General features: G+C 37.5%; 1 protein-coding gene across 3 annotated transcripts; it reads left to right on the forward strand.

The window, feature by feature from the left end:
• The first annotated feature begins 5,428 nt into the window (after window positions 1-5,428).
• IPO8 (importin 8) lies at window positions 5,429-74,883 on the forward strand. Of its 3 annotated transcripts, none has more exons than XM_082419671.1 (25): window positions 5,430-5,751; window positions 11,175-11,256; window positions 16,076-16,232; window positions 18,789-18,947; window positions 19,936-20,092; window positions 24,851-24,940; window positions 26,459-26,553; window positions 26,997-27,081; window positions 29,387-29,521; window positions 31,182-31,281; window positions 33,560-33,636; window positions 33,929-34,045; window positions 35,214-35,303; window positions 36,618-36,783; window positions 37,835-37,995; window positions 38,828-38,953; window positions 40,897-40,963; window positions 44,172-44,297; window positions 44,901-44,998; window positions 49,871-49,966; window positions 59,330-59,550; window positions 61,840-62,045; window positions 69,221-69,424; window positions 71,670-71,786; window positions 72,880-74,883. In XM_082419671.1, the coding sequence occupies exons 1-25, from the start codon at window positions 5,668-5,670 to the stop codon at window positions 72,975-72,977; spliced, it is 3,114 nt and encodes a 1,037-aa protein (XP_082275797.1). In that variant the 5' UTR covers window positions 5,430-5,667; the 3' UTR covers window positions 72,978-74,883. The 3 variants fall into 3 exon arrangements, with proteins under 3 accessions (XP_082275799.1, XP_082275797.1, XP_082275798.1); XM_082419672.1 differs by having other exon boundaries at window positions 11,204-11,256; XM_082419673.1 differs by lacking the exon at window positions 18,789-18,947 and having other exon boundaries at window positions 5,429-5,751.
• Window positions 74,884-144,179: the final 69,296 nt, after the last annotated feature.

Below are 144,179 nucleotides of genomic sequence, written 5' to 3' on the forward strand. Positions count from 1 at the left end.
GAAATAATGTTAAAAGACAAATGACTGCCTGCAATGGGAGAAAATCAAGAAAAAGATGGCCCAAAAAAGCCACAGAAGTGAAGAGACTTTTCATATGCACTTGCAAAAAAAAAAAAAAAAAAAGATCAGTAAGCATATGTAAAATTTTAAAGTGTGTATTTTGGCAAGCATGTGGGAAAAAGGGCACTCATACTGTAGATGGTAATAAAATTGGTACTTTTTGGAGAGAGTATATGCTTTCTAACCCAGAAATTCCACTGCTAGGAATTTACAAGTAGTTTTGGAATTATGCCAAGGTACATGCATAGAGATATTGTGTATAGCATTAATTATAACAGCAAAAACTGGAGAAACAACCTAGATACCCATCAGTAGGAAATTGGTTAAGTCAGAAGAGAAGAATATAGATCAGTGTGTGCAAAATATCATTTGTGTAAAAATTCCTAAAAGCACATATATGTGATTACTTGAATTATTTTGTTTTCCTGGTAGTATGTACAAAACTTGATAGTGTTGGCTTTAAGTAAAAGGGGTTGTAGTAGGTATCTTTTCATTCTGCATATTACTATAGAACTTTAAATGTACATATCACTTTCTGTTAAAAATTTTAAAGATAAAATGGTAGATTGCTATGGTACTTACCCTGCTTTGTCTTTCCTTGGATAGAGCTTGAGGGTCTGCTTTAATTATCATTAAGCCCAGGATAACACATGGAAGAGTTACCGTAAAAACCTTTTCACCTTTCACTAATATTTGCATTTCACTTCATAATTTACAGAGTACTCTCATTTGTGTAATCTTATTTGATCTTCACAATGGTCCTGGTGAGGTAGATACTTTTCTAGGGGATAAGAAAATTGGGACTCTTGGAGATTGACTTTCTAAGACCACTAGCAGTAGTGCCTGAGCCAGGCTTTGAGTCCAAATACAAGCGCGGCCTTTCTTACCGTATTTGTTGCTCTTCTTTAGTTCTCAGGTGTGGTTGCCTTCACTGTATTTTCCATTGCTGTTTTGCACACTGATGTTTTAGATGTACTACTCAGCTTTACTAGAGCAGAATAGACACCGAACTGGATAAACTGGACCCAGTTAAGGCTGTTATAAGTTATCATTTCTTGTATGTCCTGAATTTGAACAGGATGACTCCTTTTCCAATGTAAAATGTGGAAAGCCTGAGGAAATGAAGGAACAGAACATTTTGAGGAAAAAACTGATTTGAAAGTACATATTTCATTTTCAGTCTTAGTTAATACCACTCTCTTTAGCTTCTATGCCTCCCGCCCACTACTACCATTTTAGTTTCTTGGAGATGGAAGTTTCTGGCTTCTGATCAGAAACTTCCTAACCCCCTATTACTTTAACTTATATATACTGAATTTTTGTTTTTAAAAAATTCTTCTTTAACTGAGAGGTCTGTCATTCTTTTAGAAAATTCTACTCAGGGCTTTTGGTTACATGTGACAGTTTAAAGGAGATTACCATACCATTGACTTTATTATACTAACAAAATACTGAAGACCTTACATTTATAAGATGTATGTATGTACTCTTGCCTGTTTTTCAGGTGCTATGATGTAGAGCTCTGCCAATATAGGCCCTTTTGAAGTAGAGGCATTTAATCAGAATTAACGTTCTGTATTCACTTACGGATCATTTAAATGGTTTAAGAGATATATTATTAAACTTACAGGTAGAGACTTTTGTGCTTTGGCTTTTAACTCCCATTTTGTCTTAACCGTATGGAGTAGATTCAAGCCTGCTAACACAGACCAGCAGTTGAGCTGCTGCCAACAGATGGGGAGGACAGCTGTGTGATATTCCATTTAGATGACTGAAATGTTAAATCTCAAAAAAGGCCACAGTGGCAGTGCTTGGAGTGAAAATTGCTTTCTGTAATTTGAGCTGTAATCATGCCAGTTATCCTCTGTGCTGTATTTCTAGGATAATGTCATCCATTTCTATGGTGTCAACTAACCTATATACACAGATGACTCACAGTTCTTTAACTCCATCCCTTTCTCCTTCCTCTAACCCCCTGCCATAGCTTCCTCCTTCTCACCTAGCTCTTCTGTGAGAGCCAGAAGTCAGTTTCTGATTGTCACTGGAAATCTCCACTTGTATAACCCATAAGCACTTCTAGTTCAACATGTCCAAAGACAAACTCATCTTCCTTCCAAAATATAATACTCCTTCCGTTTTCCCATAGGTCATCAAAGCTTGATACTCTAGAATCATTTTTGACTTCCCTTTGTTACTTTGTGTATCAGTCACAAATTTCTGATGCTTCAGCCTGCGAAATGTCTCATATCTGTCCTACCTTCTTTATTCCTACTGTGCATATCCTGTTTCAGACCCCTTATCTCTCTCACATTCATTCATTTATTCACTACTTATTAATTGCTTATTATGTGTCAGGCATAGTGTGAGACTGCCTCACTATGTCTCATTTATCAAAGGTTGAATAAGGTCTCTCCTCTCTCCTTAATAGAATACAATGATAATCGTTAATATTGAGCATGTACCATGGGCAATGTACTTATATCATTTAGTCTTCACAGTAGCTCTTGGAAGCAGATGAGGAAACAGGCACAGAGAGGTAAGCCGTATGCAAACCATGATACTACAACAAGACAATACAGCTCGCTCAAATTCTACCTTAAACAAGGTGAATGTGTTAATAAATATAGACATCCTCTCATATTGTGCATATTAGTTAAAAAAAGGGACTCATGAACAACGAGCCATTTATAAGTTAAAGATATAGTTTAGGGAAAGCAACTTTAAAACACTTGCAAAGAAATCTGAGAGCAGAATCAGATGCTTGGTTTTTTTGTTTGTTTGTTTTCCTGTTGTCTCAGACATCACTAATTTGACAGCATTATTTTTGAGTAACTTGTCTTCACTGAGTCTTTTCAAAGCATACAAAGTTTTCATGGGAACATCATCTCTTTCTTAAATTATATATTTTATAAGTTAAAGTTTATTTTTTGAGATAATTGTAGATTCTCATGTAGTTGTAAGAAATAATACAGATGGGTCCTGTGTACCCTTTATCCAATTTCCTTCAATGGTAACATCTTGCAAAACTATATATATATATATATTACAGTGTCAGATACCAGAGAGAGGTTTTAAGATGAGAACTAAAACTGTCTCTTGCATGGACCAAATGCACATACCTTAGATACCAACTAAGGGATTAATGTTCATTTTTTGTTGGCAGTTTCAGTGGGGGAAATGAATGCAGAAGCCTAGGAATAGCTGACTGAAGCACAAATAGGAAGGAAGGAAGTAGAGACAAGGAATGAAGACCATTCCTTGGAAGAGAATGAACGTTAGTTAGAGAGCATTACTGAAAAAGATTGTTTTTTAACTGGGGGAAATATTTTTAGGCTGAGGTTGAATCAGTGGAGAGAAAGGTTGAAAATATAGGGAAGAGTTTTGCAAATTGTCAACCATAAGTGTGTAATAAGACTCCAAATTTATTTTAATGAAAAATATATAGAATAGAGATTTATGGAGCAAGGTCCCAGAGGAAATGGGAGAAGATTGGGTTCAGATTGGAGGCAAGGAGGTAAAGAGGGGTAAACAGATTAATTTGTGTTTGAGTGATTTGAACCTAGTGGTTTTGTTCATCTTTGCAGAGCTCTGTGGAAAGAGGTAGGGAGTTTGAGAAGAGTCTTGAGGGTGGGAACAGTTGCTGAGATGCTGAAGGTGGTGCTGAGCAAAGGAAAGGAATGGGATTGTTGAGCCTAAGGAAAGAACACATTTGTAGCGGTGTCGGTTTGCACCGTGGGTCAAGGGTAGACTTGAGAAGTTAAATTGGGAGTTTATTAGCAGAGAAGGATGTGTAGTCATGAATGGATAGACTAAGGAAGGGTTGAAAAGTGACTGAGTTGGAAAACCGGTATAGAGTTATTGAGGGAGGCAGAGATGGAAGAGAAGGTCCTAAATTGAAAAGAGGATATTGGAGTTAAGATTTCAGAGGTCAAGGCGTTTTAGATTCATGTGGTCCAAGAGAGTGGGATAAGGAAATAGTGTGAAGATGAAAGGCACTATGACTCATAAAAATTTGGAGTGCTAAGGAGTTTGTATTTTATCTTGAAGTTGATGGGAAATCATCAAGGAAGGGACATGACAGTATTAACCTGTAAGAAACACTACTCTGATGGAATTGTAGAGAATGGGCAAAACTGGAAGCAACCAGAGACATATTGCTAGGCACTTTTGCACCCAGCTGAAGGGCGTGGTCCCATTTACAGCCCCTGTAGAGGGGAGAGCTTTCAGGCAGCTAAGTTTTCCACCACAAAGTTTCTGCCCTCTTGATTGAACCCAGTTAGCTGAACCAATCTGTCTTAATTACCTGCTCCAGGAAAGATCACACCCCTTCAGATGTATTTTGCCCACAGTCATCTTCTTTACAAATGTAATTAAACTCTCTTTTTCTGGGTTAACCTCAGGAACAACTAGCTCCTTAATATTTTTATGCCATTGAAATTTTGGGGCCAGATATGGCCACAGTGGGTGGAGACAGTATAACCTTTCTTGCCTTTCACTACTTTTCTGAGAAGATCTGGAAATATTTCAGAAACCCTCAGGAATAGAGTTAGTTGCTCTGATCTGGAACAGTTACTTTCTAAGTATATTTTTTCTGTTTACATTTGTCTCTTCTATCACACTGTAAGTTCCTTCATAGTAACCTGCATTGAATTCATTTTGTTATAATGTGGTGCCTAAGTATCGTAGTACTCTGGCCCAAAAATACGTGTTTAAAAAACGTTCAGTGAGGGACTTCCCTGGCGGTGCAGTGGTTAAGAATCCGCCTGCCAATGCAGGGGACACAGATTCGAGCCCTGGTCCGGGAGGATCCAAAACGCCGCGGAGCAACTAAGCCCCCAGCGCCACAACTAATGAGCCTGAGCTCTAGAGCCCACGTGCCTAGAGCCCACGCAACCAAAAATAAATAAATAAATAAGAAAAAACAAAACAAAAAAACCGTTCAGTGAATGAGTGAGTGAATGAATGAATGATGGCTCCCACAGACTGAAGGAGCCTTGTTCTCCTTTGGGCTAGATGATCTCAAGGTCCCAACAAGTCTGCCCTGGAACAGGCTCAGTTGTAATGCCCAAAGAGTTCTCAGACTAACAAAAAGTGCCACGCCATCCATATATGCTTAATTTGGATGTAGCTGTAAAGAGACCTAGCTAGCTCGTTTCCGGATCTGCGAAGAGGCGGGAGGCTCTTTTCCGTATGGCAGCAAGACTGCCGCCTGCCGGAGCTAGTGAAACCGGTTTCCCTCCGGGAAAGAAGCCGAGACTACTTTCCGTACAGTAGCATGGTGGCCGCCAGCGGGGGCGGCCATAGCATCACGCCCGGGGGGAAGAGGCCGCCGTAAAGGAGGCGCCGCTTCCTCTTCTTACTTCTCCCGCCTCCCACCGGCTGTCGTAAAAGGGTGAATGGAGAGCGAGTTGTTGGGGGTAGAAAGGGAGGACAGGGGGCGCGGAGTCAGAGTGGCGCAGCAAGTGGCTGCAGGTGGCGACGGTGGCGGGGGGTGGGGAGTGAGGTAGTGCAAGGGTCGCGGAGGAGGCGGCTGAGAGGGTCAAAAGAAAAACTAAAGCTGCAGTCTGGCCTACTGGTCCGGGGGCCGCGGAGCCCCCGCCCGGGGAGATGGACCTCAACCGGATCATCCAGGCGCTGAAGGGCACCATCGACCCGAAGCTGCGGATTGCAGCTGAGAATGAACTCAACCAGGTGAGGAGCAGGCCTGCGGCGCCCCCCGCCGGCTCGCCGGACTCTCCCTCCTCGGCGCCCCTGATCTCCACCCCAACCCGGGCCCCGGGCCCCAGGCCCCGGGCCCCAGGCCCCAGACCCCGACGCGTCTCTCGGCCGGTTCCACCCTCGCCCCAGCCCCCGCCCCGGGGTCCAGTGGCGCCGCACTCCCCGGATCTTTTCTCAAAGGCTCACGCACCTGTTGGCCACCTTTGCATCTCTTTATGTCGTTTTCCTTCCCCAGTGCAGTTTGTTCAGCCTGCTTGGTCCGCAAAAAGAAGCTTTAGCAAGCTTTGCTAGTGTTTTCGGGATGTGATTTCTTTTCCTTAAGTACGCTGACTTGGTGGGAAAATTCACTTAAAATTCAAATCTGAGTTCAGCTTTTCTGCAGACCCAGCCCTTTTTAGGTGTTGCTGTGGGAAACCCTGCCCATTGCCTGCTTCTGTGGGGTTGGCAGCACCGTTTAGACACTGATTGGCAGAGTTTTGTTGGAGCGTTGGAGAAATGCTGTCGGGAGAGTGCTCTGGGAAGAACAGGCAATTTTTATGGTGGTAGTGCTTTGCGAAAGACACGCCGAGTAGTGTTTGTAGGGATTTCTTATAAACGGTAAAATGTGTGAGACTTTCTTTCATCCCCTATCCTCTATTCTTATTAACTAGCCTTGACCATGTTCCAGCGATACTACCGACATTTCCAAATTTAATGGTTCCAAACCCTAGCTTGTATTTTACTCCTCACCTGTAAGAATGAATCAGAGACCTCTCACTAAAAAGTACGAATTAAGGTCCACCCCCAGGATAGAGTGACAGCTGTTTGAGGTTGCAGTAATCCTTAAAATGTAAAGGAATATACCTAAATTAGTGGTTCTCAAAGTGTTGCCCAGGATGAGCACCATCATTGTTTGGGAACTTGTTGGAAATGCAAATTATGGGGCTTCACTCTAGACTTAAAGAATTAGAAACTCTGGGGATGGGGCCCAGTTATGTTTTAATTAGCTAGCTAGGTGATTCTGTGCTTCCTAAAGTGTGAGAACGACCATCCTAAGTAAATGTTTCTGTAGGAGTTCACTTAGGTTTTCCCTGGTTGGAGTTGACTTTAAAGTGCAGATATCCATTGTAAATCTCTGAAACGGATTATTTTAATGGGAAATCTGGGTGGAGTAAGTGTGAATCCAGGATTTCCAAGAGATAAAAGGGAGAGTGAAAACACTGACTCTGGAGGGAAGGTTGAGTTGAACTGAAGCCCAAAGGGAATGCATTGGTGCTTCAAAGAGAAAAGGATTCTCACTCAGAATAGGGGAAAGTTAAAGTCAGTACCTGTCCCAGGCTTTGCAGAGTAAAAGTACTATATGTTGCTTGGCTAGAAGAGTAGTAATCCAGGCATTGGTTAGGAGGAACAAAGCAAGAGCTGAACTTGCAATCTACCAGTATGAACAGGGGAGTTGGCCTGTTTCTCTTCACAGTGAGGCCAGATGTTATACTGATAGTGTTGACAGGGATCGTGTCTTTGCTATCATGTTGTACTACCCTGCCTCTGTTAGCCCACCCTTGCTTTGTTTCTGAGTCATCAGTATATAAGTGCAGTTGAATTTATAGAAGTGGAAAAGGTAGGGAGGAAGGCCTATAGAACTGCAAGAGACATTTAGGATCCAATTCTACCCTTTTCTTCGTGATATTTCAATCCAAATCCATTCCAACCTCACTCTGCCCTGCCTCGCCCCATATCCACCCAACTCATCACAGAACCACAATTTCCTCTGCAACTTCTAAAAGTAGCTTATTTCTATGTCACTCATTTAGCATTTATATTTAGTATAATGCTTTGGATTGTAATATGCTCTAAGTATTTTTTTGAATTGTAAGTAGAAGACCAAAGTATAATGTCACATAACCTTTTAATAAAACATGGTTTTAATGTCGGATTTTGTATGCTTTATCCTTTACCACCACTGTAACCTCCTTTTTTGTTGAATAAACAGGTGGGTAATCTACCATAAATGATTAGGGTCCAGCTCATTTAATATTTTAGTCTAGGTCCCCCCACGATAAATATTCTCTGCATAGGAAATAGGGGCAGTTTCTACAGTGTACTGACTGATTTGTCAGTTGCCATTTAGAAGAGTAGGCAGTTTCAAAACATAACGGCCTGTGTTCCAAAGGACTGGCTCCTTGACTGCTATATCTGATATTGTTTCTCTGGAAAAAATGTGTTTTCAGTTTTATTGGAGGATATTAAGAATGGATCCTGTACACATTCATCATTGTCTTTAAACCCAGCAGTCCCTTTAGCAGCAGCATAGGGAAGTAGGAATGGGTAGATATCTTTTTCCAGTAACTCATCCAGAAAGGTGTCTTCTTTTAATAAATCATGGCCTCAAAAAGGAAGATATTGGGCTTCCCTGGTGGCGCAGTGGTTGAGAATCTGCCTGCTAATGCAGGGGACACGGGTTCGCGCCCTGGTCTGGGAAGATCCCACATGCCGCGGAGCAACTAGGCCCGTGAGCCACAACTACTGAGCCTGCGCGTCTGGAGCCTGTGCTCCGCAACAAGAGAGGCCACGATAGTGAGAGGCCCGCGCACCGCGATGAAGAGTGTCCCCCGCTTGCCGCAACTAGAGAAAGCCCTAGCACAGAAACGAAGACCCAACATAGCAATCAATCAATCAATCAATATATCTTTTAAAAAAAAAAAAAGAAAGGGAAGATATTTACTTTCATTGCCACTCTTTGGAATCTCTCATTTTCCATGCATCTGTATGTATCATTTTTATTGCCCTTTAAGAGAGTTTGCTTCTATGAATGACATATTTATCGGGTTATTTGCAGGCACTACTACAAGACTCTGCTCTCATGGACCTTACATTCTAGTGGGGGATACAGAAAAGTAAATAATACAATTTTAGGTTATAAATGCTGTAGAGAGTAAAGCCCTAGAGAGAGTGTTGGAATGTATAAGTAGGATGATCAGTCTCTGAAGAATGGCATTGAGCAGAGACCTAGATATTGTGAAGAAGTGAACCAGATGAAGAACTGGGAGAGGAAGGAAGGGAAGAGCAAGTTCGGTAAAGGCCTTCAACTTGGTGTGTTGGAGGACTGGAAGAGTTAATGTTGAGGGAGCAATGAGGCAGAGTGGGAAAATATCAGGTTTTTTTGCTTTAAATGAATTCTCATAAAATGCAGAATTTAGCTAAGCAAGGAAAGTTTATTTTCAGAAAACTTCACAGGTATGAACCAAATATCCTCAAGAAATCATTGAGAGATAGTATTATTATTATTTTTTAGGAACTGGAAGCCCAGGGTAGAAAAGGAAATTGGATAAATATTTGTAAGGAAAGTAGTATGAGAATATATCTGAATTTACCACTGAATGTTTTAGCTGATCAAATTAATGTTGATTGAATCAAGGCTGAAAGAAGACAAAAAGTTGCAGAAGTTCTCTGAAATGTCAAACAGTTTTAAGAAGAGGAGTTCCAAAATGTGTACAATGACAACAGTGTTCAAATAAAGTCTCCACTATAACTACTTCCAAATAAGTAGTATTAATCTAAGTGTAAAGGTTATTTTGTACTTATGTATAATAAGTAAACTATGTAGATTAGAACTAAACAGTATATATGTTTCAATCATTGATTCACTACAGGATCTTACAGTATCTCAAAAGTTATAAACGTGAGTTATTTTACAAGAATGTAAATGTAGAAGGTGAGACTGAGCTAATCTGTTTTAATTTTGACTCCTGTAAACTGCTATTAAAAGAAATCTGTTTTCTTAAAAACTACTTTAAATTTCTGGTGGTTTCAATTTACTTTATACACAACAGATTTAAGATTTTGAGGTTTATACAGGATGAAAGGAAGAGCAATTATAAGATAATTTATAATTTTATTGAAGGATATGGAAAGACTTGGAAAGCATAATGTTCCTGGATGGAAAGAAGCGATATTTTAAAGATGCCAGTTTTCTCCAAATTTTTGGTCAAACATTTATTTATTTATTTTTAATATGTATTTATTTGGTTGCACCAGGTCTTAGTTGTGGTAGGCGGGCTCCTTAGTTGCGGCACACAGGCTCCTTAGTTGTGGCATGTGAACTCTTAGTTGTGGCACGCATGTGGGATCTAATTCTCTGACCAGAGATCGAACCCCGGCCCCCTGCATTGGGAGCATGGAGTCTTAACCACTGCGCCACCAGGGAAGTCCCTGAACATTTATCTTAATAAATGCTATTATAAATAATAGGAAAGGTGATAAATTTAAAAAATGGAGTGGTGTGCACAAACCTAGTGGTGTACTGAAAGGGATGCACCATAGATCCAGGCTCCTGGGAGGAGGTAAGCAGAAAAGACTCTGCATCATGGTCTGGCTTTACCCTCACTGAGTATGAGTCTTTTCTGGGAATGTCAGCGGGCAAGGCCAAGTGTGAGCTCTGGGAATGTGGCAGGCCTGTACTAGACAGGTACTAGGTCCAGGTACTAGACATCTGGAGGGTATATGATCAGAAGGAATAGGTTGCTCTCTATTTTTTTTTTTGCTTCTAAAGTTACCATGGCCAAACTCAGGAATAGGTCAAAGTAGAACATGTCTATGGGGAGAAATGACCCAGGCAGCAGGCAGTTCATCAGCACAGGCTCACTTGGGCATTGTTAAGTTTAAAAGATGCTCTGGCAACAGAGAGCAGCTGGTGACGACAGCTCTCAACACTGTCTTGTGAAGCACACTGTTCCAGTCTGGACTGGTTCCTCTCTATAGCTCATGCACAGCCATTGTCCATATTCTGTGCTGGATCTCTTGTTTTCTGTAGCCCATGTTTTCCTGTTTGTCAAAAATACCATAAACAAAATTGAAGCACAAATAAGCTGGAAACAAACACTTGCAATGTATAAGTCAAATAAAAATTTGAGATTAAATTCATAAAATAGCTCCTAGAATTTATTAAGAATAAAACAAATATTCCACTTACAAAAGGGTGAGGGGAAAAAGGAATTTGTAGAAGAAAACAAATAGCCAACAAACAGGAAAAACAATTCAAGCTAGAATAAATGTAATTTAAAATATGAATAAGGTTTAAAAGTTTTGAAGGAATGATAATGCTAATCCCTATATTAGATAGATGAACACACACATATTCTACTCTTGGGAGTGTAAATTGCTACAACCTTTCCGGAGAGCATTTTGACAATATATGTCCAAAAAACATGAAAGTGTTCTTACTCATTTATTCATCAATTTATTCTAAGTAAATTTTTCTGACTTGGAGTATTTTAGTAATCTTCATTTGGCTTTGGAGAGTTTCTCTCACTTTAAAAGTGTTTCTTTTATTTGGACAGTAATGCATTCAGGAACAGGTGCTAACAGTTATTCATTTATATTGCCCTATTTTTTTATAAAATATTTCTTTGTAATTTCAGTCTTACAAGATTATCAATTTTGCCCCCAGTTTACTTCGGATTATAGTCTCTGACCATGTGGAATTCCCAGTACGCCAGGCAGGTGAGTTGGTTTTTTTATCCTTTATAAGTTTATTTATGGGTAAAAGTAGGACTAGCGTTTTATTTCATTTCTAAATATCTGCTTTCTTTGAAAACATAGGAAACACACATGAAGTATTTCTAATGGCTTAAAAACTCCACTCTCTTTTTCCCTGGAAATTTAGAGGTCCATACTGAGCTCTTAAATCTCCCATAGCTTTTTCTTTCCTCTTCTCCCTTCTAGCTTCTAGCTGCAGTTCCTTTTCTCTATAACCTTGTCATTTTTCCCTCTTAGCTTTCCCAGTTTTAATAGCTTTATCTCCCTAATTTTTAATGCTTCCTGGTGGCCTTGCCTTTGGGCCCATAGATTAAGGCCATGAATTTGTATATATTAATTTGGTTCCATTCATGCGTCAGATCATGGAGATAAGGTTTGCACAGGTGTTCTTAACCACATGATTGGGGAGCAGGACTTTTGTTATAAACATGAAACTTACTTTTGAGTCTGTGAGATCTTAGGGTAGTTCCCTGATGTTGTGTATTATTCTTCTTTTTGCTTTTTTAATGAACTGGTAATTAGAACCCAGAAGGTTAAAAAATGGAGAAAGTCTTGGAGTGTAATGAGTCCTGGAAAGAGAATAATTTCATGATAAAAGGGGTAAGATGATAATAGCTAATGAAAAAATATGTAATTGAAGAGACTTAAAGAATTATGTAGGTGATATGTACTAATAAATAATTTGGGCAATATAGAAAAATAGAAACCAAAAAGTAGAAAAAAATTACCTGACATTCATCACTCAGAAATGACCATCATTAACATTGGGTGAACATTAGTCTTTGCATGTGTTCAGGTAGAAGGATAGATGAACAATATAGAAATGGGATTATACTATACATGCTGATAAAAGTATTTAGTTTTACTTGAACATAACAGAATAAAAAAGTAGGGAACCATTAAGTTTTGGAAAAATATGTATGATTTTCTAAATGATCCATTTGTGGTTAAGAAAAACCTATGGAAAAACATTCACGGTGGAATTATTTTTTTACTTTAATAAGGTTTATAAGACTTCTATGTAAGTTTTTTGAAACCACAATTCTCAATTTAATCTTTGTTTTATAAAATAGGGCTGTTTTGAAACCACATTTTGCTAAGTGGAACCTATTTTAATAACCTAAGTGTTTATAGCACCATTGTGAATTTCCCATAAAGCTTTGTAGAAACAGTATTTTTAAATATCTTAAAGCAATTTATTAAATTAATATGTCTTCTTTATATGACATATAAACATTACAAAAATACAGTTTATATTATTAGATTGCTCTTAATCCCACCCCCAAAGATACCTACCATCAACTTTGGTGCATGGTTCTCTAATTCTTTTTTTTTCTGTAGATAAGCTGGTTTTAAAAAGTAACAAAAATCTGTTTGTATTACACATGCTATTTTATAATTTCCTTTTTTTTCATTTAACCTTATACCCTTGGGGGATCATTCCATGTCAGTGCATGTACATATACTTCATTCTTTGTAAAAATTATTCAATATTTCTTTGAATTAGAACTGCCATAGTTTATTTAAGCAATCTGATATTAGTGGACATTTCCTTTATTGTCCCTTTTTGTTGTTTTTGATAGAGGTAATGCTGAAATGAACATCCTTGGACACATATCTCTGGATGCTCGTGCGGATAGTTTCACAGAATAAATTTTAACAAATGGAAGTGCTAGGTCAATGTTACTAACAATATTAACATTTAGAATTTTGAATCTTATCACCAAGTTGCATTTACTTGCTTTTTCTATCAACAGTGCATTAGAATGCTGGGTTCCCCATGTCCTCACCAACTGTATACAACTTTAAATCTTAATAACTTAGGTAATTAAGTTTTGATATAAAATGTAAATAGCATTTAAAGGCAACTTTTTCTTCACAGTTTATGTAGATTTCAGATCTGTTAGCCACATGACAGGGTTTGTCTTGGTGGTTGATCATGTCCTAATTTATTAGGACAGCTTTCTACTTTAGAGCATCCATTTTGTTATACAGTCTGAAATATACTGTGTAGACTTCTACATTATCACCTAAATTTAAGTGCCATTTATAAATTTTCTGTTCTATTTATTATTAAAATACAAATGCTCCAAGAATCTGATGGTGACACCCAGACAGATAATTTATCATTTTAGCATGACATTTTAAGAAGAATGATATGATCTTTGATTAAAAAATATCAGCCTGTATAAAGCTGTAAAAAATTATGCTAATATTAAGTGGAAATACTTAGTTCTGCAAAATATTCAGTTCTTGATTATTTTGTTTGTGGGCAATTCTAAAATATTCTTGCTATTATCAAGCAAGCTCATTAGTGAATGTCCTTTATTACCTTACTGTGAAGAAATAGGAAATAAATGTAATATTTTGATATTGGCAAGCCAAACAAAATAAATTTGGACGTTTGCTTCACTGTTTTCCTTTTGATTGGTAAGCTTAATAGCATTATTAAGGTTAACCTCAGTGTTCCAGAATACAAAACCTAGAAATAAACAGAAAGTTGCCCCTGATCAGTCCAGAAGCACTTCAAGAAGCTCTTTTGTTAAAACTAATGTGTCTTATTTGTAGGATACTCAGAATCTATTTAATCTTGTTTTAGATATAATATATACACTTTGTTACCTTATTTCCTAGCCTTTAACAGATTAAAGTAATAACAAGGGAGAGAAGGAGAGAGGGGCTACCAAATTACTATGAAAAATGGAAAAGCTTAAAAACATCAACTCAAAAAGCACAGCATTCTGCTTCACAGAGTTTAATGGCATCCTTTCCCCTTTGAGGTTATGGAACCCAGTTGATCTGTGTAGTGGTGGCTCTGGGTCCAGAGGATAGAGCGTATGTGATGATTCATTGTGTTTGAGAAGGGGAGAAGCGTGTGTATGTTTTAAAACTAATTTCAAACTTAAGATGCTTGAAATTGTAAGTGGATTCTGCAGAAAAGCAAATTTTAATACTTAATTTCTTTATGAAGGAATTAAGATATTTGTATTTTCTTAGCTCTGGCAAATGTTAGATACTTGAATTAAATGATTAAAGGGAGATTTTTAGATTATTGGTACAGTTTCAGTTATTTTTGGTATTTTTCCTTCATTATCTTTAGTAATCCATGATTATCCATGAGAGTAATTAATATTCTCTTTTCAAATTATTCATTAAGTTCAATTTTATTTTAACTAATTGCAGATTTATTCCAACATATACAAATTTGTCAGTGTGCCTTTTATATAGGCCATCTCTTGTGGTGTCCCATAATAAAAATATTTTTAGTTATAAAATTAATAGCATTTAATGACTGAATTATGAGTAAGTCCATGATTTTACCATGTCTGTATCTTTGCTTCTGAAAGTTGTTTTTTATTTTCAAGACTAGTTCTGTAGGGATTAAAATGGTGTGTATAATATATTGATTTTTTGATTTTTCTTTTTGCAAAGATTAATCTCATGATATCAGTCTGAACTGCTGACAGGTTGGACCATATTCTTAGATCATTTATTCATTTTTTTCAACACTTTATGTATTTTTATTGCTGATGACTGTAATATTAAAAAATAAATATACTGGGACAAACGATGGTACTTAGTCCAGAGCCTGTGTGATCTGAATTAAAAAAAGACAAAAACCCAAACTATCTCACATATAGACACATTTTCTCCCTCTCTCTCTCTCCCTCCCTCCCTTTCACTCTCTCAAATAATTTTTGTTTTTATCCTAAAAAATGGAAATCCTCAGTGAAATTGTCTTTTTCAGACCTGTGTTGAATCAAAACTAATGAAAGAGGAGCTTGTAGGATGTCAGGTTTATAATTTCATTGGGTTTCTGTTGTATTATAGCCAATGTAGAACATGTTGGTTTATTCTCTGTGGTATAATGCTTTTAGTTTATGTTAAAATTGAGATGAAGGGAGGATTGGCTGGGGGGGGGGAGAAGGGAGAGGAGAAACTTAAGGGAAGAAAGTTATAATGCTTTGCAGATCACCTCTCTTTATTCATATATATTATGTATATGTAAGAATATGACACTATAAGTATTAATTTACATTCAGTACTCAGCTGGGATGGTTAGAAAACTTCACATCCCCTATCAAAATTCTGTAGCAGTATGTTAGCTTCTTTCAGAAGTCTTTTGTTAAATGTTGATGATGATTAAAAAGAATAGGAATAGAATCATTGATTATGTATTTTGATAGAAATAAACAGGTAAGAAATTTCCTGAGATTTTCCAAAAATATTTGAAAGCTGATGTCCTTTTCTTTATTGTTATATTTGCAAGTGGCAAATATTTCAAAAGGGTTAGATAAAAATTACCAATACTATAGGTATTTCAAAATGGTAGTGCGGGATAATAGCCAGTGAAAGAAAAACAAAAAAAGCAATCTACATGAAGGACTGTAGAATTTCATGTGTTGTCAGTTCAGTATTAGGCATTATGAACAGTATGACTCTTACAGTCTCAAAGTACATTTAGTAGAGTTTCATTTAGACCATCTTGTATTTAGTCTAAGGATGCATACTTGAGTCCCTGGATCATTTTTCTGTCATGTAAACTCTGGAAGCTTGATTTAATGAGATGTTTCCTGCTTAGGCTTGCTTTACTAGCTAAAGAGAAACTTTAAATTCTTATCCATTTTCCCTTCCCCACTTGGCTATTTATAACTGTAAGATTTTCCATTTTTGCTGGGTATCATGTTTAGCGTTGAAGGGTTTAGCCTTTCATGCTCTGTAAAGCTGAATGAAAGCCATCTTTTTGATACTGCTACTTTAGCATTTTTTTTCTCTGACTTAGCTGCCATTTACTTGAAGAACATGGTGACCCAGTACTGGCCGGACCGAGAACCTCCACCAGGAGAAGCAATATTTCCATTTAACATTCATGAAAATGATCGCCAGCAAATACGTGATAATATTGTGGAAGGAATAATTCGGTCTCCAGATTTAGTGAGGTACATTATATTATTTCTGTATGCTTAGTTAGGAAGCCCAAAATATATGAATGGGGGAGGTTGGATTTAATCATCAGCCTCAAGTTTGTTTTTTAAAAGAGATAAAGTAATGAAGATGGGCACTCAAAGAGTACAGTTTTAGTTATTTGTTTTTGCATTTGTAATTCTTTGCCTCAAAATATTTTGGAAAAAAAAATTTAGTTTCTATAAGTTGCCACAAAAAGAGTTGAGGCAAAAATCTAACTAAAATTGTTGTATAGATCCTTGCTATGTGAATAACCTGTGTTCTTAGTTATGAGCTCTTGACTTTTTACTATCTGCTTTTCTTTTCCCTGATACAGGGAAATTGACTTCTGGGGGTTTTAACCTACCAGTTTTTGTAACACTTTACGTATCTTTTTGTTCATTTTTATGAACGGAGCTTCTTTTCTTTTGAAGAAGACAGGATAGAGAAAATATAAACTAGAAGAATTGTCTCTGGTTTTTCAAATTTAGATCAGATGCTATAAAGCAGCACTGTCCAATAGAACTTTCTGCAGTGATGGAAATCTTTTATATCCACACTGTCTGATATTTAGCCATGTGGCGTAGAAGCCAACTGAGTACTTGAAATGTGGCTAGTGTAACTGAGGAACCGAATTTTTAATTTAATTTTGATTAAATTACAGTGTGTGCATGTAGCTGGTACCTGCCCTTAGTGGACAGCAGAGGTGTAGGTCAAAAAAATAATGCAGTCTTAAAACAGGAGAAACAAATTCTTTTCACCATGAGCAAGTGATTAGGTTTCTTTTGAACATGTGGGAGGGAAATAGATGAAATTGAGGTAGGGGAATGAAATTATTTAACTTCAAGAGATTAGATGTAACCTTATCCCTGAGTGTATAATGTACATCGGCATAAGCAGAAGAAAGGGAAGACGGTGTGAGGATAACAGTGAGGAAGGTGGACAAACATTGAACACCTCTTTGTGCAGTTGTTTGGGTAAGAGGAGAAAATAGGGGTATTGATGAAAGAAAATCATCATTCTCATTGGTTGCCCAAATGCCATCTGGTACTGGCTTCCCTGTGGTACCATCATGTGTCCACTTCTTGTCAAAATCTTTACATTTTCAAATCTCTCTGAATCTTGCAAGCAATGCTTCTACACATTAATATATGAAAGGATGGCTGTTCATAAACATCCTTTGCTTGGCTTGGAATTGAGAAAGGATTAAGAGGGTCAACCTGAAGATGAAATTAAAAAAAATGAAAAGTTTCAGTTTTATTGAATACAAATATGACCTATTTGTTGTTTAGGAACAGCTGCTGGTGGCACAAGAGGTTATCTTTATTATGAGACAGTTCTTTGTGGCTTTGCTTCTTTTATGTCCTGAAGGCTTAACTGTAACTACTCTTAAAGAAATATTCTCAAAGTTTATTTAAGAGTATTGCAAAGGATCTTTTGCAATTAGATTTGGAAAAGATCCTTTGCAAGGGAAAGGCATTGTTTGTTTGTTTCATTTCAGTGAAATTAAGTTATTGGCTGTCTTGGCGCTGTGGAATCCTAATTTAGCTAGATTCACTCTCCAACCATTTGCAAGTGACCGTGTAAGGACATACTAATAGTTGGTAGAAGAGAAATTTTCTTCCCCTCACTTTCTTGTCAATCCCAATTACAGTTGGATCCAATTGAGGAAATGATTACTGACCTAAGTGTTATGAGATCACATCTTTCATAGCTTCACTTTGTGGTTTCATTAAAGAGATTTCTTCTTCTTTTTTTTTTTAATGTCTTTCCTGTTGCTTTTTTCTTTATTTCTTTGGAAATAGCTCTTAGCATTCCTCTTCAGGAATTGCCAGCTAATGCTTGTTACTTCATACAAAAATTAGGATCTCAGGAAGCAGTGATAGGTGCAAAATACTGTGTGACTTGGAACTGATGATGAATGGTTCCAGGTTTTGGCTCACAGAGATGTTTCCCACTGTTATGTAGGCCTCCATTTTACTTACTTTGACCATTTTTAGGCTAAGTTTGTCCAGTTGAAATGATAAAATACTTTTTTGGTTTGTTTCCCCCTTAGGATATGATAACCAAAATACAAAATATAACAAGCTGGGAAATTTTACAGAGCTGGGGTGGATTCATTGTCTTTTTTTTGGAAAATTTTTAATGAATTTATTTTAAGTTTTTTTTTTTTTTTTTTTGGTGTGGACCATTTTTAAAGTGTTTATTGAATTTGTTACAATATTGCCTCTGTTTTACGTTTTGGTTTTTTGGCCACAGGGCATGTGGGATCTTAGCTCCCCGACCAGGGATCAAACCCACACCCCCTGCATTGGAAGGCGAAGTCTTAACCACTGGACCACCAGGGAAGTCCCTGAATTTATTTTTAAATTCTTTATAGGACTTTATAGGTTTTTCTTTATAGGACTGCTCTTTTTCCCTCCACCCCAGATAAATATCTATATAATGTAGGTAAATAGAAATCAGAGTGTTTTTATGTACAATATTAGAGGTCTTTGAAGCCTGATATTTATAACTACTTAGATTTTGGACTTTTTTCCCCCACTTTATAGAGTCCAGTTAACAATGTGTCTCCGTGCCATCATTAAATACGATTTCCCTGGTCACTGGCCAGCGGTAGTCGACAAGATAGACTATTACTTGCAATCACAGAGCAGTGGAAGCTGGCTTGGCAGTTTATTATGTCTGTATCAACTGGTGAAGACATATGAGTAAGTTGATTTCTATTGGCTGAAGATACCAGCCTCCTGTTACTTAGAAAGAATTGCATTGCATAGAGGGGTCTGCTATGGGTGTTCTACAGAATCAGGTTAGTTTGGGAAATGTTGGATTAAACACAGTTAAACATGTTTATTTACTACAGTTTTTCAAAGAATCTTTAATCTGCTAATGTACTAATCTCTAAGTTAGTGCTTTTCAAACTTATTTGTTAGTTCCAGAGGACTGTTTATTAACAGCTTTCCTTGGAAATTTTGATGGAGAGAGGTACCTTAACATTTGTCTTTAAGTAAGCACATCATTAAGTAAACCAAACATTTACCTTTTTGGATGCAAGGTAGAAAATGTTCAAGTTTCTTTGCTAGTGACTTTCTTTTCTATAAAAGTTGCTTGGGAGGTGTGGGACTAGTGTCGCATTTAATAGCAGTGCTTTCTAGCTTCTAAGGGGATTGCTGCTCCTGCATGCAAAATCCTGTAGTCTTCCTTCTAAAATGATTTTTAGAGGATATTTTAGATTTATACGTGTTAAAGTGGTCTAAGAGCACCTAAATTTGTAAACTGTTTTAACTTCTCGAAGTAGGGTGGTAGACGGAGAAATGTTTTTTCCACCACATTATTTGTTATATGATAGGAATGTCTATTTGAACTGTTTATCAACTTGTATTTTATAGCAAGAATTGTGGTATGTGAAAATTAATTTAAGTACTAGAAAAATTCATGTAGGAAAGTTGCAAAACTATCTTGGATTTTTTTGAACTAGTCTCTTTCTAGAAAGATTTTAGGTATTCTGCCTAAAACAGGGATATGCTCTTTCAAAGTTCCTTTCAAGTTTATTCTAACAATCCAAACAGAAAATGTAAGCTAGTGTTTGGAATGTTATTGTTTAGCTTTATATAGTTTAAAAATATTGTTTTTCATTCATTGTTTATAGCTCTTTTGTGGGGGAGAAATTATTCTCTCTTTTTGTCTTTGCTTATGTAGATATAAGAAAGCAGAGGAAAGAGAACCTCTTATAGCAGCAATGCAAATATTTCTGCCTCGTATTCAGCAACAAATCATGCAGCTCCTTCCTGATTCCTCACATTATTCTGTATTAATACAGAAGCAGATCCTGAAAATCTTTTATGCACTTGTGCAGGTAAGTTTCTATAGCAGAAGACAAATACGGAGCCTTGTATTTCTGCCTGATACATAGAAAGTGCTCAGTAAGTGTCAGTTATTGTTAAAAATTACATATTGTATATTCTCACATGTATTTCCTTAAAAAAATCCTTATGAGCAAACAGACTTTGAGAGGTCAACTTAATTGTCCAAGGTTATCTGAGTGGCAGAGCTGAGATTCAGTGTCCATATGCCTTTCACCCGCAGTGTCTGAAGTCTGGGTATGGAAGAAACAAGGTAGTTAACTTCCCTGAAACCCGATAATTTGACTAATCTGTCCATAGCATTCTGCCTGTAGATTAGTTATGATTATAGGAGAAGAGGAAGGAAAAGAAGAGAGCTGCTTTTTTTAATTGGGAAATCATATTGATGGTAGTAGTTTCTTTGCATTTGACCCATTTAAAGCTAACAAACAAGATTGAGTGCCTCATTTACCTTCATTTAAAATACTTCCTTTTTCTTACCTGAAAGCTATAAAGAACATTAATATGGAATGTTTTAAATATAAAAATATTTAAAATTTAATCCTCAAAAGACTTGGATAAGTTATTTCCATCTGGGTGGAGAAAGAATAATTGTTGTCAGTTTAAACTGTGTGATGATGAATGGATTAAGGCTTTATTTCATGCTTTCTAGTTAAATTAGTCACGGCAAGAGGGTAGTTTCATCAGGCTAGAGAGCCAAGATAGTTTGGTTTTGTTCTTGGCTTCTATCTGACGTAAGTACTTTTGTACTGTTCTAGAATATTTCACTTGAATAAAGATTTATATTTTTAGCCTCATCTTTTAAACTTTTAATAGAGACAGTCCAAGGCAGATTTTCCTTTTTTTTCAGCTTAGCCTTTTTTGGGGAAGAGAGAAGGGGAAAGGAGGCACATCTGAGAAAAGAGAAGAAACTGGACTACTAGGAAAACATATTCCTTCACCCTCTATTTTGTTTTTTCTTTTTTTAAATGTAATAAGGTAGGAAGATGTACGGTACTTTTGTTTTTGTTCTTCTGTTCAGAAATCTTTCTCAGGAGAATCACTTTGTGGCAAATATTTTTTATTCAGTGAAATGTTTTGCCGTTAGATATAGTAATATCCCATTTATTCTGAGCCAGACTTTCCTTTCCTATTGGGAGAAGCATAGCCAGGAATCAGTAAGTAAGACAGAGGCTGATGAAATAGTTTTCTTAAAGCCTCTACTTCTACTTGGTTTGCTAAGAGAACAAAAATCTGAATTTTTTTTCCTCAACATGTATGTGCTAAAAACCTGAAAAAACAGAAAAAAAACCTCATCATTTGAAACCATTTTAGTAATCTATTATATGCTAATACAGTAATATTCTTTAGTGGGAAATCCTGGAAGCAAAAATTTAGAAGGCTTTAAGAGGCACAATTACAGTGTTTATGTAAGTAAAAAGTGATTGACAATTTGGGAAGAGGCAGAAAAGTTTATGTTTTAAAAAGTATGATACAATGAAATTGATTTTGTCTAAGCATTTATTAAATATTGTGTACAGGGCTGTTGAATATTCCGTACATATTTCAGAACTCGTTTGTCCAGAAGTGAACTCATTGTTACTTTCCCCCAGCCCTTAGCCTGCTCCTCCTATGTTCCCCATTGTAAAGCCAACTGACTCCCCACTGCATTTAGAACAAAGTGTTAACTTTTTCCCATGGCCTATAAAACCCTTCATCTCTTGCCTCATCTTATACCATACTTAGCTTTAGCTTTGTTCTTTACACTCCAGCCATATGGAAATTCTTTCAGCTTCATGAGCAGATCATGTCCTCTGTCACTTCTGAGCCTTTAAGGCACTGTGTTTCTGCCTGGAGCATTCTCCTTCCCCTTTATGCCCTGGTCAGTTTGTGCTCCTCCAGGTCTTGGCTTGCATATCACTTCTTCCAGGAAGTTGTCTCTGATAGTAGCAGGCTGCATTAGGTGGTCCTCATGGGTGCCCTTATCAACATTATACTGCTTTTATCTGTACTGTTTATCATACCATATTGTAATTCCTTGTTTAAATGTGTTCCCCCTCTGCCCCAACTAGACTGTGAGCTTTACTTAACATTATGTCCTTAGTGTGTAGTAGGTTTTGGAATGCATGGATGCAGAGGTGCTATGCCTCATCTCCTGTAGCTCAAGATGTAGTAGGGGTGGGGTTGCACACTGTAATACAGTGGACTGTGATTTCATGCCACAGTGTAGAGGAAAGTAATTGAAAAAATGTTTCTTGAATGTTTCATGACATAAAGATTTTCATTAAAGTCATTAGAATGAGTTTCCACCACAAAAAAAGATAATTATGGGAGGAGAAATTAAGGAAACACCTCTATTTACAATTGCATCAAAAAGAGTAAAATACCTAGGGATAAACTTAACCAAGGAGGTAAAAAACCTATACTCTGAAAACTATAAAACATTGATGAAGGAATTTAAAAACAATACGAAGAAATGGAAAGATATTCTGTGTTCTTGGATTAGAATAATTAATATTGTAAAAATGTCCATACTACCTAAAGCAATCTATAGATTTAATGCAATCTCTATCAAAATACTGATGACATTCTTCATAGAACTAGAACAAATAATTTACAAAAGACCCTGATTTGCCAAAGCAATCTTGAGAAAAAAGAACAAACCTGGAGGTATCAGGCTCCCTGACTGCAGGCTATACTACGGAGACACAGTAATCAAAACAGCATGGTACTGGCACAAAAACAAGCATATAGATCAATGGAACAGAACAGAGAGCTCAGAAATACACCCATGCACCTATGGTCGATTAATCCATGACAAAGGAGGCAAGAATATACAATGGAGAAAAGACAGTCTCTTCAGTAAGTGGTGCTGGGAAAACTGGACAGCTACATGTAAATGAACGAGATTAGAACATTTCCTCACACCATATACAAAAATAAACTCAAAGTGGATTAAGACTTGGAAACCATAAAACTCCTAGAAGAGAAAATAGGGAGAAAACTCTTTGACATAAATCATAGCAATTTTTTTTTGATCTGTCTCCTAAGGCAAGGAAATAAAAGCAGAAATAAACAAGTGGGACCTAATTAAACTTAAAAGCTTTTGCACAGCAGAGGAATCATTGACAAAACAAAAGACAACCTACTAAATGGGAGAAAATATTTGCAAAGGATATGACCAATAAGGGGTTAATATCCAAAATATATAAACAGCTCATACAACTCAATATCAAAAAAACAACCCAATTAAAAATGGGCAGGAGACCTGAATAGACATTTATCCAGAGAAGACATACAGGAGGCCAACAGGCACATGAAAAGATGCTGAACATCACTAATTATCAGAGAAATGCAAATCAAAACCACTAGATACCACCTCATACTGGTCAGAATAGCTATCATCAAAAAGTCTACAAATAACAAATGTTGGCAAGGATGTGGAGAAAAGGGAATCCTCGTACATGTTGGTGGGAATGTAAATTGGTACAGCCATTATGGAAAGCAGTATGGAGGTTCCTGAAAAAACTAAAAACAGAACCACCACATGATCCAGCAATTCTACTGCTGGGTATATATCTGGAAAAAAATGAAAACACTAATTTGAAAAGATACATGCACCCCAATGTTCATAGCAGTATTATTTACAGTAGACAAAATATGGGAGCAACCTAAGTGTCCATCAATAGATGAATAGATAAAGAGGTGGTGTGTGTATCTACATACACACAATGGAATATTACTCAGCCATAAAAAAGAATGAAATTCTGCCATTTGCAACAATGTGGATGGACTTAGTGAAATAAGTCAGACAAAGAAAGACAAATACTCTTATCACTTACATGTGCAATCTAAAAAAATAAAACAAACGAATGTATATAACAAAACAGAAACAGATTTACGGTTATAAAGAACAAACTAGTGGTTAACAGTGAGGAGAGGGAGGTGGGGAGGGTCGAGATAGGGGTATGGGATTAGGAGATACTAACTACTATGTCTAAAATAAATAAGTAACAAGGATGTATTGTACAGCACAGGGAAGTATAGCCATTATTTTGTAATAACTTTAAATGGAGTATAGTCTATAAAAATACTGAATCACTCATATACCTGAAACTAATATAATATTTTAAATGAACTATACTTCAAAAATAAAAAGATAATTTTATGAGGTAATGGAGGTATTGACTAACATTATTGTGATAGTAATTTCATAATGTATATGTGTATCAAATCATCCTGTTGTATACCTTAAACATACATAGTATTATATATCAATTATATCTCAATAAAGCTGGAAAAATGAAAAGTTTGACACACAAAGGGGTAAATGGTAAAAAATCACTTATCTAGAATATCATGTTGAACAAATGATGCCTTACTGCATTATTATTTATTTTTTACTTAAAAAAGTAGCTTTGGGACTTCCATGGTAGTCCAGTGGTTAAGACTCCGTGCTCTGAATGCAGGGGGCACAGGTTCGATCCCTGGTCAGGGAACTAAGACCCCTTGTGCCTCACAGTGCGGCCAAAAAAAAAAAACTTAGAGAAATAATTCATGGCATGTATATTTTCTAGATTTAAAAAATTTAATTTACATACATATGTTTATAGAGCTGTTTTAAGTTAAATTTTAGGTTGAACCATCTGAAATTACTAATTTCATGATCAGGTGTTAACCGTTTCATATATTTCAACCTTTCAATATAGATAAATTGCTGATTTTTTAGAGGGGCGGAATTATTGTCTGACGTTGTTGTCCTTTGTTTTCAGTATGCATTGCCTCTTCAGCTGGTGAATAACCAAACCATGACGGCGTGGATGGAGATCTTCCGAACTATTATTGACAGGACTGTTCCACCTGTAAGAAAGGGCTTCTGTTCCTAAGAATAATGGGGAAAACTTGGATTTGGGTTATTTGTGGTAGATTGATTTATTATACCAGCCTGCTATTTAGAAAAAAAAAAAATACTACTGTAATAAAAGTAATTAATGATACATACTCATTTTTAGAAAGTTCAGATAAACAGAATTAATAAAATAATAACTATTTAATCCTACTAAAAATAACCATTTTTAAAACTTGGTATTTATTCCTCTTGTCTTTTTTTCTCTGCATTTATATACAACCATATATTTTTTCTTTCTACAAAAAATATTACAGAATCTTTATAGGAAGAAGTGATTAAAAAGGGTATGCTGACAAAATCTTATTAAAAAGTAATTTAAAAGGGTATACAGAAAAAGGAGCATTAATGAAATTTGTCAGGAGGAGCAATCATATTTTATTTGTAAAAATGGTATAGATAGGTACTGTTTTTAAGTTCATTTTTCACTTAAAATCTATTGTAAATATTTTGTATGATTATGAATTTTTTTACATTGTGCCATTTTTGTTGAATGCTTCATTTGCTAGATATTTAGGTTGTTTTAGTTTTTTAGTGTTTTGACTATAAGGATGTAGTTAAATTTTTATGCACATACATGATTATTTTGTTTGGCTAACCTCTTAGCAGTGTTTAAGGCTTTGACAGATCTTTAATTAATTAATTAGTTAATCAATTAATTGAAGTATAGTTGATATACAATATTATATTAGTTTCAGGTGTACAGCGTAGTAATTCAGTATTTTTATAGGTTATACTCCATTAAAAGTTATTAGAAGGTACTGGCTATAATTCCCTGTGCAAGACTTTGACAGATCTTGCAAATGGCTTTCCAGAAACAGTGCACTGGTTTATACTTTAATAAGCAGTGACTGAGAATGTCTGTTTTGTTAAATTCTAAGTTTGCCGGTTTGATAGGTGAAAGATGGTGTCTCATTTTTATCTGTAGTAACAGTGATACTATATTTCATCTATCAAATTAACTCAAATAATTAATCAAATTAACTAAATTAAAATATATCAAATATTTAAAATTTTGAGCTTGTCTCCAAATGTGCAGTATTCCTTCCTTTGTCCATATCTTGGGACAAATTATGTTGAGGTTTAGTTTATACACATAAATGCCAGAACTTAGTGAACAGTTCAGTGAATTCTGACAAACATACACTTGTGTTACCATCACCCAGATCAAGATATAGAACTTTTCTGGCATCTCAGAGAGTTTCCTTGAGGGATATGGTATTTTGTGTTTTGTTTTCTATTTATTTGGGCCTTTTAAAGATAGAAGATAAAACAACAGCACTGGTTGGTTGAAATTTGCTTTGCTTGTTTAATTCCTACCTAGCAATCTATAAAGTAAGAATTTGCATTTGTATGGCAGTCTGAATTCACATTTAATATTACTTAATTTGTATCAATATTTATTCTGCCTTTGTTAGTCACACAAACCTTTTCATTATGTGGGAATTTTATCTGGGTGTTTTTGTCCTCCTAGGAGACTCTGCAGATTGATGAGGATGATAGACCAGAATTAGTCTGGTGGAAGTGTAAGAAGTGGGCATTACACATTGTAGCTCGTCTCTTTGAACGGTAATTCTGGTTATTAGATTTACAATCTATGGTTAGTACCTCAATATTGGATATAATAAAATTGAATAGTCCCTTGATGCTCTACAGTATATGATTATTTTTCTTTAGAGCAGCAGAGGGCAAAAAGTCACCCTCTGCTTTGATTTAAAGCAGGTTTAACTGTGATCATTGGCTTTGAGATCATAGTGAGGTGAACAGTCTTCTCTGGATCTTTCTGTTCTCTGTAAAAAGGATCAAGAAATGATATTTCTGTCTGAAATTTTAAGTATGGCCTGGAGTCTGAGTACAGCTTATCATAATTTCATTTTGGGGCTTGTGAAAAAAAGGTAAAATGTTAGTTTTCTGTCCCAATAGAATACATCTTTCAACAAGTATTTAAACTGGTGAGCATGCTTTGTTTCTAAAATTTGCAGTATTTAAACATTTTCTCTTTGTATTTTAAGATATGGAAGCCCAGGAAATGTCACAAAAGAATACTTTGAATTTTCTGAATTCTTTTTGAAAACTTATGCAGTGGGAATTCAGCAGGTAATAAACTTATATTTTTAAAATAGAAGGATGGTTACTGCTGAAAGTAGTTAAGTCACTTCTATCCATTTAAAAGTAGTTTACAAACATGTTAATTAATACATGTTTATAGGGGATGAAATGGCAGCTCTGGGAATCTAATGCAGTGCAGTCTGTTTTAGAACCAAATGTCCTAGGGTAGCTACTGCAAGAATTTCCCTTCTAGACTCCTAGATGCTGGACTGAAATCTTTCAAGTCTGTTGATTGATACTTGTGTAGCAGTCGCCAGTATTAGATCAGGTTCTTCAGTTAACTTCCTGACCTCGCATGAGTTTCTTACCCTCTATTTCTTGGAGCCCCACCTCTTTGTTCTAAGCTTTTATGTCAGAAGATTTAGGTAATAGGAATTGATCTATTTCAAGAGGAGTTGAGCTCAGAAGTTAAGACTTTCAGCTGAGAACTTACACATTTTTGTGGAAGTTTGGGAACCGTTCTGTACAGTGAAAATTAGGAGTTCTTGAGAAATAATCCAAGTTCATATTAGTATTTACAAACTACAAAGGATAGATGGGCATGAAGACTATCTGTATGGCCATTTGAATCATGAAATTTTTGTTTCTATTTCAACAAATGAAATTCAGTAATGATTGAGCATTGGCTGTGTCAGGGCTATATTAAGGAAGCAAAGATTAATCAGACATAGTAAAAGGCTTTCATGATACAAAGGGTGTTTGTAGATTTTTATAAATCTATGCAGATTAGTCTTCTTTACTGTCAATGATAGAAAGTTCAAACCTGTCATCTTAGATGGAATACTTCCTTTTATGGATTATCATTTTGTCTAGTATCATTTTATGGATTATCATTTCTAAAAATTACCTTGCAACAATTCAGGAAAGCTATGGCTATAATTTTCTCACAGATTATTTTGTTGGCCCATGAGAAAGTCTGTAGGGAAAATTGGTGAGTGATGAATAAAACTATATATTCAGCCATTCATTTTAGATACTAGGATAATCAGGGAGCTGGTTAGCTCTGTCTTCTGCTCTTTCCACTGCTGTTAAACCCCAGTAAGCATCCTAAAGTTGATGCCCTCTTCTAGTGTGTTCAGTAGAGGTTTTCCAGTGTCACATAAACATGTATGTACACACACATTTAAATTTCATGCTGTTGCATAAACTGTTTGAACATTGGTCATTTAAGGTATATATTCCTGATATTTTAAAAAGTTTTTTTTTTTTTAATCAAAAACTGTTCTCTTCTTTACTATTGTGTCTCATCTGCGACTACCTCCACTTTGTGTGAACAGCAACTGTATTAGGAAGAACTGTGTTTAGTAGCATCCATTTTTAGCCTGCATTGCAGAAGGAGTTTCTAGGTGATAGTAGGACTTCTGACGAATTTTATAAACCTGAACTTTATATAACTTGAACTGAATTCATGTTCTGAATTTATAAATTCTGTACATGTTTTAAAAGAACCCCTTTTATTTATTCAGCAGTTCAGTGATAAGCTTGCTGTAGTGAAGGGCTCTGGAGATGAGGAATTGGAAGACTTGGACCGTGTTGTAGTGCAGCCTCTGACTGCATGTCCTTGGGTCCTCACAGCTGCTTTGGGCATGGTTCTTTCCTTAGAAACAATCTTTTTTTTAAAATCAATATTTAAAAAAATAACTTCTCAGTTTTGTGGTATTTCTACAAAGACCTTCCAGGGTCTGAGATTATAAAATAAAATTTTTGCACACTCTTTTTTAGTTACTCTGTGGTTTCATTTTTTGTTGCTGTTGAAATATTTCCCTATCTGGAATTTATTTAGGTGTGAAGTTTAGTTAGGGAGCCACCTTAATTTTTTTCAGCGGGCTAGTCAGCTGTCCCAATACTGTTTTTTGGATAACTTACCATTTCTCTTCCAGTTGAAATGCACCTTTATCAAATATTAAAATATGTTTATGGCGTCTCTTGCTATATGGATGTTTTCAGTGTTCACTTAGTCAAGTCTGTTACTATTTGACAGGAGTCTTAATTTATTTGAAGAGCTAGTATATGGAATAGTGTATAGACTTACTTTGAGTAGTTCCGCAGGTTAGAAGTAGGATAAATGGCTGGAAATCACAGTGAGACACCCTTCAGTTCAATATCACAAAGACCTATCTAAGAATTAAAACAGCTCGTGTGCTTTCTCACAAAAGATTTACTTTTCTAAAAATCTGTTAATTTTTATCTCTATGACTTCTGCGTTGGTTTTATGTCATGCCTAAAATGCCCATCCTGTTAACTTTAAAATTGTTTATGTTTTCCTATGTTTTCTCTTCCTATTTTCCTGTAGGTACTACTAAAAATTTTAGACCAATATAGGCAGAAAGAGTATGTAGCTCCCCGTGTTCTTCAGCAAGCATTCAACTATCTCAACCAAGGCGTTGTTCATTCTGTAACCTGGAAGCAGATGAAGCCGCACATACAGGTTAGTGTCGGGGAGCAGCTCTCGGAAATCATTCTCTGGTTAAATTTTCTGGACAGGGTAAGTGTTAACTTATCTCATATTTTATATTTAATATGTTTTTGTTTCCATTAATAATTTCAAATGAATGCAGTCTTATATCTGATATGAAGGGCTTGGAAATTTAGGTATTTGAGAAGAGTGAAGTTTTCAAGTTGTGTGAGTTGGAAGGCTTGGATTTAGTTAATCTTGCTTGGAATCTCATTTAGCCTCTGTTTCTCCTCTGTTAGGTCAGATAATATTTTTCTACCCTTCTTACCTAAAGGTTGCTAGGATCAAATGAGGTATTTTGTGTGATAGCATTTTGAAAACAGTCACCAGGGCTCTACTAAGGTAGTGTTATTTTGCAGGAAATGCAGCCTGATACATGACCATTTTCTTTTGTAGGTATGAGCAAACAAGGTTTTTATTTCTCTTTTTGGATTGTTAAATTCTATAAAAGAAGTTGAAGTTTTCGGTTTTTATATCAATTGTGTACTTAAAGGTAGAATCAGCATTGTTATTAAAGAATAAATCAGAATGAAAAATTATGGACCATTAATAAATAAATTAATATTTACATACAGATAATTTTGGGTAATTCAAAGATGTTAGGAACGGAATTTTTTCCTCTCAAACTATGAATTCTTAAATTCTGTAATCTCTAAGTTGGTATCTAAAAAGTAAAGCAATTCTTTTACTTTGTCTTTGGTGTCTAGGATAGAATTTGTTTAGTGTTACCTTATTATAGGTCTTACAGATATTAGATCTTTTGCATTGTTTTCCATGGACATTTTAATAATGTTTGCCTAATTCCCTTGATCAAATAGTGATTGGTTCTTTGCAATTAATAAAGATACAGATTTCATTTTATTTACTGTGTGCCTGTAAAGTAAGGGTGAACTGTGATAGCATTTTTTCTACTTGATGCCTTTGGCCTTAGTTTTACATGGCTGTAATGTAGGAGTAAGAAAACTCTGATTATTAGGCTGAATTTTTTTCTCTTAGAATTACTTAATTTGGAAGAAGTGATAAGAGCTAATTTTGTTCTTACATATGTAATTGTTAGAGCACGGAAGGGCTTGGTAGAGCATTAGCGGTAGTGAACATAGAGGCTATTAGATGTGATGTTTTTTCCCCCCACTGAAGCCTGCATTTGTAGGGTAGGAAATTAAGTTGTTGAAAATGGAAAAAGAGAAGAAAATGTTAATGTTGTTGAAATATTGACATTTAGGATCAAAATGGAAATGTAAAAATGTTCACAATAAGTAATATAATAGTAAATATAACCTTGGTTTGATATTTATTTCTCTTCCTTAAAGAATCAAGGTATGTTTAGGTATGTTTAATATTGATAGTAAAACTTTATTATCCCCGCTCTTGCTTCAAAGAATAACATTCATCTCTTTCTCTGTACCTTTAATCAATTGTTGTTTAAAAACAATCTTATGTTTAACTTCTTCTGCCCCCCACCCCTTACCCCCAAGGCTTCTGCTTTCCTGCTTTCACCTCAGCCAATGCAAGCTTAACAGAAAGATTAATATAACAGTTTGGAAAACTAACTTCATGAAGGCTTTCGTTCTTGGTGTTCGCCAAATGTGAATAGTCTATACCCATTTGTTGTTTTGTTTTTTTCTCTCGTTAGAATATCTCTGAAGATGTGATTTTTTCTGTGATGTGTTACAAAGATGAAGATGAAGAGCTGTGGCAGGAAGATCCATATGAGTATATAAGGATGAAATTTGGTAATGGAGATGACTTTAGTCCTCATCAGTTCCTGGCTCTGTAAAGTAGTAGAACTAAATTTGTACTTTTAAGCAGATTTTACTACTTTGTTAAATTCCCAGAGTTCTGCTTTGCACGATAAACTCTGAAACTCGTGAGAGTTTGATGTTCTGTTGACCCGACGGACTTGAGATGAAAAGCTGCGTTATTTGTCCATCCCTCTCATGGGTGCTGAAGCAGTCGTGGAGCCATCTGTGTATAACTCCTTCTGTTGTGATGCTGATCTGCAGGGACCGTTCCATTCTGTGCCTTTTGGGATACCTGTTTGTAGATTGGGTTGTTCTCAGTCTGGGAGATCCTTTGCGTTTCTGCATATTTTAGGAGCACCCAAATTTAGTTTGCATCCTTAACCTAGGGACTGAGTATTCCACAGGGGAATGAGATTCCTTCTGATGACCCCACTGTGTGGCCCAGTTCTCTGTGGGTCCTTTTAGCCTTGGACCTTCCAGGAAGCTGTTGAATTGTGTAGGTTGCCTAAGTTCATTCCCTTTTGTCACCAGTTTGAATTAAGCACTTCCTGGAGTATTCAGGCGCTTAGCATAGGAAGATGTTATTTGTGTACCTCTGTTCCTCCCACGGTGAAGAAGCTATCTGAGGGCAGGGACTTTATCTTACTTGCTTTAATTTGCATTCTCCATCCCTTCTACACCACTACATTCCTCTGCAAGTTCTTGGCCCTAGTCTGCCTTCAGTGAATGTTGAAACAAATAATTGATAAGACTAGCACTGACCAAGGCATGCTGAAGGTGCTGTGACCACAGTGCTTCCCCTTGTTGGGCCATATGTTTCTAGTTACTTGAGTTAAGCCTACTAGTATAGATGCTAGATTATTGCGCTATGATGTTTTCACAGTGCTTTGTGTTTAGGTTCTTTGATTCAGTAAGTGAGGAAGTGCCTCTTTCCTTTGGCGACAAAGTACAGGAAAAGCAAGTGAATGAGAAACAATATTTACCACTGCTTTATCCTTCCATTCTATCATTTCTATTTGAAAATCATTGTACATGTGCAAGATTTATTAATTCCCCTTCCTAATGCTTTTGTTTTCCTAGTTTGCTTTGACAGAGCAGAATGGTTAACTGGTCTTTCTTCTTTTTTAAGGCATTTTTTAGTGTCTAACTTTTCTATGATACCTGTTTTTATAATGTGCAGTGTATTTGTTTAACTTTCAGAAGGCTACCATTATTTTATTTATTCTTCATATCAAATAAGAAAGTATCTCAGTTTTTAGAAAATATAATAGTTAAGAGCTGTGTGTGTTGATTGATAGAATTTACATTTTATTGATTAAAAGAGAATATGGATAATTCAAGACTAGCTAATGTGCCTTTTTTCCTTAATCATTTCCTTCTGTAGAATGCAGTGGGTATTACTTGATATGTGTATTTTACTTTTAGATAACCACTGGGGAGAACAATTACGTTATTAGTTTTCTTTTTATATTTTTGTCATGTGCAGTTATTTAATTAACAAAATACTCCTGTCTAAGTGTATTGACTGATACTAATAATGGTGTTTTTAGATTTGGTAAAAACTGAAGGAGCTCAGGCCTTCATGTTAAGACAGCCTGGATGTGAATGCTGGCCTGGTCGCTTACTCACTGTGTGACTGTGGGCAAATTACTTAACCTCTCTGAGATGGAGTGTCTTCAGCTATAATATCTTGTGTGTGTATGAGTGTCTATATGTGTATTATCAGTTTGTTTCTTTCTCTTACTACGTAAGCTCCATGAGAACCTTTTTTGTTTGATATTTGTATCCCCAGAGCCTAGAACAGTGCCTGGCACATAGTAAGCACTAAATAAATTTTTATTGTTTTTTGATAGCGGTAAAGCATTTTTCCTATCCTCAGTGAAACAGATATGCCTAATATGTATTGTTTGTTTTAATATGATTATTTAAAAGGTCAACCTTTTAAATAACTATTTAAATATTTTAATAAACATTTGATATTTATTAAAATAAACACATATTTAAATATGTGTTTATTTTGATAAGTAACATTTAATTTAAATATTTAATAACTATTTAAAATATTTTAAAAACGTTTAAAATAAATATTTGATAAATATTGTTGTGCATGAGAGCAGTGATGATATATCTTTAGCTTTTTTATTCTGTAAACCAATGTTATATGTGGACTGTTTTATTTCTTGGTTTTGGAATAGTGGTCAATCAGGTTTAAAATCTATAATAAGTAGTTGTATTTTTGCTAACATGGTTTAAACTTTTAAAATCTTAGATATTTTCGAAGATTATGCTTCTCCCACCACAGCAGCCCAGACTCTCTTATATACTGCTGCAAAGAAAAGAAAAGAGGTATATAGTTATTCTTCTTAAATACAAAACTGAAAGGTGGCCTGTGATGATTTGACACTCTAATGAATGCCCCTAGTATTTGAAAAATTATGTTAGTAGTTACAATCTGTTACTTTAAAAATATTTTTCTGTCCTTGTTAAGGGAAAAGGAATATTTTGTTTTCTTAATTATAATTGCTTGATAGAACACAATAAAATGGCTTTATTTTTGAAAATTTGTACATCATATTTAATACAATAGTAAGGCAGTAAAAGTTCATGTAGACTAAAATGGTTTCTTCTGTTTCTTTAGGTGTTGCCAAAAATGATGGCATTCTGTTATCAAATCCTAACAGACCCGAACTTTGACCCTAGGAAGAAAGATGGAGCCCTGCATGTGATTGGTTCCCTAGCTGATATTTTATTGAAGGTTAAGCTACTCAAATTTAATTTACTTAATAACACTGTGTAGCACAGGCAAATGAGAGAATATGAAAGTTATGGATAATTTAAAACTGGTGACTTTCTGCATAATTGAATTGACTAATAAATATTTTTCTTTCCTTAATTAAAAAAATGACTTTTTTCGATAGTTCCATTTTTATTTATTTATTTTTTAACATCTTTATTGACGTATAATTGCTTAACAATGTTGTGTTAGTTTCTGCTGTATAACAAAGTGAATCAGCTATATGTGTACATATATCCCCATATCCCTTCCCTCTTGCATCTCCCTTCCACCCTCCCTATCCCACCCCTCTAGGAGGTCACAGAGCACCGAGCTGATCTCCCTGTGCTATGTGGCTGCTTCCCACTAGCTATCTATTTTACATTTGGTAGTGTATATATGTCAGTGCTACTCTCTCACTTTTTCTCAGCTTACCCTTCCCCCTCCCTGTGTCCTCAAGTCCATTCTCTACATCTGCATCTTTATTCCTGTCCTGGCCCTAGGTTGTTAAGAACCATTATTTTGTTTTTAGATTCCATGTATATGTGTTAGCGTGTGGTATTTGTTTTTCTCTTTCTGACTTACTTCACTCTGTATGACAGACTCTAGGTCCATCCACCTCACTACAACTAACTCAATTTCATTTCTTTTTATGGCTGAGTAATATTCCATTGTATATATGTGCCACATCTTCTTTATCCATTCATCTGTCGATGGACACTTAGGTTGCTTCCATGTCCTGGCTATTGTAAATAGTGCTGCAGTGAACATTGTGGTACATGTTTCTTTTTGAATTATGGTTTTCTCAGGGTATATGCCCAGTAGTGGGATTGCTGTGTCATATGGTAGTTCGAAAAAAAATGACTTTTTATTCATCACTTTTTCAGTATGAAAATGTTGCTGTATAAAAAAAGATACAAAATGACTTTAGTGTTATTTATTTCTAGAAAGATCAATCAATATCAAATTATATCTAAAGTACTATTTCTGTCTTGCTTTAAAACATGCAATATGTAGGTAAAATAATTTTACAGAATTGTAAATAGAAGTATATTAAGTGTAAGTCATAACAAATGTATTTTATTAGGAAGTGATTTTTACATATGAAAAAGACATTGGTAAGTTAAACTTAATTTCTGTCTCCTAACAGAAGAGTTTATTCAAGGACCAAATGGAATTATTGTTGCAGAATCACGTATTTCCATTATTATTGTCTAACCTGGGATACCTTCGAGCCAGAGTAAGTTTTCCATATTTCCATTATAGTATCTCGGAATCTTCATTTGTAAGTTAATTATTGAACTAAATATTTTTAGATAAGTTGACCTTTTACCACATATTGAGGCGAAATGAAGGCAATTAGAATGTCTTTTATGGTCACATAAGCTGAATAAAGAGCAAACTGGTGAATAAAGGAATTTATAGATTTTAATTCCAGCTGTTTTTTCCCCTAGCCTCACTTGCTGCATATGCAAAACATTCAGTGAGAGGGATGATGTTACAGCAATGGTACAATGTAGATTCATAAGCTGATTAATTTTTAGTGTCCAAAACAGCATGGAAATTATATTTTGGCTAAAAACTTGATTATGATTTCCAGTATAATAGATATGCCTTAATAAAATAGAGAAAATAATAATCCATGTAAATTTATTTGTGTTCTAAGTGTATATTATTTATAGAAATAATATATTTTATGGAGAAATAAAAATAGAACTTTAATTTAAGAGCCTAGTACTTATTTTTATAACTGTATCAACCCAACAAAATGTCTTGCTAAAAACCAATATATGTTAAAATGCCTTGTACACTCTAAAGCATTTTATAAACAGAAGATAATAGTCACTAAGGAAATATTTGTGTGAATGTAGATTAGCGATGTGGAGGGCACACAAGTATTTTTATAAGTAGGCTGTTATTTCTGCAGACTCTGTGAATTGTATTTCTCTTGTTAAGTCTTTAGCCATTCAAATTAATTACTGTCAGTTGTGTTTTATGCACATAGAGAATTTTAATAAATAATGTGATTCTGTGGTCTAATAGTTTAAACTTTGGTAATTTATGCAAAGTTAAATTTCTTCGTGTCTTGTGTGAGTGAAAAAATCAAGTTTGTTAAGCCAGTTAGTGTAAGGGAAAATAATATTTCATTCATTTGTTGTGAAGACCAGTAAATGAATATCAGCATTGTTTGGTTCATAGTGCTTTTGCATATAAATAATAAATAAGTTATGAATCATAATATTTATTAAAAGCATTGACAGGATTTCTTTTTTCAGAGACGCTTAAATTTGGCTGTTTTCTTTTTCCTGTGAATAATGATATTGCATAAAGGTAATTTAGAAGTAATAAAACTGCCTTTATTATAAGAAGTCTGGGAAATCCAGAAGTTAGCCACTAAGGCTAATATGCTTCTCTCCAAAAACAAATAAATAAACAAATAGCACTTGGTAGAATTAATGATATTTTACTTAGTAAGAAGTTCTTATATGTGTGACATTATTACATAATGCCATAATCCTAATAGTTTCCTACTAACTTTTTTCTTATAACATAGTCCTGTTGGGTACTTCATGCATTCAGTTCTTTGAAATTTCATAATGAGCTCAACCTAAGAAATGCAGTTGATCTAGCAAAGAAGAGCCTGATTGAAGATAAGGAGATGCCTGTCAAGGTTGAAGCTGCCCTTGCTCTTCAGTCATTAATTTCTAACCAGACACAAGGTAAAGACAAAATTTTTAAATTTAAAAGATTTAAAATAAAAACACACCTTTTAGAGGGTGTATTTAATTTATTTTTTTGACATGGTCTTCTCAAGGAGTTTTGTTCACTTCCTTCCCTAACAAAGATGAGTCCCTAAGTCTTAAGGTTCAGGGTTTGGATTTTTGAGCTTTTGCCCCCTCAGAATTTTATAGGAGTTTATTCTTGCCACTTTTAGGTGTGTCTATTGACTGTGGTTTCTAGAAAAATTTTAGATTAGAAAAGAAGTTGATGATTAGTAGATGGGGAATCAAGAGACCTGGGGGTCTAGTTTTGATTGTGCTACTACCTTGCCATGTAGACTTGGGCAAGGCACATGATCTGTCAAGACTTAGATGCCATATGTTTAAATTTAGGGGGATTGGACTAGATGGCTTTAAGATTCCTTTCAGCTCTAGGATTCTATGATTCTGCTAGTTCTGAAAGTAGCAAGTAGCATTTCTAGTGAGTGATAACACATATCTCATTTGTTTGTTTAGAAGAATGTTCTGTTCAAAATTCAAATAAACCTTTGAAAGTAAATTGGGCTTTATGAAGAACATGCACCTTTACCTCTATTCAACAATGTTCCAATGGAAGGACAGTATTACATAAGCACATGTGGGGAGAAGGGTGGTGAGAGATGGGGTGGGGGAGGGAACAGGCACATCAGTGTTGGGCATAGTCTTTATGTACATGATTTTTTATACTTGTATCTTGATGGCATATTCATGTTTGGTAAGTCGTGCTGATGACAGAGCACGTGTGTAATTAGAATTTCTCAGTGGGTACTATTGGCATTTTGGGCAGGACAGTTCTTTACTGTGCTGAACTGATTATCCCTATGTTACTCATGGGAAAATTGATACATTGGTGAACATTATTTTGGTACAGCTTTGTAACTTACTCACTGTGAAGCAAATATGTTAATCTAGAACCTATTACCCTGTGTTATTTGCCTTGTGACCAAGTTACTTTCCTTCACCACTTGTCAATGGCTAATTTTTTTACTGAGTTTGTTTTTTATTGCATTAGCTAAGGAATATATGAAGCCACACGTGAGGCCTATTATGCAGGAGCTGTTGCACATTGTTAGAGAGACAGAAAATGATGATGTTACTAATGTTATCCAGAAGATGATATGTGAATACAGTCAAGAGGTAGCCTCAATTGCTGTTGATATGACTCAACACTTGGTAAGACTGGGCAAAGTTTTATGTTAGTTGGTATAAAGGCTTTGAATAATCTAAATCAATTAAACTCCAAAATCTGGAGTTGAGTTTACATGTAATTGAAATGCTAATATAAAAATATTTGCTCTAATAATTCTGACAGTTAATAATTTCTATATATACTTTTCAGTTTTCCTAGGTTTTGGATTTATTTATTTAATGACAACCAGAAGTTAATTATTTGCTATCTGATTATAATAGCTAATATATATTCCATTTTAGTGACTAGATAAGGGAAAAATGGCTATGTTTAAAACATGACAGATTCTATCATTGATTCACTTGGCAAAGTGCATATCTTAAAGTTTGAGCAATGCTGACATTTGGATGTGTGACACTGCCCTTTTTTTTTTTTTTAAAGAATTTATGTATTTATTTATTTATTATTTATTTTTGGCTGTGTTGGGTCTTCATTGCTGCACGTGGGCTTTCTCTAGGTGCAGCGAGTGGGGTCTACTCTTCATTGCAGTGCACGGGCTTCTCATTGCAGTGGCTTCTCTTGTTGCGGAGCATGGGCTCTAGGTGCGCAGGCTTCAGTAGTTGTGGCACACGGGACTCAGTAGTTGTGGCTCAGGGGCTCTAGAGCTCAGGCTCAGTAGTTGTGGTGCACGGGCTTAGTTGCTTCGCGGTAGGTGGGGTCTTCCTGGACCAGGGCTCGAACCTGTGTCCCCTGTATTGGCAGGTGGATTCTTAACCACTACACCACCAGGGAAGCCCGACACTGCCCTTTTGCTAACTTATAGAGAAGGGCGGGTATAGCAGTACTAATTGTTGAATGTGTTTGCTATTTTCATAGGCTGAGATCTTTGGCAAAGTTCTTCAAAGTGATGAATACGAAGAAGTTGAAGACAAAACCGTAATGGCTATGGGAATTTTACATACCATTGATACTATCTTGACAGTTGTAGAAGATCATAAAGAGGTAGGATTTCTTTGTGTTTTATTATATCATTATAGTAACTGAAATTTATATGATCACTGGTGATGAAGTTTAAAGTCTTAACCTTTAAATTGCTATTTATGTTGCTGGATTTTAAAAATTACCCTCTCAAATTTTAAAGAAAAGTGTTAAAATGATTGAAGGGAAATATTACATGTGGTTTTAAAGTATATAGTATATCTCTTTGTGCTAAGCTTAGTTCAGTTCATCACATCTGCTATGTGCCAGGCTAGGTTTAGGGGGATATCACATTGAATAAGATATGAGCCCTGCATTTTGGAATCCATAGTCTGGCCTTCTTGGCAGAGAGAGACTGCCATTCAATCACGGTGGCAGATTTTAAATAATGGAACAAAATGCTGATGTAACAAATGTCTGAGAATGGAAGGGAAGAAGAGCTTAAAACATCATCTTTCCTAAACTGAGTTCCAGAACAATATTGGGATAAGAATTTGTGCAAACATTTGTTAAGTGCTCTCATATCCGTTAGCTGACAGAATGTTACTATGTCACCCTGCCATAGAGCAGGTAATGGTAGTGTCCTTTTGCAGAAGTGGAAAACAAGGTTCAGGTAGTATCAAGAGTCTGAATCATGTTCACAGAGCTAGAAAGTTGTAGATTTGGGGTTGCAGTCAATTGATATATTCTGATAATATGTCAGTTAATCCGTACCTAAAACCTGCTGCTCTCTTCCCCAAGTATTATATATTATATAGCCTCTACTTAACTCAAATTAGATTTGTGTTCATTACTTCTGTGAGCACGGTTGACTTGTTTGGCAATGATGGCAGCTCTCATTTTGTACAGTGGGACTTAGGAAGCAGGTGCTGGTTCTTTAAATAGCATTGTTAAACCCTGTGGCTGTTGACTTATCCTGTGTTTATCACATACCAATGGACACTTACCAGGTTCTTAAAAATGGTTCAGTTTTCTTCTCCTGGGCAGGGCTTCCTTTGCCTAAAAGGCTTAGTGTGAATTTTTATTTCCGTATTCATTATTGTATTGTTGTGTCCTTGTTGAAACAGTATGGGCCTATCGGTAAAAGTGAGATTTCCAAGTTAAGTTACATGTCTACTTAAGGATTATTCTTTCACCTTATATGTAGAACTTATATTTTAAATTTGAAGAGAACTTAGACATCACCTTGTCAAGTTTTCCCAAATGTGTGTGTATGGAGGATGGGCAGTAGTAGAATGAGCAGCGGGATTAGTTTGAAGACAAAACAGCATTTTATCTTTTTGTTTTAATTTTTAAATTCTTGATATTAACTTTATTTTGAATTTCAAGTAAAGTTAAAGGAGCATGTGACCTTATTGTGATTATCAAGGGAGGCATGGGTTAAAATTGAGATGCACTAATCAAATCCAGCTTCCTTAACCTACAGATGAAAAAACTTAAAGCCTTCAGCTAAATGGCTTTACCAAGGTCATAGGTAACTAGAGGCAAAACAAGGACTGGAATCTTGGTCTCCTGACTACCAGTCTTATGATTTTGAACTTTGACTTACTAAAAGCAAACTTTGAAAACAAGATTTCCTTAAAAGAAGTATTTACACGTGTACAAATACTTAATGTATGAAGAGCAGAATTAGAAATCTGGAACAGATGCTTAGTATTTTTATGGCTTAAGTCTTCACATTGAAATCCTAGATATATTAGGAATTAATTTTGGTATAAAATATGAGATAAGGAAGTAATTTAATTTGTAATTTTATTATGAATGTAACTGCCACTTCTATCATTAGTCTACTTTTCAGAATTTCCTGGTTATTCTTGCATGTTTAATTTTTCACATGAAGTTTAGAATTCTCAATTTCTCTTCTCAGAAAAGTCCTGTTGGTATTTTTATTGAGATAATATTAAAGTTATAGATTAAATTAAGAGTTATGATGAATTTTAAACTAAATGTTTAAAATATGTCTTTAGGTTACTCAGCAGTTAGAGAATATCTGTCTACGGATCATTGATCTTGTTTTACAGAAACATGTAATTGGTAAGTTCAAAGGTAGAATAAAAAGGTAAATTGGGACTATTTTTAAATTTGATGAAAAATGCATTTTAGCCCTTCAGATTCAACAAGATGGCCAGCTTTGAGAGAGAGAGGCTTGCATTCTGTTCAATTTTTAGATATACTTTCTGATAATAGGCATCCAGATGTTCATTTAGAGGTAAGCTTAACATATCCAGTTAAGAATTTTTGGTCTTGGAGTTTTCAAAGAACAGAGAATTTAAAGTTTTTTAGAAAGGAGGAACTGGGATGAGGTTCAGGTGAGGTTACTTTAATCTGGGATTGAAAAATGTGAAATGATAGACATATATCCTATCAGAAGTGTGCATTAATTGTTGTTCTGTTATCTGTTATGGTGCCTGACTGCTGAGTAGAATCAGTAGCTAATGCTGGATGTTATACACTGATTGGAATTTGTAGAGGAGGCAACTTTTTCATAGTGTCCAAGCATTTTGAAGATGCCAGCCCCAAATCTTGTGGGCATGAGGGAAATGCAGCCTGTATAGTGTATAGATAGAAAGATGGAACAAAAGCATGTTACTGCCTAAGAGCAGTTGTCCCCAAACTTTTTATCATTCACACCATTAGTAAAAAATTGAGCATGTACTTCTAATATATGTGAATAATATTTGAATACCTATTTATAGGCAATATACATGTTACTATACTACATTTACATACATAAAAATAGAAATGTAAAAACATGAGATTAAATATAACTATATATGTATATATCCACTAAACGTTCTAATAGCATTCTTCTCCCATCTCAGTGGGTTATCCTGCACCCTGCCGAGGGTACTCCTTACTTTTGAAATAGTTGCTATAAAGCAGTAGTTCTAAGACTTCGGTGTGCATAAGAATCCCTGAGGATCTAGTTAAAATGAAGATTCCTGGACCATAATTCCAGCGATTCTGATACACTCAAAAAGAGTATATTCACTTATGTCCTTATTCATGGAAGAGATTGTAACTGAAAATTCTCCATTAAAAAAATTTTTTTTAAGGACTTCAAACGTGAATTTTTAAAATTGATTTACAATATTATATTAGTTTCAGGTTTACAATGTAGTAATTTGATATTTTTATAGAATATGCTACATACAAAGTTATAAAATATTGACTGTATTCCCTGTGCTGTGCATTACATGCTTGTAATTTATTTATTTCAGGTGAAGGGGATTAAGAGATACAGATTACTAGGTATAAAATAAATAAGTTACAAGGATGTAATCTCCATTTAAATTTAAAGTAAAGTAATCTTGAGGAAAAAACTGTAAAGTAAAGCAAAGTAGTTTATACCAACCTTCTGTAATCTGCCTACACCAAATATTTAATTTGAGCAATTACAACATCAGGATGTTAAAAAAAAGGAAAGGGGCCTATTTCTTGGGTGCTGTGGGCAGAGGAGAAAGCCATGGTTTCAGCTGCCTGTCTCCTCTAATCTCATCCCTAGTCCCAGGGTGATAGCTGATCTCTCTTATGTTTTCAGCTGTGATGCACATAATGTTAGTGGCCCTTTTTTGAACCAATACTTGGCTATGCAAGATCTCAGATTAAAAAAAAACAACAACCAAACTTGTTCTGGAAGATGTCATGGGCTGAATCTGTTAATCCAGGACCTCCGCCACAGCAGTCTGACCGTGTTATGTCCATGGTCCAGTCTCTTTCTATTGTCCCACTTCTCCCTCCCTCCTTTGCCTGTTTTCATTGCTAATTTACTCATGAAGTTGATTTATTATTAGAAGCCAGGCTTAGCTGTTACTGATTTAACTGTTCTATCTTATGCAGTAAGTCAAAGTTAGTAAAACCATCCTACCCTAATAGTCAGTCTTCTTGGTTGAGAATAAATGAAAAAACTTGTGGTCAATTTGAGCAGAAATGGAATTTAGTGGAAGGATAGTCATAGCACACCAAAGCAGTGGGAAGGCTGGAGTTGGCCAGAGCCAGCCAGGATTCTGCCATAAAAGTGGTCTGCTTAGAAGGCCAGTGCTGCCTTTGTCAACACTGGGTCCTAGGCTGCTACCATAGTCCAGACTCCAACACAGACCCTGTCCCCCCCACCTGCTGCCCCCCAAAACTGGAACAGCTTTGTGCCTTCTAGTTTCTCCCTCAAGATTCAGAGTCCTGGTCTTGAGCATCTGAGTAGCCAGGTAATGCACACATGCCGTAGCTGTCACGAATGTGAAAGGAAATATTTCTATCTTTTAGGCTTCACTTTAGGAAGAGGCATTTGCTTTCCTGAACAGAACTCTCAGAAATTTTATATTCAGACAATTAGTTGTATTTCAAGTGATTGTCTTACATAACAAATTATTTTCCAGTATCTATGATTTCCGTCTTATTTTGCTTTTGGTAAGGCATATATCTGTATTACTAGCTTTTGAATGTATTGTTTTAAATTATGTTACAAAAAAAATTTGTTCAAACTTCCAGGGTGAATATTAGTTCCTTTTAATAAGAAGGGAAAAAAATAATAAACTTTGAAGTTAGACTTTTTTGTTCAGTGACATGGTAGGAATTATTTGAAATTTTTATATTGAGGTTTGTGTTTTCTGATTGTATGTTTAGATATAATTTGCTTTTGAGTGAGGGTAATAATAATAAATATGTGTACAAATGCAAGAACATTCCCTTTGGACTCTTCTACTTTGAGTATAATTGTCTTGAGGTAAATTAAGAAATACTGTACAAATTTTACAAGCTTTGTAAATTGACGAAATACTGTCCAGTATATAGTTTGTAAAAATATGTGAGACAGACAGATATTTTCACCTAGATTAATTAAGTTCTCTGAAGAACATTAATTATTTGTAAATTTAAAATCCTGTGTAGGAGCCACATACAATAATCTGTTCCTTCTTGTATCCATTTCTAATATAGTTTTATACATATATATATATATAAACTATACTTTCTATATTACAAAATATAAAAAATATAATTTTTCAGTATTATAAGTATAGTAAAAACAGATCTTTGGCTTGTCTTATTGAGTAGGGGGCAGATCTTGGTAAGAAACGGGAGGTGGCAAATAGATGTAGCTGAAGATGTGAATGCTGAGAAACAGATGCTCAAAAGTACGTTAGATATAAATCGTGTGAGTGTATAGCCTAAATCCTCTTCTGAGTGGTCTTTGTGTTTAATTTTTGCTATTTCCTGGGATTCTAACTAGAGATTTTCTTCTTTTTAGAATTCTATGAAGAAATTCTTTCACTGGCATATAGTTTAACCTGCCATGGTATTTCTCCTCAAATGTGGCAACTTCTAGGTATATTATATGAGATTTTTCAGCAGGATTGTTTTGAATATTTTACAGGTATGACTTTGACCATGTAACATTTTTGCTTTTCTGTGTCTAAATAGATATTATTTTCGAGTAAAGGATGGTGCTATCATAGGAGTGTTTTTCAGCCCTAGGAATAGAGGTAGTAGGAGGGAGACCATATTGCCTACTGTATCTTGAATTACTTTGCAGTCAGAGTATATATCCATATATTTATTAATATTTTCTGAATATCGACTATATTCCAAGTATTGTTCTAAGCTCAGCAATACATCAGTGAACAAAATAGCCAGCCCTTGCCCTTTTGACACTTCCATTCTAGTGGGGGAAGGGAGAGGGTAGGAAACACACAGCCAAGTAAGCAAATATACAGTATGTCAGATGGTGATGAGTGCTATGGAAAGAAAGAAGAAAATTAATAACAATCACTATAATAAATGATGAGCATTTTAGTCTTTCTGATCCACATTTTCCTCATTTATAAAAAAGGTGGATTTAACACTTTGATTTCTAGCATTTTGTGGTTGCAAGGGAAGATAGTAATGTGTGGGTGCTACAGAAATATGCTTTCAGTGGTAATAATTTATTTCTACTTCTCTTACTCAAGTCTCACTGGGATTTTGAATTTTTTTCCAGACATGATGCCTCTTCTGCATAATTATGTGACAATAGATACAAATACTTTACTATCAAATCCAAAGCATTTAGAAATACTTTTTACAATGTGTAGAAAGGTAAGCATGTCCTAATCATTTGTCATAGTGATTCTTACTAATGGTTTACTTACTAATGTTTACTTACTAATGTTGTATTTTACTTCAGGTACTCTCTCAATTTGTTTCTTATACATTTAGTTCTATATTGCTCTCATCAACATATATTTGTCATTTTGTATTTTCAAATGGAGTTTGGAATTATAATCTGAAAATTTCATATTGTGTGTTATACTTAAGAATGTTCGCTACTTTTATAGCTGTGTACTTTATAATGCTTAGGTAAATAATTTTCTTTGTGTTTTTTCTTTCAAAAATGCAGACTTGCTCCTTGATTAAAAAAGAGTGCTAGAAAAATACCACACAGTTTGTCAATTATTGATTTTTCTTTTAATTGAATGTATATATTAGAAGACACTAGATATAGGTAATTTGAACATAAATAACATAAGACAAAAAATTGGAATAGTTGGAAAAACAGCATCATTTAGCTCAATGCAAGATAATTGGTAAGCCACATAATGGCTACTGTTGTATTTATGCACAAACATGATTGTCTACTATGTTCTCTTTGTCACAAGTTAGATTTGGCCCTCTTGGTTATATCTGGTAATCATTGATGAGTAATGCTTTCCTCCTCTTTTAGGTGAATATATGTATCAATATATACATAAATATAAAACTGTATTGCATAGAGATGGCAGATTTTAGAAAGCTCACATAGCCAGAAACCTAAGTTTGGCCTTGGAGTTGGGAGTAAGATAGCTAGTGTACAACCTGTTTTCCTCCCTAGAAGAGATGTGTACCAGACTCTGTTAAAAGCGCTGAACTGATAATCAGTTTATCTGATGGAGGTCTCAGTTCAGTTATAAAGCGCCTGAGAGATTTTGGGAAGTCACTAAGTTTCATCACATGTAAACAGCAGGAGTAGAATCACGATTTTTGAAGATTCATATAGCTCTGTAATAACCCAGCTTGTTAAGTCGTAATCGCCTGGCTGTCTTCAGTTTTTTCCTAAGTTATAGAGACAGCTGCTAGTGAGGGAAAGGGGAAGAGAAAGCAAAGGTAGAAAACATAGCAATCCTACATGGTCCTTTATAACTCACAGTTGCTCTGTATTATAGCAGATATAGTAAAAGTGACATTCACAGTGATGTCCTTCTACTTGTTGAGTAGTTAAATATATTTCGTATTTCTGGTCTTATTATTGAACTCTTACTGTACACTGGTATTTTCTAAGCACTTTATACACATGAATTTATTTAATCTTTACAACATTATATCACCTTTTGTCAAAGAGGAGACAGGCATTTTGCATTGTGCCTGAGGTTTAGAAAACTGACCTAGTCACATAGCTGTTATGTGTTGGATCCGGATTTGAATCCTGGTAATCTGGCTCCAGAGCCCATTTTTTAAGCTACTGTACTATATTTTGTTTCTCTTCCTTTTGTCCTTTTGGGACAAAACCTCAAACCAACAAAACCAGCAAACAAAGAAACCAAGTAAATGCAATTTGGGGAAAAGGGGCTGATTTTTTTCTTTCTGTATCATATAATCCTATGACATAAGTATATTACTGTATTCCTTTTTACAGATGGGGACTGAGGTACAGAGGTTAAATATTGGGTGGGCCAAAAGGTGCGTTCGGTTTTTTCCGTAAGATGGCTCTAGTAGCATTTAGTTGTCTTTAACTTCATTTGAAACAATTTTGTTAAGATTGTATGTGACAGCTGTCATATCACCGTGAGTTTAAAAAAAGACTTATCAAAATTGGTGAATTTTTGTGTAGCCATTTTAATATTGAAGATGGAAGAAAAAAAGCAACATTTTTGGCATATTAAACTTTATTATTTCAAGAAAGGTAAAAACGCAACTGAAATGCACAAAAAGATTTGTGCAGTGTTTGGAGAAGGTGCTGTGACTGACCAAACGTGTCAAAAGTGGTTTGCGAAGTTCCGTGCAGGAGATTTCTTGCTGGCTGATGCACCACAGTCAGGTAGACCAGTTGAAGTTGATAACGATCAAATCGAAACAATAATTGAGAACAATCAACATTATACCACGTGGGAAATAGCCGACATACTCAAAATATCCAAATCAAGCGTTGAAAATCATTTGCACTAGCTTGGTTATGTGAATTGCTTTGATGTTTGGGTTCCACGTAAGTTAAGTGAAAAAAACCTTCTTGACCATATTTCTGCATGCGATTCTCTACTGAAACGTAATGAAAACGTTCTGTTTTTAAAACAAATTGTGATGGGCAATGAAAAGTGCATGCTGTACAACAATGTGGAACGGAAGAGATCGTGGGGCAAGCAAAATGAACCACCACCAACGGCACCAAAGGCTGGTCTTCATCCAAGGGAGGTGATGTTGTGTATATGGTGGGATTGGAAGGGAGTCCTCTATTACAGCTGTCCCCAACATTTTTGGCACCAGGGACCGGTTTCGTGGAAGACAGTTTTTCCACGGACCAGGGGCGGGGTGGGGGAATGGTTTTGGGATGATTCAAGCGCATTATATTTATTGTGCACTTTATTTCTATTATTATTACATTGTAATTGATAATGAAATAATTATACAACTTACCATAATGCAGAATCAGTGGGAGCCCTGAGCTTGTTTTCACTTGCCACTCACTGATAAGGTTTTGATATGAGTCTGCAAGCAACTGATTTATTATGGTCTCTGTGCAGTCAGACCTCTCTGCTAATGATGATCTGTATTTGCAGCCGCTCCCCAGTGCTTGCATCACCACCTCAGCTCCCCCTCAGATCATCAGGCTTTAGATTCTCATAAGGAGCGCACAACCTAGATCCCTCGCATGCGCAGTTCACAGTAGGGTTCTCGCTCCTATGAGAATCTAATGCCACCGCTGATCTGACAGGAGGCAGAGTTCAGGTGGTAATGCGAGTGATGGGGAGCGATGGGACCAGTGGACCGCTACTGGTCAGTGGCCTGGGGTTTGGGGACCCCTACTCTATTATGAGCTCCTTCCAGAAAACCAAACCATTAATTGCAATAAGTACTGCTCCCAGTTAGACCAACTGAAAGCAGCCCTCAATGAAAAGAGTCCAGAATTAGTCAACAGAAAACACATAATCTTCCATCAGGATAACGCAAGAGCACATGTTTCTTTGATGACCCGGCAAAAACTGTTACAGCTTGGCTGGGAAGTTCCGATTCATCTGCTGTATTCACCAGACTTTGCACCTTTGGATTTCCATTTATTTTGGTATTTACAAAATCTCTTAATGGAAAAAATTTCAATTCCCTGGAAAACTGTAAAAGGCACCTGGAATAGTTCTTGGCTCAAAAAGATAAAAAGTTTTGGGAAGATGGAATTATGAGGTTGCCTGAAAAATGGCAGAAGGTACTGGAACAAAAGGGTGAATACGTTGTTCAGTAAAGTTCTTGGTGAAAATGAAAAATGTGTCTTTTATTTTTACTTAAAAAACTGAAGGCACTTTTTGGCCCACCCAGTAGCTTTTCTAAAAACACAGCTCATAAATGGTAGAGCTAGGATTTAGACCAAGGCATTCTGGTTCCAGAGCCCACATGTTTAGAATCTAGATCTAGAAACACTGCTCTAGGGGTAGAATTTTAAGTTTATGTAAATAGGGTTGGTTCTTGGTTTTGCTAGCTACCTGCTTATGTTTCAGCTCACTGATCCATCTGTTTTCCAGCTTCTACAATTTTATAGCTGTCTGTTTTTTCTTTTTCTCTGTCTTTGTGGATATATGCCTTTAAAATATCTTTACCTTTATTTTAATGGCCTTTGGGAAGGGATAAAATTGAATGGGGATGTTCAATCTGTCATCTTTATCTGGAATATCTTTTAAATTCAGTTTTCTTAAATTGTATTTGTCTAGGAAATTATCCAGTTCATCTAAGTTTTCAAATATATAAGGAATATAATATTCTTCATAGTATTCTCATTTTTAATCTTTCCTTTATCTGTATTTATGTCTTTCATAATGTTTTAAAATTTTGCTTTCTTTGCTTTTTAAAAATAATTTTGGCAAAAGTCTACTTCATTAAGTCTTTTTTTAAATGAATCTATTTTTGATTTCTCTTTGTTTTACCTCTTTTTGTTTATATTCCTAATTTCTATCTTACTTTTATTCTCTGGGTTAAGTCTGTTCTTTTTCTTATGTCTTGTGTTTGAACCTTTATTAATTTTTCCGTATTTCTTTATTTCTAATATAAGCATGCCTCAACTCTATAAATCTCTCTTCTGGGAACCTTATTATAAGGCTGCTGTATTTGGTGTATGAACATGTGCACTGTATAATTGTTCATATCAGTGAAAATACAGAATTGACATTAGGGGAACAGGCTGGTAAGCTTTGTTATACTCATCTTCTGTAATACTGTATAGTCCTAAATGGTTATAATGTCTATGGAAAGTACTTCAAATTATGAAGTCCAAATGAGGAAATTAAAAGGTGTGTAATATTAAATTTATGGTTTCATTATGAAAAAATGGGTGCATATAGACAAGAATTCAAAAGGAACAGAAAAACACAGGGTTTATTTAATTGTTTAAGGAGAAGGTTATTTTGTTTTCTTTTGATTTCATTGTATTTTACTGTTTTGATGCATTCCCTAAAGGGAAGCTTCATTTGTCTAGACAGTTAACTCATATAGCCTATTTTATTAATCCAAAGTTAAATAAGTGAATTATTACACCTTATAAGGAATCAGAGTAGATAAAGTAGATAGATGAACTTCATTTTGAACTTCCTTCTTTGGGTTGGCAAGGTAAACTTATGATGCACGCAACGCTGAGATTCTAGTGGCTGAATTTTTATGTGATATTTACTTCATGTAGACTTGATTAAGTGTTTTGAAATTGCTGTTTACTGCTGAGTGAAATTTTAATTACTGCAGGTACTATGTGGAGATGCAGGAGAAGATGCAGAATGTCATGCAGCCAAACTTCTTGAAGTCATCATTCTTCAGTGCAAAGGAAGGGGAATTGATCAGGTAATATATGTATAGAAAACATCCTACTTGATGTTTACATTTAAAATGTGCATGTCTGATTGATGTTTTGTTTATATTGTGATGGAAAATTATAAAGATAGCCTATAGTTTGTGTTTACTGGTACAGATCCTATGACAAAAATACCCAATGCAATTTGGCATCATATTTAAGAAACCACTGCTAAATTCACGTTCACAAAGATTTTCCTCTGTTTTCGTCTAAGAGTTTTATGGTTTTAGCTCTAACATTTAGGTCTTTAATTCATTTTGAGTTAGTTTTTGAATATGGTTTGCGGAAGGGGTACAAATTCATTATTTTGCACGTGGATATCAAGTTGTCTCAGCACCATTTGTTGGAAAAAAACTATTCTTTCCCCATTGAATTATCTTGGCACACTTTGTGAAATCAATTGACTGTAAATGTGAGGATATATTTCTGGATTCTCATTCAGATTTGATGAATTTTTTTTTGCTTAATCCAGGACTGCAGTATCTTTATTACTGTAGCTTTGTAGTAAATTTTGAAATTAGGAAGTTTGTGTCCTCCAATTTTGTTCCTATGTAAGATTGTTTTGGCTATTCTGGTCCCTTGAATTTCCATATGAATTTTAGGATCAGCTTGTCAATTTTAGCAAAGAAGCCAACTGGGATTGTGATAGGCATTGTGCTAAATCTGTAGATCACTTTGGGAAGTATTGTCACTTTGGGAATATTTAGTCTTTCAATCCCTGAACATGAGATGTCTTTCCTTTTATTTAGGTCATCTTTAATTTTTTTCAAAAATGTTTTGTAGTTTTCAAGTACAAGTTTCTTTCGTTAAAATCTCACTAAAATATTTTATCCTTTTTAAAGATGTTGTAAATGGTATTGTTTTCTTAATTTTATTTTCAAGTTTTTTATTGCCTGTGTTTAGAAGTGCATTTTTTCTATATTTATCTTGTTTCTTGCAACCTTGCCAAATTTGTTTATTAGTTTTAATAGAGTTTCAGAGAATTTCTTAGGATTTTCTGTACACAAGGTCATCTCATCTGCAGATAGAGTTTTACCTTTCCAACTTGGGTGCTTTTTATTTTATTTTTCTTGCCTAATTGCCTTGGCTAGAACCTTCAGTGCAATGTTGAATGGATGTGGCGAGAGGAGACATTTTGTCTTGTTCCTGATCTTAGTGGGGGAAGCATTCCTTTCACCATTAAGTCTGATGTTAGCTGTGGGTTTTTCATAGATGTCTTTTATCAGATTGAGTGTGTTCCTGTTTATTCGTGGTTTTTTGAATGTTTTGATCATGAAGGCGTGTTGAATTTTATCAAATGCTTTTTCTGCATCTATTGAGATGATCATGTGGGTTTTGTCCTTTATTCTGTTGATACGGCGTTTTGCATTAATTGATTTTCAGATGTTAAATCAACCTTGAATTCCTGGTGTAAATCCTTCTCGATCATGGAGTATGATCCTTTTTATATATTTCTAGATTCAGTTAGGTATTTTTTTAAAACTATTTTTGTACTTGTATTTATAAGAGACATTGATCTGTAATTTTTTTTTTCATGTGGTATCTTTGTGTGGCTTTGGAATCAGAGTTATGCTGGCCTCGTGGAATGAGTTGGGAAGTGCTCCCTCCTCTTCTATTTTTTGGAAGAGTTTCTGAAGGTTGGTGTTTTTTAAATGTTAGAATTTAGCAGTGAAGCCATCTTTGCCTGAGCTTTTTTTGTGGGTAGTTTTAAAATTACCAATTCAATCTCATTATTTGTTATAGGTCTACTTGTATTTCTATTTCTTTTTGAGTTAATGTAGGAGTTTGCATCTTTCTAGGAAGTTGTCCATTTCATCTAAATTAACTGATTAGTTGGCATGCAGTTCATAATATTTCATTATATTTCTTTTTGTTTTTGTAGGTTGGTAATAATGACCCTGTTTTGTTCCTGATTTTAGTAATTATTATCTTCTCTTTCTCTCACTCTCTTTTTTCCCCCTTTTGTTAGTTGAGGTAGAGGTTTGTCAATTTTGTTCATCTTTTCAAGGAACCAATTTATGATTTTGCTGTCTGTTTTTTTTTTGTTTGCTATTTCATTAGTTTTTGCTCTAATCCTCATAATTTATTCTCTTCTACTTGCTTTGAGTTTAGCTTGCTCTTTTTCCAGAGTCTTGAGGTGGAACTTTAGGTTATTAGATTGAGATATTTCTTCTTTTTTAATATAGAGATTGATAGCTATAAATTTCCCTCTAACCACTGCTTTAGCTACATTCATAAGTTTTGACATGTGTTCATATTCATTCATCTCAAAATATGTCCTTATTTCCCTTGTGATTTATTCTGGACCCACTGGTTATTTAGGAGTGTGTTGTTTAATTTCCATGTGTTTGTGAATTTACCAGAATTCTTTCTGTTAATGATTTCTAATTTTACTCCATTGTAATTGGAGAACATACTTTGTGTGATTTCATTTCTTTTAAATTTATTGAGGCTTATTTTATGGCCCTGCATATAGTCTGTACTGGAGATTGTTCCATGTGCACTTGAGAATAATATGTACTTTGCTGTTATTGGGCTGAGTGTTCTATAGGTGTTTGTTAGATCTAGTTGGTTTATAATGTTGAGTAAGTCTTTTATTTTTTGCTGATCTTCTACCTAATTGTTCTATTTGTTATCAAAAGTGAAGTATTAAATTCTCCAACTGTTGTTGAATTATCTAGTTCTCCCTTTGTTTCTGTTAGTTGTTGTTTCATGTATTTTGGGGGTCTGTTAGGTGTATGTATGTTTATAATGGTTTTATCTTCTTGATGAATTGACCCTTTTATCATTAAAATTGTCTCTCTTTATCTCTAGTAACACTTCTGTTTTGTTTTTTTAAAATTAATTAATTTATTTATTTTTGGCTGTGTTGGGTCTTCGTTTCTGTGCGAGGGCTTTCTCTAGTTGCAGCAAGTGGGGGCCACTCTTCATCGTGGTGCGTGGGCCACTCTTCATTGCGGTGCACGGGCCTCTCACTATCGCGGCCTCTCTTGTTGAGGAGCACAGGCCCCAGACGCGCAGGCTCACTAGTTGTGGCGCACGGGCCTAGTTACTCCATGGCATGTGGGATCTTCCCAAACCAGGGCTCAAACCTGTGTCCCCTGCATCGGCAGGCAGATTCTCAACCACTGCGCCACCAGGGAAGTCCCTTTTGGTTTGTTTTGATGTTGTTTTTGTCTAATATTAGTATATCCATTTCAGCTTTCTTATGGTTGCTGTTTGCATGATATATCTTTTTCCATTCTTTTACTTTCAACCTATTTGTATCTTTGAATTGACCCATTCACATTTACTGTTGTTACTGTTACACATAGATTCAATCTGTCATTTTATTTTTTATTTATATGTTTCATGTTTTGTTGTTGTTGTTCCCCTATTCTTTCTTTACTGCTTTCTTTTGAATTAAGTACATATTTTCTAATGTCACATTTTAATTCCTTTAATTTTTTTTCCACTATTTTAAACATTTTTCTTAGTGGTTGCTCTAGGGCTTACCATATATCTTACCTTATCAGAATATACTTCAGATTGAGATTAACCTAATTTTTAGTGAGATGTAGATGCATTACTCTTATATAGCTCTATTCCCTCTTCCCCCTTTTTGTACTGCTACTGTCATATATATTGCATCTATATATGTTATAAACCCAACAATACACTGTTTGTAATTATTTCTATTTGTAATTTTATTTCAAAGAAGCTAAGAGAAAAGGCAACCAAGTATATATCTACAGAGTTTGTTATATTAGCCTTCTTATTTACCATTTCTCAGTTCTCTTTATTTGTTTGCTGTGGGTTGAAGTTACCATCTGGTGTCATTTCCTTATTCCAGTAGAATCTTGCTTCTACATCCTTTGTATTGTTAATGTTGAATATGTTACATTTTATAGTTTCAACAGTATAATTATAACATGTTATTTTATGTGATTGCTTTTTAAAACAGTTTAGAAAGTGAAAGAAATACTATTTTTACTATTTTTTATAATTACATAATTACCTTTACTGGAGTGTGTGTGTGTCTTTCTTTGTCTTTGAATTACCCTCTAGGTCACTTGCTTTCAGCCTGAAGAACTTCCTTTAGTATTTCTTGTAGGATAGGTCTGCTAGCACTTAATTCTGTTTTTTTTTTGTTCTGAGAATGTCTTTATTTCATCTTCAGTGAGGTTGAGGTCTGAAGGTATTAGTTCTGTTCTAAGCAAGTAGCATTGGGAGTAGAAGATTAGAACACGATTCATAGTGAGAGTCATTGCAGACATTGCATAGAAAACACCAGAAAAAAACAAGACATAAGATGAGGAGGGCAGGGAGAAACCTGTGAGCACAGGTTTACCTTGGAAAATAGATGATCTTTTTCACAGAAACAGAAAGTGTAGATACCAGGAGATGGGAATAGAATGATATTACTCAAATGGTGACCATCTAATGGTGTCAGTAGGTGTTCATAAAAAAGTGTATTCAATGGTCTGGGAAAAACTGGATAAAACAAAATTCATTTCATTATTGCTTGAATTCTTAGTGCCTTTATCTAGAAATGTGCCTAAGGGAGTGATTAGTATTCTGTATTTTCCAAATTAATTTAACAGTGGAATCTTTTTGTTTTCCAAACCCAAGGAACATCTATTAACTGTTGTGACAGTGCCGTTTAGATAATACTGATATAGGATCTGTCTTGAGGTAGAAATAAGGGATGTGGAAGCTTAAGTCCAATGGCTTTATTTTCGCAGTTAAATAGGAAGAGTTGTAGAAAATGAAAAAAGTTGAAATTTCAGTTTGGAGGAGTCTAGTAAGTAGTAAAGAAGAGTTGAATAAAAGAATTGCTTTTAGCTGGATAGACTCATTTGAAGTTAGTAAGTAAGAATTTCATATGTAATGTATGTACAGTGGGTTTCTACTCCTAAAACTGGGTTTTTAGAGGGATTGGAAAGTTGGTACCCGAGCATTTCTATGTCAGAAAGTTAAGTGAGTTAACTCACTGTCTAATGTTAGTGAGGTTACCATTACTGTGCTGAAGGATTGTAATGCCTTAGAATTAAATTCCTCAATATTTCCTGTAAATTGGTAGTTAGATCTAGAGATTTGGTTGGATTCAGTTGTGACTTTTTGGCAAGAATACTTCATAGGTGGTGTTGTGTATTTCTACTAGGGACAGAATGGTTGTCTCTCGTCTTATGATCTTAGTGCTGTTGGTGATGATGTTCTAATTCTGTCATTCCTTCTTCATTTATGAGTGGAAATACTTCTATGAAGAGAAGTGTTTTCTCATCAATTATTAGATTACTCTGAGGAATAGTTTGAGTATTTGCCTTTATTTGTCATGATTGAGACAATAAGTTTGTTTCCTTATGCTCCATCTTTGGAGCACCCTCCAAAGATGACCAGTGAGGTGTTTTTTATGGTTTTTTTTTTTTTTTTGGCTTTTTAGTATTATTTGAACTTATAGATTCAAATTTATTTGATACACATCAAATATATTCAGTGTATTTCAGGTATACAAAGTTCTTTAAACTTAGGCCAGTGGGAGCCTCCTGAGTTTGCCATATGAGTGCTCTTGACCTGACTCTCATAGTGTTTGGAAGTTTTCTGCTATCTGGTGTGATTAGATGTTCCAGGTTCATCTTGTACATTTCCTGCCCTACCCTGGGAAATGGTATTCCAAGACTGCACAAGGGATAGTCCTTGCTATTGAGTTGGTCTTCATTTCCACAAAAGAGAACCAGGAAATACATATTATATTATTTTAAGATTAATGCATCATTAGTAGACACAGATATTTCCAGTTCAAATTTAGGACTACATTATTTTTACTTAACCTAATTGATCCTAATCAGTATCTCCCACACCCAAAATCCTGGTTCTCATCATAATTACTCACTTACTTTACCCCACTAATATGTATATATTATCACCAACATATGATTACTATTAACAGTTTAAGATTTTTTTAGTAGCTCTTTCTATCTCAAGGGTATATTCATATGCTAGGGATATTTATAGCCAAACAAATCAAATCATAAATTTTAAAGTAATTTAACATAATCCCTGTTTGTTTGATTATTTATTTCATTTTATTTTAACTTTTAGGGATTGCTTAAATTTTTTGTGAATAAATAAAACATATGCATAGTCTAAAGTCTAATTTACAAAACAAGGTATATTCAGGGAAATCTAGCTTCCATTCCTGTCCCCTCTACCATTACTTTCTTTCCCCATTTCTACCCTCCCCCCACCCCCCAGTTTTTAGTTCATCCTTTCATTTTAAAAAATAAGCAAATAGTTACATCCGTTCTCTCCTCACCTTCTTAAACAGTAGCATACTAAACAAATTTTTTTTCCATCTTGCCTTCTTCACTTAATAATATATCTTGCAGATCACTCCATAGTAGTATATGGAGGTATTCTGCATAATCAATCCCCATAATTGACTTTATTTTAATATAAACGGATCATTTTAGTTTTACTAATTTTGAAACCTCACAGTTTCTTTGTATTCTTTTTTTTTTAATTAATTAATTAATTTATTTATTTTTGGCTGTGTTGGGTCTTCATTTCTGTGCGAGGGCTTTCTCTAGTTAAGGCAAGCGGGGGCCACCCCTCATCGTGGTGCGCGGGCCTCTCACTATCGCGGCCTCTCTTGTTGCGGAGCACAGGCTCCAGACGCGCAGGCTCAGTAGTTGTGGCCCACGGGCCCAGTTGCTCCGCGGCATGCGGGATCCTCCCAGACCAGGGCTCGAACCCGTGTCCCCTGCATTAGCAGGCAGACTCTCAACCACTGCGCCACCAGGGAAGCCCTCTTTGTATTCTTAATGGCGTTGCATGTAATAGTAGATATTTGTTAAAATGAAGCTTTGTTATTAAAACATATCAAAAAGAGTTTTTCAAACTTAGTTTACATTATCTTTTGGCTTCATTGATTCACAATAATTATTTAACTGTAGTAATAATTTTTAATAGAGTCTATGTCCTATATATGCTCTATATCAGAATATGAGACAAAATCAATAGAGTTAATCAGACTAGTCATTTCTTTATAAAAATCTCAATCTTAAAAGTACCACGTGTAGTCATGTGTTTTGATATTATATATCATCCTAAACAAGTCTAGTATTCTTCTGATACTAATGTACTTACAGTTTGGCTTACTAAAGGAAACATATTGAATTTGTCTTAAAGTTTTACATGAAACTCTGATTATTTTTTAATAGATTTTATTTTTCAGAGTAGTTATAGGCTCTCAGAGAAATTGAGCAGAAGATACAGAGGTTTCTCCTGTACCCCTTACCCCACACATGCATAGCCTTCCCCATTATCAACATCTCTGCCAGGGTGGTACATTGGTTATAACTGATGAACCTACTGACACATCATTATCACCCAGAGACCGCAGTTTACACTAGGGTGTACTCTTGGTGTGCGCACTTTATAGGTTTGGACAAATGTATAATGACATGTGTCTACCATTATAGTATCATGCAGACTAGTTTCACTACACTGCCCTAAAAACCCTCTGTATTCCACCTATTCATCCCATTCTCCCCTGAAACTTTGATTTTTTAAAGTTTAATTTAAAAATGAACTTATATTAAGACCTCAGAATTTTATTTTACACAAATCATTTTAGCCCATCCCTTTCTAAAAATTGAACTGTAGTTGCTGTACAATATTGTATAAGTCACAGGTGTGCAATATAGCGATTCACAATTTTTAAAGGTTATACTCCATTTGTAGTTATTATAAAATATTGGTTATATTTCCCATGTTGTACAATATATCCTTGTAGCTTATTTTATACCTAATAATTTGTACCTCCTACTCCTCTGCCCCTATATTGCACCTCCCCCTTCCCTCTCCCTGCTGGTAACCCCTAGTTTGTTCTCTATATCTGTGAGTCTACCTCTTTTTTGTTATATTCACTAGTTTGTTGTATTTTTTAGGTTCCACATATAAGTGATATCATACAGTTTTTATCTTTCTCTGTCTGACTGATTTCACTTAGCATAATGCCCTCCAAGTCCATCCATGTTGCTGCAAATGGCAAAATTTCATTCTTTATTATGGCTGAGTAGTATTTCATTGTGTATATATACCACATCTTCTTTATCCATTCATCATGTTGATGGACACGTAGGTTGATTTCATATCTTGGCAATTGTAAATAATGCTGCTGTGAATATTGGGGTGCATGTATCTTTTGGAATTAGTGTTTTTGTTTTTGTTTTTTTGGATATATACCCAAGTGTGGAATTGCTGGGTCATATGGTAGTAGTATTTTTAGTTTTTTGAGAAATCTCCATCTGTTTTCCACAGTTAGCCCATCCCTTTTAATTGAAAGTAACTGTTAGGAAATATTTCTAATAAAATTAAACAATATTGCACTTTAGAATTGGAGTCATAGGATTTTAATGTATGAAATCCACCATTTTTCTTCAGTCTTTTACTTATATCAACAGGAATTTTCTTTTTCAAAAATTTTATTGAGATATATTTGACATATAAAATTATCTTAATTTCAGGTATACAACATGATTCAGTATTTCTATATACAGTGAAATGATCATGACAATAAGTCTAGTTAACATCCATCACCATACATAGTTAAAAAATTTTTTTTTCTTGTGATGAGAGCTTTTAATGTCTACTCTTTCTTAGTAACTTTCAAATGTACAATACAGTATTCTTAAGTTTAGTCACCATGTCGTTCATTACATCCCTGTGACTTTTTTAGGAATTTTTTTTCTCAAGAGAAATTCTGATCACATCATGCTTATTTTTAGTCTCTTTTTTTTTTACACTTGACCCTTGAACAATGCAGGAGTTAGAGGCATTGACCCTCTGCACAATCAGAAATCCATGTATAACTTACAGTTGGCCCTGTGTATACACATTTTCTCCCTATCCGCAGATTCAACCAACTGTGGATAGTGTAGTACTGTAGTATTCACTATTGAAAAAAACCTGCATTTAAGTGGATCCATATAGTTCAAACCTGCGTTGTTCAAGGGTCAACTGTATTTCCAATTTGATTTATCAAAGAAAAATTCCACCCTAGTCATTTTAACTCAAACATGGAAGTGACTAAGTCTACATTTGGATTATTGCCATCATTTGAGTGTGGACTCTTGTAGAACAATCTTCAACTAAATGTAATCTTCGCGTAAAAGGGAAGGAGACGTTTTGGCACTACGGTAGGACCTCTTTTTGGCCATTTAAGCTCTCTGGGTTTAATAATTCTAAAAATGATTTAAACAAGCAAAAGTTTCACTGTCGTTAAGAGTATCTGATTTATTGATAACACTTTACCAACATTCAGCTTTCTATAAAAGTTACTTGATTTCTCTTTTTCTTTTTTCCTCTAGTGCATTCCGCTCTTTGTTCAACTTGTTTTGGAGAGATTAACCCGAGGGGTCAAAACTAGTGAGCTTCGTACTATGTGTCTTCAGGTTGCAATTGCTGCCTTGTACTACAACCCTGATTTGCTGCTACATACTTTAGAACGAATTCAGTTGCCTCACAACCCTGGACCTGTAACTGTACAGTTTATAAATCAGTGGATGAATGATACAGATTGTTTTCTTGGGTACGTATGTGTCTTTTCGATTTTACACTGCATTTCTATTCTGGAAAGTTGACTTTTTAATATGTACATATAATAGCATATAAAGAGATAATTTTTATATCTTAAGAATTAGTATTATTTTTTGTTTATTTTTGGCTGCTTCGTTGCTGCATGCAGGCTTTCTCTAGTTGTGGCAAGTGGGGGCTACTCTTCGTGGCAGTACACAGGCTTCTCGTTGCAGTGGCCTCTCTCGTTGCAGAGCACGAGCTCCAGGCTCGCGGGCCTCACCAGTCATGGCTCGTGGGCTCCAGAGCACAGGCTCAGTAGTTGTGGCGCACGGGTCCAGCTGCTCTGCGGCACATGGGATCCTCCTGGACCAGGGCTCAAACCTGCGTCCCCTGCACTGGCAGGCAGATTCCCAACCACTGGGCCACCAGGGAAGCCCTTTAAGAATTATTTTTAGTGTATTGTTAACATAATATTAAATTCTTGGAGAATTAAGAATGTGTTTCAGCAGTATAATCTAGTGGAAAGAACACAGGCTCTGAAAATTAGGTATAGCCATTCCCCACTTGTTTTTGACTTATGTGTATTGTTATATCTCTAGGCAACAAGAATTAAGTGTCCACTTGGGTTCCATGACTATTAAGTGTCTATGGGTAACAACATTCTAAATAGAGTTGTGTTTCTAAGGAAAGTACTGGTCTGGTAAATATATAAAGATTTCAAGGGAGCCCGTTTTCAAATGTGAGGTCAGAAGATTGTTAGTTGTATTCCAGGTCCTACCCTGGTAGGAGAGTTTCGCTTTGTGTGAAGCACTCTCCTAGCTTCCCAACATAGGAAAAGTGAGATCCTAAGTAGTAGTTATAGGCCCACCTCAAGTGACCCAACACATGTAAGTGACCCTGTTGTGCTAGAATTTGAGCTAAGTTGCTGATTAATTTGTTCAAAACATTAGAAATAACTAGTGTTCTTTTTAAGTTTTGTAAGATATCATTTAGAAAAATTTACTGAGGGGAAAATAATTTCAACAGGAGTAGTTAGGACATTGCCAAGTGGTGGGGAGATGATGGAGGGGCTTGAATTAGGATGGTAGAAAAGGAATGGGGGAGCATATTTATAAGTTGCTATGTGTATTCTAATTTTTCTACTTGTAGGAGACTGGAGTTTGTCCCTGATTTAGATTTCTTATTAAAGCTTTGAAAGGAAGAGCATACTTTAAAAAGAAATTGTGCTTAAAGTTATCTCTGACAAAGATTTAGAGAGTAGAGATTTAGTCATTCACAGTTATAGTTAGTAGCATCTGTAAGTAATTTTCCAAAAGTTGAAAATCCATCTCAGCTATTGTATAGATTGGGCATGCTTGGATTGTGCTCCCTTGGATTCTTCAGAGCCCCACTTGATAATCATCTTTTGTACTATGATCCATTTGACACCTGGTGTACACTACTAGTTAGAGGCTACATGGATGAGAAAGTCATCAGGTCAAGCACAGTTCCTGTTACAGTATACTGTACTTTGGCATTAGTAACTTGAGTCAATCAAGCAATGGAAATAATGAAGAATAATAGAAGCTAGTAATATATTTGTCATTGGGTTTGTTGTATATTACTCTCATCTTGAATCACTGCCAGTGAATTTTTTGTTCATGCCTGTAATTTTAAGTGTTATACTAATATAGTAAATCTTTTAATTCTTAATATTTTTAGTTTTAAACAATTTAGAAGAAACATTCATACAAAAATGTGTGTAATGTATATTGGTCAAACATTTTTCCTTCAGAATTAAATTTTCCTTATCCTGTTTTATAGAACAGGACATTTAATAGATTTACTTATAGCTATTACATTCAGCTTATTAGATGCTGAGATTTTGGAGGTGCTTTTGGCACCTGGGGTTAGTGTACAGTGTATGTGCCAAGATACCTTGTAGACCAATCCAATGAAGACAAAGTCTAAGGGACTCCTCATTTTTTCCATTGGATAGGAATTTTATGCTGTCATATACAGGTATTCTTGTTTTAATAAAAGTTGTTATGCTAAGGCCCAGATACAGCATTTGTATTGTCATAAATTGATATTACACAAGACTCACCATATTAATTGCAGACTCCCATAGGTCTTTGATGATGATAATTGGTTTACAAAACTTGATTTACATAGGATTTCATATAGTACAAAATGGAGATACCTCTGTGTAACTCCAGTGAATGAACCTTAGAGTACACCTTGGACATTTCTTTTTGTAATTTCTTCAGAATTTGTTCTCATTTCTCATGTGCACATTTTTTTTCGCCTTTATAATTTGTAGGCATCATGACCGGAAGATGTGTATAATAGGACTGAGTATTCTTTTGGAATTGCAAAATCGACCTCCTGGAGTAGATGCTGTGGTGGGACAGATTGTGCCCTCAATTCTTTTCCTTTTCCTTGGCCTAAAGCAGGTCTGTGCTACCAAACAACTGGTAAACCGGGAAGATCGCTCAAAAGCAGAGAAAGCTGATATGGAAGAAAATGGTAAAGTGTTCTAATTGCAGTGAATGCTAGAATTGATTGTGATTTGAGTATGTGTTTTCTTTGAGTTTTAGTCTATTTGGAAACATTAAACAGGTGTACATTTCTTGGCCTGTTACATGTTTAACAAATATTTTGGGTTTGGTTGACTTAATTATAGTAGTCCCTTCTTACCACAATTTTGGTTTCATGCTTTCAGTTGTCTAAAAATATTAAATGGAAAATTCTAGGAATAAACAATTCATAACTTTATTTATCTATTTATTATTGAAGTATAGTTGATTTGCAATATTATATTAGTTTCAGGTGTACAACATACATAGTGATTCACTGTTTTTATAGATTATACTGTGTTTAAAGTTATTATAAAATGTTGGCTGTATTCTGTGTGCTGTACAATATATCCTTGTGCTTATTTATTTTATACTTAGGAGTTTGTACCTCTTAATATTCTACTCTATTTTGCCCCTCCCCACTTACCTCTCCCCAGTGGTAACTACTAGTTTTTTCTCTGTATCTGTGAGTCTGTTTCTGTTTTGTTATATTCATGTTTCTTTTATTTTTTATGTTCCACATATAAGTGTAACATACAGTATTTGTCTTTCTCTGACATACTTCATTAAGCATAATATCCTCCAGGTCTATCCATGTTGTTGCAAATGGCAAAATTTCATTCTTTTTTATGGCTGAGTAATATTCCATCACATATCTCACCGCATCTTCATTATCCATTCATTTGTTGATGAACATTTGGGTTGCTTCCTTATCTTGGTTGTTGTAAATAATGCTGCTGTGAACTTTGGCATGTGTTTATCATTTTGAATTAGTGTTTTTGTTTTCTTTGGATATATATCTAGCAGTGAAATTGCTGGATCATACTTTTAGTTTTTTGAGAAATCTTCATGTTGTTTTCCATAGTGGCTGCACCAATTTACATCCCCACCAACAGTGTGCAAGGGTTCCCTTTTCTCCATATTCTTGCCAACATTTGTTATTTGTTGATAGCCATTCTTACCTAAGAGGGGTGAGATGATATCTCATTGTGGTTTTGATTTGCATATCTCTGATGATTAGCAATGTTGAACGTCTTTCATGTGCCTGTTGGCCATCTGTATGTCTTCTTTGGAAAAATGGCTATTCAGGTCTTCTGCCCATTTTTTAATTGGGTCATTTAGTTTTTTGACATTGAGTTGTATGAACTGTTTATATATTTTGGATATTAACTCCTTATTGTAGCATATCATTTGCAAATATTTTCTCCCATTTATAGGTTGTCTTTTCATTTTGTTGATGGTTTCCTTTGCTGTGCAAAAGCTTTTAAATTTAATTAGGTCCCATTTGTTTATTTTTGCTTTAGTGTCCTTTGCCTTAGGAGACAGACCCCCAAAAATACTGCTACAATTTATGTCAAAGAGTGTTCTCTTTTTCTTCTAGGAGTTTTATGGTTTCTGGTTATACATTTAGGTCTTTAATCCATTTTGAGTTTATTTTTGTACATGGCATGAGAAAATGTTCTAATCTCATTCTTTTGCATGTAGCTGTCCAGTTTTCCCAGCACCACTTATTATTGAAGAAAGTGATATTCCCCATTGTATATTCTTGCCTCCTTTGTCAGAGATGAATCAACCCTAAACGCAGGAGTTTATTTCTGGGCTGTCTATTCTGTTTCATTGATCTATGTGTCTGTTTTTGTGCCAGTACTATGCTGTTTTGATTACTGTAGCTTTGTAGCATAGTCTGAAATCAAGGAGCATGATACTCCAGCTCTGTTCTCTTTTGTCAAGATTGCTTTGGTAATTCAGGGTCTCTTGTGGTTCCAAATAAATTTTAGGATGATTTGTTCTAGTTCTGTGAAAGATATCATGGGTATTTTGATAGGCATTAAATCTATGGATTGCTTTGGGTAGTATGGATTTTTTTAATGATATTAATTCTTCCAATCCATGAACATGGGATATCTTTCCATTTCTTTGTATCATCTTTCATTTCCTTCATCATTGTTTTATAATTTTCAGAGTAGAGGTCTTTCACCTCCTTGGTTAAGTTTATTCCTAGGTTTTTAATTCTTTTTGATGCAGTTTTAAACAGGATTGTTTTCTTGCTTTCTCTTTCTGCAACTTTACTGAATTCATTTATTAGTTCTAAAAGCTTTTCAGTGGAGAGGAAAATCTTTTAGCTTTCACTGTCATGTATGATGTTAGCTGTGGGTTTGTCATAAATGGCCTTTATTATGTTGAAATATGTTCCCTCTATAACCACTTTGATGAGAGTTTTTGTCATGAGTGGATGTTGAATTTTGTCAAATGCTTTTTCTGTAGCTCTTGTGATCATGTGGTTTTTATCCTTTCTTTCTTTTTTTTTTTAATGTGGTGTATCACATTGATTGATTTGTGGATATTGAATCATCTTTGCATCCCTGGAATAAATCTCACTGGATCGTGGTGTGTGATCCTTTTTATAAATTGTTGAGTTTGGTTTGCTAATATTCTGTTCAGGATTTTTGCATCTATATTCATCAGAGATATTGGCCTGTAACTTTCTTTTTTTGTAGTGTCTTTGTCTTCTTTTGGTGGCCTCATAGAATGAATTTGGGAGTGTTCTCTTCAGTTTTTTGGAATAGTTTGAGAAGAATAGGTATTAGCTTTTCTTTATACATTTTGCAGAGTTCTCATGTTAAACCATCCAGTCCTGGACTTCTGTTTGCTGGGAGTCTTTTTATTATGAATTCAGTTTCACTACTAGTGATCTCTTTATTCAGATTGTCTATATCTTCCTGATTCGGTCTTGGAATATTGTATGTTTCTAGAAATGTTTCCATTCCTTCTAGGTTGTCTAATTTGTTGGCATATAAATATTTGTAGTATTCACTTATGATTTTTTGGTATCTCTGTGATATCAGTTGTAATTTCTCCTCTTTCATTACTTGTTTTATTTATTTGGGCCCTCTCTCTTTTTTTCTTAATGAGCCTGGCTAACAGCTTATTAATTTTGTTTATTTTTCAAAAAAAATAGCTCTTGATCTTTTCTACTTTTTTTTGGTCTCTATTTTATTTGTTCCCTCTCTGAAGTTTATAATTTCCTTCCTTCTTCTGACTTTGGGCTTTGTTCTTATTTTTTAAATTCCTTTAGGTGGTAGGTTAGGTTGTTTATTTGAGATTTGTCTTGTTTCTTTTTTTTTTTTTGCATTTTTTTTAACATCTTTATTGGAGTATAATTGCTTAACAATGGTGTGTTAGTTTCTGCTTTATAACAAAGTGAATCAGTTATACATATACATATGTCCCCATATCTCTTCCCTCTTGCATCTCCCTCCCTCCCACTCTCCCTATCCCACCCCTCTACGTGGTCACAGAGCACCGAGCTGATCTCCCTGTGCTATGCGGCTGCTTCCCACTAGCGATCTATTTTACGTTTGGTACTGTATGTATGTCCATGCCACTCTGTCACTTTGTCCCAGCTTACCCTTCCCCCTCCCCGTATCCTCAAGTCCATTCTCTAGTAGGTCTGCATCTTTATTTCCGTCTTGCCCCTAGGTTCTTCATGACCTTTTTTTTTTTTTTTTAGATTCCATATATATATGTTAGCATACGGTATTTGTTTTTCTCTTTCTGACTTGCTTCACTCTGAATGACAGTCTCTAGGTCCATCCACCTCATTACAAATAACTCAGTTTTGTTCCATTTTATGGCTGAGTAATATTCCACTGTATATATGTGCCACATCTTCTTTATCCGTTCATCTGTCGATGGACACTTAGGTTGCTTCCATGTCCTGGCTATTGTAAATAGAGCTGCAATGAACATTTTGGTACATGACTCTTTTTGAATTATGGTTTTCTCAGCATATATGCCCAGTAGTGGGATTGCTGGGTCATATGGTAGTTCTATTTTTAGTTTTTTAAGGAACCTCCATACTGTTCTCCATAGTGGCTGTATCAATTTACATTCCCACCAACAGTGCAAGAGGGATCCCTTTTCTCCACACCCTCTCCAGCATTTATTGTTTGTAGATTTTTTGATGATGGCCATTCTGACTGGTATGAGATGATACCTCATTGTAGTTTTGATTTACATTTCTCTAATGATTAATGATGTTGAGCATTCTTTCATGTGTTTGTTGGCAATCTGTATATCTTCTTTGGAGAAATGTCTGTTTAGGTCTTATGCCCATTTTTGGACTGGGTTGTTTGTTTTTTTGATTCTCTTGTTTCTTGAGGTAGGCCTGAATTGCTATAAACTTCCCTATTAGAACTGCTTTTGCTGTGTCCTGTAGATTTCAGAAAGTTCTGTTTTTATTTTCGTTTGTCTCAAGGTATTTTCTGATTTCCTCTTTGATTTCTTCATTCATCCATTGGTGTTTTAGTAGCATGTTGTTTAGTCTCCATATGTTTATGTTTTTCCCATTTTTCTACCTATAATTGATTTCTAGTTTCATACTGCTGTGGTTGGAAAAAATGCTTAATATAATTTCTATCCCCTTAAATTTGTTGAGACTTGTTTTGTGGCCTAGCATGTGTTGTCTCCTGGAGAATGTTCCATGTGCACTTGAAAAGAATGTGTATTCTGCCATTTTGGGATGTAATGTCCTGTAGATACCTATTAAGTCCAACTGGTCTAATGTGTCATTTAAGACTACTATTTCCTTACTGATTTTCTGTCTGGATGGTCTGTTCAGTGATGTAAGTGGGTTGTTAAAGTTTCCTCCTATTATTGTATTATTGTCAATTTCTCCCTTTTAGTCTGTTAATATTTGTTTTATATATTTAGATGCGTATATGTTAACAAATGTTATATTCTCTTCTTGTATTGATCTTTTTATCATTATATAATGCCCTATTTTGTCTTTTGTTATAGCCTTTGTTTTAAAGTCTACTTTATCTGATATGCGTATTGCTACCCCTTCTTTCTTGTTGTTTCCATTGCATGAAATATATTTTTCCATCCCCTCACTTTCAATCTGTGTATGTCTTTAGCTCTGAAGTGAGTCTCTTGTAATTGTTTATTTTGCCAAATATATGCAGACAATCACAGAATTCTTTTTTTTTTCAGTACATTGCATTCTTTATAATTTCTTGCTTTGCTCTCTAATGGGTTGTAATTATTATGACTCGAGGGAAATTTTCTAGTAATTTCCCAGACTTTCTTGTTGAATTTCCTACTGAGGTGTAGGATGATTAACCAGTGAAGGTTTCTCTTGCTGTCTTTGTTATTATACATATATATATATATATATATATATATATTTTTTTTTTTTTTTTTTTTTTTTTTTTTCCCATGTATGTGGTCAAAACTATGGTTTCTTGCATTATCCCTAAAACTACCTTGCAGTTGAATCCAGTTGCGTCAGTATGGTGCATTTTATAGAACTAGGTTTAGATTAATATTGCCTGGTTTGGGTTTACTCCAGGTTTCTCCTCTTAGGTTGATTTCGTTCTGCATTTACTGTCTTCCGGTTATTTATAATACTGGACTAACTGCTTGGAACAGACCAGCCCTGAAAATAGAAACTGAATCTATGGGGATATACAATTCAGCTTTCAATTTTTTTAACCCACATATAGCTAATTATTTTTCCTCTGTATTTCTATATTTTTCTGTTTCTATTAGCAGAAATGACCTCTTCATTTGAGCATTTCCGAGCAGTTCATAATCAACTTAGTTAATTGCTAAGAGACTCAAATTCTCAGTGGGAGGTCATTGTTATTTAAAACACATGCACTGAATACGTAATCATTTTATGTCTTTTTTGACAAAAAAGTTAATTTGGGAATCTGTGGCTAAATAGTATATTTTATATTAATGGATGTGAAACAGCCATAGTAAAACAGTAATAATGTTCGTCTTTAGAGATAGTTAGAAATTGTTGTTGTTTTTTTTTTTTCACACACACACACTGTATTTTATTTTTACAAGCGATAAATAGACTGACACCAAGCATTGTACATGGATGACCACAACAAAAGCAACAATGATTGCAATTACCAAACATGAAACACACTCATACTATGTCATAATATTGACATTCAGTCCAGTAATCCTCCACTGTAACAGCTCCTTTACTTTGCAGTGAAAATTGATTTGTATATTCTTTGCCTCTGAGTCCTTGTGGGATTTTTTTTTTTTTAATTCAGACAGAAAGTCACAAAAATTATACTCATCCTCATCAGTTCACTCAGTCCCATGTAATTAATTTTTTTTTTCATCTTGATCTTTTGTTAGCACTTTTATGAGTTCATCAGTTTTTCATTAGAGTTCTGAAAATGCTTATTCATTCAGTTCAGCAATACAGTCAGTTACCAGAAACCTGTACTTGTCAGAGTCTTTTCCATGAATTTCTTGAAGATGTAACCCTTTTATAGGAACATATTTGCAAAATCATCAGAGTACACCCAGAACTGTCTGTAAATGACAAAAGACTTAAAAATGACCACGGTTAAAGATTTGATGAAAGTTCATAATAATGCAGTTGACAAGAAAATTAGTTATTTCTGAGATATACATTTTAAAGTAATAACTAGGATTATTACTTATAACATTATACCAGAACATAAAAGATTTTTAGAAGTTTCATGTAATGTTTGAAACATTTATATTAACATATTTCCATACATATTTCCATACAAATACAAATATAAGATTTTTAGAAATTTCATATAGTGTCTGAAACATTTATATTAACATATTTCCATACAAATAACCCAATGAAAGTTTAGTATTAGTTGTTTTGTTTGTTTTTTTATACTGCAGGTTCTTATTAGGCATCAATTTTATACACATCAGTGTATACATGTCAATCCCAATCGCCCAATTCAGCACACCACCATCCCCACCCCACCGCAGTTTTCCCACCTTGGTGTCCATATGTCCATTCTCTACATCTGTGTCTCAACTTCTGCCCTGCAAACTGGTTCATCTGTACCATTTTTCTAGGTTCCACATACATGCATTAATATACGATATTTGTTTTTCTCCTTCTGAATTGTTTTGAGTGAGGAGGATAAAGTCATTTTCAGTTTAGCAACTACAGTAAAGATAAGGTTTATTTTTATAATTTTACATAAAATTATTTGGTAGTTTTTCCATTTCTAGAATGTCATTTATAATTTTTATTTTCTTTATGGAATTTATACTTTGTCCTTATGTGGTTTGATTCCTTTTAAATAAATAATGGATTCACAGAAGAGATTTCAAGTGATGAAGAGGAGACGAATGTAACTGCTCAAGCAATGCAGTCAAATAATGGAAGAGGTGAAGATGAGGAGGAAGATGATGATGACTGGGATGAAGAAGTATTGGAAGAAACTGCCCTTGAGGGATTCAGCACTCCACTGGACCTTGACAATAGTGTGGATGAATATCAATTTTTTACACAAGCCTTGCTGAGTATGTTGTTACTCCCTGAGTCTTCAGATATGTTTTTCATTTCCATCTATTAGAAGTTGTTTTGGGATCTTCCCCCAAATTGGTTTAGATTCCCTTTAAATTTTTAATTTATTTTTAATTATAGAAATCCCCAAACATACACAAAATGAGAGCAAATAGCATAATGAAACATCCATCATCCAATCCCAGCAACCATAATCATTGTAAAGTGGCAGGGCGAGGCTGCAGGGTATCCTCACAAAAGTAATTACAGGCAAGAGTATCTGCGTATATTGTTCATCCTCTAGATTTAAATGGATAAGGATTTTTGCAGAATGAAGTATCTCACATATGTTGCTTAAAAATTGTGGCCATAAACTTATTAGCAATTCACAATCCCCATGTGAACGAACAGAGTCCATTAGAGAGTAGATTTTTACTACATAAGCAATTTACCAATTTTGTACAGCAAAGGACACTAGAAATACAGTTAAAGTACTCAAAGATTGGGAGAAAATATTTGTCATGTACATGTCATAGGCTTAAGACCCACAGATTATAAAGGCCTTCTATAAATGAATAAGACCAATAACCCAGTAGAAGAATGAAAGATATAAATGGAAAACTTATAGAATTAAAAATAAATAATAAGCCAATGAAAGCATTTAGAAAATTATTATAAACAAATTATAATGAAAAAATCCCCCTAAATAGGTTGTTTTATAGTTACATCATATTTCTATGGTAGTACCATAATTTAGCTTATTTCCACTGATGGACATATAAGATATTCCCAGGGTTTTTTTTTTTACAAGCAATATTAAATTGAACATCCTTGTGTATAAAATATTGTTACTAACAAGGCAATGGTAGTGTAATATATTGGCATTATTTAGTATGCCAATGTATTGGTTGTTACAAATACCATTAATGAACCACCTCTATGATTTATTGAAATTCAGCAGGAGCAAGAGGTAGAGAGTACAGGGAATGATATTCCAAAGCTTGAGGAAGAGAAGAGTATAAATGTGGAGACTGGGATGCGGAGGGTACGCTCTAAGGCAGTTACTTCCAGACCTGGGTGTGCATCATAGGCAACAAAGAAGCTCTTAGGTCTTGGGTGGGATCTCAGGATGTGTATTTTGAAAATGCTCCTCAAGAGATAGGCAGCCAGCTTTGGCTCAGTCAGCATATAGGGACCACTGCTTAAAGTCTCTGTGAAGTAGTAAAATTGTACCAGCCTTGAAATCTGGTGGGGTTTTTTTTCCTTTTTCTTTTTGGCCGTGCAGCATGCGGGATCTTAGTTCCCTGACCACGGATCGAACCTATGCCCCCTGCAATGGAAGCAGGGGTCTTAACCACTGGACCGCCAGGGAAGTCCCCCAGTCTTGAATTCTGGACTGAGATCGTCTTTATCCCATTGCCCATTAGAGTGTTTTTGAATGTTTTTCTATAAAGAGGTGACCTTGGGGATATGGTAGTTTCCTTCAGGGGTATTATCTGATGATGATGTCCAAAAAGAACTGAAGGGGGCTAGACTCGGGAACCAAGCGTTAGGAAATTACTTTATTGATTTAGGAGTAATAGGGCCCTGGAGTGGGAGGATGGCATTTGATGGGAAAAAGCGTATCAGTGAAAGACATCAAGAAAGCAGCACAGAATTGGATGTGGAGAGAGCATGATTAAAGATGTTAGGCATTTGCAGTGGTTGACTAGGAGACTGATAGAACTAGTGATGGAAATGGGGAGATAAGGAGGGTTTGGGAGGTAAAATGTTAAATTTGGTTACAGTTGTACTGAGTTTGAGGTGAGCTATCCAAAGTAAAAGTCCAGGAGGCTTAGGGAACAATTTTGCCTAAAGGTACAAATTTGAGTTTTTGGTATAGAAGTGATGCTGAAGGAGCAGGTAGCATGAGAATTCCTGAGGAAAATGGTAACAAGTGAGTAAGGTGTTTCCCAACATCTGGATTTTAGGCAGCATTCATAGTTCATAAAAACCCAGGAAGAAGAGGAGATGGGGAGGGAGGCAGAGAACTAGGCAAAGCAGAGATTTGTGATGTCCCAACCTTCCTTTATAGCCCCACGTAGGTCGAGTACTAAAGTGAGTACTCAGGAGTAATCCTTTGTTGGAATAAGTTTTATCACCTATTGTCTGTGATCATTGCATTGTAATTTGATTGTGCTATTAGTTATTCTCTGAAATAATAATTGTCATTGGACTCCTTTATTTTTCCTTCTCCCTCAACACACCCCCAAAATACAACAGCTGTGCAGAATCGGGATGCTGCCTGGTACCAACTGCTGATGGCACCGCTCAGTGAGGATCAGAGGAGGGCGCTACAGGAGGTGTACACACTGGCCGAGCACCGAAGGACGGTAGCAGGTCAGCCAGCATGATTTCTAGATCGGAGTGCATGTGTCAGAGTGCCAGTAGTCAGCTTTTGTTTTACGAGCCTGGTGGCACCTAAATACTGTTCTAAAAATTGTTAGAGGCCAACCTGTCAAGATAATAAGGAATTATCATTATTGTATGATCTTATTAATCATTCGTGATATCTTAGCTCTGTGAAACACCATGTGTTAATGTGTCTTTAGTGGTGTTCTTATTCAGACCCTTATCCTATTTTGGAGCCAAAGGTAAGATGTAAAGGTTGGGATGAATCTTGCTGAGGGAGAGTTAATCAGCTGGGTCACCGACCTAAACATCTAAACAACAGATGGGTCAAAAGCATTTTATGAGTTCTTGCAGGGAGCTTGTATTCCTAGAAATGAAATACTCTCCATCTCTATTTGTTGGGCTTTATGTGTTGGTGATTCTCATTGATTTTCAGTTTTTGAGCTGGAGAAATTATTTTACACAGACGTTATTATGGTCACTCCTAGAAAATTAATGGAAGATTTTGTAATTACAAAAGTATTTTAGTGGGGAACATCATGGAGTAGGAATCTAGAGTTTAGAACCCAGGTTCTTCTGCTTCGATTTAGGCTTTAAGTCCTGTACAGATTCTGTATCGGCCCTCCTGATGTGAGAAGTCAGTGTGCCCTTTCAGCAATAGACACGAGCTTTGAGCCTTGTTTTTATTTTGCTCAGTTTTAGCAAATAGTCTTTCCAAGATAGAAAATATAACTACAGTCTTCCTTCGGTATCTGTGGGGGGGGGATTGTTTCCCTGACCTGCCTTGGATACCAAAATCTGAGGATGCTCGTGTCCCCTGTTAAAATGGTGTGGTGCAGTGGGCCCTCTGTATCCGTGTGTTCCATATCTGCTGGTTCCGCATCCCCAGACACCAAGACGATGGTACTTACTGACACGGGTTTATTAAAGGCTAATGTTCAGTTGGGCAGAATAATTAATACCACGATTCACATTCCTTCACAGTACTAACTCTAAAGAATCTGGCTCCTTTGAGGTTATTTCCAACTTTGTCACCTTAAATACTCTTCTCTTTTCACCCCTTTCTCTTGGCAAATGCTAGAGGCAAAGAAGAAGATTGAACAACAGGGAGGCTTCACCTTTGAAAACAAAGGAGTCCTCTCTGCATTTAACTTTGGGACTATGCCCACCAACAACTGAAAGAAGGAGGATCAACCGACCAAATGTCATCGCTACATGGTACGTCAGCCGGAAGGAGAGGGTCATGGGGAGCCGGGGCTGCTTTTTATGCCACCTGCTGTGCCAGTTACTGCCTGGCGTCCGGCAGCACCTTTCTCCACCCCTGCATCCCCTTTGACCTTTCTCACCCTGAAATACATATTTTAAGCAGCTACTGTAATGTATGAAATTAAAGAACAACAAAATCATTGGACTGCAAAGGACAAAGCATATGCTCCAAAGGATGAGTGACCAAGGTGGTTTTAGAGGATTGGATGGAATTGCACGTCTCAGGTTTTGCCATGCAGAATCAATGGATTTATGCGAATAACAGTGCCTTCTGTTGTACATGAATTATCTGAAAAAATTTTTTTGGAGTGCATTGCAATTTTTTTTAAGGCATAAAACATATTTCTAGATAAATGTAAACCTTGGCTATATGTTGACTTATTCTGCATTTCACTATGTGAATTTACTGTTAGGAAGTTAGCTACAAGTCACTCTGGTTTCAAAATCATCACTGCTCCCCTTGCTCCCCACTGCTGCTGGGGGCTTTCTTCAGGGGTTGTACAATATGCACTGGCTCTGGTTTTTCATAAGGTGTTTTTTCCTAAAGATGTGGCTTTCCTAAGAAGTGTCTTATTCTCTCTTCCATCATATTTTTCAGCCCTGAAAGGGGTGGTATTTCTTTTGAGTCAGCCTATATGAATATCGATTTCATTCATAACCTAATAAGTTCAGGACTCAAAAATTTCTTGGCAGCAAGTGGCAGGGACTCTTTCGTCACTGGAATTAACAATCAGTCCAAGTATATTCTGAATCATGTACTTAATTATGCAATTAATTGACAGTTATACTAAAGCACAGTGGACTTCTATGAGAAAGGTGCTACATAAGCACACTGTCTTTCTGGATGGGGGCTTGCATTTTCAGTAACTTATCATTCCAGCTGTGTTGGACCCGGGTCCAAAACATTTTGTAACAATATTTTTTATCTAGGAAAAAGACCCAAGTAAATCTAACTTCTTGCTTTCTCACACATCTGAATTTTCTCCTATCTAATCTGTCCTAGTTTTTATTATAGCTCAGTTTGGCTTCTTATATTTTTCAAGGGCTGGGGATATCAGTCAGCTGCACTCTGACATGGTAATGATGCAAGATAGCCCATGATAAATATTGCAGATGGAGGTTACAGCTGTTTTTCTGAACTGATTCAACACCAGAACATGGGTCACAGTGTTTTCATTCAGTAAAGTGAAAGTGGATTTTCAGAATTTAATATATTTCCGGATATGATAACAGTTGTCCGTTTTTGTGAAATGTTTGCAGCTTATATTTTCCATAAGTCACTGGAGGAATTTTCTCCAGGTGCTTTCTATATTACCATCCCTTGTTAATATGAACTCTTTTTGGAATTTTAGGTTATTTAAGTAGTTTCTTACAGAAGTAGCCCAAGAAGCCATGAGTTTCAGAGTTAAATGATCCTCTGCTTTCTTCTGCCCCCTCTTCCCAAGGCATTGATGCTGAATGTGCCAGCTGGCGGTTAGAAGAGAAAGATGGCATGGGGGAGATTGTAGACATCTTAAGCTTTGAAGCTCTTCTTTTTCTCCTCATGTCCCAAATGGTTTAATTTTAACATAAGTAACATGCCTTCACACTGGACTGTAAAAGGCATGTGATTTTTTTTGTGTGATGTATTGTCTTCTGCAGTATTAAAGGGAAAGAAGTGTTAATGTGTATCATCCTATCTTGTTTTTGAAGCCAGGGTAGTTGTACAGTTTTGTTACCAGCAGTGCTAACCTGAATGTGATATGATTACCTTGGAAAGGCAGGAACTCATATGAATGTACTGTAAAATAAAATGCGGACTGATTCCCAGGATCCTGAACTCCTCTGTGTGAAATGTTTTCTGAAATGTGGAGGTGCTTTATGCAGGTGATAAAAACCTATCAGTGTGTGTTTTCCTGACTCCTGGGGACCTGGAGCAAGGTCTGGGAGGGTAACAAGGGCTCATCAGGAACAGCTAAAGACTGGGGAGTGGTTGGGGGCTAGAGCCCGTCTCATAAACCAAGTTATCCAAATAAGAGCTGCAGAAGCTCTGAAAAAGCAAGGTCATTCAACCACATCAGGACCTTGAAGGAAAGGAGAAAATGCCTGAGGTGGAGCCATTTTCTGATGGGCTGCTATCAAATTAGGAGTGGAATGGTAAGTGCTGGCCTTTTGATTCTCAAATGTTTACCTAGCATGACAATAAGCTCCTCCTCCCCACCTCTAATCTATGTTAAGACCACACTGAACCGGTAACTTGTTAATCAGTGAAAATTCTAAAGAAAGAAAACAATGAAATTATGTCATTTATTTAATATAGTGAATTATAGTCCAGTTTTCTATTCAGCAGGGGAGACTGAAAATTGTAATAAATTTATGGAGGAAATCAAGGAGAACTTGGCCATGTGATCAGAGACCACCAGCATTTGTATGTATGTATACATGTGTGTAGGCACGTGTTTTATCTATAAAAAAAATCATTTCAGGTAAGCCTTAAATGGTAACCCTTCCTGTCCCCATTTCACTCTCTCCATCGAGATCAGTGTACGAGTGGGTTGGAAACTTCTCAGACAGTCCACGAGTGAGTAAGGCCACACAATCAATGAAAAAAAGGTTGGACTATGTTTTTAGGAAGAAGCATAAACGGCGCAACTGTGGCTGATCCTGTAGAGGTGTGTATGCAACAGAACTTTGAATGGCTGGGCAGTAGGAGAGTCTGGGGCAGACAGCAGTGCTGGCAGAGGGAGGAGAGGTGTACAAGGCTCTGACATCAAGTGGGGAGGTGAGCGAATGCACATGCTCCCTGCAGGGTATCTGAGAGGAAGTTCACCTTGGAGATCACCTAATTTGAAAAAAAGATTTCACAAGTACACGGGGGCCTCCCAAGAGCTAGGAGTTGGCGGCTTCCCAGAGTGTTTGGAATATGCCTGGAGCTGAGAGCAAGTCAGGCAGGAGTGACCTTATGGAGACTTTTTTCCAAAAGACTTCCTTGGGCATGAAGGGAAAACCTGGGGAGGATGAGAACTACCCAGCAAGGCCTCCTGGGCACCTGTGTCCCCCACAGAGCTCTTAGTTAGGAGTGACACACCATTCTCACTGCCTAGTGAGTGAGGACAGTCCCCTCACTTCTCCCCCTTTGCAGTCATTGTCTCCTGCTGCAGCTTGACCCTCATCCCTTACCTCCACTCTTACGCCCACCTCACTGCCTTACCTAGTCACAAGATAGGCAGAATGATTTTTCAAAATGCACATCTTGGTTGTATCACTAACCTGAGAGATGAACACCTCTCAGCGGCTTTTAGGATGCAGATAAAATCATTAACGTGGCCCCAAAGCCCCTGAGTGATTGGCCCTACCTCAACTCTCTCATCCTTTTCTCACTGCCTTCTGCCTCCAGTTCACTGGGTTCTTCTCCCTCCAGGCTCACTGATGCTCTTTTCTCCTCTTCCCCTCTGTCCTTTACCTGATAAATTCATCTTCACTTTGGAACATAAATATTACTTCCTTATGGAAGCCTTTCTGCTCCAAGGGCCCCTAAGTCAACTTTGAATCATGTCTCCCACTTATAATCAAATAATGTACAATATAAGCTGTCTGAGCCAAGGCTGTGTCCTCCTCACTACTGAAACCCCAGCACCGAGCACAGTGTTTTGCTTACAGTGGGTTTATCATTGGTACCAGGTCCCCCCAAAGAAGACTCTGGTAATAGCTACATTGGAGAATTCAGGAGGACTCAATATATCCCACCTAAAATCTAATTATTTACTTGCCTGGCTACAGTCAAACAAATATTTAAAGGAGGCCAATAATTTGATCTCCCCTTTAAGTATTTAAGTACTTTATTTAAATACTTTGTTAAGTATTTGCTCTATTTATTTGGTGGAGTTGGGGAGAAACTGATTTTTTATTAATAAAAATCGTATACTTCTATTTTCAAATTAAGAAACTTCATGCATTTATTACAGTTTTCCAAGCCAGATAACCCAATATTGGTCATTCCCAATAACCAAAACTACAAATTCAATTTCCTAATTTTTAGCACCCCACAGCTGCTGATGTCGGACAACCCTCAGCTAGGTGGTGCCAGGATTGGGGGCTTTTTCACATAAATTAGAATGTTCGACATTGGTAGATGCCAGCAAGAAGTATTTATTTTTTCATGAGGGTGTTGTCTACTTTGGTGGGAACAAGACTAGTGTTCATTTCATAGTTAAAGGAGGAGTTGTATGGAAAGGTTCATTGCCTGGCACCATGTTTCCCGTGTGTCCCAGTGAGGTTTCAGCCCTCCTTACAGCGGGTGCTCCAGGCCACTCCCTCTGGCCAGCCCCTTCGTGGGGTTGTGGTTGGGCACTATCGCCAGAGATTCTCTGAAGGCAGAGACAACTTAAATAAGCAGATTGTTTACTCTCTCATTGTGCCTGCATCTGACAGGCCTTCAACCTCTCTTTTCAACCAAGATTTGAAGAACATGGTACAGCCTAAACTTTGGATCTAGAGTTGTGTGACTCCAGTTGGATTCTTCTTCTTTGCTTGTGGTAGCCAGCCTGCATGATGACCCCCAATGAACTTTGATATCCCTTGGGTTGTTCCTTCTCACACTGTCCCATGGTTAGACTGTGAGAGCAATAGCATGTAGGAGTTACGGTATGTCACTTCCAAGATTAGGTTATGAAAATCTGTGACTTACATCTTGGGTGTGTTTTCTCTCTCCCTCCTCCTCTCTCCATGTGCTCTGGTGGGAACCATGTCATGAGCAGCCCAACGGTGAGGACCACATGGTGAGGAACTGAAGCCTCCTGCCAGGAGACACATGCGTAAATTAGGAAGCAGATGCTTCAAATTTGTCAAGTCTTCCGAGGCCACAGGCCTAGCTGGCAGCTTGACTATAACCTCATGAGGAACCCTAAATCATAATCATCCAAGTAAGCCACTCCTGGATTCCTGACTCTCAGAAACCGTGAGACAATAAACAGTTGCTGTTTTTAGCTGCTAAGTCTGGTGACAATTTGTTTTGGTGCTGTAGATAACTAACACACTGTTTACAAAAACTCTCCTATACTTTGTACTATGAATAAATAATATACCCTGGATTGCCAGGAAATAGAATGCTGACATCTGATACGAGGCAGAACTAGGTAATCTCCAAGATTTCTCCCCACCCCAAGATTCTACAATAGGTTGAAACTGAAGACTGCCTATGATACCCAAATTTCCCTAAAATAGTCTAAATTTTCTACTTTCAAACTAAGCTATATCTAAAAACAGATATGACAAAATCTGTAGCTCAGATTCTGTTTACATCGTGTTTATAGATGTTAGGCATTTGTTCTCAAGTATTACCATTTATCTTAATTTTTAGTCAGCCTTACTTTTTAACATGCAAAACTTTCTATAAATGAAAAGGCATGGTGTAATTTATAGGCTATATTTTAATTGTCATAAAGCACCACTTGAAACCATGACTGAATTAATTTTTGACATATTCAGGCATTATCTTGAGTTACACTGACTCAGTGGGTCAGCTCTACCAAACTCATGAAATGAGCCTGCTAGAAGAACTGCTGCAGGATGACTTGGATTTAAAAATTTTTAATATTTTAGGGAACAAAAGTATTAGAAGTGTTTCTTCCTTTGGAAGCTGAAAGCTTGATAGCAGTTCAAGAACAACTTGGAAATACCAATCATTTGGTTATCTTTATTTTTGTTTCCAAAATTGCAGATGAACTTTGTGGCCTGGGACTCTCAGAAGACTGCCAATTTCTGTTTTGATTTTTATGAAAATCAAAGTAAAAGGAGGAACAGTAAATGACTATATTTTTGGTTTTAGAAATTATGCCAAAGTGTCATAGTAATATCTCATCAAAGAACAGTTTCACATTCCCCATTTGTTAATGGACTTAGCTATTAACAAAATAATTTGTTTTACAGAATATTTATTGTTGTAAGTATTATTATTATTATTAGATATTACTAATTAATTGATAGCCAAAGTTGCTCAGGCAGGAGAAGGGTAATTTTTTACACAACGTAAGTTTAGAAGATCTGAGTCTCTGCATTTAGCTCCTGATTTTCACGCTGGCCTGTTAGGAGTTTCTTTATCTGTAGAACAGGGTAGAGGGAGGCCTGGCTGCCTTGGGGAATTTTGTCCTCATAACATGAGTCTGATATTTTATAAAAGGAGAATTGTCTCTATTCTTAGTTAAAAAAAAATTTTTTTTTACCTTGTAATTCAGAATGAGAAACGAAGAAAAAAGAGGGAATTATGCAGAAATTATTTTATACTTCATTTTTAAAACCAAGTTATGTTGTTTTCTATTTGTAAAAATGCTATATTCTTCAAAGGTAATATGGTTCTTGAAAAATAGTACAGCTGTGTCTCATATCACGCTATAAACATTTCAGGAAACTACAATCATAGAGGAGCTAAAAGACAAGACACTTAGTAGATGCCTCTTTAAGGAGCAAAAACAAGTTGAAATTTTGAAAGTAGTTAACTGAGAAACTGCTGACTGGTTCTGGGGGTGGAGGTGGCCATTACTGTGATTTTTGATTAGGTTTTTATGTTCCTAAACCTCTATCACCTCTTGTGAATATAATTTTTCCCCCCTTCTGCTAGGCTATGAAGAGAGAAAGGAATTTTGAAGGGCAAGTGGTCCTTGCCCCTGAGAGAGGGGGGAAGCTAAAAGTTGCCAGAACTCCAGGAAATTCATATGGTTGCAGGATGGCAGCTGGGAGCTTGGGATGGGGGAGCCTGGTTGTTTCCTCTGCTCCTAGTTCTAAGATGCACTTAGGGAAAACTCTGTATAGATCTTTTCCTTACCTAGCCCCTCTATGTATTTGTTTGTTTCTCTTGATAATTAGTCATATGGTTCTTATCTTTGCATTTTGAGTAATTCTTATTTAATACTGGAAATTGTGTAAAAAAAAAAAAAAATAGAGGCCCGGGAATTCCCTGGCGGTCCAGTGGTTAAGACTCCATGCTTCCACTGCAAGGGGCACGGTTTGATCCCTGGTCAGGGAACTAAGATCCCGCAAGGCCAAAAAAAAAAAAAAAGGAAAAAGAAAAAAAAAAAAAGAGCCTCCATATGATGATGCCTTTCAATGGAGAAAGTTCAAAATTTTCTTTAAGATAACAGAGTGGAAGAAGGAGGAACTCATTGTAATACAATCAGAGACTGGTCTGGGTTGAGGTTAGATTGCAGTTTGGGTAAGATGCAGTCTACTGCCTGTTTGCCCTGTACCTAGGGCTTGGCTCTTCAGAGTTTCAGTTAAGAGATCAGTAGGTCTGGGTCTCCTTAGTGCCAAGAACTATGGGAATTTCTGCCCTGCTTTTCAGTGGTTTTCAGCTTGGCTCTCTCATCTCCCACCATGCACATCTTTAGAATTAGCTGAATGCCTTGATGGGGGAGACCAGATCTCAGGTCTCCAACTTTGGCATTCCAGTCCTGAATGCCCACCCAGAGCTCTGTTTCTCTGTCTGCCCAGCAGAGACCTTCTGTCTGGACCTCTCTCAGATCCTCAGTCTTCAACCCATGCTCAGAACAGGGAAATACCTCTTGGAATAGTCAACTGCCAATTCTCAGCAACTTTACGAATGTTCTGTCTCTCAGTCTCTGGAATTTTAGTCCCTCTAGTAATTTGCTTTTGCAGCTCTCTGATACCTTAGTAAACACGATTTAAAAAGTTTATCTGGATTTTGTAGTTCTCAGTGGGAGCATTTTCATGCCATGAATTCCATCATATCCAGAAGCAGAAATATACCTTTTTTTTTTTTGTCCATTTGGTCTGACCTTGACTGAGAGAAATGAAGTAAAGTCTTCCACTACTGTTTCCACCTGTTTCTCCTTGTGCCTCCTATAATTTCTGCTTTTATCAATATTGTTGCTACATTGTTTAGTACAGAGGTATTCAGAGCTGTTACATCTTCATTTTGGTTTGTATGCTTTGACACTATAAAGTGCCTTTATTATTGCTTTTTGGCCTGATTTCTACCTTCTCTAATATTTTATTACAACAGCCACTTTCTTTTTGTTTTGCTTTTTCCTGATATGTCTTTGTTCATCTTTTTTTTTTTTTAACTTTTCTGAATAATTTTGTTTTCATTGTTACTCTTATATATAGCCTAGGAATTGGGTTTGTGACCTAGATTTGTGAGTCAATCTGAAAATCAATCTTTTTCTTTTATTAGGTAAATTAAACCTACATTTATTGGTTAATTTTAGATCTATGATATGTGTAACATTTTATTATTGTTTTTAAATGCACAGCTCCTCCTTTTTTATTTTTTATATTTATTTATTTATTTGGCTGAGCCGGGTCTTTGTTGTGGCATGTGGGATCTTCGCTGCTGCATGCGGGATCTTTAGTTGTGGCATGTGGGATCTAGTTCCCTGACCAGGGATCGAACCCGGGGCCCCAGCATTGGGAGCACAGAGTCTTAGCCACTGGACCACCAGGGAAGTCCCTGTGTAACATTTTTAAAGTCTCTTCTATGTAGTCTCTTTCTTTCTGATAGTGACTACATAATTATATCTTTAATACCTTTATTCTCTTTTTTCTTTAGAATAATATCTAGAATTTTCCTAATATAAGCAGCATTAAAATTGCTTGTATTCTCTTCTTCCCCGTCATCCCTTCCCCTCCATCCCACAATTTTGGTAAATAATGTCATCTTTCTTAGTGTTGACTTTTGTACTGTCAAGTATGTTTTACTTCTAAAACTTAATTGTTCAACTTAAAATGTCTCTTGGTTTCTCGGTATTATAGATGAAGCAGTCAGTGAGCTTATTCTTTTTTCCACTTTCCCTCTTATCTTTCCATTTTTTTAGTTTATCTTTTTTAAGTTGTCAGATCACATACCGCATGTATTCTATTCTGTCACCCTTATTTTTCTCTTTTTTTGATCGTATATCTATGGGTAGATATATTTGCCGCCCATGAGAAGTCTTTTTACTGAGGCTTCCTCAGTCATCCCTTGACTGGTTACAGTTTTTCCTCTAGTAGTTTCCTTGAGAAGAGCTCACACAAACATTATTCCCTGAATTCTGGAATGTTCAAAGCAATTTGGTAGTATTAACTGTTGGAAGGAATGTGACTAAAAGCTCTGTTTCTGGCAAGAGTATAAATTGGTACAACCACTGGAAAGCAGGTTTGCCACAACTCATAAACATTGACTACTCTAGGACTCAGAAATTTCATGTCTATTCAGGGCCAACTCATGCACAGGTATACCAGGAGTCACATAGAGGGCTGTTCATAACAGCACTGTTTATAATAGTAAAAACTGAATGACCACCAAAAAACAGATAGATAAGTAAATCAAGGTATATGCCTCAAATTAAACTTTATACACCAGTCAAAATTAATAATCTATAGCTACACTCGATAGTATAGACAAAACCTTAGCAATGTACCGTATTTTACTAATTCTCATCTTTGTCATTTTAATACTTGTAAAATTGTGATATATCTTACAATTGATGGCATGTCATCATTTAATTAGAAGATATTATTTTTTCTTATTTTATTACATAAAATAATGCTGTATCTTACATTTGATGGGGCCTTATATTCAATGACATATGGTAATAATATGTGACAAAATGAAGTGTCAGAAGATTACATAAATATGATGCCCTTTGTGTAAGGCTGAAACAACTAAAACTAAGCAGTTTTTATTTATGAACACATATATGTGACAATACTATATATGTTCAAGGGAATAATAAAAAAATGTCAGGGTGGTGATTCCTTCTGGTGAGGGAAGTTAAATGGATGGGATAGGAAATGTAGATGAAAGTTACTATTTGAGTTCTCATATTGGTTTCATGGGTATTTATGTTATTATTTAACATAATGGCTTATATTAATAATAATTAACATAAAATTATAATAAATCAAATATATATACATTATAATACTGATACATAAATGAGGACATGTATGGACTAAGAATGCAGATATGTCATGAACCAAGAATTCTGACTAATTTTATACACCTTAGGTTGAAACTTTATATTAGAAGTAAAACTTGGCTGGTTCATACTGTCCTTGAGTGTAAGTGTTGAAACTATCTTCTGGCATTGAATGTTGCTTTTGAGTAATCTGACATCTGCCATCATCCTGATCTCTTTTTTCTTTTTCAAATGATATAATCTTTTTGCTTGGATTTCCAAATGATTTTCTGCCTGTTTAAAGACAATGGCTTTACTAAGACATGTCTGTTTTGTTGGAGCTGGATCAAATTTCCCTGATATACAGTGTGCCTTTTCAATAGGTAGGCTTAGATCATGTATTTCAGGACTATTTTCTATAATTATATTTTCAAATACATATTCTTTGCCACTGTTTTGACTTTCTTCTTTTGGACTCTCTGCATGTGTGGGATATAATTTACTTGTCTTCTATATCTATGATTTTGTCTCTAATCCCTTTGATTTCTTTCTCTATTTTGGTTTAATTTTGCTTGCTTTCTCCACTTCTTTCCTGCCTATCTCTTACTGTGCTTTCCATAATATCTATTTTCCCTTGTGCTTTTTAATAATTTATTCTTTATATTTGATTTTGGTTTCCTTTCCTGAGTCCTGACAGCTCCTCTTTCTCTTCTTCCTGTTATTGATCATGCCATCAACATCTATTGCCTCTTCCTTTCTTCTCTTAGTTCTTTTATTTCTGCTTTGCTGTCTTCCTTCATAATTGTGATTTTATTTGAATACAGTTCTTATCTGGTCTGTGACAAGTCTTTCTGGTGGATTTTCTTATTTATAGGAAAGTTTTGCTGTGCTTTCCCACATTTTCTTATTGTACAGAATTTTTATAGTTTATATTTTCCTGAACTAGCTTCTGGCAGGTGATTAGGGAAGTGTAGGTAAGTAGGCACAAGGGTTATCTCCTTTGTTGGTATAGTGAAAGACTCTTTTCTCCACGTCTCATATCTTTTTCCAGTCCTCCTTTATCACCTTCTCTTATGTTAAATAGATATTCTGGTGTACCATTTAGAATAATACTAACTTAATTCCAATGCTCTCTCTCTCTCTCTCTCTCTCTCTCTCTCTCTCTCTCTCTCTCTATATATATATATATATATATATATATACACATACATACATATATACATTTTGCTTCAACATAGCTCCCTTTGCTCCCTCCTCCCTTGCATTATTATTAATTGTGTATAATTTTACTATTGTCATAGTGATTACATCTTTACTAGTTAGAAGTACATCAATATAGCAGTATCATTATTATTTTATACAGTTGTCTTTTAAATCAGTTAAGAGAAGAAATAAGTAAAAAATACATTTATATTGTGTTATACATTTACCTATGTGTGGTAGACAGAATAATGGTTCCCCAAAGATGTTCATGTCCTAATCTTTGAAACCTGTGATTATGTTTACATGACAAAGGAGAATTAAGGTTCCAGATAGAATTAAGACTGCTCAGCAGCTGACTTTAAGACAGGGGAGGCTATCTTGGATTAGCCAGGGGGACACAATGTAATCACAATGTTTTTAAAAGTGGAAGAGGGAAGCAGGAGAGAAGATCAGAGTGATAGGGGAAGGACTCAACCCACCATTTCTGACTTTGAAGATGTAGGAAGAGGACAACAAGTCAAGGAATGCAGGTAAATTATAGAAGCTGAAAGAGGGAATTCAGTGGATTTTCCCCTAGAACTACCAGAAAAGAATGCAGACCTGCTGACACCTTGATTTTAGCCCAGTGAGATATGTTTTGCACTTCTAAACTTCATGAGATAGTATATATGCCTTGTTTTAGGCCACTAAGTCTTTGGTAATCTGTTACTGCAGCCATAGGAAACTAACCCACTATGTAATTATCTTTACCGTGTTCTTTATTTCTTCATGTGAATTCAAGGTCTAGTTTCATTTTTTTTTTTTTTTTTCCACTAGAAGGATTTCTTTTAGAATTTATTGTAGGGGCAGATCTGCTAGCAACAATTTTTCTCAGTCTTTTAAAAATCTGGGTATGTCTTTATTTCACCTTCATTTTTGGATAGTTTTGCTGGATATATATTTTTTAGTTGACTTTTTCTTTTCTCTGAGCACTTTATCATCCCACTTTCTTCTGGCCTCCATTGTTTCTGATGAAGTCAGCTGTTAATCTTATTGAGGATCCTTTGTGGTGGATTGCTTTTCTCTTGCTATGTTGAAAAATTTCTTTATGTCCTTAGACAGTTTGATTATGATGTGTTTAGGTATGGATCTGTTTGAATTTATCCTACTTAGGGTTTGTTGAGCTTCTTGGCTCTGTAGATTAATGTTTTTCATCTAATGTGGGAAATTATCAGCCATTTCTATTTCAAATCTTTTTTTCTGCCCCCCTCCCCCTGCCTTTTTCTCTTTAAAAATGGCACCTCTGTGTATGCCCCTCTGAACTTCACCTGGTTCAGTATGGTGTCTTCAACCTGTTTTTATGCTCCTCTGGTTGCTTCACCCAATGCTGTACCTACCTGAGAAGGTGATCCCTTCATTTTGGCTGCTGCTTTTGATATTTGCTACTCTTGATACCTCTGGGCACCTTCCATCTTTCTCTCTCTCTCTTCCCCAGCACTTGAAAACTATTCAAAGTCAGTCCTGTCCACAGCAGGTCTTATTCAGGTGAGGTCCTCCCCTTCTGGGAGAATACTTTCACTGGTGATTTCTGAGGTCTATTGCTGCTACAGCCCTCTGTGCTCTCCTGTGCTCTCTCATTTCTGCCTTCTGCTCAGCTGCTTTTTAAAACACTTCCATTTCAATTTAGACTTAGTGGGTTTTCTATGTTTCCCAGTTTCATGAAAACTGAGTTTGTGGCTTTAAAAACTCTGTGTTTTTTTCCTGTGGTTTTCAAGACAAGTCATGGGAAGATTCATTAAACGACCACCATATTTATACCAAATAGCCTCCAAGTATGTTAAAAATTTTTAAAGCATATTTTCAAAATCTATTTACAGTGTTCAGAAGAAAGACAAGACAAAAACAAAGTTGGCCCAGAGTTTCAGTCAGATGTCATGTCTATTGTTTTGTTCACTTCAGTGCACAACATTCAAGGGGGTTGGGGATCAGTGTGATGTTACAGGAGGTTGGTCACATGTCTAAGTTGAATTTTGAGCAGGTTTGGGAAAACCCCTTAATAGGACCTACATCAAACATGAAAGTATTATAGTTTCTTGGTGATTTTCTTCAATTAATCTTGGGAAAAAAACGAGATGCAAAGAAAGAGAGAAGGCAATGGAATTTTGCAAACACAATAGAAGATGCAAGTGGAGATGATGCTTTGGACTAATGAGTAGGATAGAAAAAAAAATGATTTCTTTCTCTGATTAGATAAGCAATCACATAAAAGTGGACAGATGGGTTTTTGATGTAAAACATAGTTTGAGAGCCTTGTGATAGTCTCAGAAAATTTTCATTTTAAGTTTGTAAACCAAGAGCAAGTCAAGTTTCAATTGATAAAGCGGTATCATGTAATTCTAAGTCTTGTTATATATGTTATACTGTGTATTTAGCTAATACACATTTTAACAGAAAAGACATAAGTGACTGGATTATGAACCTCATCATGTGTCAGTTATCCATTCCAAACTCATGGCATTTCTAGTGCTGTATGCATCACCATCCACCAGATGACAGGGTCAACTCTGCAAGTCTTGTGCTTTGGAGAAAGAACAAACAAACCTATTTAGCAACAAAAATATCAGGAAGTCTTCAAGAGCTTGGTTTCAGATATCCTAATAGAAGGTAGAGGAGATCTGTTTGTGGAAGGGGATCCTTTTCATAAGCCTCCAAATCACAGGTTGTTTACTAATTCTTGGCTGCTGAGGCTAGTCCTAATAACTCCTGATAAACGTACCCAGACAAGATGGGGAGGCCCTACTGTGAAATGCTGGGATGGGATACAAGAGGGCAGCAGCAAGGGCTGCTGCTGTAATGTGATCTCTCCAGATGGATTCTTTCATCTCAGGTAAAAAGTTCAGTCCTACGATCTCATTCTTTTTTTTGCAAACATTGCAATGGTTGACTTTATTATAGGGATTAAGATCTATGATTAAAGTGATGTAATGTCAACAATCCTTTCTTAATCCTATATTGATTCAACAACCGCTGTGTATATGCTTTGTTTCAGTTAAATATGATGGACTAGTTTGTAGACCCCTGAATTCCAACAACAGCAACTGATATACTTACAGTGCAGCTGCTGAGCTGATAAACCTTCTTTATGACAGTGTAATAGAGTGGAATGATATTAAGTTACTCTGAATACAACAGGCATGACTCTTCATTTGTCTGTACTATATTAAAATATATTCATATTTAAAAATCATTTAATTTTTATTTTGAAAACACTCAAACTTTGAGTTACAGACAAGATTATTTCATGACTTTTTATGAAACTTTAAAATATAATAATATAATCCACTGATGATTTGTATCAGTATTAAAAATGATTATTTCAAGGACTTTTATAATCCCTTAGTGATAAATGATGCCTACATATGCGTGCTGCTCTTGAAATGGGCTCAGAGTCATTAAAAAAAAAAAAAATAGTATGGGTGTTTCTCTTCCCTCACTGGCTAAATTCTGGATCAACACACTCTGAGTGGCAAAGCTGAGAGAACATAGTGGAGAAATAGTGAGTGGGTGAGAAACAGGGGTAATTAATATAAGTGCTCTGAAGTCCTGTGATGCCTGAAAGGATTTAAAACAAAAATGTAAGAGCACCAGAGGAGTAGGTTTACACTGTGCCACACTCTCCCCTCCCACCCCACCCCCGGCCCCTCCCCAACACAAAACACAAGCCTGTATACTTATTACTTCAGGAAATATAGCACGATAGCAGGGTTACTTGTATCATCGGCCTTGAAGTCACAGCCTCTCCCCCTCGTTTCCCCACCACACCCATAGTCCTTTTCTGATGAAAATGAGGGAGCCCAGATGCCTCTGTGGGGTTTTGGGCAAAACCATATTCTATAGAGGAACTCCATAGGGGATGGTGACAACAGATCAATTTGATCCTTTCTTTATGATAAATATGGATTCCACAAGACATGCAGAAATGGAATGTTTGCTGAGATGTGGGCTGGTGCTCCATGGGGCCTGCTGTTTAGCCAAGTCTTTGGGTTGAAGAGTGATTGAAGAGCAAAGAGGAAGATGATTACCTGTGAGACCTAACATGCTCCTGAATCTTTGTGAGAGACCCTTGTCACTGAAGGTGGCCAGGCATGTCTCTTGTAATCCTGAAAAGCCAGAAACTAAGTTTCTGCTTTAGGGTCTCTATCTGTATTCCATGTTTCTCCCCAGACCAGAGAGAACAAGAGGTTGCAGAAAGAACAAAGAGGACATGCTTTGGAGTCCCTGGGTTCAGATTCTTGCCACTGAGCTGAATATCAGCCACCGTCAGATCATTTAGTTCAGATAATCCAAATACGGTCTGTCTTATTCACCCCACAGAGTTCTTACAAGGGTTCAATAAAGTCATGACATATCAAACATATGAAGATTTTTGAACGTTGTAAATCGTTGTAAAATCTTATTGATTATATTTCATCTCTTAGCTCATCAAATATCCTCAATATTGCCTTTTATATATTTTACCTCCCCTGGGCTCCACAGTAAGATGTGGGATCCCCAGAAGGTGTTTAATAAATGCTTGTTGCATGTATGACCATCCTAAAATGCTGACCCTTGTGGTTCATTCAGGACTGGAACCATGTTCAAAGAACAGAGCAAACAGGAATTCAAATCACTCTCAAATCAAATGCAGAACTCTAAGGCAGCTCTTACTAAAATCCCCTTTCCCTCCTGTTCTCTAGCACTTTGCAACTCCCAGGCCCCTCACTGTTCCCCCACAGAAGGACCCTCTCCCTCACCCTCCCTGACCCACCCAGTACTCTCTCTAACCCACCCCTAGCCCACCCCTCCCAGCATCGCCCTGGACCCTCCACACCTCCACATGTGAGACTCCCCTGGGAAGTGCTGCTCCTTTTTACTGTCGCTCCTGTTTTCACTAGAATAGACCTTTCATTCTCAAATCCTTTTCCTAATTCTGCCTCCGAGAACCCAAATCTTGCTTAAGTCTGCTCAGGGGAAGACGGGGGAAGGAACTAAGGAGCAGATGGAATCAGAACCTAATTTATTTGGCAGGAAGAAGGATTGGAAACACCGTTTTTATCCCATTCCATAGATGGAGAATAACAAAGTCAGCAAGTATCTATTACATTCCTGCTAGGAAGCTGGCTCCAGGGATGAGCCAAAAGGAGAAAGCTACACTCCCTAGTCATTGATGACTGGGTGGGGGAGAATGGAAGGGGTGTTTCTCCAGAAAACTTTATGGATGCTTGAGAAAGTGAAAAATTCTGCAGCACTCAAAAAACATTCAAGTGTAATTTACATAAAATAAGTCCACTTTCTTAAGTGTCTAGTTCAATGAGTTTTTGGCAAATGTATAGTCATCTAACCATCATCACAGTCAAGATACAGAAATGTCATTACCCCCAGAAGTTCCACTGTGTTCCTTTTCAGCCAATTCCCTTCCACTACCCCCAGCTCCTGTCAACCACTGGTTGATTTTTCTCTCCCTACAATACTGCTTTTTCTAGAATGCTATGTAAATGGAAATATAGATAGAGTATGTAGTCTTTTTATACATGTATTAATAATTCCTTCCTTTTATTGCTGAGTAGTATCCCATTGTACATATATATCAAATTTGTTTATCCATTCTCCAGTTGATGGGCATTTGTGTGTTTCCAGGTTTTGGCTACCATGAATAAAGCTGTTATGAACATTCATATAGAGGCCTCTGTGTGAACATAGATTTTTGTTTCTCGTGTGTAAATACTTAGGATTTTGATTGATGTGTTACATGGTAGGTGTATGATTACTTTTACAAGAAACTGCCCTGCTGGTTTCCAAAGTGACTGCATGAGGGTTTCAGTTGCTCCACATTCTTGCTGACACCTGATACTGTCAATTATTTTGATTGTGGTCATTGTATTGGTATGCAGAGGTATTTTGTGGATTTAATTTTCATTTCCCTGATCATTAGTGACTTTGAGCGTCTTTTCACATGCTTATTGGCCATTTATGTATCTTCTTTGATGATATATCTTTCCAAATCTTTAGCCCATTTCTAATTGGGTTGCCTTCTTATTATGAGTTGTATTTTTCCTATTCTTCTTATTGAGTAAAATTTCTGTATGTATTCTAGACACAAGTGCTTTATTGAATGTATGTTTTGCAAGTATTTTCACCCACTCTATGGCTCATTTGTCTTTTCACTTTCTTAATAGTGGTTTTTAAAGAGCAGAAGTATTTAATTTTGATGGCATCCAGCTTATCAATTTTCTTCTTTTATAGTTTGTGAGAAATCTTTGCCTAACTAACACAAGGTCACTGTTATTGGCTGAATTTCATCCACCCCCCACCCACCCCCCCCCCGGCCCCAAATTAATATGTTGAAGTCTTAACCCCGACTACCTCAGAATGTAAACTTATATGGCGATAGGGTCTCTGTAGAGGTAATCAAGTTAAAATGAGGTTATTAGGGTGGGTCCTATCCAATATGACTGGTGTCCTATAAGGAAAAGAGGAAATTTGGAGACGGACAGACAGACAGACAGACACACACACACACACACACACGCACACACATAGGGAGAATGCCCTGTGACCATAAGCCAGAGATTGGGCTGATACATCCATAAACCAAAGGATGCCAAAAATGCTAACAAAGCACTAGGAGAAGAGAAAGGCATTGAACAGATTCTTCCTCGCAGCCCTCAGAAGTAACTAGTCTTGCTGACACCTTGACCTTGGACTATCAACCTCTAGAGTTGTGAGATAATAAATTTCTGGTGTTTCAGCTATTCAGTTTGTGGTACTTTGTTACAGCAGTCCTAGCAAACTAATATAGTCACTAAGATTGTCTCCTACTTTTCCCCTAGAGGTCCTGTAGCACTTTTGTAAGATTAATCTGGCAGAGATATGAGAGAGTTCCTGAGTTCAGAATGATTTCAGAACGAGTTTAAGGAGCTGGATGATGCTTGTAGCAATAAAGTTTTTACAGGAATAAAGAAACTCTGCCTTGGTTTTGGCAAGCAGAGAGAAGAAGATTTCATCTTTGTGAAAATGAATTTCACTGAACTAAGAAGCCATAAAAGTTGTTTCACTATAATTTAATGAATTGGAAATATATATATTTTGGACCAGAAGCTGCAGTTTGCCAAGCCATCATTCTTTTGTTCCATTCTGAGGAAATTCATTGCGTCTTCATAGGTAGTGTCCAAATCCAAGGTTTTGGAATTAAGGAGCAAAGTGCTAAGTGGGGTATTTAGTAGCTAAGATAGGCAATGAGCTTGTGTTAGATTTTTCGCAGCGGCCACTCGCTGAATTGTGTCTCAGGTCTCAGCAGTGTTTGGTTACCAACCTCTATTTAATCTATCTTCTTATAAACATAGGGAATTCAAGAAATTCAACTAGAAATTATGGACGGCTCACAGTATACTCAGCATTGTCAGGATAAGTAGAAACCTATGAGTTGAAGACCCAGTGCTTCAGAAATATTCAGTGCACTGGATTCCAGCCACTGTGTTTATTAAGGACACCACTCCTGCATTCTCTTGGCTTTTTAAGGTAGTCTTGGGGCATCAGTGCCCATGTAGGGACCCTCAGTAAAGAATTAGAAGAATGCTAGATGGCAGAAGATGCCAATTTATTATAAAAAGAAGTGCTGCAGCATTCAAAAAAAACACGATACGTGGATGAGGATGATGATATCTCATTTCTGTGAGTTAAATAGAAGGGGATATTATAATCATGTTTTACAAATGAGGAGACTGAATTAGAGACAGGCTAGAAGGACATATTCAGATATACCAGCGATATCTAGCCAAGGTTTTTTTTTTTAAATTTTTTTATTTATTATTTATTTATTATTTTTATTTTTGGCTGTGTTGGGTCTTCGTTTCTGTGCGAGGGCTTTCTCCAGTTGCGGCGAGTGGGGGCCACTCTTCATCGCGGTGCGCAGGCCTCTCACTATCGCGGCCTCTCTTGTTGCGGAGCAGAGGCTCCAGACGCTCAGGCTCAGTAGTTGTGGCTCACGGGCCCAGTTGCTCCGCTGCATGTGGGATCTTCCCAGACCAGGACTCGAACCCGTGTCCCTTGCATTGGCAGGCAGATTCTCAACCACTGCGCCACCAGGGAAGCCCCCGTAGCCAAGGTTTTCAATAAAAGGTTTTTTTTTTTTTAAGTATTATTCTGGTCACAAGTATCTTCTTTACTATTACAAAATCTTGGCTCATCAGGATGTATGGAAGATTATTGCTACACAAACTTCTAGCCCCTCTCTTCCCCCAACCTCCGTGGGTGCGGCGCCTACCCTTCCCACCCTGCTGTGCTTGACTCTGGACTCGGCCACCTGAATTGCTTTAGGCAATGGGATGTCAGCAGATGTGAGCAAAGGCTTGAAATGTGCTGGCACATGTGGGTTTGCTCTCTCAAACTCTTGACTTTCACCATGAGAGGAACATGATGTGGGCACTGCTCATCTAAGGAGGGTGAGAGATATGGAGCCGACCTGGACCCGGCCTCCAGCTTGGAGTCAGGCCGGCTAAGCCAGCCCACCCTAGCCGAGCCCACAGATGTGTGAGGCGGCAGCATGCTGCTGCAAGCCACTGAAGTTTCCAGGTTATTTGTTAAGTATCTTTGTTTGGGTAATACTACATTAATACATACTTTTGTAAAGCGCAAAATGGTTATAGGTAGCACCATGTAGCCCACTGTGCTTATGTACTGCATAGACTGGAAATAATAAGAATGGAGGCTGAATGGTCTGAAGAACCAGCACAGGACTGGAAATCAGAAGACCCGGGTTGCAGTGGTTTTTCTACCTTTAATGATAGTAGCTGATCTTATGAAATGCTCACCAGGTGCCAGGCATTTTTCTAGCAGTTTTATTAACTCATTTAATCCTCATAACAACCTTATGAGGTACATTTATTGACATTCCTGCCTTAGAGATGAGGAAACTGAGGCACAGAGAGATTAAGAAGCCACCTGAGGTCTCACAGCTAGTAAGCGGCTGGACTGAGATTGGCACCTTGACAGGCAGTGTAATGGATGCTGTCGTGCGCCATCCGGGTGCCTGGTCACAACTGAGGCACTCGTTTTCCCAGATGCTGGGAGAGTTGGCACCTGATAGTTCTTAGCTGAGTCTCTCTCTGGGAGCTGTCCTTAACCAAAGGGAGCTGCCTCACTCAAGTTACATCCTTTCTTGGGGATAGCACATCCAATGTCTGGTCAATATGTGGCCAAAAGCCTGGTCAAAACTTCTTTGTCTACATTAGGGACAACTTGAAGTCCCTTCCAACTCAGGAGCTCTCTGCAAGATCAGACTAGTCCTTTGAAGCTACTTCATCATCTCTACCCAATCCTGCTTCCCTCATTTACTTACAGGTATTGGTTTTTAAAATGCTCCCTAACAAGCCTGCATACAAATACCTAGCTCAGAGTCTAATTCAAGGAACCCAACCAGAGATAGCTGCATTCCAGAGTCTGAGTTTCTAGACACTATGCAGTATTGCAAGGTATCTACTTGGAGTTTCATTATAAAGCAGGGACGATCATACCTGTCTTATTGAGAGGGTTAAAAGTGGTAGCATTTCACATTCATTTTTCACTCTGGAGTGTGGCGATCTGCCTTCTGCCCCACCCTTTCCCACTCCATGGACGCTCTTACCACTATGGTCATCAATGACTTTCAATGACAAAACCCAACTGATATTGTTTATACTGGACTCTACTGCATATGATTTTATCATCACTTGTGAACTTGGTCTTCTGACGATTGTTTTCCACAAGATTCCAACTCTCCCTTTCTTGTTCAACTATCTCCTGCATATTCGTGACTCCCTACCCCAACTTCTTCCCCAAGCTTTGGAATAATTGTTCCACAAACAGTTGAACACGCATTGCTGCTTGTTTTCTCCAAGTTCCTCAAACTCAGCATTTCCAAAATGGAAATCATCATTTTCTCCAGCAAACCTGCCCTTCCTTCTGTAATTTGCTTTCATTGGTGATACCATCCTTCCAGGCTACCATTCAAACAAAAAGGTGTTTTTCTTTAATAGTTCCTCTTCCTCACCCCCACACTAAATAAGCCTGTCTAATTTTCTCCTTGTCCCCAAACTTCTCCACTGTGTCCCTCCACTCTATTCCTTCTGTCATTGTCCCCCTTGAGACCCTCATCAGCTCTTGTCTGAGCAATTGCAATAGCTTCCTAAGTGGTGTCCTTTCTTCCAGCCTTGCTTTCTCAAATTCAACATCCAAACCACAGTGTATGTGATCTACCTAAAAGGAAAATCTGATTATGCCATTCTTCTGCTTAAAACTCTTCAGTAGCCCCCATTTTCTACCGGATGATGCCAATAAAAAGCTCTACAAGGGCTTCCCTGGTGGCGCAGTGGTTGAGAATCTGCCTGCTAATACAGGGGACACGGGTTCGAGCCCTGGTCTGGGAAGATCCCACATGCCACAGAGCAACTGGGCCCATGAACCACAATTACCGAGCCTGTGTGTCTGGAGCCTGTTCTCCTCAAAAAGAGAGGCCGCGATAGTGTAAGGCCCGCGCACCGCGATGAAGAGTGGCCCCCGCTTGCCGCAACTAGAGAAAGCCCTCGCACAGAAACGAAGACCCAACACAGCCATAAATAAATAAATAAATAAAGAACGGATTGAAGGACTTTATGAATCAGTGCAGTACAGTGCAGTGGCCAAGATGTGGGTTTTAGAACCAGGCAATTGGAAAAGATACCTGGCTCCTCTGCTTATTAGTGGTGTGGCCTTGGGCAATACCTTTAACCTCACTAACAGAATGGAGATATAATAGAGGTATCTACTTGAGGCAATTACTCACCAATTTTTCTACACACTATCTGATGTTTTACAGCCTTTCTTGAGATTAGGTTGGGACCATGCAATAATCTACTGGGAGTGGCATTGATGCGAGGCCTGTGACTTGCCTCCTTTTTTCCTCTTTTCCTGCTGTGACAGCTTTGGAGGCCACACGTCCAGGGTGGCACTGGACCGTGAGCTCCGTGAGGACACACAGCGCTTCACTGTGGCACCTCCAGCACTAGAACAGTGCCTTGTCCATATCAGGTGGTCAAGAAATGTTTGCTGAATAAATTGACACCCACTTTGAACTTTAGAAAATGGAATATCTTTTTCTTAAAAGTATGCAGAATAGATTTAAACCCTCGTATTAATCCACTAGGGCTGCCATAACAAAATACCACAGACTGGGTGGCTTAAACAACAAAAATTAATTTTCTCAGTTTTGGAGGCTAGAAGTCCAAGATTAAGGTGTTAGCAGGTTTTCTTCTGAGGCCGCTCTCCTTGGCCTGCAGATGGCCGCCTTTTTGCTGTGTCCTCACATGGTCTTTCCACTGTATATGCAAGTGTCTGGTGTCTCTCTGTGCCCAAATCTATTCTTTCTATAAGGACACAAGTCATATTGGATTAGGGCCCACCCTAATGGCCTCATTTTAACTGAATTACCTCTTTAAAATATTTATCTCCAAATATGGTTACAATCTGAGGTAGTGGGGGTTAGGACTTCAACACATGAATTTGGGGGGACACAATACAGCCCATAACAACCCTCATCTGGAGACTACCCTGTTCACTTCAGCAGACCAGAGGAACTTTTCCTCTCAGGAGAAAAAATCTTGTAATAAGAATGATCAAGACAGGAGAAAGTAACACTTGTTGTGGATATGACATGACAGCAGCCCACAACTACTGTCCGTCCACTCACTATGTGCAAGATCTTATGCTAAATTCTGTAAGTGCATTGTCTCTTTCAATCTCAAAATTGAAGTACAGGAAGATAGAGGAAATTGTCTTAGGACGTACAGCTGATAAGTGATAGAGCTGGGATTTTAGGATTTGAATCCACTTATATTGCCCTACTCCCCATCTCAGCTAATTGTCACAAGTGCCCTGTGAGAGAGTATATGCTTTTTCAAAAAAACTGATAATAAAATAGCAAGCATTTATATACTGTTCTCTACATGACAGGTACTCTCAAGTATTTCACATAAGCTAACTCATTTATAACCTCATAATAATGCCATGAGGTGATGGCATTATTACCATCACCAGTGCCATCACTGTCCCACTGCCAGGAGTCCCAGCAAGGAGGTGGCACAGGAGGATTTGAGCCTAGGAAAGTCCACCTGCCACACTCAGCTGCTGCTTGGGATGCAGGTTAAGAAACTTGGCCAAGGGCATGCCTCTTAGAAGGGAAAAGACTGGACCTTGAATCTGGGCCTCTCTGGAGACCCCTCACTCCCTTCATTACTGTGCACCGTGCCTGCTTGCGCCTGCCTGTGTGCTGTGTTTTCCTCCACAGCCTTGGTGATGTGAACAGCTTTGCCAACACTGATGTCAAGGAAAGGGCTTTAATGCTGAAGAAACAAGAGTTGGGGGAAATCCTCCTTTGCAGTGTTATTGGAGTAAACTCTCATTTCCCTTAGACTGATTAGCTGCGTGTTTAATATTTCAAAACGCAATGGTCTTTAACAAATCTGACGGGTTAGATCTGGAAGGGGGTGGGAATCTTTAGCAGACTGGCAGTTGCAGGTAGACTGACTTTTTTTTAAAAAAATTATTTATTTATTTATTTATTTATGGCTGTGTTGGGTCTTCGTTTCTGTGCGAGGGCTTTCTCTAGTTGCGGCAAGTGGGGGCCACTCTTCATTGCGGTGCGCGGGCCTCTCACTATCGCAGTCTCTCTTGTTGTGGAGCACAGGCTCCAGACGCGCAGGCTCAGTAATTGTGGCTCACGGGCCTAGTCGCTCCGCGGCATGTGGGATCCTCCCAGACCAGGGCTCGAACCCGTGTCCCCTGCATTGGCAGGCAGATTCTCAACCACTGCGCCACCAGGGAAGCCCCAGACTGACTTTTTAATATTTATAAAAGTTGTGTCTGTCACAAGGCCTCTGGGAGCACTTGCACAATTTAAAATACAAACTAGAAAAATACGTTGACATAATTGTCTGTCTTAAGGAATTTTTCCATAATCACAGCCTTAACATAAAAATTCCCGCTTGGTATCCCTCCCCAGGCAGATGTTGGAGTGTACAGATGAGACTTTCCTTATGCTTAGAAATTAGCCTGAAATTCTTTATCCCAACATAAGCTCATTTCAGACTAGAGCTCCCAATAGACAGCATCGCCATCCTTCCTTCTGCTTCTGCTTTTCCCCAACCAGGAGCCGGACGCTCCGCCCACTCCCCTTCCTCACCTGCAGGCATCTGTGGCTTTGCTGTGCCGTCCCCCTTTGGAGTCTTCAGGGGCTCCTCGTGCCCACCCCTGAGGCCATAAGACCCCGTCAGGATCTGGATCCTGCCAACTGCTGGCCTCCTGTCGTCCCCTCCTCCCCTAAGGCCCCCGTGGTCCCCCCACGTGTGCGTCTGCGCTGTCTCCATCCACCGGTTACTCCCTGCTGCTGCCCGGGATCCACCGGCTGTGCTCCGGGTCCGCCAAGCCGCGAGGACTCGATGGAGCCCCTGTTTTGTTTCACGAAGCTGCGATGTTTCATCTGCAAGTTCGGGGTCGTTTTATAGAGTCCTCGCTGTTATTGGTGTTCATTTGTTGACTTCTATCTCAAAATGCCAAGGAAGGCAGGGTCTGGATGTAAAAGCACCACCTTGTCCACAGTAGGCATCGATAAAAGGAGATCGCATCTCTTATTTTACTTAAAAAAAAAAAATTACCCACATTGCCTGACTTGTCAAATGAAAGACTATAGTGAGGCAGAAATTGTTACAGAGAAACTTGGAACAATTTTTTAAAATGTTTTTATTGTGGTAAAATACACATGACATAAAACTTTCCATTTTGGTGATTTTTCAAGTATACAGTTCAATGGCATTAACTCCTTTCACAATGTTGTGCAGCCATCCCCACCACGCATCTCCAGAGCCTCTTCATCTTCCCCAGCTGACACTCAAAACACCAACTCGACATTCTCATCACCTCCCCGCCAAGCCCTGGTAACCCATAGTCTCCTCTCTGCCTCTGTGAATTTGCCTCTTCTAGGTACCTCATAAAAGGGAGATCGTGCAATATTTGTCTTTTTGTATCTGGCTTATTTCACTTAGCGTGATGTTTTCAAGGTTCTTCCATGTTGTAGCACGTGTCAGAATTCATTCCATTTTAAGGCTGAATAATAGTCCACTGTATGTATATACCACACTTTCTTTATCCAATCATCTGTAGTTGGAAATTTAGTTTATTTGCTAACCTTGGCTATTGTGAATCATGCTGCAATGAATATGGATATGGGAGTGCAGATATCTCTGCAAGATACTGACTTCAATCCTTTTGAGTATATTCCTAGAAGTAGAGTTGTGGGATCATCTGGTAAAACTATGTTTAACCTTTTGAGGAATTGTCATGGCCTCTATTTACCTCTTTACTCTGTGCTTTTCTTCATCTTCACTCTGTTCACAGGTCACCCTCTCTGTATTTCTGCCTTTTAAGTACCCCAAGAGGGAGGAAACAATTAGTTTGGAAAGCACTTGCTGGGCAGAGCATGCGAGGCAGGCCTCTGGTCGGCCAGCCTTTAGATGGAGCCTTTGGTCAAGAACCAATATTTCTGGATGAGTTGTGTCCACATTATCAGTGTCACGTGATAAAACCACCTCTGAACAGTGGACTGTGGATATTGCAACATTCCTCAAAATTAGGCCATATGTAAGCACTCCAGGAAACACTAGTTCACAAGAAAAAACCCAGAGGGAATTACAGACCAGTGAGTATTTATTCCCCTGGGGCATAACTTACTGCCTTTCTACAGACTTGTGCCATGGTCTGTCCTTATCTTTAAGTCCAGCTCTTCACTACTTGGCAAAGTTTGGTGTCATTTGGAAACGTTGAAGACTTCATTGCGCATTTCTCCCTGAAGCTCATATCCTGAATGGATTTGTGAATCCTGAAGATTCATAAATGAAAATGTGGAGTTCAGTATATTATGCAATACTTTAATCTTGATTTAAAGATGACTTCTCCCCCCTCCCCTCCTCACAGCCTGTGCTCCTGGGTGGGTGAGGCAGTCGGTCCCTGTCTCTTTCCCGGTAATTTCATTCCAGAACATGAGAAGAAGCAGGGAAAAGGGAGCAGAAAGCTCTTACTTGAACAGTACCATCAGATGATGGCTCCGTACTCTTGGGCCTCGGAAGAAGTCTAAAACTGACTCCTGTGAGTGCCTTCCTGGTTTACTTGGTTAAAAACTCGGATTACAACCTTCTTGACATGGGTGGTCTATTCCCTTTCTCTTGTACAATTCTCTCCCTCAGCCCCTGTTTCTCTGATAGTCTATTCTGCATAGGTTTTCACTGTTTGGATTCCCATTACCCTCTTAGACAGCGGTCAGAATGACTCCAGTCATCCCTCTCCCTCATGGTCCATGGGAAACATTCATGCATCCCTTGCTCTGACAAATTCTGAGGTATTGGCTTGCTCCTGATGTGGCCCTCTGTTCTGTGCAGGCCAATTTTGCTGTCCCTCTCATGAATCAGGCACAGTCCTTTGTGCCCCCGTAACTGCAGGGACACATAAACGTTCTCCAGGTGTCCTGCTGAAGCTTTTAACCCTAGGCTTGAGCTGAGGGAAGAGTACGCATCCCTTCCCATAAGAGTAAGAGTCACAGGGCATCAATTGTTTTCTCCAAAGAAATATGTTGAGGGTCCCTTCAGCATCAACACACTCTCCGCTCTTTGAAATTACCACATTAGGAGGGTCTGACACTCTGTTAGCATTCATTGTATTTTGGTGCCTCAGTCTAAACTTCTAATTTAACATCTTATTATACTTATTAGCTTTCCCTTTATCTGTTTTGCATCTAAAGCATTTCCCAAACCATAACAAAGCTCCCCCCCACCATGCCATTATTACTGTTCTTTCCAGTTGTTTTTGAGGTGGAACCCTGCCACAGGCTTGTTGAAAATCTAAATTGTTATAGCACAGTATGTAAGCTACCTTGCACAGTGTCTAGTAGGTAGTGAGTACTCAAATGTTAGTTCCTTGTTTCCTTTGATACTAATCAAGAACTCACATACACTGATATCGCCAATCTCACAAAAAAAGTCTTTGAGCGTGGAAAAACTGATGACAAATACAAATAAATACGATTAATACAATTTTTCCAAAATTCGATTTTTTGCTTGAAAAGCTGGAATTTTATTATTGGCAACAAATACTATCAGTGATTTCCTTGAAATGATGGGCTCACTTTGTATATTTTGGAGAAACCGCCTGCCAAATACCCAAGCCTGAAAAACCATGTATCTGTCAGTAGTTCTGTCATATAAAATTGTGTTCCATGAAAAAAAGTGACTAGTTCAAATGCAGTTCAAACAGGTGCACAAGGGCTTTTCCTTGAAACAACCATTGCTCTTTGGCTCGCAGAAGTGTTTTAGAAGTGTAGTTCCTATTTCACCACACAGAATATTAAAAAGATGTGTACTCATGGATTGAAATTTCATAAAATTAACAATTTTGGTGGGTTCAAGTTCAAGGGCATTATTAAGTGAAACTGACATTTTAAAATATTGTGGGACCTCTTGGAGAAGAATATGACAATCTGTAGTTTGGCATCATGTCTTTGATTCATGCTAAGGTGCCAGCAGTTTTAGCCACCAGTACTTTTGCACCATCCATGCAAGTCTCAACACAGTGAGAAAGGCAAATTATTTATTATTATTATTATGAAAATAGTTTTGATTTTGTGGACTCCCTAGTTTCATGGACCCCCAGGAATCCACAGACCACACTTTGAGAATTGCTGTTCTAGAACAGTCTCTCAATCTTTTTCTAAAAATAATCTTTGTGAGATTGACATTTTGGAAAATTCAAGTCAATTCTTTTATAAAATGTCCCACAATTTCGATTTTCTGATTGTTTCCTCACGTTTAGGATTCAGGTTAAATATTTTTGACAAGAATACAATGTAGGTGATGTGTTCTTCCTATGCTATTAAATCAAGAAGCACTTACTGTCAGTTTGTCCCATTACTCGTGATTCTGTGTTTGATTACCTGATTAAGGGGGGATGCCTGACAGATCTCTTTATAGTAAAGGTACTCTTTCCCCTTTGAAATTAGTAGAACTAAGAAACTGACACGTACTCACCTGTGAAATCATTCTTGAAGACCATGTGGATATATTGTTCTGCAAAATGGTTTTAGCATCCATTGATGATCTTTGCCTAAAACATGATTACACTGGAGATTACAAAATGGTCATTTTTGAATTCTGTCATTCCTTTTACATTTATTAGCAGGAGTTGTTATGTAAAGAAGTGTTGTCTCTTCACTCTACTTCATTCTCTTTATAGATTCATGGATTCTTTTTTTTTTTTAACAATTCAGTATATTAATTGGGCAAATGAGAACCCTTTTAAAATGCAGTTGTGTTCTTTTCACATGTCTCCAACAGTTTTGAAGCACTTCCTTGCTTTCTGGTATGCAATAGTCAAGATTCACTTTCTACTTTCCCTGGACCAATCTTGGAACCAGCCATTTGTCCCAAGAGCTTTAGTTCCTTTTAGTAGGAATGGTATTTAGAAATCAAGCTCTGGGCATTATTTGTAGTCATTGCTACTAGGGTGTCATTGTTTTTAGACCCATGCAGTAGACAAAGCTACAGTGTATATATTTTTTAAAATAATCAATTCAGAATTACTCATACATGCAACAACATGGATACATTACAAAAACATTACACTCAGTAAAAAAAGCCTTAAAAAAGGTCCTAAAGAGACGAACCAGAAGCCTGGGGTCCAGCCGGGCCCTGCTGAGCCCAACCTAGAACAGCTGGGCCGCAGCGCACTGTCAGATCTGTAAGTGAGAAATAAAATGGTGGTTTTTTTCAAGCTACTGAAATTTTGAGATTGTTGTGCATTGTTACTGCAGCCAAAACCTGAGGTATAAGAAAGAAAGCCAAGAGAATACTACGTGGTTTTGAAAGTTAAGGAAGTGCTTCAAGGAGGGGTAGCAATGAATGGTTTCAAATACTGCTGTTAAATCTGTTACACTGTGGGCTGGGAATGGACACTGAATTTAGCTACATGGAGTTAGCATGAACTTAACAAGATCAGTATCAGGGACCTGGGAATGGGTGGATGGAAAGTCTGATGAGAGCAGGTCTAAGAGAGAATGGGAGATGAGGCATTAGAGACAGTGAGTTTAGAAAAATCTTGTTAGGAGTTTTGGTGAAAAGAAATAGAGCAAGAGAAGTACAGTTCAAAGAAAGTTTTATTTTGTTTTAAATTTAAGATGGAAGAAATAGCAGCACGTTTGTATGTTGATGGGGCAGTCGGGAGGAGAAGTGATGGTGCTCTTAGCAAACAAAATTTGGGTCCACATGCCCACGTGTGCAATAAAGCCAATCTACTGACACTGTGTTGTGGTGAAGGAAAGGGCAGCGTTTATTTCAGGGTGCCAAGCAAAGAGTCCAGGGCAGCTAGTGCTTAAAAGACCTGAGCTCCTCAAAGGCTTTTAGGGAAAGGGTTTTAAAGACAGGGTGAGACAGCTACATGTAAAAGAATAAAATTAGAATATTTCCTAACACCATACACAGAAATAAACTCAAAATGGATTAAAGACCTAAATATAAGGCTGGACACTATAAAACTCTTAGAGGAAAACATAGGCAGAACACTCTTTGACATAAATCACAGCAAGATCCTTTTTGACCCACCTCCTAGAGTAATGAAAATAAAAACAAAAATAAATAAATGGGACCTAACTAAACTTAAAAGCTTTTGCACAGCAAAAGAAACCATAAACAAGACGAAAAGACAAACCTCAGAATGGGAGAAAATATTTGCAAACGAAGCAACTGACAAAAGGATTAATCTCCAAAATATACACAGCTCATGGAGCTCAATATCAAAAAAAAAAAAAAACAAACCCAATCCAAAAATGGGCAGAAGACCTAAATAGACATTTCTCCAAAGAAGACACGGATGGCCAACAAACACATGAAAGGATGCTCAACATCACTAATCATTAGAGAAATGCAAATCAAAACCACAATGAGGTATCACCTCACACCAGTCAGAATGGCCATCATCAAAAAATCTACAAACAATAAATGCTGGAGAGGGTGTGGAGAAAAGGGAACCCTCTTGCACTGTTGGTGGGAATGTAAACGGATACAGCCACTATGGAGAACAGTATGGAAGTTCTTTAAAAAACTAAAAATAGAACTACCATATGACCCAGCAATCCCACTACTGGGCGTATACCCTGAGAAAACCATAATTCAAAAAGATACATGTACCCCAAATGTTCATTGCAGCACTATTTACAATAGCCAGGACATGCAAGCAACATAAATGTCCATCAACAGATGAATGGATAAAGAAGATGTGGTACATATATACAATGGAATATTTTTATTTTTATTAAAAAAATTCTTTTTTATTTTTGGCTGCATTGTGTCTTCATTGCTGCATGCGGGCTTTTCTCTAGTAGCGGAGAGTGGGGTGGAATATTATTCTTCATTGCGGTGCATGGTGGAATATTACTCAGCCATAGAAAGGAACAAAATTGAGTCATTTGTAGTGATGTGGATGGACCTAGAGTCTGTCATACAGAGTGAAGTAAGTCAGAAAGAGAAAAACAAATACCATATATTAATGCATATATATGGAGTCTGGAAAAATGGTGCTGATGAATCTAGTGGCAGGGCAGGAATAGAGACCCAGACGTAGAGAATGGACTTGTGGACACAGGGGGTGAAGGGGAAGCTGGGACTAATCGAGAGAGTAGCATTAACATATATACACTACCATGTGTAAAATAGATAGCTACTGGGAAGCTGCTGTATAGCACAGGGAGATCAGCTTGGTGCTTTGTGGTGACCTAGAGGGGTGGAATGGGGAGGGTGGGAGGGAGGCTCAAGAGGGAGGGGATATATGGATACGTATAGCTGATTCACTTTGTTGTACAGCAGAAACTAACACAACATTGTAAAGCAATTACAATCCAATAAAGATGTAAAAAAAAAAAAAGGATGAGGAAGGGGGGTTGTGGGGTGTGTGATCAGCTCGTGGACATGCTTCTGATTGGTTGATGGTGAGGTAATAGGAAGTCAACATCATCATCCCGGTTCCAAACTGTCTGGGGTCAACATGCTTGTGGGCAGCATACAGTTAACTTCTTCCACCTGGCGGGGGTTTCAGTATCTGCCAAACAGCTCAAAGACACGGCTCAGAATATTATCTAGAGCTCCTGAGGAGGAAATAGAGGTCCTTGAGTTTAATGGCTAAATTATCATTATTTTGTCTTGCTTGACTGTTTCCCTTTCTCCATTTTCTTATTTCTCTGATTAAATTTATTCTTTTTTTTTTTTTTTTTTTTTTTTTTTTATTAATTAATTTATTTATTTTTGGCTGTGTTGGGTCTTCCTTTCTGTGCGAGGGCTTTCTCTAGTTGCGGCAAGTGGGGGCCACTCTTCATCGCAGTGCGCGGGCCTCTCACTATCGCGGCCTCTCTTGTTGCGGAGCACAGGCTCCAGACGCGCAGGCTCAGTAGTTGTGGCTCACGGGTCTAGTTGCTCCGCGGCATGTGGGATCTTCCCGGACCAGGGCTCGAACCCGTGTCCACTGCATTGGCAGGCAGATTCTCAACCACTGCACCACCAGGGAAGCCCCCTAAATTTATTCTTTGACTGAAGTTCTTCTACAGGCCAAAGGCAGGTGGAGGACATGGGGAGGGGTTCCTGTTCTGGGAAGGCCCCACGGGGTCCTGCTTGGTTACAGCGCTGCTGTCGGGGCTGCCGGGGATCGCCGGAGTGATCTCCTGAAGCAGCAGGAGTGCGTGGGCTCCTGCTCCCCAGGCTTTTCACGGGCAGACTCTAATGAGTCACCGTCCACCCCGCATCGCCCACAGCGCTTGTTTCTCCATAAGCTATAGCTGAATTCACTGGAGTTGAACATATTTTCAAAAAGACTGGTGAACAGCAATATGGCACCAACATTACTGGGCCTGAAATCCAATTCAGTTGACGGCTCTCAGCTCAAAATTTGGTGCAGGCCTCATGCCTGGTAAATACTCAACACTTTTCTCCTTAATTCCAAAACCTTCCATTTGGACCACCTATGAACAACTGGCAAATTTCATCCAAATAGGGGAAAAAAACCCAAATAAACAATGGGCCAGCAACTGCAGCTTCCAATCCATTAAATTGCAGTGGGATACACACCAAACTAGTATGGATTTTTTTAGTTCAGTCAGATTTATTTCCCTCAAAATGGAATTCCTATCTCTCTGCAGAATATCCTTTTTTTTTTTTTCCCAAAAAAACTTTATTACCAGGATCATCTGGCTCTCTAAAAACAATCTAAAATCACTGTGATCTGTAGCTGTTGTTTCCTACACACCCTCCCATAGCAATCTTATGAAAGTCCCACAGCATCATTCATTCCCTCAACCATCTACAAGGATTTGGGGAGTGACTGCCTTGCACAAGGTGCTGGGCAAGTTCTCTGGATACCAACTCCTCAAGGGTGGGGTGATGTAACTTACTTCTTTCATATCATCACTGGAGCCAGATTCCCAGTAGGAAGGTGACACATGCTGACTTGAATATTCTCCATCTGGTTGTTCCATGGCATGGGACAAAAATGCCAAATATATGGGTGAGTGTTCCCAGCTGAAGGAGCATTGCCAGATTTACAACAAACAATGAAAAGCAGAGTACCTCATTAAATTTGAATTTCAGATAAAGAATGATCATTTTTCAGGATATGTGTGTCTTAAATATTGCATGTCTCTTGAGACTCAAATGAACCTTCTCTTGGTAGCATTCCCCAGTTGGCTTACCCCTGGAGGACTTGCCCACTTTGAAACATCTCACTCCTTTAAGAATAAGTGCTCTGCCTTTGTAGTATCCAAGCTCTTGTATTTTTGGACATTAAAGGCTGAGAGATGGAATTAGATCCCCTGGTTGCAAGTGTAGGAAAAGGTATGAGTAGAAGCTTAAGTGAAACCAAGCATAAATGGATACAACATTCATTGTCCCCCCCCTTCCCTAGTTGCCCTTTATATTTTCTGCTGCAGAGATGCAAGTGTCTCAGCAGCAGAGTTATCCACATATGTCCCCAAATATGCCACCGTGAATTCAGAGTGAGAGGAAAGTTTCGCTGGTTGTGCCCTTGCTGGTGTGCAAGCAAGGCTTCCATCACTTTTTTCTCTTCCAGAGGCACCGGCGCTGTCCCACAAGACAGGTTCTGCAGGTGCAAATGTTGTCTAGGTGGGGAGACTCATTTCTGGTGCTTCCTCCTCCACCCTCTTCCCAGAATCCTCTGTCCCTTTCTGTTTCGTTTAATCCTCAAGAGCTCAGCTGAGCTGGAGAGAGCTGAGCTTCCAGGTGTGGGAGTAGCTGACCGAGATGACAAGCCCACAGGAAAGAAACAGTCAAACCTTTAAACATTTGCTGTGATAGTATAAGCAAGAAGCTAAACCAGAGAAAGTGCCGACTCTCCCTTGCTCTATTTTCCCCATGAAAGGGCATGCTGGTGGAGGGGCAGGTGGATCCCCCAGATCTCCCTGTTGAGGAAGCCCTAACGAAAGTCTCCTGACATATAATGGGGGGGGGCAGTTGAGGAAAAGGAGAAGGGGAAGGGTTAGGAGTGGACAAGTGTTGAGTATGAAGTGGAGAAAAATGGACAAAAGATGGTGAATCTTCAGTTTTGCTAGATAGATCCAAAATAATTTGTAGCCCTTCTTGGCAGGAAGATTCATCAAAGGTAGTTTTTGTCTTGAAAAAAAAAAGGGGAGAAAAAGCAAGATTATTTTCCAGTAAAAAATCAGGAAGAAAAAAAGAGATATATATAAGAAATAGGAAAATAGTATTTAAAGTAATTCTTTACTCTTGACATTTGAGAAAACTATGATAAAAATCAGCCAATAGGCTTTGCACTAGGACTTGAGTTCACATGAAGTAGTTTGTAATTTCTGCGTAATACTTTCTGATCCATATGATTCTAATTGTGGTCAGTAAAGTCATGGTGCTTCATTAATACACTTTTTAAAAAAAAGAAGAACAAGGGATTCATGATATTCAGCATCCAGATACACCCATCCCTCAGAGAGGCCATTCACTGTTGACACAGGGCCTTAGTATGTGCTATTTTGCTACCCTCTTTTCTCTGGAACTTCTATTCATCACTCAGTCCTCATTTCCACATCAGTCCACAGGAAAATCTGACTTCCCAGGCCACTCAGGTCCACTGATTATATGCTCTTTAGGGACCAGGGTGCTCTTTATGACATCAGAGAGCATGGCTGTAATCCTACATTGGTTTTGTGATGACTTGTTTAATACCTATCTCCTCCTCTGGATTGTGAGCTCCATGAGGATAAAGGCAGTATCGTTTTTCTTCTCATTGTTCAATTCTTGGTGCCCACAGAGTGTCTAGTACATAACAGACATTCAAAAATATTTATTGAGTTTGTTCATGAATTTATGGTTGTATGGCTTTTAAAATAGAGATAAATAACAACAACTTCTACGGAAGGTAAAGGATTGTTATCAAGATTAAATGTATCCACATGGGGATGACAAGCTACATTGTGCACAAACGCTAGTCTTTATTTATTATAGAGATCACCGAGGACAAGATGAGATAATTCCACTGAAAATCTTTAGCTTAGAGGTGAGCTAAAAAATAATCATACCATTTCAAAGGGAAATTTAAGATAGATAGTTTATCTGTGAAAAGCTTCCACAAGAGCGAATAATATACCAATTGACAATATTCAAGACTACTCAGTCTTTCCAATGTGCAAATTTATGAATTATTTATGTCACTTCTTTTTCTACTTCTGAGTCCAAACACAACTTCAAAGAGTGGCTTTCTTGAGGTGCTTTCTCCCACTTGCTGTGGATGGTGGACAACAGGTGATAGCATTCAGGGTACCCAGTCTCCTCTGACACAATGTGATTGCTGTGTTTTCAGCTTCTTTCATCTGATTCATCACGGTCAAAACCTGAGCCTGCAAAACCACACTGACCTTGGCTTAGAAGGCACTTGGTTATTGTTTATCAAATAAGGCATCCCTGAATAGCGGCATTGGAAAAATTCCTTAGGAACAATACATTACACTACAATGTATATGTTATATACATGCTATATATATATATATATATATATATATATATATATATATATATATATATGTTATCCTGACAAAAACTTTCAGTATCTATTTAGTGACACATAGGGCTGTATGTACCAAAGTTTACAGTTGTGTGCTTGTGTGCGTGTGTGTGCGTGACTAGCAATGACGGCCAAAAGGAACCCACAGAAATAGCTTGAGCTTTTAAATGAAAAGTTGACTAAATATGTCAAATCATGGCCCAGAACCACAGTACCAAATAATATTTTATACTTTTCACACAACAGTGTGTTTGTAAGACAAGTTCATTGATTACATTTCTAATGAGAAGGAAGAGCTTATTTAAAGAGATTTTTCATGAGATAAAACATTTTTGTGTGACTTGGCAAATGGATCTAACATGAGTGGCATATTAATATTTATAAAATAGATATACTACAGATATTCTGGTTCCTTTTTGAAGGTTACCAAAACCTCCCGATGTTACAAGTCATACTTATTTCCCTAGTTCCAGTCCCTTTTTCCTTTTGTTCCTTCTTTTTGGTGGTCTTTTACTCGCCAGTGGCAGATGGGGTTCCCTGTAGGAGCAGAAGAGCTGCAGCTTCCTGTGAATCTGCAGGGCCCCTTCACCCACCACTGTGGTGACATAGTGCACCCGAGGTGGGTAATATCGCCTCTTTGTGTGCCACCTGCATCACAGAGCAACACATTTCGTTTTTTTAAAGGTACATTTCCAAAAGGTCTAAATTTAGAATTAGGGAGGACTGTCCATGGATTGAGTCCTGTGCCAACATGGGCTTTGAGATTATGTGAAGAAAAAGGTAAAGGAAAATGTCATGATGTCTCCCTCTGTGTATAGGGAAGGATGCCTTCCTCTATTGAGCTACAAATAGGGGTTGTTCCCATCAAAGAGGATGAATGGATTCTGCCCTCTGCACAGTCTCTCATCTACCGCCATTGTTAAAGTTGCTAATACCCATAATGGAATTAATTCCAGCTTTGGCTTTATTAACCCCATGTTCTAACCAGTCAGTAGTTAGGGTGGCATTTATAATATTTTGTATGTTATTTATTTTTAGATTTTGGTATAATTGACATATAACATTAGATTACTTTCATGATTCAATATTTATGTATATTGTGAAATGATCACCACAATAAGTCTAGTTAACATCCGTCACCATACAGAGTTACAAATTATTTTGTGTGTGATGAGAACTTTTAAGATTTACTCTCAGCAATTTCAAATATGTAATACAGTATTATATAGTATTATTAATATATTGTATATAATGTATATTATATATTATTAACAATAGTCACCATGCTGTACATTACAGCTCCATGACTTATTTATTTTATAGCTGGAAGTTTGACTTCCTTCACCCATTTTACCAGCCTGACCCTCCCTCCCTGGCAACTACCATTCTGTTCTCTATATCTATGAGCTTGTTTTTTTCATTTGTTTGTTTGTTTTTGTTTTTTTAAGATTTCACATGTAAGTGAGATAATATGGTGTTTGTCTCTCTCTGTCTGACTTATGTCTCTTAGTATAATGCCCTCAGGGTCTATCCACATTGTTGAAAAATGACAAGATTTCTTTCTTTTTTATGGTTGAGTAGTCTTCCGTTGTGTATATATACCACATCTTTATCCATTCATCCATTGATGGACACTTAGGTTGTTTCCATATCTTGGCTATTGTAAATAATGCTGCAGTGAACAAGGGGATGCATATATATTATTCTTCTTGAGAAAGAAAATCGATACTATCCAAATAGATGAAATTAGCTAATATCCTAAAAGCACATCTCATCCAATTAATTTTTAATTAAAAAGTTGATGAGCAATGCTGAGGTCTCTGAACAATTTGCAAAGTGAGGAAAAGGGATTTTATCATTTGTACCATGTTTTGGCCATAATGTTCTCCCTCAGTGATCTGTAGAGTCTCTCCAGGTTTGCCATGGTCACCTGGGGATGACTTGGGCTAAATTTGATGGCCTGTTGATAATGGGCCACTGCCTTCTCTGGATCCCCTCTAAACTCTTATGGGTTAGTAAGAGCAAAACAGCCCTTATTTATAAAACTCTTGAGTTCTTTACTCTCTTTTTTGACACATCATTCTCCTCATTATTAAAGTCATACCATCAATTATTTGTAAATTAGCTTCCTTTAAAAATTTTTCTCCTTGCCACTGCCTAACTTTAGACCATTTTTCTATTTACTTCTATCCTCAAAGAAATTAACAAGAAAGCAACAATAATGAAGACAATAATTTTTATGTATAATACAATTGCATATACAATAATATAATAATCAATAAAATTAAAACTAATCTCTTTTGTTTTTTGAGGTGTTTTAGTAAAAATTTTTTGATGGCCAACATCCTAGTTAATATGACACTTTTGAGATTATCAGTAACTCATTTATTCAAATACAGTATTTGTATCCTATTAAGATGAAGAAAATCATCCTGAAGCAATTTCTTAAGGGGCTTTCTTAATTTCTACATTGGAACACAGCAGTTGAAGATACTGCTTTAAATAAGTATGTGCCAATTAAAGCTTGAACATTTCTTTTAAGGTTACAATTTTATTTTAATAGTATTTACTTAACAAGACTTTTAACCATATAATTATAACAATGTTACTTTTCATATGTCTAGAGTAGCATATAGATTAAAACATTTGTGTATATGATCTCATATGATTCTAGCAAATTAAAAAAAAAATCATTTGGCTACCTAAAACCTCTTTGAGTTATAAGAGATAAACCCAGATAGATGAAATTACTTTTTACAGATACAGAAGCTAAAGCACAAAGAGGTTTAGAATCTTGAAAAAGGTCCCAGGGCAAGAGGAGGTAAGAGCGGTAAGTAGAATCAGGTCTCTGTATTCTAGGCAACTTTCTCCAAAGTTGCTTCCTAGAGTGATTTCTGAACTTGGGTAACTGAACTTGGTATACATTTTCCCTCTTGGAATGGTGATTCTTTGCATAGTAATTTTTCAGATGGGCTGCCTTAGAATGCAAATTTGACTGGAAGGAGACAAGAGACACCCCACAGACAAATCTATATGCAGCAGGTGGCATATGTAGCAGGGCAGGAACTTCATACACATGAAAACACAAAGCAAAGAGTCAGTATATTTTTGGTAAGATGAATAGAGTGGATAGTGAGTTGACTTGGAAGTTTGATTGTCTGTTGTTGAAAGACTATGCTCTTGAGGTCTATTCTGGTTTTTAATTTCTTAATGTGTGTAACTCCTAATTTGTATTATGTTGCTTATAGATGAGTAGTAAGAATATCTAGCAATTTTATACACAAGAATAAAAATAGATTTCTTGGGCAGGTCAGTTTTTAATTAATTCATAATATAATTATGTTCTAGAAAACAGAGAAGTTTCAGATGTACCAGAAAATAAAAACTTCTTTGAACTTGTCCTGTTGAAAAAAAATAATTAATGCTGAATTTTACTGCAGGCAGCCAGTCTATTAGTTAATGAGAATGAAATAATGTTCTTGCATTAAATTCAGCATCTTTCTTTTCATTATTTATATGTATTCATTACATGCCAACAACATAAGGAGCTCTGCACAGATCATAAAAGATAGAATTCTTGCCCAATTATATTTTACATTAAATAAGATGCAGTTAGTGTATTTTATATAGCGTCTGCCATACAAAAGCATGCTATCAACTATCATATTGTTTGTATAAAGTATATTAATAAGGAAAGAGAAAAAGTACTGAAGGTTTGCATCATCTTTGGAAAACTAGTGTCTGCCACGTACTGGGACTAGATTTAAATGCAGGTTGGGCAGCATTGAAAGATTGTGGATTTAAAAATTTGTATAAACGATGCTAAGAGCAGACCACTCCTTAAATCATCAAGACCACTTCCCAGATTCTGCAGAGTTTTGCTTAAAGATATGATTAGAATAGCTGGGCACATTTTACTGGGCTGAACTTGAGGATTTAGAGCAGTCACGGTCCGAAGGTACAATGTGATGGTCAAGAGTGCTCATTGTGACTGCCCAGCCAGTGAGGTTTATTTCTGGGACATTATTTGGGTCACTGCCCTTTTCTTGATAGAAAGACCTAATCAGCAACAGGTTCTCCTTATTCTCACTTACGAGGCTTGGTTAACAAAACCCTGTGTCTGTTGTGTAAATCTGAGTTTTCTAGACAGTTCTTTACTCCAGCCTGATAAATTGCCTCAGCTTCCTAAACTTGCTCTTTAAAACAGAACAACAAAGAAAATGCAGGAAGGGTTAAAAAAATCAAGAATAAAATCAATTCTACTGGGGGAGGAAGGGTCAAATGGGAGAAGAATTAACCTTTACTGAGCACCTACTGTATACCAGGTTCTGTGATAATCACTTTGCATGCTTTGGTTGCATTTATGTCGACATTAACCATAAAAACATCTATAGTTCATATCCATGTTTACTAGCTTTAAATTCAGTTATTAAAATGTTTAGAGTCATTTTCCAACAAATGTCTTGAGAATGGATAATGTACTGCACATGCAAAATGAACTGCTTACCAGTTATCTTTTTTTCACATACACATCTATTTTACTGCACAACTAGAGGAAAAAGAGTAGCACAGAGCTAATTTCTCAAAGACCTGGGTACAAAATCATCTCCCTAGAGGTTGTGACCATCCCTGTAAGACAACCTTATAAAGTATCAGGAAGGGAAAAGGAAAGAGACTGTAGTAACACTTGGGCCAAACCTAAGGCATCCAGTAAAGCAGTTGCTGTCACCTGCACTTCAACAATGTCTGGGAGGAAGAATTTGCCTCTACCCTTCTAGGTTCCTCTGGCTGGTCTAAGAATTAAATTGACATGAGACAGATTAGCAGAAGAAAATCAAACAAAAGTTTAATCATATGTATACATGAGAGAGACCTAGGAAAACTGAGTAACTCACCAAATTGGCCAAAGCCCTCACCTTTAATACCACAAAAGAGGATGTGGAGGGTAGTGGTTTGGGACCTCAAAGGGGAGGAAGGCAATTTACATGCAGATGGAAAAGCAAATGTTTGATAAACAAACGTTTGCTTGGCTGTGCTGGAGTAAGTGGGACACAGAGAGAAATGTTAAGAAACAGACCTTGCTATGTTTCTCCCTGTCCACACACCTAGATCATACCCTAGTTACCTATGGTGATGGCTTCCTTTTTGGAGCAGGTCCTGTATGTTCTTTTAAGCAATTAGTGGGGTCCTCTATCTACATTCTTTTAAGCAGTTAGTGGGGAGGTCAAAGTTTTTTCCTGAGTCCTTTGGGCCTGAGTCCTTTGGGCATTTCAGCTCCTAATAATCCACTTGCCAGAGATATTTTGGGGTGGCAAGTTTTGCTCCCCTACTGTGAGCTTATTGAGGCTCCCTCCTCCCCAAGGGCTGCCAAATTTTCTCTTAAACTCTATACAATGCAAGTCCATTACATGCTTTGTGTCATGAAGATTTGCCTGGCCTCGCAAATACACAGTTGAAGTCCTGGAGAGGACCTAGTGCATATGCTGTAAAGCAGCAGTCAGAGTAATGTCGTGCTCAGAGAGTGAGGCCAACAAGCTTCGGTTTAGTGCACAGGGACACCTGGCTCTCTGGAAGATTTGGACCTCAATGAGCACACCTCTTTAAGAAAGGAAGGGGCAACAAACTTATGGTTACCAAAGGGGAAAGGGGAAGGAGGGATAAATTAGGAGTTTAGGATTAATAGATACACACTAATATATACAAAATAGGTAAACAACAAGGACCTACTATATAGCACAGGGAAGCATATTCAATATCTTGTAGTAACCTATAATGGAAAAGAATCTGAAAAAGAATATGTATACACACACACACACACACACACACACACACACACACACACATCTGAATCACTTTGCTGTATACCTGAAACTAACACAACATCCTACATCAACTATACCTCAATGAAATTTTTTAAAAAAAGATAGGAAGGGGCTCAACGTATTTGGCTGAAAAGTCTACCCTCTGAGATGTGTGAGGCTTTTCTTTACAGCCCCGTGGCTCCTGGATGCAGATGGGTGCCTGCCTTTGCAACAGTGCCAGCTCCACTAGGAGTTTTAAGGACCTCCAGTACCTAAAGTTGCTTTTTCAGTTTTAGATTTTCAAATTCTCTTTTAACCTACATGGTACAATTCGTCTGGGAGGTGTTGTGTGTGTATGGGGGCTCCTGCACATTCCTTGTTGGGACATTTCTGGAGCCCGAAGCTGGTGGCACATGAACTAACTGCACTCACAACAACTGGCCTGTGCTTTCCCGACCTGGGCAGGACCCATGTCCCTCCTGACCCACTGCTCAATCCCACCTTCAGGGCCTGGATCGGTGCCTCCTCCTCGGTGGACCATTCCTTGTGGCCCCCACTGCAGGTCTCTGGAACCTCTACACACTCTGCATGTGATCACTCGATCACTTTCTAGTTCGTATAACACAGGGGGCCCCAACCCCTGGGCCATGGACCGGTACTGGTCAGTGTCCTGTTAGAAACCGGGCCGCACAGCAGGAGGTGAGCGGTGGACGAGTGAATGAAGCTTCATCAGTATTTACAGCCGCTCCCCATCGCTCACATTACTGCCTGAGCTCTGCCTCCTGTCAGATCAGTGGCGGCATTAGATTCTCATAGGAGTGGGAACCCTGCTGTGAACTGAGCATGCGAGGGATCTAGGTTGCTGCGAGGGATCTAGGTTGTGTGCTCCTTGTGAGAATCTAATGCCTGATGATCTGAGGTGGAGCTGAGGCCGTGATGCTAGTGCTGGGGAGCGGCTGCAAATACAGATCATCATTAGCAGAGAGGTCTGACCGCACAGAGACCATAATAAATCAACTGCTTGCAGACTCATATCAGAACCCTATCCGTGAGGGGCAAGTGACAATTAAGCTGCATCTGGTGGCAGGCTTTATAGTGGCAAGTGTGTTGATGTGCTTCAATTGTACAGCTGCATCTGGTGGCAGGCTTTCAGTCAGACTCCAACATGTATTTTAGTCCGTGCATGGCCCACCCATTATTTTATTTACCACTTTGTCCACGCCTCTTTCCCACACTGCACACTTGTCTCAGTCACAGTTTTGGTAAGCCCAAAAGCTAACCCTAGCCAAAATGGGTAAAAAACAAACGTCGCTGGAGAGCTTCTTTGAAAAGGGGGAGAGACACAATGATGAGACAGCAGAAGCCTCTAAGACTGCCAACAAAAAGAAAACTGCATTTAAAAGAAAATACCAAGAGTCCTACTTAAATTACGGGTTCATTGCAACAGGTGATTCACATTCTCCAAGCCTGCTTTGTATAACATGTGGCGACCGGCTATCCAATGAAGCCATGAAACCTTCAAAACTGCTTCGCCACATGGAGACCAAGCACGCTGCATTAAAAGACAAGCCTTTGGAGTTTCTCAAAAGAAAAAAACGTGAACACGAAGAACAGAAGCAATTATTGAAGGCCACCACCCCGTCAAATGTGTCTGCACTGAGAGCATCATTCTTAGTGGCTAACCGCATTGCTAAAGCTGAGAAGCCCTTAGTATTGGTGAAGAGTTGATCCTGCCTGCTGCTAAGGACATTTGTCATGAACTTTTAGGAGAGGCTGCAGTTCAAAAGGTGGCACGTGTTCCTCTTTTGGCTAGCACCATAACTAGACGAATTGATGAAATAGCAGAGGATACTAAGGCACAATTGTTAGAGAGGATTAATGAGTCACTGTGGTATGCAATCCAGGCTGACGAGCCTACCGATGTTGACAACAAGGCAACAATACTTGCTTTTGTGTGATATCTTTTTCAGGAGGGCGAGCGTGAGGATATGTTATGTGCACTGAGGATATGTTATGTGCACTTTTGTTGCCAACCAACACCACAGCTGCAGAACTATTCAAGTCTTTGAATGATTACATATCAGGAAAACTGAATTGGTCACTTTGTGTCGGTATGTGCACGGACATAACGGCTGCCATGACTGGACGGCTTTCTGGTTTTATTACTCAGGTCAAAGAGGTCGCTTCTGAATGTGAGCCTATGCACTGTGTCATCCATAGAGAAATGCTGGCTAGCCGAAAAATGTCACCTGAACTTAACAACATTTTGCAGGATGTGATTAAAATTATCAACCACATTAAAGTACATGCCCTTAACTCACATCTGTTCACGCAGCTCTGTGAGGAGATGGACGCAGAGCACACACGTCTTCTCTTATACACAGAAGTGAGATGGCTTTCTAGAGGTAGACGACTGGCCAGAGTTTTTGAGTTACGAGAGCTGCTCCAGAGATTTCTTTTAGAAAAACAGTCACCACTGGCAGCACACTTCAGTGACACAGAATGGGTTGCAAATCTTGCTTACTTGTGTGACATATTCAACCTGCTCAACGAACTCACTCTGTCACTTCAGGGGAGAAAGACAACTGTGTTCAGGTGGCAGATAAAGTGGCTGCATTCAAAGCCAAACTGGAATTATGGGGGCGACGAGTGAACATTAGGATTTTTGACATGTTTCAAACATTAGCAGAGATTTTGAAAGAGACTGAGCCAGGGCCTTCTTTCTCCCAGCTGGTGCATGATCACCTGTCTCAGCTTTCAGAAGAGTTTGAGGGTTACTTCCCAACCGCAAAAGACCCTCGAACTGGGAAGGAATGGATCTGCGACCCATTTGTGAATAAGCCAGGTGAATTGGCTTTGTCCGTGCTAGAAGAGGATCAACTGCTTGAGATCGCAAATGACGGTGGCCTTAAAAGTATGTGTGAGACAACTTTAAATCTCCATATGTTCTGGATTGAAGTCAAGGTGGAATATCTTGAGATTGCCACAAAAGCACTGAAAAGCCTGCTTCCATTTCCAACATCCTGTCTTTGTGAAGCAGGGTTTTCTGCAGTGACGGGGATCAAAACGAGATTACAGAGTAGACTGAACATAATCAACACACTTGGGTGTCACTGTCTCCCATCTCCCCCAGATGGGACCATCTAGTTGCAGGAAGACAGGCTCAGGGATCCCACTAATTCTGCATGATGGTGAGGTGTATAATTATTTCATTATATATTACAATGTAATAATAATAGAAATAAAGTGCACAATAAATGTAATACGCTTGAATCATCCCCAAACCATCCCCGATCCCCATCCGTGGAAAAATTGTCTTCCATGAAACCGGTCCCTGGTGCCAAAAAGGTTGGAGACTGCTGGAATAACAGGTATTGACATTCCCTCTACCAGGAGAGAATCATGCCCCACACCGCCTAGGCCAGGGAGTGCACACAACTATAAATATAGCATGTTTGATTTGGGCCACAAAATGAATGGACATTTTAACATTAGTCACAAAAATTGAGAAATTTTACACAAAATTCTAGCCTTTTGATTATTCTTGAAAAACTGGAAGATCTGACATCTCAAAATTCCCACCCCTTTAATAGACACACTTAGCAGAAGCTGACTCTCCATTAAATGAGGCATATGCCCTTCATTTAACTTAAAGCACCTGCCTGCGGGTGTTGGATTCCATGAGTCCTTGCTCAGGCAGCTTTGCACAAGGTGCCCCAAGCTCATTGTTGAATGGACCACGCAAACAGCAAAGCAAACTCATCTTCTCCTTTCCCAAGGCTCCATGTTCACTTCCAGTACCTACCCCGTGATGTAGGGCTTTTGAACAGCCTGAATAAACATTTGTCAATGCTAAATCTCTTTCCCTCCTCATTCAATCAATTTGTGTAGACCCTCACACATCAGAGGATGTGTCCCTGCTGCTAATTCGTTTCTGTCACAGTCCTGCTGGGATCAACAGCAGCCTATTAACTTTCACAGTCATTTTTAACCACATCCTCCGGGTTTCTCTCTGTTCATTAATTCACTTTTGTGGGGAAGTTTTGAGTCCATTAAAGTGAGGCATTTTAAATAATCCTGATTTAACCAAGTGCTTGGCAATCTCATGCACACAGCTCTGCTCTTGTAGCCTTACTGTGGCAGGACAGTGTCAGGTGCAGGCGACAGACCAGGGCCAGTAAGCCACAGCTCCATGCATGTCCTAGGGCCACTCAAGACCACCACCACTTACACTTACACCACGTACCTGCAACCCAGGTCAGGGTGGAACCAGGTGTCCTCGAGAGGTCTACGTTAGTTTTTCTTCAAAGACAACTATGCCTTGTGGGGATGAGGTGCAGCTTCTCACACTGGACCATGCCCCACCCATATCCACTGGTTAAATATATTATAAGAACCCTTATTGTATAAGCTTTTAGATTTCAAACTACTCATTTTTCACAACTAAGATCATGTCAGATTTTTCACCTCTACATGATAGCTGAATTAATTGAATTTAATTAATTGAATTAACAAAAACTACTGAGGTTCAACCATGACGAAACAATTTCATGACTTCATAGCACAACTCTGAAGGGCAGGTAAAAGCTGGTGACCCAGCATAAAGCCCAAGGCAACATTTTCTTTAAGATGCTCTGAGTATGGACATTGTCTATAACTTGATGCCAACTTGCTACTACTGAATATTCAACAAGAAAAATGAAAAGGGAATGCAGAGTGATAATTAAATTAACAATTTCACAGACATAACACCTTTAGCTTGTGAATAAAAATGTGTTAGAAATTGGCATCAAGCACTGTGATGATCCAAATGTCATCCCATCTTACTACACCTGTTATCACTAACCCTAGCAACACATGTAACGTAAGATGTGCTTAAAAAAATTCCATGGAAACCTTAGATTTCAAAAGCATCATTAGGCCAAATTCTGTTTCCTGAAAAGCTACATTAAAATCAATTCCCTCACACTGTAACGGCAAATATAACAGTAAACAACAGTTTCCAAGGGCAGTTACAGGCTTTAATTTTCCTTTCCCCCACTTTTTTTTGCTGATTAAATAGGCAAAAACCTCACATTTTTCACCTAAAATGTTTTGCTTCTTTTCTGGATTTCTGAGCTGGATTTCAATTTTGAAGTCCTGAAAGGGAACAAGGGATCCCAGATGATCATTCGTAACAAGAGCAAATAATCTCTTTAGCCTCAAAATTCTGGTTCAGCGGAAAGTGTTTTCAGTAGCCTGCTTTCTTTGTCTTTCTTTCATGATTCTAAATTTCAAGGAGTGATTAAAGTTCTACTTATAAACGATACGAATGGGAGCCACTGTAGAAGGAAAATACCTGATATGCATCTTATAGTTTATTTTTGTATTCTCTGGGAAGGCAATGCATTATTTTTAATAGTCTAAGTGTCTAGTTGTTAAGCCTTTTTGAATAGTCTAGTAATTTTTAAGTAGTCAATTTCAAGCAGTTCATCTTCCATTTAATTCATCAAGTTAGAATGTTGTGAACCAAGCCTGCCCATTTGTGTTCTCTATTGACATTTTGAGTTCAGGAGGAAAAGAAAGTACATCTGGGACATCTTGAATTAAAAATGTATATATATATGTATAACTGGGTCACTTTGCTGTACAGCAGACTGGCACAACATTGTAACTCAACTATACTTCAATTAAAAAAAGATGAAAAAAAAAACTTAAGAAAAAATATGCATGTGATCTCCAGAACAGTCCTGACAGCCATGCTGTCTGCTGTTCACCAGGGTCTCTGACCCGTCACTGCCTCACACGAGTTAGCCTTGTGGGTAGAAAGTCCAGGAGCAGCATTCTGCCGTGGGCTCCTCTCCAGGGATCAGAAACCTTCACAGTGGCGTGAAGATGAAAGTGAGCCATGCGGAGGGAACAGAACATAGGACACATGACCTTCTTATGTTGTAATCACCCACTCTGCCATGCTTTTTATCTTGAGGAAGAAAAAGTGAAAAGTAGATCTTCTGAAGAAGGTAAAGGACTCTTGAAAATTATTTTCTTTCCTGGCATAACTGATACAGTTGGAAAACTTTCCTTGTGATTCGAGTAGCAAGAGCTTGGAGGAGAAATGGGCATTTACTTAATGGATGGTGTGTAATAAAGTATGCCTACAGTACAGAAGCGATAGGGTGTGGGATTCCAAGCTAATGAAGGGGGGATGGGCTTGTGGGCCACCACCCCTGGAAACTTCCCTGGTGTCCCCCCACATCATGGTCATGTGTCTGAACCATCTTTTGGAAATCCTTCCACTCTGGTCTCTGATGTGAGCCCAGAGTCCTGAGTCAGGTCCCCCAACAACCAACTGATTTTCTAAGTACTACAATGCTAGGAAGTTGAGGACCAGGAAGTTTAGGTTTATGCTAATTATTTTTCGAAGAAACATACCATTCAATTCCTACCAACTGAAACAATAAAGCAGAGAGATACCCCTTCTTTTATGCTTTCTACAAAACAGTTCTCCCACTCATCTGTCACCAATATGGACATTTTATGAGAAATACTTTTTGGTATTTGCTCACTAGTTCATCTTTCATGTACAGTTGAAATGAATAATTTAATCTGGCATTCTCCTCACCCACCTACCCAGCAAATGTTTTTTTCCTAATCTGAGGTTTTCTCAGCACCCAACAGAGTGTGGTCAACACCACACAGTGACAATTTAAGCAGAAGAGAAATATCACTTTAAAGAGGAAATGCCAAGAATTGTAAAAGTTAAAAAAAAACTGTGACATGAACCATAAGCCACAGACACAGAGGTAGAGCCCTGTCAGGAAACCATGGAAATGGAGGCGTTGAAAGGGCAGAATAAAAAAAACCAAACCATGTGACAGGTAATTGCAGCTTCCTATTTTTCCAGACCCATACTCAGACAGGTTTGCTTTCATTTTCTATACTTCCAGGAACACTGACCCTCTTTCTGTTCCTGGAATCCATAAAGCCAAACACACTTTATTTTGACTTGCCCACTCAGAGAGCAGCACGATTGTCTGAAAATACCCAAGGGGCTGTACTTGCAGAAGAAGAGAAATTGACCCTGGATACTTCAGTCTAGGTCTATACTGCTGACTTAGATTTTATCCATCCAGCTTTCATTTTATTCTTGTGCTGGGTGAAGTCATAGACCAAAATTCATGAAAGGAAAATATCTGATTGCATGTACTATTAAGTTAATTAGCCTAGTTTTTTTTTTTTTTTTTTTTTTTTAATAGTTCACATGCCTGAGGCTAGTAATTTATACGTGGTCAGAGTCATAAAAATTTTTGATTTTTTTTTTCTTTTACTGCTGATGACTATCACCTGGGGCAGAGCTAGGCAGCTTATAATGTTTGTGGGCTTGTAAATATTTAAAAGTCTGTCTGTGAAGCTGGGTAATAGCCGGTTGGCATTGCTGAAGGAGGATCAGAGAAGAATCCGTCAGCCGGGGGCCACCCCTTTTCTAAATCCAAGAGTTTATCTTCCTGTCTCAGTTTTTTGGATTTCTTTGCTGCTTTTTGACACAGTGGTGCCTTCTGTTTGGGAAAGTTTTAGGCTTTAATTTCTAAGGCAATGTACTTTCATTAGCCTCTTTTATGAGCTCCCTTTCTCTTCCCTTCCCTGCACCCCACCAGCCTCATTACTTGTTATTATATGACCTTGAGCAAGCCATTTAATTCTGTGCACCTCATCTATAAAATGAGAAGTTAAAAAATGTTCCCTTAAAGTTCATCTTCCAAAATTATTCTTTGCTTTTATTCATTTCCCTGGAGAATTTCTGTTTAATTTTATTTATTATTTGTATATGAAAGAGTCCTAAATCTATATTCACAGACTCAATTTCTCTCACTTTCTGTTGTTCAAATACCATTACAATATATACGTCCCATTAACATTCAAGACTTCAGTGTTGAACTCTGCTGGTGGAAGTGAAACTTCCTCTTTTGGAAGCAAATTAATAACATGTCTTAAGAGTCATGAAATATATTCATATATGCTAACCCAGGAATTCTACTTCTAGGAATCCATAATAAGAAATAAATCAAGATATATTTTTGGAAAGTATGTTCATTGCTCCCCTTTCTCCAAATTGAAAGGAATCTGAATAACCAATAGAAAGGGAATTAAGTAACTTATGATACATTAACTTGGTAAATACTAAAAAAAACTATTAAAATGGTTTACTTCCTTGTAGCCACTTTGAAAATGTGTGTAATATTATATATAATGTAATTTAATATAACAACATGTGAACTGAACCATCTACAAAGTTCCTGCAAGAGATATACCAAAATGATAATAATTGTGTGTTCAGAGGGCAGATCAGATGTGAATTTTTATTTTGTTTTCTCTCTTTCCAAGCTTGCAATTATATTTTTTACCACTCTTGTAATTGAAAAAAAATCAATGTTGAAAGTTGATCTTATTTCTTTTCTTCCTAAAATCTTGCTTCTCCCCAGCTTCCCCACGGCTACGAGTATCTTCTCAAGTCCTCTGGGTGCTCTGCTCTGGAGTTCTTAATTTTGTAATTCTCTTCTCCTTTTACCTCTCGTACTCAAACTATCCCCAAGTGCAGTGGAATCTTCTTCAACAACAGATTTTGTCCATTACCACCCTCTGCCCAAATCCAAGCTCTGAGCCACTATAGCCAGAATGTATTTAACAGCCCCCAATACCCTACGTAGTTCCTCTCCTTGCAAACCTACTTTTGCTCCCTATTATCTACCAATATCAAAATTGGACTCCAATGTTGATCTTACTACCCTTTTCTATACAGTCTCTGTTCAACTTCTTACTTTGTTTTTATATACCCCCATCTCAAATTCTCTACTATGGCAAGTAGGCTCTCTAAATTCCACTTTCATATTTTGTACCCATCAATGTTTTTGCTTTTTCCTTCAAAATTCACTCTCAAGTCCATATTATCTACCCTCTCCACATTTGGGGGTATGTTACTCCACGTACTCTCAATCCTTACAAACATGGACTTTCTAAGTATCCTAGTGAGATCCAAGTGTGGTAAAATATTTGAAATGTAGTATACAAATATTAGGTAATATGTTGTTAGAGTATAGCCTAATCTTTAGAGTATTATAGTTAATGGCTAATATTTTTTTCTAATTTTAAAAATTTTTGAAAAATTGGATCTAGAAATAATAGGCGACTATAATATCAGTCACAGAAAAATACTAGGAAGGTGTATGACACCCATGGTTTTGTTGTCACTGAGGACAAGAAATGGCAGCCAGTAGAAGCAATAAGAACAGGACATTCTAGACTCATTTTGATGGAGTTCATTAGCCTCAATCAGAGGAATGCTTTCATCACAGTATTTGACAAAGTATCTTTGACAACCTTGTGGACAAGACTAAGAAATGTGAGCTGGAGGATAATTACTTGGGTAAATTCATAGCTAGTTGAAAAACTATACCAAGAATCTTGATCAAGATAGAGATCAACTTGGAAAGAGGGTACTAAGCTGTCTGGTTCTGATCTCTTCAGGATTTTTATCAATGACTTAATGAATAATCAGAAAATATTCACAGCAAATTTGCTCAATTAAAATAGCTAGACAGTATTGTTTATACAATGAATGTCAGAAAAAAAAAAAAAGGAAAAAAAAGTCCCCAAAAGTCTAAAATTTCAGGCTAATGTCAGGAAGATGAAATAAAGTACAGATAAGTATGAATCCTTCAATTCAGGTTTAAGAAATTGGCTACACAACTGCCAGATGGGTGAGACCTGATTTAACAAAAGTTCCCGTGAATACAAATCCCCAGAGGTTTCAGTTGACTTTATCCCCAACGTGAGCCAAAGTTGTATGGAGGCAAAACGAACAAACAAAAAAGCCATTTTGGGGTAGAAAAATGATATAGGGTCCAGAGCAAGGGAAGGAAATATTTTAACTTTACCCTGAATTTACTGAACCTGAAAAAGTAGTTTAATTTAGGGTGCCTTATTTTAAGGGAGAAAGTGGATAGTTCAGAGGTAATAGAAACACTGTGAGCAGAAAGAGAAATGTAAGGAAATTAGGGCAAATGAAGGGGTAAAAAGAAACGGGGTGTTTAGCTTACAAGAGATCATACAAGAAGTGCCACGGCAACTCTACTCAGATACATAACTGACTCTCAGGTGAAATAGAAAGTAAGGTCCCACAGAGGGACCAAGGTTTGAAAACAAGGCTTTAATGTACTGCAGGGGCCTGAGAAGCTGGGATGCTGAATGGAGTGGTGTCACCACGAAATGAATTTCTTTGCTGCCAAAGAATGAGTCAAATCAATTTTTCTTTAATAGCTTCTCTGTGCCTGGCGTGTGCATCTGCAGCATTCTGTGGAAGTCAACACGTGAGGATGAGAAAATGAAAGTTGGAGGTGGGGGGTGGGGGGGTGGGGGGGCTGTTCTGTGACTTTGATGTTAAAATAAGTTGTCTGTGGAGGTGCAGTCAGAACTTTTCATTCGGCTGTATTCACCAATCTCATAGCATTTTAGAGTCACATTTAAGGTATGAAAGACTGGCAAAGATGTGCGACCTTTCGAGTTAGGAAAAGGTTTAGTTGTATTAATACGCTGTTTTTCTTTAAAATTGCTCACAATGTAACTGTGTGAAATGCAAAACTTCTCATCAGTTTACCCTTGTGTTTTATGTAGATGAAACTTATCTGAGTATTGATTGGTAGTTGCCGTTTCTTAAAAATTAATGAGGTAAAAACGCATTTTTTCATCCATTTTAAAGTTCCTCTACCAATAAAAAATTGTCAAGAGGAAGAATGAATGTAGAAACACAGCAGAACTAGACTAAAATCAATTTCAAGATGATCAATTTCCACATCTCAGTCGTTTTCAAATAGTAACTTTTCATGAAGTTGGAGCTTATTATTTTTAAATCACTGATCATTATCAAGGCTAACATTCAGCCCTGTCCTCTATAAAACAAATACAATTAGAACTTCATGGAATTATTAAGAAAGGCTTTTTTTCACAAATTAATATTAACATTGTTATTTGTAGAGAAATTATAATACTAATTACAACAGAGATTAAAATTATTGGGCTTCCCTGGTGGCGCAGTGGTTGAGAGTCTGCCTGCCAATGCAGGGCACACGGGTTCGAGCCCTGGTCTGGGAAGATCCCACATGCCGCGCAGCGACTGGGCCCATGAGCCACAATTACTGAGCCTGCGCGTCTGGAGCCTGTGCTCCGCAACAAGAGAGGCCGCGATAGTGAGAGGCCTGCGCACCGCGATGAAGACTGGCCCCCGCTTGCCGCAACTGGAGAAAGCCCTCGCACAGAAACGAAGACCCAACACAGCCATAAATAAATAAATAAATAAATAAATAAATAAATAAATATTAGAAAAAGAAAGCAATCCACACTGCTAAATTAAAAAAAAAAATTATTAAAGTATTGATTGGTGGTTAGTTGATGTTGGAGATACTCAAAAATATTAAACTAAAAGAGATGTTGTAAATCATTTAGCATAATGTTCATTTTTTAGATTTGGAGACAGACCCAGGAGAGGACAGAGCCCAAGCCTGCCCTGCTGGTTGATAGAGGGTAAGGTTTAGAACCAGGGTCTGCCCAGTTCACAGTCAAGTGCTCTTTTATATCGCACCACAGGGAACTGAAATGCAAAGTGAGTTATTGAGATACTGTGTTGAGCACCTGGTTTGTACAATGTGCTGCTCTGCCCGGGCAGGACCGCGTAGCCAAAGAAAACCTAGTCCTTTTCTTTAAGAGACAGAGTCTTAGCTGGGAGACAAGCCTGAAAGCGTAACAATCCAAACAAGGTAGAGTCCAGTAAAGCAGTTCTGTGTAGGACCAAAGCAGAGAGGTGCCTATATGCAGCTCGCTAGTGATCTGTCATGAGAAAAGGGTCAGGTTGAGAACATGGGCAGCAATGCTGGATGACATATTCTTCATATCCTTTATTACTTAAGACTGATCTTGTGTGAGAATGAAGCAGCAGAGCATTCCAGATTATAGAGCTGGTGAGTACATGTAGGGGCCTGTGCTTGATTGCAAGGTAATGGGAGTTCCACCTGTGTGACAACCAGCCTGGTGAGGCAGGGGAGGATCCTCTTGTGACAATTAGGGAGCTGGGGCCAGGTGGGCTAAGGACTATGCATGACTAGGGACCATGTTTTCCTCAGAAAACCTGTTTGTGCTTCAATACACAATGGATGGGTGAGGACTGACAGTATATATCATAAGGCATTGTTGCCAAATCTTGGCTCCCTGTCCACCGATGATGAAGAGAAATACGGAGACAGAGTTTGGAAGAAACAGAAAAGAGTAGCTTTACTCCTTTTGCCAGGCAAGAGGGAAACACAGTAGGCTAGCGTCTCAAGAACTGTGCCCCACTTCCCTGGCGAATAGGGAAAGGTTATATAGCCCGGGGCTCGTGGTCTGGGGTAGGTGATAAGGCTCAAAGTAATTAAGGTCTTGCATTTCTTTTCTTTTGCAAATTCATGGCCAGAGCTGGCGTCAGGCGGCGCAGCAACCCGGTCTGGTGTCCCTGAATATATCGGCCGTGACATTCTTTCTGAAATGAAGAGTGCTACAAGGGAGTGTAGGGGGAGAAGAAATGCCAGGTGCAAAGAGTAATTCATAAGGAGTTAGAGACTAATCAGCTTTGTGAAGGACAAGTCTAGTTACAAGTGTTTGTTAGTAGTAACATCTAAAGTATGACCAAGATAGCTTAACTCTTTTAGGCCTGTTTATGTTGTTTTCCCAGCCTGTTCATTGTTTCCTTATTTTCCTTGTTTATCAGAAAAGTCTCATTTCTATTTTTGCTGCAACAAATTCCCCACTGCTAGTTTATTCCCTCCGTATCAGTGGAGGAAGGGAAACAGGCATCGTTTTTGTCTGGCTGAGGACAAAACTTCAGTTTTGCTCCATTTGACAAACACTAGCTGTCTGGCCCAGGGGCCCATCTATCTCCTACTTCAGCATGGCCAAAATTATTTTAGTTTAACTGTTTATTTAAACTTGCATTAAATTCACTCATCACAGCCATGGAAAAACTCATTAAAATGTCTGTTTGCTAGAGCTACCGTATGATCCAGCAATCCTGCTTCTGGGTATACATCCAGAAATGAAATCAGGATCTTGAAGAGATATCTGTATTCCCATGTTTATTGCAGCATTATTCACAATAGGCAAAATATGGAAACAACCTAAGTGTCCATCAATAGATGAATGGATAAAGAAGACGTGGCACAATAGGTATACTATGTATTTATATTATATATATATATATATAAATAAAAATACACACCCACACACAATGGGATATTATTCAGCCATGAAAAAGAAGGTCATCCTGCCATTTGTGACAACAGGTGTGGACCTTGAGGACATTATGTGAAGTGAAATAAAGCAGACAGAGAAAGATAAATACTGTCTGACATCACATATATATGGAATCTAAAAAAGGAATGTATCAAAGGCAGGCAATTTTATACATGAATTATGTTGAAGAATGTGGAAGATCAGCTCTTCTAGCACCATATTTTTTATTGGAACAATCTGGTTCTGTCTCCCACTGTTGGCTCAGAGGGAGACAGAAGTCTCCCTGGAAGTTAGCCAAGACCTCAAAGTTACTGCTTTCTCAGTGAAGAAGCTCTCCTGTTAGTGCCACAGGGAGCCATCGTCCAGGTAGTAATGTCCTTTCAGGGGTTGGTCGCTCTGCTACTACCTGAGCTGATCAAGCGCTGCCTGTGCACCTGCTGGGAACTGTCCTGGGCACGCAGGGTGGGTGAGAAGTGGAGCCCTCAGAACCACAGATGGCAAACAACCTGTGTTTACCATCCAGTCAGTAAGCATTTACTGTGCACTGGCTGTGTACAGAGCGCTCCCCCATGTTTATAGTAAGCTACCCATCAGTTCTCACAAGAATCCCATGAGGTGGGTATTATCGTCCTATTACTATTATGATGCCCTCTTCCCATGAGACAGTTGGGATTCGGAGAAGCTGTGATTCTTCTGGAGTCATGTAACCAGACTTCAGACTCCAGGTTCAGTGCCTCCCTTCACCCCTAGCTTCACTCTGCCCAGCTCTTCAGGAATCCCCTTTTCTTCTATGACTTTGCTACCTCAGTGTGGCCCATGGACCCCATCTCAGCACTGTAACCGAGCAGGTCCCTATGGGGCCTTCCCGGGACAGACCCCCCCCCCCCCTTATATCCCATGCTTTAGCTCCTCTCTGAAGTACTTAGATAATAGTATCTCATGCACATTTCCTGAGTTGTTTTATAGATGCTTGAAACCACCACCAAATGAGAGAACTTAACTATTCGATGACCATGAGCACAGAGCCTCCAGACTGACTGGCGCCTAGGGATTGCTAATGTGAACCTCCGTGACACAGCCCTGTTACCTCACCGTCAACCAGTCAGAAAATCATGCACGAGCAGATCACATACCCTGGGATGCCCTTCCCTCACCTTGCCTTTAAAAATGCTTTGGTGAAACCCTTCAGGGAGTTTGGATTTTTTGGGGCACGAGTCACTTGTCCTCCTTGCTCGGCCCTGCAACAAACCTTTCTCTGCTCCAAACTCCGATGTTTCATGTTGTTTGGCTTCACTGTGCGTTAGGCACACGAACTTGTGTTTGGTAACAGCATCACTTGGGAGCTTGTTAGAAACGCTGAGTCCCGGGCCCCACCCAGACCTACTGACTCAGACCCTGCATTTTAACAAGACAGTCTGTCTGCACTCTGAGACCTCAGCAGAACTGCCTCAGGAATCATCAACCCAGCGGAGACAAGCTCCTGCTACAGAACCCCTCTGGCTCCAGTCTCTGCAGGACGAAGTTCTGCAGAGAGAAAACTAATTTTGACTCCATAAATTTTAGTTCTTTAGTGCTAGAGCAGCTTATCACAAGGCGATTTAACCTGGAAGGCAGTTTCCTATCACAGACATGAAAAAAAAAAATTTCCCACAAAGATCTTATATTTAATGATTCTGTTTTGCAAGTATTTGCTATTGTCTGTTATTTGCCAGGCACTGAGGGAGGTGCAGGTCTTAGTGATTTCCCACGGGACACGGCAGTCCACGCTACTTCCGGCTTACGGCGATTCAGCCAATTCCTGGTTTTAAAGTTGCATATTTATAATAAAATTGCATCTGTACTTCTCTTAATGATGCTTTCTTGTTGAGTCATTCATTTAGTCAAATAACATATTTATTCAGACAACAAACACCGTTCACTGATGAAGTCCATTGTATTTATACATATGATGAAGTCCATTATATTTATACATAGTTGTATTTCCATAAAAAATTATATCCTGAAGCAATTCTTAATGGGAACATATTTTTTAAAGGAAGAGTTTAAAAAATCATGCTAATTTTACTACTCTTTTATGGTTAGCAGAACTCCCCCTCTGAGGTTTCATAACTCTTCATCAACATGAACTTGGAAATTCTCCCAATGTCCCAAAGACGGATGTAGACTTAGGAAACCAATGCTGAAAATTAAGTCTCTCGGGACATGTTGTTGTCTCTATAATTTAACTGGATGCTATTCAAAATCTTCAGAGGAAATTTTTTTTCAATAGTTTTCATTTTCATTTCAAATGGAGCTTCTTAAGACAGCAACTCTTGTAGAGTAAGAATTTAAATACTTGGGGCCTTCCATCTACATCAGATTTACATGCTAGGAACTCTGCTCCTTTATGGGAAACTAGTTCTAAAAATAGTTCTGAAAATCCCTTGAGGGGATGACATACTCCCAGGAAAAACACCTCTCTGGGTAATTTACTTTTATATGGGAGTATTAAAAGATGCAGATTTCAGGCATAAGACTTATTTCCACACTCTAGGATAATTCTACTTTTGCTTGGGAATTTTTTGGGGATAATTAGTTATCAAGGGTTCAGGCTTATTATACCTTGAAAAATGTTTAAAAATGCTTTTAAAGGAAGTCATTGAGGTGAAGTTGATAAGCAGTAATTTAATATTTTATTTTATTTATTATTATTTTTTAATAAATTTATTTATTTATGTTTGGCTGTGTTGGGTCTGCGTTGCTGTGCGCGGGCTTTATTGTGGCGAGCGGGGGCTATTCTTCGTTGCTGTGTGCGGGCTTCTCATTGCAGTGGCTTTTCTTGTTGCGGAGCACGGGCTCTAGGCTCGTGGGCTTCAGTAGTTGTGGCACACGGGCTTAGTTGCTCCGTGGCATGTGGGATCTTCCCGGACCAGGGCTTGAACCCGTGTCCCCTGCACTGGCAGGTGGATTCTAAACCACTGCACCACCTGGGAAACCCAATTTAATATTTTAAAATCAGCTTTATTGAGGTATTATATACACACAATCAAATGTACATTTTAAGTGCACATTTCAATGTGTTTTCCTTTTTCTTTTTTTAAATTGAAGTATAGTTGACTTACAATTTTGTGTTAGTTTCTGGTGTACAGCAAAACGATTCAGTTATACATATATATATAGATATTCTTTTTCATATTCTTTCCCATTATGGTTTATTACAGGATATAGAAAATCATTCCCTGTGCTATACAGTAGGACCTTGTTGTTTATCTATTTTATATATAGTAGTTTGTACGTGCTAATCCCTAACTCCTAATTTATCCTTCCCCCACCCTGTTTCCTCTTTGGTAACCATAAATTTGTTTTCTATGTCTGTGCAATTCAGTGTGTTTTGACCCATGTAACACCACTAAAATGAAGATAAAGAACATTTCCATCATCCAAAGAAATTTCCTTATTTATTGCCAGGTACCTTGCTAAGTGACTTATTTGCATTATTTCTTTTAATTCTCATTAAATATTATAAAACAAGCTTTTATGGGTTGAATTGTGTTCCCCCATATCAGTATGTTGTAGCCTTTACTCCCAGTACCTCAGAATGTTACTATATTTGGAACTAGGACCTTTACAGAGGTAATTAAGTTAAAGTGAGGGCTACCCAAGTGGGTGACCCTTAATCCAACTTGACTGGTGTCTTTTTAATAAAAGGAATTGGACACATAGGGAGATACAGGGATGCACATCCACAGAGGAAAGACCACATGAGGACACAATGAGAAGGTGGCCTCTGCAAGGAGAGAGGCCTCAGAAGAAACCAACTCAGAAAATACCGCGATCTTGGACTTCTAGCCTCTTGAACTGTGAAAAGGTAAAGTTTGGTTATGTAAGCCACCCAGTCTATGGTATTTTGTTACAGAAGCCCTAGGAAACGAATACAATGTCTTTAGCTTTGCTTTTTAACAATAAAAAGCAAAAACAAAGAAAAAAACCAGGGCTTGGGGGTGCCATAGAATCTGCCCATGGTCACCCAGCTCCTCAGTCATCAGGTAGGGGTTGGATCCTGGTGTGTCTGGTTCCAATTCCGTGCTCTTATCCACTGCATGCGCTGACTTAGCAAGTACAGGACTTTTTACAGGGTTTGAAATTGCAGCTGTGACTCTAGCCAGTCCCACCACCAAACTCCCCTCAGCTCTCCCTCCCTCCAGCCACTAATACGTTTTTATGCACTTGACTGTGATCAGTGCATTGAGGGCAGAGTATGGATCTTATTAGTCTGACCCTACTATAATAATATAATAGCTATTGTGAGAATTAAATGATTTTTAGTGATTAGATAAGTGCTGGGCATATAGAAAGCACTATTTTTGTTTGGCTATTATTACCTCATTTAATTAAAAAAAAATCACCATTTAAAATTACTTGTCTTCTTTTATTTAATTATTTTCTAAAATCAAGGAGAGTGTAATGTGTTTTGAGAACCCGAAAAGGTAATATTCTTCCTTAGTTCAAACTGTTCTACAAAAAATTTAGGTTAGACAACAGAATGAGTTTTCCTCATGTCTGATACCACAGTAGATTTTTAATATAATAATCACCATTAAACATGCATAATAATAGTGCTACGCTACACTAATTGTAAAATAACACCAGCAACAGAGTCATTACCCCTGAGGCCTCAATCAAAGGCAGGTGCCAAGGTGAGGGTCCACTCAGCTGACATTAGGGCCCAGGACAGGAGTGGGTGTGCATTTTGTAGAGTGAATACTAAAGGTGAATATTTAGAGAAGAAATAACAGGATCCATTTGAAACCTCCACTTTAGGGAGGCTAGGTAAGCTTCCTGGAAAAGTAGTTTTTCCGGAGTTAAATGTTAAAAGGGGGAAGGTGTGCAGGAAATTTCAAATAAGTATTATGCAATTTCTTAACAATACAATCAGCCTGCCTACTCTAACAATACCGATCACCCCTGGGATGGCATGAGGCACTGTTAAAACACCACAGTGTATTTATTTTGACTGTGTAATAAGTCATTTGGGGAAACCAGAAGCCAATTATGGATCTAAATCCCATATATATAGGATTATTCTGGTAAACATTTTGGCTGAGTTGACAGGCTAATTCGAAAGAGGAAATATTAGTAAAATAACATTCTTCTCTGAGTCGACAATCATGTGATATAGGTTAACAAGTCCACAGGTTGTTTTTCTATTTAATGAGCAAACCCTGAATTGATTTAGCCAATCAAAATGGGTGAAAAGCTGTACAAGTAAATATCACCTCAGTTCACACCCTGTTCAATGAGGCCCAGGTCCGCTTTAGCCCATGCGAGTCATAGAGAAGAATGTCTTGGGTCTTTTCTGGAAATCATGTGAGACTGAGGGCAACACACTAGAAGTCTCAAAACTTCTGTTTGACGCTGATGGAACTATTATGGGTTCCTGGTTGAATGACATAAGCAGTTTAGGGTAAAAATAGCTCCAGGATTAGGCAATATTACTACCTTTTGGCATCTTCTCTATTTCCTTATCTGTTAAATAGTCATCAGATGATGATCTAGCATCCTCTATGACAGGTCCCCAAATTTTCTTACATATTAGAATCACCTGGAGAGCTTTAAAAAAATCCTCATGACCAGGTCACACTCATACCAGCTAATCAGAGTATCTGGGGGTAGAAGCTAGGCATCAATATTTTTAAAGCAATCCCTAGATTATCCTATTGTGTAGTAAACTTTGGGAACCACTGCTCTATGACCTTGGATTACTTGCTAAAATGCAGAATCCCAAAGAGTTTCACTAGGCCTGGGGTGGGGCCTTAGAATCAGCATTCTTAATAAGCAAGCACCCCTGGTGATTTTGAGGTGGGTGGTCTTATGTCATATTGAGAAAAACTGCCTTGGTAAACATGTGAGATTTGCCCCATCAATTAGCTTGATATCAGGCTAAATTGAACAAGATGCTAACAGCTAAAGAAGAGATTAAAGAAGGCTCCCTAGGACAATGTGAGCCAAGGCCAAAGATCACAGTGGCTGGCTGACTTGCTCAAGCGAGATACCTCGGGTTGCCAAGGTGACATGAGGAGGCTGGAGTTATGTCTTACCGAAATATTCTCCTTTAGCATTTTCTCTACAAAATGCACACCCACTTCGGTACTGGGCCTTAAAGTCAGCTATTTGTTGACACTGGGTGTGGCGATGGAAAGAGGCAGTTTTCTTTCATAGGAGCTCTGTTTTGAATGTGTACTTTTGAGCTAGTGCCTGTGGTATCCAAATAGGCAACACGACATGAACAAAACCTCCTACTATTTTGTAAACCCCACTCTGTAAATATTCTCCAGGAATCTCCAAAAATTGGAGGGTTCAGGGCACAGGCATCGGACCAGTACTGACTGCATCATATGTTTTGTAAGAGCAACATTTACTAGAAATTAGATCTTATTCAAAGGATGCAGATTTTCTCATTACGCATCTGTCGTTTTGTAGGGAATTTCCCCTGTGGTTATCAGCAGTGACATGGCCCTCGCCTGTGTTGAATAAAAGCTGTGGCATCACCTCAGTTTCCTGGCTGCTTCAATGACAGAAGTTTAGCAAAAGCAAATAAAGGTTCATCAGTTTCTTTTGGCAATTAAGGACCTGCTCGTTTGTCAATTTAGGAAACGTTTTCAGCTTTCTCTGTCTGAGGTTTCATGATATTTTCATTTAAACCGAAAGCTAATACTTTAAAAAAGTATTGATATTTGGGGAGAATTTAAGAAACATCAGTTACAGAAGTGGAGTTAGCAAACCACTTGGTGGCAGTAAACTCCCTGTTAACAACAATATGAACAGGAACTGCTGGGTAGGCTTCTTAATTTCTATTTCTTTGTGGGAGTCCTTTTTTCTTTATTATCATTTTTGATCTCCCCAAATGTCTCTCTTAAATGAAAAAGGTACGGTTTCTTCTTTTTTCCCCTAACAGACTGAATTATACATAAAGATTGGACGTTGTGACCTCTTCTAAAAGTATTGAATATTGAGAGTTAAACTGTAAAAATTCTGAATGAGAAAATCTTGTTAGAGTACCGATTTTTCTATGGCTCTATCATCAAGTCTAAATAAATGGTTATGTACAGAGAGAGGATAATTGGATTCTATTCTGTGTATCCTATATGTTCAAAAGTCACAACAACTTGCCCAAAACATCTATTGTTCTACATGAATACCTTTCCATTTTCTCCACAGAATTTGTCACAGAAACTTCTTCATCTTGTATCCATTTAAGGGAAGAAGGATGTGCCTAAAAAGTAATTTAATAATAATTAGAGTAACTAGATTAGGTGTCAACATATTTGGAACCAAGAAACTTGAGTTGGGTCAATGAAAAACCACAGTAGACTGGTTAATTACTACAAGTGGATTTAGTACTTATGCTGGTCCTGGTGAAAATAATAGTCATGTAAGTCTTTAGAATACTCAGATTCAGTCTGCAGTTTGTCACCAACTGGCTGTGCAGCAGCCTGGGCAGGCCAGTTAAACTCCCTGACTCCCAGTTCCTCATCTGAAAGTGATTAGGTTGGGCAGAAAGATCGTGGGAGCTTTTTTTTCCTGTCTTAAAAAAAAAATGTATATAGCTAAGTTTTCCAAGTGCATCCTTGGGAAATACAATGGAAATATAACATCTAGTATTTAGTTTTGGGGGATTCTTTTGAATAGACTTTATGTATAAGCCATATATAAGAACTATATACAGGTAATAACTATATTTAAGTATATCTGTACTTAAGTATATAAGTACTATATAAATACTTATGTGTAAGTAATACATAAGTAAACTGTATATAAGGAAGCTATACATAAGTTATAACAAATGAAACTTTTTTCAGGTCAAAAATCACAGAAAGAGAAGAAATCATTTGTTTCTCCCTTGCTTGGATGATCAGTCTTCAGTATTGTATTTGTGTCATTGCAGCAACAGTGAGAGGTAGCCTGGTATTCCATCCTGCACAGTGTGATTAGAAAAGCTTTGGTTGCCTTAGGGCATTTCACTCTCCCCTGTTGAAGATGGAGGAATAGAATGACAGATCTTCCTCCACTTACAATGGGGCTTACGTCTTGATAAACCCATTGTAAGTTGAAAAAATCCTAAATCGAAATGTATTTAATACACCTAACCTACCAAACATCGTAGCTTAGCCTAGTCTGCCTTAAACATGGTCAGAACACTTACATTAGCCTATGGTTGGACAAAATCATCTAACACAAAGTCTATTTTATAATTAAGTGTTGAACATCTCATGTAACTTATTGAATACTGTATGAAAGTGAAAAACAGAATGGTCGTGTGGGTGCAGGGGGGTTGTATCAGTAATTTACCCTTGTGATTGAGCGGCTGGCTGGGAGCTGTGGCTGCCACTGCCCAGCACCATGACAGAGTATCATACTACACATCACCAGCCTGGGAAAAGATCAAAATTCAAAGTACAGTTTCTACTGAGTGTGTTTTTCTTTTGCACCATCGTAAAGTTGAAAAATTGTAAGTCGAACCATTGTTAAGTCAGGGACCTTCTGTATTTAAAAGTTCTGACTCTGTAGATAAGAAGAGCAGAACTGGAGCTGGCTCACAAAGGAGGCCTCACACAGGGTCTGACAGAGAGTAGGGACTCAGTAACATTAGTTCCAAGCCTCTTCTTATTTGTTCCTTTGAAATACCTGGTATTCACTAGCTCTTTGAGGCAACTGCTTCTGAACCTCAGCAGGCAGTTGCTTGCCACCTTACGGGCTTGATAGTGCACGTGGGGAGCCAGTTCTCTGTTAAGAGTGACCTGACATGGTCATGGTGGGACATTAGTTCCAAGTCTAATTTATTTCAAATGTATGCAAATATTTATGCTAAAGTATTCTATGATTGGAAAGAAAGAATTAAAAACAATGTTCATCAACAGAAAACACATCAACAGGAAACATACCACTAAAATTATACTTAATGGTCAAAGGCTAAAATTGGGAATGATGAAAGGACATCTATTCTTATTACTCCGACTCAACACTGTACTAGAGGTCCTAGTCAGTAGAATAAGGCAAGAAAAGAAAGTAAAGGTACACAGATTGGACAAGAAATAGTAAATGGTCTTTATTCACACATGACATGATTCTATAGGTAGAAAATCCCAAGTACTCTATCAAAAATAATAAAACTTACTAAAACTAGTAAGTTTATTTAGTAAGCTTGACAGATAAAAGGTCAATATTACAGAGGTTGTCTTCTTATATACTAGCAGTACAAAATTAGAAAATGGTATTTAAAAGATGCCATTTACAGTAACATCACAAAAGCATAAAACTATTTAGGAGAAACTTTAACAACAATATATAACATCCCTATGAAACTACAAAACATTACAGAAAGAAATTAAAGAAGTGCTAAATAAATAGAGGGACAGACCAATTTCATGAGTTGGAAAACTCATATTGTTAAGATATCATTATCCCCGAATTGATCTACAGATTCAATGAAGTCCCAAACAAAATCTCAGGAGACTTTTTGTAGAAATTGACAAATTGACTCTAAAATATACATGGAAATGAAAAGTACACAAAGACCAAAACAATCCTGAAAGACTTAACTGCTTGATTTTGAGACTTAATATAAAGCTACAGTAATCAACAGTATGGTATTGGTATGAAGATAAATATTTAAATCAATGAACATAATAGATGCCAGATAGACTCACACAAATATGACCAACTGATTTTTTTTTTAATATTTTCTTCATTCATTCTTTTTTTTTAAAAATTTATTTTATTTATTTTCTTATGGCTGTGTTGGGTCTTCGTTTCTGTGCGAGGGCTTTCTCTAGTTGCGGCAAGCGGGGGCCACTCTTCATCGCGGTGCGCGGGCCTCTCATTACCACGGCCTCTCTTGTTGCAGAGCACAGGCTCCAGATGCGCAGGCTCAGTAACTGTGGCTCACGGGCCTAGTTGCTCCGCGGCATGTGGGATCTTCCCAGACCAGGGCTCGAACCCATATCCCCTGCATTGGCAGGCAGATTCTCAACCACTGCGCCACCAGGGAAGCCCCTGACCGACTGATTTTTGACAAAAGAGAAAAACTAATTCAGTGGAGTAAGGATAATCTTTTCAACAAATGGTATTGAAACAATTGGACATCAATTTGCAAAAGACTAAAAATGTCAACCTAAACCTCACCCCTTAGATAAAAATTAACTAAAAATGGATCAGAGATATAAAAATATACTGTAGAACTAGAAAAAGTTTAGAAGAAAACACATGGAAAAACTTTCTGATTAGGGGTTACGTGAATAATTCTTAGATATGATACCAAAAGTGCAATCCGTAAAAGAAAAATTTGAAAAATTTGATTTCATCAAAATTTAAAACTTTCATGCTTCAAAGGACACCATCAAGAAAGTGAAAAGAAAACCTACAGAATATTTGCTGTGGGAGAAAATATTTGCAAATCATATGTCAGATTATGTGTTGTACCCAGAACACATAAAGGACTCCTACAACGCATCAATAAAAAAGCAGGTAAACCAATTAAAAGGGGGTGAAGGATATGAATAGATACTTCACCAGAGAAGAAATATGGATGGCCAATAAGCACGTGAAAAGATGACCAACATCATTGCTTACTAGGGAAATGCCAATTGAAACCACAAACATTTCATCCCACTAAGATGGCTATAATAAAAATGATGGACAATAAACAAGTGCTGAAGAGGATAAGGACAGATTGCAACTCTCACAAAGTATTGGGGAAAATGTAAAATGGTGCAGTCACTTTGGAAGACAGTTTGGTAACTTCTCAAAAAGTTAAAAATAAAGTTACCTTATGACCCAGAAATTCCATTCCTAGGTATCTGCCCAAGAGAAATGAAAACATGTTCACACAAAAACTTGCACATGAATGTTCATAGCAGCATTATTCATAATAACTGAAAAGTAGAAACAACCCAATGCCCATTAACAGATGAATGGATTAAAAAAATGTGATATATCCATATAGTGGAATCCTATTTGTCCATACAAAGAATGATGTATTAATGAGTACATGCTACAACATGGATGAATTTAGAAAACATCCTACTGAAAGAAGCCAGACACATATTGTATGATTCCATTTAAAGGAAATGTTCAAAATAGACCAATGCATAGAGATGAAAGTAGATTATTGGATGTCAGGGCCTGGGTAGAAGGAAGAATGGGGAGTGACTTTTAAGGGGTACAGTTTCTTTTGCGGGGGATGATGAAAATATTCTAGAATTATATGTTGATGATAGCCACACAATTTTGTGAATATACAAAAACCCACTGAACTCTACCTTTAAAAAATAAACTAAGAAAGTCATATATGCACAATTATACTACGTAACTTTCAAGGATATGTACATATCTAAGAATACACTTAAACATATTAGGAGTGCCCTTGGGGTGGAGAGGAAAAATAAAATAAAAATAAAATATAATAAATAAAATAGAAACAGAATCCCATTCCCCCCCCCCCAAAACCCCCCAAAACTAGAGAGACAGCGAATAGATTAGTGGTTGCTAGGGGTAAGGAGTAGAGGCAGAATTTAACTACAAAAGGGTGGCATGAAGGAATCTTTTGTCCAGTGATAGAATTCTTCTGTATCCTGATTATTGTGGTAGTTTCACAAATCTACACATGTGCTAAAACTCATAGAATTGCACACCAACAGAAAAAGTTATTATTATTTATTTTTACTGAATGCAAAGTTTTAAAAAGGTGTATTGAGACACCTGTGTTGTATTTATTATTTTACATATATTCATTATTTATTATATATAATACTGTATGTTATTAATTATATATTTATTATTATTTTAACCCTCCTTCATTATTTCATAAAGTGCCTGTGTTACTCTTCTCTATGTGAGCAACCTCCCTTAATTTGGTTTTTACTAAGTCATGCATTCATCAGTCTGTTGGGTATTTCTCAGTTTAATACATATATGGTGTGCTGCATGAAAATTGCTCAGGCTTTTGTAGGCATAATTGCAGAGATGGATGAACTTTACATCTCATTTTCCTATTCACATTTAAAGTTATTGATTTCTTTTGCATTAGAAATGGCCTTAAAATGTTGAAAATAATCATTTGCCAGTAAAAAATTGAGGCTTGTGTTCAAACCCAGAACATAATTGTGTAAAAGAACTTCTACCCTGCGTTCAAAATACCTGCTCTATGGTAGTCACCACAAGAATTGTGGGTGGTGTTACTAACTCCTTTAGATTAATTAGAACACCCTTTTATGAATTTCCTTTGTATTTTTAAAAAGACTATATTTTTAGAGCAACTATAGGTTTAAAACAAAATTGAGATGTACAAAGATTTTCCATGTACCATTTGCCCCCTCATGAATAGCCTCTCCCATTGTCAATATCATTCACCAGAATGGTACATCTTTTTTAAAACAAAGGATGACCTACACTGACACATCATTATCACCCAAAGTCCACAGTTTACCTTAGGGTTCACTCTTGGTGTTGTACAGTCTCTGGGTTTGGACAAATGTATAATGACATGTATCCGTCATTACAGCATCATACAGATATTTCACTGTCCTAAAAACCCCCTGTGCTCTGCCTATTCATCACCTTCCCCCCTCCCCCAGGCACCACAGATCTTTTTACTGGATCCATGGTATGGCTTTTTCCAGAATGTCCTATAGTTGGAATCCGACAGTATGTAGTCTTTTCAGACTGACTTCTTTCACTTAGTAATATGCCTTTAAGATTCCCCCATGTCTTTTCATGGCTTGATAGCTCATTTCTTTTTAGTGCTGAATAATATTCTGTTGTATGCATGTGCCACCGTTTATTTACCCATTCACCTACTGAAAGAAATTTAGTTTTTTTCCAAGTTTTTATGAATAAAGCTCCTATAAACATCCGTGTGCAGGTTTTGTGTGGACAGAAGTTTTCAGCTCCTTTGGATAAATACCGAAGAGTGCAATTGCTGGATGATATGGTAAGAGCATGTTTAGTTTTGTAAGAAACCACCAGACTGTCTTCCAAAGTGGCTGTGTCATTTTGCATTCCCACCAGCAGTGTCTGAGCATTCTTGTTGCTCCACATTCTCACCAGCATTTGGCTCATGAGAGAAGAGGAAGTGCCTTGTAAATTGACTTTCAAATGTCAATTTCTGCTGCTCCTTTCACTTGGCGGAGGAGAGTAGCAGAAAGGGTGAGGGACAGAGGGCTCTGTGATACTGCCCAGCAGGTAGCTGGCACCGCGCAGAGGCCCCAGGCTGGGGAGGCTGGGCCCTGTTTGAGGGTGATGAAAACAGGTGGTTGGTAGGACCTGCACACCATGGCTGCTGAAAAAGTGGGGAAGCCATCACAAAAGGAGGGAGGCTTATAGGCAAGCGGCTCCCCCAAGGGCAGGTGTGATCCAGAGGGAACTCATCAGAGTGTTGTACTTCCTGGTGGTTTTTCCTCATGGCTGTTAATCTAAAATTATTCATATGTCTCTTCCTGGCCTACATAGAACACTTTTAGATTGGAAAGTCTTTTGATCACATCAAAAGTCTTAGCTACAAAAACTCAGTCTGTAGGGCAGGGTAAAATTGATCCCTGACTGGTTTAAGATAGGAAGTTGAGGAAATAAAGGAAGTTGAGGTAGACACGGTGTTTCACCGTGGTAACCTAAAGTAAGATAATGTGTGAAAAAGGAGATTTCCAATGAATATGCCTCACTTCTCTGATTCTTTTAATTGAATCATTCTTCCCTCAACGCACATCCTGATTCATGAGTTCTTTCAAGTCATCACTCAGGATAGAGGCTTAAAGGGACTGGATTTCAAATGCTTTCAGGAAAGTTTCTGAGCCTAAAGAGCTGGGAAAATAGTTTCCCTGATAGGGGAGACTACAGACAGTTCTTACCATTAACAAAGTAGTCTGGTCTCTGTCAGAAATATTTAGGCAAGGGAAAAAAGTAAAGACATTCCAGTTTCTCTTAGAGAATGAAAACAAAAGCAGGAGGTTCCTCACAGCTTTGCTCTCACCCACCGTGCTTCCAGTGCAAAATTGTCTTCTGGCCTCAACAGTGTCTATTACAACCATCACAGCAAAACAAAGAACGGTGAAAAAGATATTCCCTTGTAAGTCAGGAGATTTCATGTGGTGAATTTCTTAACAACTTTTTCATGCTAAGTTCAATAGAAATCACAATTTGAATGGACAGATTTTGGTGAGGTGAGGAGAAGTTATAGGAACACTCACAAAAACCATTTTAACAATTAGAAATGTTTACATAAATAACTCCCAAATCTTGAGATAATAGATAAGCATTTTCATCATCATTTTGCAAGTAACTTAGTTTAATATAAAAAACAGAGTATAAGTAAATAAAAATGCAAATGAAAGCACATTCTAAATGAACTGAAAGAACTCTCACTTTCCAAAAAACCCTTAAATGAATTTCTTTGTATCTATTTAATAAGTTTTTAATATCTATATTTATTTATTTTCTCCTGACAGCAAATATGAGGTTTCTGGATCAGAGGCAGGGTGATTACTTACAGAACATGTTAGTGTTGGCTTCTCATGCCCCAGTCTCCCCTTTGGGGGAAGTGATGAGTGCAGATGTAATCTGCATGTACAAAGCAGTCCATAATACAGGAGAGGACCACTGAAATTATGAAACTTGGAGCTTATATAGGAACTGCTGCACAAGTGCCCCCTCCTCTCCAGAGAGAAGGAGAGAAACTTTATCTTTTAATGTAAACAAACCCTATGTTGGAAGCAAAAAGCAGAAGGTCCCTAGATGTTACAGCTCTCTGGAATATAAATGTATGGCTCAGGATTTTACTACCCTTTGAAATATAAATAAATGGCTCTAGGGGGAGAGAAAACTGTAAATCTCTCAGGAATAATTAATTCATTATTTCTAACTTCCAAGGCATGGTTACTTGTCAGTCATCCTTTAACTCAGTTTGCCAGTAACTTTTTGATCAAGAAACTCTGACTGTGCAGAACATGAAAATATAGCTATTTGTCAGCACCATAAAACATACTTAGATGGAAATTCCCATGATATTTCCCATTCATTGACAACTGATCATTTTATCTGGAGGGCTGCACAACATAGCTGCACAGTGATAGAAGATAGTGGTGAAAAGTAACTCGATTATGGAGAGTCATGAATGTTAACAAGTTTGGACAATATCTGTTCAGGCAGTGGGTAAACAATGAATATCTCTGACCTTGTACATTTAGAGGAAGAGTGAGAAAACCATGGTATCAGCTGCAGAAGAAACAAAATAATGAATTACCGCATGATCAAAGAATGAGAGGCTTTCAAAAACGTGGGGGTCAGGGTCAGCAGGAGAGAGAAGATGACAGAATGGGAAGAATGGGAATAGTAAGAGGTTTAGGACAACAGTGTCAAACTCTTCATTTTGGAGAAATCAAGATGGCTGAGGCATGAGAGAAGAACCTTAGGGGTCCACTTTAGATGAACTCAATATTCCTAATAAAAGCTTTGAGTGATGTCTGCTGTTGGGTGCGTATGGGACATAGAGGAAGGGAAGGGAGGAGGCATGATTAGGAAAGAAGAACGTATTTAGGAGAAAATCCACACAAGATGAATTCTGTTTTTTGCCCTATGTTTTCTTTAGAGTTTTGTAAATGTCCCGATTCAACTCAAATTTGTCATTTTCTCCTTCAGCCTTTGGAATCTAGGTGAAGACCTAGAGAAATCTGGAAGCAGGCAGTGGAGTTACTCAGGGTTGAGGCCTGGCTGGGCAGTTACAAGGAGAATCAGAACATGAAAAAGTCTGGGATAGCACTGTTATTGTTTATTTTATTATTTATTTATGTTTATTTGTATATTTTATGTAACACATATTTTAAATTGATTATTCTTATTATTGAGATGGCAGAGTGAATTAGAGATGGACTTAGGGATTGTGAAGGTGGCAAGAAGTAGAAACCCCAGAAGCCCTAACACTGGTAAAGAACAGGGCCAGTAGGAATGATGGAGTAAGAGGGGAGAAACACTTTAAGTCAAAGGAAGGGAATGCAGTGTTTTGGTCCGAGAAGAGGAAAGTGAGTACAGAGAAAAGTTGAGAGTCTTCAGCTGTCAATCATAATCTCAAGGTAAGCAAGAATGAAATGGTGGGAGAATGGGAGAAATGACAGAGGCAAGAGGTTAAGGTCAAAGGGGAACATTTCAGGATGCTGGTATTAAAAGTAAAGGTCTCAGTGATGAAGAAGTCAGTGGTACCCATGCTGGGGAGTGCTGAGGAAGAGTAGAAATTAAGGGCTCTGGAGTGAAGGAGGCAGAGGAACTGGGAAAGGGGGCGGTATACACTGGACAAAGTTGAGGGTGAGGAGGTTAAATTGGGGGCAGTGAGAGGAGAGAACAGGAAGGTTGGAGGTATGCTGGGTGTCAATGTGTGTCTGTGAGGGCGCCATTGAATTGTACTCGAAGATGAGAATGTAGATCCTGTCAATCCCTGAGTTCTAATTGGAATGCTGGCATGACAACATGATATGATGGGCTCTCTGAAAGGTTTTTTCTTTCCCCTTTGGCCTGCCATTATGGATTCTATGAAGCTTCCGGTAGACAGTAGGAAAAGTTTGCTTGCAGTCTTAATACTACAGGAATGAAATGAAAGGCATTATATCTGATTAAAAGCCATAAGAAAAATATTTATTCCCATTACTTGAATGTATTTCAAAAATAATTGTTACTAAAAAAAAGTGGTTACATGTCTTTTTGCCTCTTTATTTTATTGAAATTCAATTTTCTAAAGAATCATAGTAAAAAAAACCCATGAAATATGTGCTATTATCAATGTAATCTTGTGT

This window comes from Balaenoptera physalus (assembly GCF_965194825.1).
Source record: "Balaenoptera physalus genome assembly, chromosome: 13".
Taxonomy (NCBI): Eukaryota; Metazoa; Chordata; class Mammalia; order Artiodactyla; family Balaenopteridae; genus Balaenoptera; species Balaenoptera physalus.

Coding starts and splice junctions, on each gene's coding strand:
- IPO8 (XM_082419671.1), top strand. CDS start 5,668: ATGGACCTCAACCGGATCATCCAGGCGCTGAAGGGCACCATCGACCCG. Junction 20,093..24,850: donor TCTTTTATGCACTTGTGCAG/GTAAGTTTCTAT, acceptor CTTTGTTTTCAG/TATGCATTGCCTCTTCAGCT. Junction 44,298..44,900: donor TTGTTTTGAATATTTTACAG/GTATGACTTTGA, acceptor ATTTTTTTCCAG/ACATGATGCCTCTTCTGCAT.